Source organism: Oncorhynchus keta, chromosome 5 (assembly GCF_023373465.1).
Source record: "Oncorhynchus keta strain PuntledgeMale-10-30-2019 chromosome 5, Oket_V2, whole genome shotgun sequence".
Classification (NCBI taxonomy): domain Eukaryota; kingdom Metazoa; phylum Chordata; class Actinopteri; order Salmoniformes; family Salmonidae; genus Oncorhynchus; species Oncorhynchus keta.
Window position 1 is genome coordinate 5,110,284 of NC_068425.1, and position 144,179 is coordinate 5,254,462.

At 43.9% G+C, this 144,179-nt stretch overlaps 5 protein-coding genes across 10 annotated transcripts in view; 2 read left to right on the forward strand and 3 right to left on the reverse strand.

The window, feature by feature from the left end:
• The window catches only part of LOC118384135 (neuronal pentraxin receptor-like), a 19,941-nt gene extending 11,257 nt beyond the window's left edge, over positions 1-8,684 (reverse strand). The window contains exons 1-3 of the mRNA XM_052518302.1: positions 8,583-8,684; positions 8,428-8,496; positions 700-946 (exon numbers count right to left, since the gene is read on the reverse strand). Of these exons, the coding sequence (XP_052374262.1) occupies positions 700-946; positions 8,428-8,496; positions 8,583-8,684 (418 nt within the window). The remainder of the gene's footprint in view (positions 1-699; positions 947-8,427; positions 8,497-8,582) is intronic.
• Positions 8,685-11,427: 2,743 nt separating this feature from the next.
• baiap2l2a (BAR/IMD domain containing adaptor protein 2 like 2a) lies at positions 11,428-29,473 on the forward strand. 3 transcript variants are annotated; one of them, XM_035770833.2, is made up of 13 exons: positions 11,428-11,671; positions 11,976-12,051; positions 12,700-12,786; positions 19,407-19,468; positions 19,773-19,844; positions 20,534-20,614; positions 20,961-21,086; positions 21,556-21,745; positions 21,995-22,214; positions 22,490-22,555; positions 22,714-22,867; positions 23,407-23,450; positions 25,808-29,473. In XM_035770833.2, the coding sequence occupies exons 1-13, from the start codon at positions 11,618-11,620 to the stop codon at positions 25,884-25,886; spliced, it is 1,311 nt and encodes a 436-aa protein (XP_035626726.2). In that variant the 5' UTR covers positions 11,428-11,617; the 3' UTR covers positions 25,887-29,473. The 3 variants fall into 3 exon arrangements, with proteins under 3 accessions (XP_035626726.2, XP_035626725.2, XP_035626724.2); XM_035770832.2 differs by having other exon boundaries at positions 11,429-11,671; positions 22,702-22,867; XM_035770831.2 differs by having other exon boundaries at positions 11,437-11,671; positions 22,699-22,867.
• A 529-nt stretch (positions 29,474-30,002) lies between these two features.
• LOC118384365 (parvalbumin-7-like) lies at positions 30,003-74,349 on the reverse strand. 2 transcript variants are annotated; one of them, XM_052518565.1, is made up of 5 exons: positions 74,123-74,349; positions 33,608-33,676; positions 31,048-31,180; positions 30,699-30,808; positions 30,003-30,575 (listed from the first exon to the last, which is right to left on the reverse strand). In XM_052518565.1, exons 2-5 carry the CDS (start codon positions 33,666-33,668, stop codon positions 30,550-30,552), a joined length of 330 nt encoding a protein of 109 aa, XP_052374525.1. In that variant the 5' UTR covers positions 33,669-33,676; positions 74,123-74,349; the 3' UTR covers positions 30,003-30,549. The 2 variants fall into 2 exon arrangements, with proteins under 2 accessions (XP_052374525.1, XP_052374524.1); XM_052518564.1 differs by lacking the exon at positions 74,123-74,349 and adding an exon at positions 40,347-40,500.
• Positions 74,350-79,863: 5,514 nt separating this feature from the next.
• Positions 79,864-94,878, forward strand: LOC118384366 (cytokine receptor common subunit beta-like). 3 transcript variants are annotated; one of them, XM_052518567.1, is made up of 14 exons: positions 79,864-80,002; positions 83,705-83,838; positions 84,118-84,247; positions 84,369-84,529; positions 84,728-84,882; positions 88,402-88,546; positions 88,896-89,031; positions 89,227-89,381; positions 89,778-89,911; positions 90,104-90,287; positions 91,121-91,217; positions 91,853-91,922; positions 92,600-92,709; positions 92,825-94,878. In XM_052518567.1, the coding sequence occupies exons 2-14, from the start codon at positions 83,736-83,738 to the stop codon at positions 93,609-93,611; spliced, it is 2,367 nt and encodes a 788-aa protein (XP_052374527.1). In that variant the 5' UTR covers positions 79,864-80,002; positions 83,705-83,735; the 3' UTR covers positions 93,612-94,878. The 3 variants fall into 3 exon arrangements, with proteins under 3 accessions (XP_052374527.1, XP_052374526.1, XP_052374528.1); XM_052518568.1 differs by lacking the exon at positions 79,864-80,002 and adding an exon at positions 83,552-83,600; XM_052518566.1 differs by lacking the exon at positions 79,864-80,002 and having other exon boundaries at positions 83,529-83,838.
• Positions 94,879-132,901: 38,023 nt separating this feature from the next.
• Positions 132,902-143,410, reverse strand: LOC118384367 (trichohyalin-like). The gene is made up of 7 exons (XM_035770836.2): positions 142,423-143,410; positions 137,623-137,719; positions 136,746-136,823; positions 135,974-136,167; positions 134,742-135,789; positions 134,416-134,581; positions 132,902-134,123 (listed from the first exon to the last, which is right to left on the reverse strand). The coding sequence occupies exons 1-6, from the start codon at positions 142,495-142,497 to the stop codon at positions 134,436-134,438; spliced, it is 1,638 nt and encodes a 545-aa protein (XP_035626729.1). The 5' UTR covers positions 142,498-143,410; the 3' UTR covers positions 132,902-134,123; positions 134,416-134,435.
• Between the last annotated feature and the right edge of the window lie 769 nt (positions 143,411-144,179).

Consider the following 144,179-nt stretch of genomic DNA (forward strand, 5'->3'; position numbering starts at 1 on the left):
TGTGTGTGTGTGTGTGTGTGTGTGTGTGTGTGTGTGTGTGTGTGTGAGCGCACTCTCTCACATAAGTGACTGCAAAGGGAGATTGTGGTGAGAGAAGAGTAATAAGCCTAGGTATGTTTATGAAAAGCTTTTCCTCTGCGAGGGAATAGGTTCTGTGCTCTAAAATATGTTTCAGAGAGAAGAAAATGGCCTAGACTCGAAGTGCGCCAACACTAGGCTCTGGGTTCGCATAATAGAAGAATAGTCAAATAGGCTGACGTTGGCTCTTTCTCAGAGATCGAGGTTGAAGGTGAATTCAGATTAAAAAGAGTCAGAAAGGGAGATAAATTCAATGGATGACAGCCCAACAGTAACGGGGCATGAATCCGTTTTACATTTGATCATTTCCATTAATAGATCTCAAATATGAAGTATTTTAGGGTACAGATTATCCATAAACAAATACATATTTTGCCTGAATCCAGTCCAGGTGCTTAGCAGGACAGGAAAATCAAAATATTTTTTGGAGAAATGTCCTCTGGTCTGATGAAAAAAGAAAGAAAAAGTTTGGCCATAACATAATGACCATCGTTATGTTTGGAGGAAAAAGGGGGAGTTTTGCAACCTTCTGGGCAGTCTTCGACCACCCGCCCGAGGGTAGAGCAGCAGCCATCGCGAGGATATCCGTTGGGAGTTGGCCTGCAGGGATACCAATCTTACCTTCGACCAGCTGGTGGACATGTCCATTTGGCTGGATAACCTGCTGGTCACCCGCGGACGTCCAGAGAGGGTTCTGTCGATTCCCTCTCCCAGCACCACCATTCCGGTGCCTATGGAGCTGGGAGGTGCTGCGGACAGGAAGACCGGAGGTGGCGCTTTCACGTGTACTATCTGTGGCCACAGAGGTTCCACTGCTGGTCTGTGCCGTGTTGGCTCCTCTAGGGTTCGAGGCAGCAGGCAGGGCACTCTGGCGTTACCCCAGATGAGAAGGCACCATTCTCACCCAGAGCCCTCTGTTGCACACATGTTTTTGTTTGTTACTTTTCCTGAGTTTTCCCCGCATTCCCAGCAAAAGGCGCTCGTCAATTCAGTTTAGGGATTCCCATCGTTCCCGTGGATGTGCCCTTCCCCGTTCACGCCTTAGATAGTCGACTATTAGGGTCAGGGTTGATTAGGGAGGTCACCGCTCCTTTGCGCATGGTGACGCAGGGAGGTCATACGGAGAGAATTAGTCTCTTTATTGTTGACTCTCCTGCATTTCCCGTGGTGCTGGGCCTACCCTGGTTAACAGGGTAGGCCTGCTTGCAGTGGACAGCTGTGGCGGACAGGGCTTTAGGTCACCTGAGGGCTCTGTTTGCCTCGGGCTCCAGTGCTGGCTCATCCGGATCCCTCCTTGGCATTCATAGTGGAGGTGGACTCGTCTGAGGCTAGGATAGGAGCTGTGCTCTCTCAGCGCTCGGGCACACCACCGAAGCTCTGACCCTGTGCTTTCTTCTCGAGGAAGCTCAGCCCCGCGGAGCAAAACTATGATGTGGGGAACTGGGAGTTGTTGGCTGTCGTCAAGGCTTTGAAGGTGTGGAGACATTGGCTTGAGGGGGCTAATCAACCTTTTCTCATTTGGACTGACCACCGCAATCTGGAGTACATCCGGGCGGCAAGGAGACTGAACCCTCGCCAGGCAAGGTGGACCATGTTTTTCACCCATTTTGTTTTCACCCTTTCTTACAGACCAGGTTCCCAGAACGTGAAAGCAGGCGCACTTTCCCGGCTGTATGACACAGAGGAGCGGCCAATGGATCCCACTCCCATACTCCCGGCCTCCTGCCTGGTGGCGCCGGTAGTGTGGGAGCTGGACGCGGACATTGAGTGGGCATTGCGTACAGAGCCCGCTCCCCTCCAGTGTCCTGCTGGGCGTCTGCACGTTCCTGGGCGTCTGCCAGAAAGTTGGCGCAGACCGTCACTGTAGTGAGACTGTGTTTGCACCGGGGGACCGGGTCCGGCTCTCAACCCAAAACATACCCCATGATTGTGTCCCACTTGTTGTTGATTCTTCACAAAAAAATACAGTTTTATATCTTTATGTTTGAAGCCTGAAATGTTGCAAAAGGTCGCAAAGATCAAGGGGGCCGAATAGTTTCGCAAGGCACTGTATATCTGAAATAAATCATTATCTCTACTATTATTCTGACATTTCATATTCTTAAAATAAAGTGGTGATCCTAAATGAATATTTACTTGAATTAAATGTCAGGAATTGTGAAAAACTGAGTTTAAAGGTGTATGTAAACGTCCGACTTCAAGTGTATATCCTACCAACTGGACATGACAAACTGTAACATCTTATGTTTCACTGAGTCTTTGCTGAACGACAACATGAATAACATACAGCTGACGGGTTATACACTGCATCAGCAGGATAGAACAGCAGCCTCTGGTAAGACAAGCGGTGGCAGTCTATGTATATTTGTAGACAACAGTTGTTGTACGATATCTATTGAAGTCTCGAGGGTTTGCTCGCCTAAGGTAGAGTATCTCATGATAAGCTGTAGACCACACTATCTACCAAGAGAGTTTTCATCTGTATTTTTTGTAGCTGTCTACATACCACCACAGACAGATGCTGGCACTAAGACTGCACTCAATGAGCTGTATACTGCCATAAGGAAACAAGAAAATGTTCATCCAGAGGTGGCGCTCCTAGTGGCCGGGGACTTTAATGCAGGGAAACTTAAATCCGTTTGACCTCATTTCTATCAACCAGAGGGAAAAAACTATATACCACCTTTACTCCACAAACAGAGACACGTGCAAAGCTCTCCCTTGCCCTCAAGTTGGCAAATCTGACCATAATTCTACCCTCCTGATTCCTGCTTACAGGCAACAATTAAAGCAGGAAGCACCAGTGACTCAGTCAATACAAAAGTGGTCAGATTAATCAGATGCTAAGCTACAGGACTGTTTTGCTAGAACAGACTGGAATATGCTCTGGGATTCTTCCAATGGCATTGAGGAGTACACCACATCAGTCACTGAATTCATCAATAAGTGCATTGATGATGTTATCACCACAGTGACTGTACGTACATACTCCAATCAGAAGTCATGGATTACAGGCAGCATCCGGACTGAGCTAAAGGGTACTTGCATTGCCCCCCCCCCTCTTTTTTACACTGCTGCTACTCTCTGTTATTATCTATGTATAAGTCACTTTAATAACTCTACCCACATGTATATATTACCTCAATTACCTCGACTAACTGGTGCCCCCGCACATTGACTCTGTACTGGTACCTCCTATATATAGCCTGGCTATTGTTATTTTACTGCTGCTCTTTACTTATTTGTTAGTTTATTTATTTTATTTTTTTTAGGTATTTTTCTTAAAACTGAACTGTTGGTTAAGGGCTTGTAAATAAGCATTTCACTGTAAGGTTGTATTCGGCGCATATGACAAATAAAATTTGCTTTGATTTGATGAATCTAAACATGTGACAACATAGAGGGAATTCTATTAACATGAGCCACAGTGCACCCAGCTACGGCCGTGGTGTGAACAGGCAAAATCGTTGAGTGAGGAGTTCCCATCTCAAATGGAACAGTAATCTTCTCCGCTCGGTCATCTTGTCAACAAGGTAATGTTGTGCATGGTCCAGAAACAAAAAACATTTCCATAAAAAATATGATTGAATTCTCAAACTAGTTTTCATTTCTAAGGCAGATAAAGCATTTTTATCAAAATCAAACCCTTTTGCATGTAAAAACACATAATTATACGTATTATTCCACATGCTTAATCTACATAACTTTTGCTTTGAGCCATCTTCGCCATGGGCTTTGAACGGGGCACCTGGGTCACACCCAGGAGTCAGCCTGGTTCTAAAACTTGTGCAATCACTTGGTACAAACTCCTCCCACTGGGGCAACCCGTGCCAGATAATCGAATCCCCTCAATATCTCATGTGAAGGGGTCTAAACACATGTTTGCACATCATTCCACATTTGAAATTTCACTTGCACATGATTTGCCTAGCGGTTCAAACTGGCCATCTTTCTTTTGGTGTTTTTCAGAGTCAGTAGAAAGGCATCTTTAGTGTCTTAAGTTTTCATAACTGTGACCTTAATTGCCAGCCGTTTGTAAGCTATTAGTGTCTTAACAACCGTTCCACAGGTGCATGGTCATTAATTGTTTATGGTTCATTGCACAGGCATGGGAAACAGTGTTTAAACCCTTTACATTGAAGATCTGTGAAGAAATTTGGATTTTTACAAATTATCTTTGAAAGACAGGGTCCTGAAAAAAGGGACATTTCTTTTTTTGCTGAGTTTAGTTATATGTATTGCTGCTGCAAAGACCTATATCTGTAGGCAGCCTTTAGGGTTCCATTGAAACTGTGAAGGGTTTTAGTGTAGGACAAGGGTGGGAAAACCTTTTGGCTCGGGGGCCACATCGGGATTTTGAAATATAACGGAGGGACACATTTTTTTGGGGACTAATTCTTTGTTAAAATCATTATTTTTTTTTTTTAATGTCTCGCAAGCCGTATTGAAGTGCCCGGCAGGCCATACTTTGCGCCACCCTTGTTGTAGTGGATGCTACAGCGCCGCTGAGAGAGAGTCAATGATGTTTAAAATTCCAGTCATGTCTCCGGTGGTTTTATGGTGCCACCTAGTGTACAAATAGCCATCAGACAGACAGACCATGATTACTGCGCCACTAGTTTTATGAGAGCTCAAGGGCCTTCTCTCTTGCTCTCTCACTCTCTCACTTTCTCTCTCTCCCCCACTTTCAGCTTTCTCTCTCTGTCAGACCTCTTTCTCTCTCAGTTCTCTCTCTTCTCTTTCCCTTCTGTTGTTTCTCTCTCCATCTCTTATTTTCTCATTATATCTCTCTCTGCCCCTCAACTATATCTCTCTCTGCCCCTCTCAACTTCTCCCCCCCTTTCCCACCAACATCTTTCTTTCCTTTCCTCTGATTTTTTAAAATCATGTTACTTAGATTTTAAGACAACCGAACAACCTCCTGGAAAATACACACATAATCAACATGTACACATGAACTATTTACATGAAACTGTGCCTTATAGTTTACTGAAGAAAGGCCTAGTACTACACTACCTGTAAACAAAAGTGAGTTATAACTAAATATCAAATTTACAACAAAATGTATAGTCAACTTTGTAAATACAATTCAGGGATGGCCACAACTGCTCTTGAGAAGCTACAGGTTTATGCGGGCTTTTTTGTTCAAGTCCAGTTCTACCACACCTGATTCTACTATTATTGGTCTCAATGAACAGCTGAGTAGTAGAATCAGGTGTTGTAGCACTGCTTGATCAGAAAAGCCTGCATAACGCTGTGGATCATCAAGATAACTCCTGTCATCATCAGCATGTCCAGTTAAATAGGCCAGACAGTCCATAGAAATAGTGTCAAGTTGATGTGCTTATAACAAGGTCTGTGGTGCAATGGTTAGCGTCACCGTCTTCGGGAACCGAGGACACAGTTTGATCATTCTCTTTAGTGTATGGTTTTAATTGGCTCTTAAAAGAGCCTTTGGTTTCGTGGAGTGACAGGCAAGAGGCAGTGAGTGGGCTGGTGTGTACTAACTGCATCCGTCTCGCTAGAACGGAGGAGAGACCAGCTCTCAGACTCTCAAGGAAGAAAGTGGTCGTTGCCCTCATCCATGAGATTCACGCCATCCCTAAAGTACTGCCCAGTGAAACAGTGCTTGTATGACAGAGTAGCGGCTTGTGGACATGAGCCTGGAAGCTTTTGTTGCACAATGTCTTTGTTGTTCATTCACTCAGTACTGATTGAACGTGTATTTATCTTGCTTGCGCTAAAATACATTGCCTTCGACAGTTGATGTGTTGAAAACAGTATCATTTCAGTTAGGTCGTATATAGAGTTAGCTCGAACCAGGTTAGCAAGCATAGCATTTTCTTTTAAACTGCGCTCAGATTCGGTTGCACTAGGAAGTTTTAACTGGGTGCACGTGTGGCAAATTCAGATTTTTGGGAACACACTGAAAAGTAATTTGACACTTGTTAGGGTTGCGTGAATTCGAATCTGGTATCAGGCTAAATATAACAATGAGTCACCGATTTTATACTATGTATTTTTTATTAGCTAAGTAATAAATGGCAAATGCAACTTTCGTATATACGGGCTCACTGTAATACCACGCAGGGCAGAACAGAGAACTGACAAGACGTATGTAAAACAGTATTCTTTATACTGTGATAGACAGTTCCAACCCGTCTGTTGGCCTATCACAGTAGAGACTGGGCGTGGTTTAAACTTGCTCAGCCTATTGCAGGCGCTCAGGCGGGTCCCCGCCTCTTGGCGCTTCTGTTGATAGCTTTTACACCTGCATTGCTTGCTGTTTTGGGGTTTTAGGCTGGGTTTCTGTACAGCACTTTGAGATATCAGCTGATGTCCGAAGGACTATATAAATACATTTGATTTGATTTGATAGATGTACATGTTGCTTGTGAAGAACATCCAGGCTCTCATGCTCCATACCGTTATCTCGCACCTGGCTCCTGTTATCTAATAAAAGACCGCTTGTTCTCGCAACACCCCGCTCTGAATGTGCCCCCCTCTCAACTAATTTGAACAGTTCCTGTCTTCATGCTTCTCTGTATTTTTCCATCATGAGAAAGTCCCATGGCCCTGATACTTTTAACAATGTTTCAAGTCAGCTATGTTGCATAACACATACATACATCCACACAAGCCAACAGCAGATAATATTCAATTATATATTTGGTAATGACTATAATGTAAAACACAGGATCCAACACACTGTATTGATCCATTAGTGCAAATTTGGATTATAATGACAGGAAGACAATTGCATTGAGAGGAGGGCGCGTACTGAATCAATGCATAGGGTAAGGTCTGTAACGTTAGCTAACGTTAAATGAGCAAGCTAGCTAGCAGGTGTTATGTTATACATTGAAATCTGGTTGTACATGTAACGTTAGCAAGCAAGACAATTTTACTTTATGGAGTAGCTAACGTTAGATGAGCAATGCCCATTGCACAATGTATTCTAAATGAGCAGTGTGGCAGTTTCCAAAGTTTGGTGTTGACTATGAACTTTACTTAGCTATGCTTTGTGGAATATTGTGGGATATAGCTAGCTAAGTTATTGTCAACATTAAGTTTTTGCTAGTTCGCTAACTGACTATAGCAGGCAAGGACATTAGCTAGCGTATCTATTTGTTTACACAGATGACTTCAGCCTTATAAAACACCTTCACAGGAAAAATATAGGTAGGTAGCTTTCCTCGCTTGTTGGTTAGCAAGGCTAGCCAACATTAGTTCTCATCTGACAGGTAACTTATGCTGTGGTGTAACGTTATGTTAGCTAGTTATATAATGTTACAGCTGCTGGCAAGCTAACTAACATTAGCTAATCAAAACAAAACCACATTCAGCTCACTAATAACAACCAACCCATTTTTCATGTTGGACAATTATCTGTGTGCATTTATTGATTAACCTCATCTTGAATACCAACATATAGTTTATAACATGTAGCTTAGGTTTGTCCTCAACCACTTCTTATCATGGCTGGCTGCCTGGCTGGTAGGCGGCGACCTGTTTGTGTTGGCAAGTTGCTGAGCACTCTGAGATTCAGCTAAAAATATTTTAGCATTGATTAGAAATGTTACAAAAAGTTAGCACATCATTGTTTTCTAATTGACGGAAATGTGCACGTGATAAATTATACATTTCATAAAAACTGTTGTACCTACAAATTTAGCCTATCCGACATTGTTTAAATTCAATGGTCACTTTATGGACGCTATAGTCTCGCTTTTAATCCGATTTCTAGAATTTGAGCTAGGTAGCCACAATAAATACTCAATTGCTAAAGACAATGTAAAAACAACAACTGGTATGTGGTTCTTATAAAAGTATCTATTGGCTGTCCTAAAAGTAACTAGAAGTCGCTAAATTACGTCATCGCCTAATTTGCATAATGGACCAAGTGCATGTAATTGTGATGGATGCTGTAGGAGAGAGGAATAACGTCGTGGGAGAGACTAAAAGTGAGTAAAAAACACCCTAAATATGTTTAGAACTACAAATGAACTTTCTTCTGTTGATTCTTGTTTTTTTTTAATGTCACAATTCCAACCCTCCCCCTTTATCAGGGCTTGGGACTGGCAAAAGTGACCCAAAAGAGACACTCTGGCGGAGTTACATAGTTTTTTATTTTAGTAATTCTTTTTTTATTTCAGTTTTCTTAATTTGGTTTGGTTTTTAACCTTATGGTCCACTTAGGAGCCTACAACAAGTCACAGTAAAACATGAACATTTTTAACCATAACATTTTTTAATTTTTTTTGTATACAATCTACATTAAGAATCTTCCCACTGGTCCAAAATGTGTGGAACCGCAGGTTCAATGGAGAGCCAACGTGTGTCACACACCTTGGTTATCTGTAAAGGTTTCTCTCCCCAGTTGATGGTCTCATATAAGGCCTTGAAAGCCTCCCTGCGCTTTGGAGACACATAAAACCAGTTATAATTCTCTCGTACCAAGTACTCCACACTACGGGGATGGTGTAATTGGAAGCATGACTTACAGCAAGCTGCAGAGAGTGGCACACACAGCGAATAAGAACCAGATATTTGAGGCCATACTCCTCCTTCAGCACTTTATGGACCCCATTGTTAATCCCCGCCATAACAGAGGCATTGTCAGTCCCTATTTTTTAAGACAACACTTCTCGAGGAAAGCCACAACAGCACGGGCTATAGATTTGGCATCTCCTCCCTCCAACTCAACAAGCGCCAGAAATGTTGATACAATTGTCTGCTTGGTGTCACTAAAGTACCTTATCACAACCCCCAGGTACTTAGAAACACTTACACCCGTGGACTCATCGGGGAGGAGGCTGAAACGCTGGTCACCCACATCTGTGACCAACTTTTCAGAATGTATGGTGCTAGAACACCATTAATCATTTCTGTGCACTGTGTCCTGTGCATTTTGAAGTGGTTAGGAGCAGTGGAGTCTGAGAAAGCAGCTCTACATGCTTCTCCAATGTGATCACATGCCAGCATGGAACAGTGTTCAGCGATAGCTAATGCCATGGTGGCCTCAGCCTTTTTTGCAGAGTCAATTGTTTTGACCATAAATGGCAGCTTGTTTTGGGTGGAACTGTTATAAGGCTTTGCCTTTTGAGTATGTTTTTGAGATGTCATGTGTTTTTTTTACATCACTAAGTTTGGCGTAGAAATCAGCCTTACAATACAGGCAGTATGCCCGTGTATCATCTCCAATAAACGGCTTCAACCAACCTTTGAATTCAGGTTTTAATTCCCACTCCTTTCTGTATTTTTGAGTGTACAGTTTAGACTGAGACATGATGAGCGAGCCAGCTAGATGTTTAGCTTATGTTACAGAGAGGCACACACACACAATGGACAAGGTGAGTAAGTGCAGTGATTTTATTTTAGACAAAGAACATTTTACATCTACATCCCATTTACATCCCGCGCTGAATGTAAGCCAGGGCGGGATCAGCCAGCGGCGGCTTCTCGCATGCGCGATTCATTTGCAGTCTGGACGAGTAGGGGTGAACATCTCCTGCTCTGGCTGCAGCTGGGAGTGACTGCTTTGTGAGGACTGGGCCACCTGTGAGTGCTTTGGGATGGGGGTGGGGCCCACGGCAGCACCTGCTGCTCGTTGAGAAGAGTAAGAACGGTACATGCTTTCACATCAGGATCTACAAAAGTCTCCAATAACACCAGAAAAAGTTGATAGATTTGTCGCTAGTTGATTTTTTTAAAAATGTGTCGATCATGACGAGAGGCGGAGAGTGAGTTGTGTATCTCCAATCAAGTTGATTTGAAATCGGTGTCATATTGGCTTAGGTATATGATGGTAGGGAGATTTGAATTTAACAGTGAGCTAAATACCTAAATAGACAAGACTATCCTCATGTTTATAATACATTTTGGCAGTTACCTGTATATAAATAGGAAATACAATGAATCTTCTAACATATTGTCATATTAAATATTATAACTATTCGTAGTTGGAAATTGGGAACTATAGTTCTAGCTACTATCACGAGCCTCTGTAATAATCTGTATTATATGTGAACAGAAAGATTGGTAACAGTAGTCCGTGGGGAGATGGGATAATTATTTATTATTGACTAGTTCACTGCCTCAGCTCACATACCTGAGAGTTGTATGTGTTTGAGGTCACAGGAGAATCTGATAAGTTATTCCTATTGGTCTATTTCTTTGATTGGGTCAGGGCCCTATAGTTCCCCCGGTGATACATCTGAACCCTCATGCTGGGATAGCTCACACACACGCACACGCACACCCGAGCACACGCACACACTATCCTGGGTGTGAACATGAGCTCATGCTCATCAGATTGTGAATGTTATAAAATTCACTCATTGAATCATTCCAGTTAACTTTGACATCTGATTAGTGTTGATGACGGATTCAATGTTTTATTAAAGGGCAATTCCGCCACTTTTCAACCTTGTATTCATTATCTCCAGCGTCATACCAGTGTCTACACGATGTCTTTCTTTGATCTGTGGTTAAAAACGTAAACAATTATTCTCTGTGACATCACAGGGTAGGATTAAAAGTAAGTAAAACTGATTTTGTGAGGACAGACGCTTGGAGACGAGAAGCAAGTACAGGAGTGAACATTTAATTAATAAACAGACATGAAACAAGACGTGTCAGCGTCTGGACATGAAAAACATAACGACATCAATGCTGACACGGGGATCAAACTGAGGAACAGACAGATATAGAGGGAGCAATCGACAAAGTGAAGGAGTTCAGATGAGTTCAATGATGCGCTAATGCGCATGACAGGTGTGTGTAATGATGGGCATAGTGGGAGAGTGTAAACAGGTGTTACAGTAGCCCCCCCTCTAGGGGCGCAACCCAGCATCCCACCTGGGCAAACCTGACGGGCTGGCTGAGGCGTGGAAGCCTGACGAGCCGGCTGAGGCATGACGCGGGATGGGAGCCTGCCAAACCCGCTGAGGCGTGGGAGCCGGCTGAGGCGTGGGAGCCTGACAAGCCGGCAGCCTGGCACTCGAGGGGGAGCGGGAGCTGGCGTGACAGATTTTCTAAACCGGCAACTAGTTTCTAGCCAGAGGGATCGGTATTTTCTTGCTTCCCACGTCATCCGAAACCCATAGTGTTTGAAAATCACTATCTTTAAAATGCTTTAACTTTTGATGATGTCATCGGGTAGAACTTTATATATTTTTCTACAAAATGTAGAAATTCACTTTTTTCACATATGTAGACACTGGTATTGTAATGGAGATAATGAAACTGGCAATTTAAGGCCCCTACTTACACAAATAACCGATCTTTGTAAAGCTTAGGTCACTAGTCGCTGCGTGTTTTGTGTTGTTTATAGCTTTGACTTGATTAATAATTGACAACAGTCCTCTCTGAGCTCCAGTGTCAGTTACTCACACGTTCTGTTCTGCTCCCCGCCCAGTTTCCTGTGAATTAGAACATCCGCGTTGATACGGATAGGGGACTTTCGAGACTGTCACCCTTAATTTTCACAACGTAGAAATAAATAGATTGATTGTTTCATAGGCAGCCAGTGGGAACAATGTCTGGACAAAACAGCGACCAGTTGCATCGCTCTACTTTGGGCATATATGCGGTGAGTGAGATTGGTTTGAAATCTTGACAATTGTAGCGTAGCCCTAGATGTAAGCTTCAACTGTAGGCCTAATCTGCAATGCACATTTGTTGTTTGTATAATTCTGTTCAATTTGGCGCACTATAGTTGTGAGCAGTACTGTATTCTATGGATAATTACAATATCACTTATGAACAGGGTATATGTATACAGCTTACTGTTCAAGATAAACACCACACTTTTCAATGTCTCACCGTGTGTGTGTGTGTGTGTGTCTGTCTCTGTGTGTGTCTCTCCGTCTCTGTGTGTGTGTGTGTGTCAACAGAGCCTGATGGATCAGTTCAACCCAAGTCTACAGAAGTTAGTGTCTTTGGGAAACAGCTACATGCAGGCTTTCCAAGGTGAGAAAGAAAGGAAGTGAAACCGATGACCTTTGTGGCATGCATTTGAATACGATGAAGCATTCAAATAAAATAGAGTACATTGTGACAAAAGAGTAATTCTCATTACAGTTAGTATATGACTGATTTATACTAGAGATCCTTCTCAGAACTATATCATCTCATCAATGAGAGATCATTTGTCGTGCCCTTCCTTGTCGCCTCTCCTCCCTTCTACAAAACAAACCTGGAAATAAATGCAAATTACTTTTCATTTTGTCAACAGAGTTCATAAGGTTTCCCGTACTGCCATATCACTTGGGGATGTTTATTAGGATGAACCTATAGGACATAATATGACCTACACGTTTCTGTGGGTTGAACTGCTGAATGTAAATGTGTCTGTCCAGGTTATGTTCTGTCTGCAGCAGTCCTTTTCCACTCCAAAGCAATGAGATATGGAACATGTATATGCGATGGGCCCAGCTATTTGAATCAATTATAGATTAATCTGTCGATGCATATTAAACAACCTTTCTGCAATTTGCTGCTTTCAGATTCATGTGTTTGTTGTGCATGAGTCTAACTCTGGCATGTCAGCAAAATGAATCATATCAACTGGATATGCAATTCAATTGCTTGTTTGTTTCTGTGTGTGTGTGTGTTTAGCCCTTGCTGTGACCAGTGAGGCTTACTTCAGCACCCTTGCTAAGATAGGGGAGCAGGCCTTCCACACCATGTCGTCTCGCTCTATTGGTAAGAACCTCTTCATTCACTGTGTGTGTGTGTGCACGTGTGTGTGTGTGTGTGCGTGTGTACATTACATATGTGCATGTGTCTGCCGTATGGTGTGTGTGTGTGTCAGGTCAGTTAAAGAGTATGAGTAAGGTTAGAGATGCAGGAACAAAGCTAGAGAAACACGAAGGACTGATGTACTGTATGGGTCCTTTGTGCTGTTTATGGTTGTGGTTATTACCCCAATCAATGCAGTGTCCTTCACCGAACCACACAGAGCAAAGTTTACCTGACAGGCAGCACATTGGTACACTTCCTTTTAACGTCACAATACCTCTGGAGCTTTCTTAGACGAGGGCGTTTGTGTGTATGTGTGTGTATGTGTGTCTGTGTGTGTGTATGTGTGTGTCTGTGACAGAGGGTGGACACTGGGTTGGATTGAATAGCAGTTGTGCTGTATGCGTGTATTTTTTTTTGTGCCATACACAGTATGTCTGTTCCTGTTTGTATAGAGCAGAGTTATAGAGCGCATAGGTGTGTATTTCTATGTTGTTTTTTTTACCCCATAGTGGAATATGCATTAAAATGAACTTTGTAATGTTGATGCATTTTGAGGTAACAAGACAACATGTACGTGAGTCTTAACCATAACAACTGGTCCAGAGTCAGTCTTCCCATTTCCCTAATAAGAGGTATAATGTAACCGGAGCCCTTGTTAGGGGGTGTTATCTGTACTATAGCAGTGGAATCAGGTGACAGACTAGTCTTCAGAGCCGTATGCATAATAGAGTGTAACAGGCTGTGGGTCCTGTTTAGTTCATTTAACCCATCCTGAACCTAACCACTTAGACACTCAGAGGCTAAAAGGAGTTACAGATGTAGGATCTTAATTTGATCACCCTGTTGAAGGAGAACTTTCCTGCAATGTAGGAAATGTAAAACATGTACTGTATTTGAGGTTTAAAAAGGCATGGGACAGGTAGCACGTCCGGTGAACAGGTCAGGGTTCCATAGCGCAGGCAGAACAGTTGAAACTGGAGCAGCAGCATGGCCAGGTGGACTGGGGACAGCAAGGAGTCCTCATGCCAGGTAGTCCTGAGGCATGGTCCCAGGGCTCGAGAGAAAGAAATAGAGAATTAGAGAGAGCATACTTAAATTCACACAGGACACCAGATAAGACAGGAGAAGTACTCCAGATATAACAAACTGACCCTAGACCCCCGACACATAAACTACTGCAACATAAGTACATGAATGTTATACAATTGTATAATCTATGTAATTGTACTTAATAGGGCCTAAAATATAACCTCCATCCATGCAAAAAGTGTCAAATAAACATTATACTGTTACCACTTTAACAATGTATTTTTTATGTCTTGATATTCACATTATTATTACATTCTAAAATATGTGAGAATAACGTGGACATTGCCTGACTAAAATATTATCTGTCTTCCCAGTCATGTGAAATCAATGGATTAAGTCATAATTCATTCATTTCATTTAATTGATTTCCTTATATGAACTGTAACTCAGTAAAATCTTTGAAATTACTGCATGTTGCGTTTGCATTTTTGTACAGTTTGGATTTATACATGCCGATTTTTCTGTAGCCATGTTGCCGACGTCGGCACACATAATAAAGCCATGAATAGGGACAACATCCCTAGCCATGTCCTCAAAGCATGCGCAGACCAGCTGGCTGGTGTGTTTACAGACATATTCAATCGCTCCCTATCCCAGTATGTTATCCACATATGCTTCAAGATGGCTACCGTTGTTCCTGTACCCAATAAGGCAAAAATAACTGAACTAAATGACTGCCGCCCCGTAGCACTCACTTCTGTCATCATGAAGTGCTTTGAGAGACTCGTCAAGGATCATATCACCTCCACCTTACCGGCCACCCTAGACCCACTTCAGTTTGGATACCGCCCCAACAGGTCCACAGACGACGCAATCGCCATCACACTGCACACCGCCCTATCTTATCTGGACAAAAGGAATACCTATGTAAGAATTATATTCATTGACTACAGCTCAGCATTCAACACCATACTACCCTCCAAGCTCATCAAGCTGGAGGCCCTGGGTCTCAAACCCACCCTGTGCAATTGGGTCCTGGACTTTCTGAGGGGCCACTTCGGCCCCACAAGGGTACGTGCTCAGCCCCCTCCTGTTGTCCCTGTTCACGCACGACTGCATGGCCATGCACACCTCCAACTCAATCATCAAGTTTGAAGACGACACAACAGCAGTGGGCTTGATTACCAACAATGTCGAGACAGCCTATAGGGAGGAGGTGAGGGCACTCGGAGTGTGGTGTCAGGAAAACAACCTCTCACTCAACGTCAACAAAACAAAGGAGATGATTGTGGACTTTAGGAAACAGCAGAGGCAGCACCCCCCTATCCACATTGAAGGGATAGCAGTGGAGAAGTTGGAAAGTTTTAAGTTCCTCTGCGTACACATCACAGACAAACTGAAATTATTCACTCAGACAGTGTGGTGAAGAAGGCGCAACAGCGGCTTGTCACCCAAAACCTTGACAAACCTTTACAAATGCACAATCGAGAGCATCCTGTTGGGCTGTATCACAGCCTGGTACGGCAACAGCACTGCCCTCAACTGCAAGGCTCTCCAGAGGGTGGTGCAGTCTGCACAACGCATCAGGGGGCAAACTACCTGTTCACACCCTACTATCCAGAAGGCGAGGTCAGTACAGGTGCATCAATGCTGGGACTGAGAGACAAAAACAGCTTCTATCTCAAGGCCATCAGACTGCTAAACAGCAATCACTAACTCGGAAAGACCCAATCACTAGCCACTTTAATAAATGGATGACTCGTCACTTTATACAATGCACTCTAAATAATGCCACTTTAATTATGTTTACCTATCTTACATTACTTATATCACATGTATACTTCAACTGTATGTAGACGTCTTAATGCACTGAAATATCTCACCGCTGCTAACTGGGACAGTCAGCGCGGCCTGTATGATTGCTTTCAGCGATGGAAATATATCACTGGGTCTAACAGTTTATACACACAGGACATGTCAGAAACGGCAGCTTTCTCTTTACGAGATGTTTAGCAAGAACTACTTCCTCTGGCTGGAGAGCAATATGACATGTTTTGTCTTGTGTTGGTCTCCCCTCTCTCTCTATGTTTTCCTGTGTTCTCTCTCTGTCCTGTGTTCTCTTCTCTCTCGCTCCCCTCTCTTCCTTGCTGTCCGAATATCTGCTTTCCTGGATCTCCTCTATTATTACAGAGACGGCATAATATCAGTGCTGTGACAATATGGTGTATTCTGAACCAACGAACACACACAGGAGCAATATGAAAAACACTTTTTACGCTGCTGCTACTCTCTGTTTATCATTTATGCATAGCCACTTTAACTATATCTACATGTACGTACTACCTCAATCAGCCTGACTAACCGGTGTCTGTCTTTTTACTGTTGTTTTATTTCTTTACTTACATACTGTTCACCTAACACATTTTTTTGCACTATTTGTTAGAGCCTGTAAGTAAGCATTTCACTGTAAGGTCTACTACACCTGTTGTATTCGGCGCACGTGTCAAATAAACTTTGATTTGAAATAATGTTTACCTGAATTTGTAAGTCGCTCTGGATAAGAGCGTCTGCTAAATGACTTAAATGTAAATGTAAATGAATTGAGCTAAAGGTCAAATCTGGGAAATTTCTGTTCCGTATTGATATTAGCAGTTCACTCAATCGTAAACCTGATTAACATTCAACTATCTTACCCTTCACTAACAATACCTGTGTTCATTCTCTCTCTGTCGCTTTAGCAACAAAATCGACATGTATTCAACCATGGGGCAAAACAGATAAGGTTGGCTTATATAGTTGACATGTAAGTTATATTTTGTCTCCAATGTTTATTGCAAATGAATACATTTACACAATGACCACCTTTTGTCTCAAATACATTGTTACAGTTGTTGGTTAGCTCGCTAGCAAATATTTGCATTGACATGAAATCAGTCAAAACACTTCAAAACAAGACATGGTATCAATAACATGACGAAAAATGCTGATATGATCCACTTACGATTCCTCACATGGCAGTTTGTCATTCTTGCCAGCAATCTGGCAATCCAGAATCACAACAGGCTGACTTCTGCCCCATGGAAGCACACACATCGTTTTCGTGACATTATCAGCCAACCCATCTATGTAGCTAGATGCTAAATAATTGTATTGTGTACACATACACACACAAAATCTAGTCACTTACTCCTGCAAATACAGCAACCAATACAATACAGTCTCACTCTGTGTTTGGTGAGCTGCATCTCAAGCCCTCTTTGTCAAAACCAGTGGTGTAAAGTACTTAAGTAAAAATACTTGAAAGTACTACTTAAGTAGTTTTTTGGGGATCTGTACTTTACTTTACTATTTATATTCTTGGTCACCTCCCTGACCAAGGCCCTTCTCCCCCGATTGCTCAGTTTGACCGGGCGGCCAGCTCTAGGAAGAGTCTTGGTGGTTCCAAACGTCTTCATTTAAGAATGATGGAGGCCAATGTGTTCTTGGGAACCTTCAATGCTGCTGACATTTTTTGGTATCCTTCCCCAGATCTGTGCCTCGACCCAATCCTGTCTTGGAACTTTACGGACAATTCCTTCGACCTCGTGGCTTGGTTTTTGCTTTGTCATTGTGGGGTGTTGCATGTAGATTGATGAGGGGGAAAAACTATTTAATCCATTTTAGAATAAGGCTGTAACATAACAAAATGTGAAAAAAGTCAAGGGTTCACGCCTTGTATGATAATGGGCCAGTGATTCTTGTCCCTCCCACAATATTTTACCACAGCAATATTTATTTACAGCAAAATATCAATACAGTACTTTATTGTTGAATTGTACTGAAAAGCTATTCAGCAATTGCTAATAGTGAAAATGTAATTCTATATTACAGCATACCAACTGATATTTGGTGTTTTACATCACTTGTACTTTGGGCCTTAACAAAGGCTTTGAAACTGACAGTGACTACAGGGCAAAAGAGACACGGTTGTGTAATTTGTTCATTTTCAGCCATTTGGTCTTCACCAAGTGAGTTAATAGGTTAATGTTATCCAGGAATCTTCCAATTGGGATTTCTGGGAAACCTGGAAATCTGTACTGCATGATGTTTGGGGTTTAAGGCTGGGTTTCTGTATAGCACTTTGTGACATCTGCTGATTTCAAAAGGGCTTTATAAATACAGTTGATTGATTGATTACAATATGTCAGTTAAATCCGTACAGCATTCTCACTAATGGGTGCAACAAATAGAGCCTCTTACAAGTCACACCTAAAAATATGTTAATGAGTCAGAAACAACAACACCATGCACTCACTGGTGTTAAAAAAGTTTTTGCGCTCCAAAAATGCAGTATGATACAGTATTTTGCATAACAGTGAATTACTGGCAGAAATTGACCAGTAAGTTACTGTACATTTTTGGGACAAAGTTTGTATATTACTGTATTCTCTGGGGGCAGAACATTCTCACTCAACTAGAGCTTCTTACAAGGCATGCCTTAAAATATGTTGATGAGATTCTTTCCCCGCCCACAGCATTTTCCCACAATGCACCATCATGTATTCTGTAAAACATATTTAAGGTATGTTTCTGTGCATTCTACAGTGTTTTATTGGCTTGTGCCATCAAACCCCTGCAACTTTTACAGAACGCTGAAGTCCGCCTGGTATTTAACCTTCCCAAGTTCTCCCATGTCATCCCGCTCCTCCGCACACTCCACTGGCATACAGTCGGAGCTCGTATCCACTACAACACCATGGTACTTGCCTACGGAGCAGGAAGAGGAACTTCCCCTTCCTATCTTCAGGCTACACTCAAACCCTACACCCCAACCTGAGCAATCCCTTCTGCCACCTCTGGTCCTTTGTCCTTCCCAACCCTATGGGTGGGCAGCTCCCACTCAGCCCAGTTCAAGCTCTTCTCTGTTCTGGCACCCCAATGGTGGAACCAGCGTCCCCCTGAATCTAGCACAGCAGAGTCCTTGGCCATCTTTCTACCTCTGACTTTTCTGATATCTATTTTATTGAGGAAAAATGTATTTGCTATGCCTGTGATATGTGGTTGACCCACCTAGCTATTTTAGGATGAATGCACTAACTGCAAGTCGCTCTGGATAAGAGCATCTGCTTAAATGACAAAAATGTCAAATGTGAATGTAAAATGACAGAAAACTCTTACAATGTGCTTTAAAACTCGTTTACGATATTTTACTGTGAATTCTACCGTGTTTTTACGGTTGAAATTACAGAAGTGTCTTACAGTGTAGTCAGAGAGATGCGCCTTGGGATGTTGTTAAAGATGATAAAAGCAGCCTCTCATTCCGTGTGCGTGTATGGGGGGTGGCCGGGTAGGACTGTATGTGTGCTTTGACACTGTCTCTTTCTCTGGGATGTGTGTGTGTGTGTGTGTGTGTGTGTGTGTGTGTGTGTGTGTGTGTGTGTGTGTGTGTGTGTGTGTGTGTGTGTGTGTGTGTGTGTGTGTGTGTGTGTGTGTGTGTGTGTGTGTGTGTGTGTGTGTGTGTGTGTGTGTGTGTGTGTGTGCCTATGATAATAATTTCTCATTGTGTCTCACAGGAGATGTTCTGATTCAGATTTCAGAGAACCAGAAGAGTCTCACCACTGAACTGGAAGGAATTGTAGGTTACTTTACACTCCTCGTCAAACAGTAGAACAGTGGCACTGCACTAGTTCTTTTACTGTATTAGAATTCAAAAGGAAGAATTACGAGTGTATTGCAATTGTACCTGGGGTTGTAGTTATACACCTGTCAAAATTCACAACTAAGCAACCCACTTATTAATGTATTGTACTGTATATTTTACCAGATGGTGTAGCATCACAGTTGACTCTATAATCGGACAAGTTGAGATCTGATTGTTTGGCTTACCAGTGGTGTTTCAACTACTGCGATCATAATAACCATTCTCTGTGTTGCTCTAGTTCCGCTGGTTCCACACTGAGGTGCTACAGGAGATGAACAACAATGTCAGACTGGATAAGGACTACATAGCAGTGAGTAGCCACTCTCCTTCACATACCCCTTTCACATACTGTACCCCCTTGTGTTGACAGTACAGAAGTAGTGTAGTAAAGATCATGGACTGGCACACAGACAGAATCCGAATGTACAAAAGTAGTACCGAAGTAGTGGGCAGTGCCCGGACCATTCCTGTTTGATCCTTTACTGATACTTTTACAGAAAGACTATGGTGGTGTTATTATGTATACACTGAGTGTACACAACATTAGGAACACCTTCCTAATATTGAATTGTACCCCCTTTAGCCCTCAGAACAGACTCAATTTGTTGGGGGCATGGAAAGCATTCCACAGGGATGCTGGCCCATGTTGACTCCAATGCTTCCCACAGATGTCCTTTGGGTGGTGGACCATTGATGCGGGAAACTGTTGAGCGTGAAAAACCCAGCAGCGTTCCAGTTATTGACACACTCAAACTGGTGCGTCTGGCAAGGGCACTTAAATGGCACAGATACATAATCTAGCTGTCAACTGATTTAAGGCTTAAACATCCTTCTTTAACCTGTCTGATTGAAGTGTATTTAACAGGTGAGATCAATAAGGGATCCTAGCTTTCACCTGAATTCACCTGATCAGTCTATGTAATGTAAAGAGCTGGTGTTCCTAATGTTTTGTACACTCAGTGTAAAATGTATCTGGCATTGATGTAATGTGTCCTCCAGGGCAGCAGGAGGCGATATGAGATGGAGGTACAGAGCCAGGCCATATCTTTGGAGAGGCAGCGGAGGAGAGGAGCTCACCAGGTCAATCCTGTGTGTGTGTGTGTGTGTGTGTGTGTGTGTGTGTGTGTGTGTGTGTGTGTGTGTGTGTGTGTGTGTGTGTGTGTGTGTGTGTGTGTGTGTGTGTGTGTGTGTGTGTGTGAGAGAGAGGAGGTTGGTGGCATCTTAATTGGGGAGGACGGGCTCATGGTAATGGCTTGAGCGTAACAGGTGGAATGGTATCAAACACATGTGTTTCCATGTGTTTGATGCCATTCCCTTTGCTCAGTTCCGCCCATTATTATGAGCTGTCCTCCCCTCAACAGCCCCCACTGGTGTGTGTGTGTGTCAGAGGAAGTTCTATATTTACACATTGCATGTGTGCTCACAGGATGAGTACATTCACTTCCTGAGGGAGAGTCAGCGCGAGGCTCTGATGGAGGAAGAAAGGCGATACCGTTTCCTGGCTGAGAAACACTGTGGTCTCACTCAGTCCATCATCTACCTCATGAACAAGGTAGTGTAGCTTAGTTCATTGTACTACAGTCTAATTTAATCATACACACTCAATAATATACACCATTAGGCAGACACTTTTATCCAAACCGACTTACAGTCAGGGATGCATACATTTTACATATGGATGGTCCCGGGAAGCAAAACCACTATCCTGGCATTGCAAGTGCAATGCTCTACCAACTGAGCTACAGAGGACGACCCATAAACCACATTCATCATAGAAAGAACCGTGGCTGGTTTGCAATATGACCACCTGCTCCTGGCCTTTTCCAAATCTCCAATTTGTGGATTTGAAGGGAATGAATAAGTAGAGGCTCCACCTAGTGTGTTGCTTTCTGTTTTTATTTTTTTTTGAGAGAGAGTGGTGAGTAAAGAGAGAAGAGAGTGAGTTTCCTGACCTAGATGAAAGCCAATGAATAAACAAGGTGAATGAAAGTAATGCAATGTGTGTGTTTTCGATGAGCCAGACAGGGGCAGGGGGAAGCCTACAGCAGATAGCTGATGGATGGAGAGACCAGGTCAACGCCACCAGACGACCTGGATCCCGGAACCCCTCTCACCTGGACCAGGACAACACATCCAGAACGAGGGAGGAGGACAGGGGGAGCCAATGGTCAGGCAAAGAGGAGCAGCCTCTAGGAAGAGTGCCCTCCAGAGGTGGGGGCATGATATACTGTATATCTACACTACAGTATACCAAACCTATAGTGTTAGATAGAGTACTCATCTTTGTGCCCAGTTGACTACTTTGGTGGAAGCCATCAATGGCAATGTCCATGCTAAAACAGGTTAAGTCTATCTGGATAACTATTATGTACATGCCATACCCAGGGTGTTCAGGTGTTTTTCCTTTCCTATGACTTGCCTTCCTGGCCCTCTGATGTTCACACATCCATGTGTGAACAGGCCCATCACCCCAGAACTTCCGTTCCCGCTCCAGCTCATTTGGCGAGTCCCTAGGTCTGGGTGGAGGTGGAGGAGGGAGACCTATGAGAGCTCTGGTATCCCACCCTGCTAACTCCAGCAACCCCACCCTGCTGCCCTTCTCCCGGGGGGAGGTGGTGAGCGTGCTGGTGCAGGAGCCCCGTAATGGCTGGCTCTACGGCCGGGCAGAGAGCAGCTCACGGTGAGGGAGAGGGAGGTAGACAGATGCTCCTGCCTTTGAGGCAGAGCTGCCCTCACAGAACAACATTGTATAAGGAAAACTTAAATCTGTTCAAGAGATACTCCACTTGATACTGTAGTCTTTGGGTTATGAACCAGAAAATGTAAAATATAATTTTAATATATATATTTTTTAGCCTACTTGCTTATGACATGTGCTGAATGCTAGCATGCCATAGCTTTCTGTCCTTCATAGAAACTCATAGAAATGTATGTCTTCTCTGCTTCCCCCCACAGCCAGGGCTGGTTCCCAGCTGCCTATGTGGGGACACTGGAGGAGGCCCCTAGATCAACTGGCTCAAGGTGATCCACTAGCTCTTAAAGGGACAGTTCAAGCAAATAATAATTTCTCTTGAGGGTACATTTGGGTAAATTATCCCTTTAAGAGATAGTTGCTAATGAGTTGCTAATGCTGTTTTGACTTTTGGTGACCTTTGACCCTTCAGTAGCTCCACCCTTAGGAGCGCCCACAGTATGGACAACCTGCTGGACCAATCAGGAGGCAGCAGCCACGGTAGACCCCCGCCCCCGCCGCCTCCACCCAATAGACAGACAGAGATGCGTCCAATCACACCCAGCATGGATAGAAGGGCGGAGTCTCACTCTGACAATAAGGTAATGCTGCCTGGGTGAATGATCACTGAGGATCGATTTTGGCCATGAAGTTCTTAAAATCTAGTCACTGTTTAGGTGAGCCTGCTGTACGACACTAATGTGGTGTTTCTAACAAATCAATGTTGGTTTGTTATTGTTAACATTATAGTCTGAGGAAAGTCTCTGAGTGAACGTCATTCAAAGCTAGTTAGAATGGAGTTAAAGTGGAAAAGGTTTAATGAAAATTAGTATTTAAAATCGGCGGCATGTTTGTCCTCCGGCCAGCAGGGGCACTGTGGCAATGTGCTGTTCTCTATGACGCCACAGCCCTCCTTCTGGTGGATGCAGGGGGGAAGCTCCAGCTGCTGACAGTGTAGGGGGGTGAGGAGTGTGTGTGTCTGTTTGTGTGTGTATTTGCATGGTGTTGGATCTTTGCATGGTGTGGACTGCACACCCGTAGATGCTCTGCCCCCCTCGCTGGGTTACAGCTCTATATGTAAACATGTTTGCATGGGTTGGAAAAGAAACCTTTTTAAAGTTGTTCTTTCCTCCCCCTGCAGAGAGGAGAGCGTCATGGTGGACCTGTGCCAAACCTCTTTCCAAAGTAAGGAACAGCCATTGCAGTTCTCATCAGTCCTATTTGTGTTTATTCATTACTAAGAAGTGATATTCAGAGAGATCGTTCAAGATTGACGTCGAAATTGGTTGTTTATCCATGTCCCGAGGGAAATGCCATCAAAACCGTCAAGCTATTACCATCAAGTAGGCTTGGGTTTTGCTAGGGCGTGGTGCCTGGATGTCATCCCATGATTCTGGGTCAGAAGGTTGTGTGTTCGATCCCAGTTGTGGACACTGTTTTTTAATACAGAGTACCTTCGGAAAGTATTCAGACCCCTTAACTTTTTACAATTTTTTTTAGGTTATAGCCTTATTCTAAAATTGATCAAATTGTTTTTTTCCCTCATCAATCTACACACAATACCCCATAATGAAAAAGCAAAAACATTTTTAAAAAACATTTTTTGCTAATTTAAAAAAAAGAAAGACTGAAAAATTAAACTTACATAAGTATTCAGACCCTTTACTCAGTACTTTGTTGATGCACCTTTGGCAGCAATTACAGCCTTGAGTCTTCTTGGGTATGATGCTACAAGCTCGGCACATCTGTATTTGGGGAGCTTCTCCCATTCTTCTCTGCAGATCCTCTTAAGCTCTGTCAGGTTGAATGGGGATTGTTGCTGCACAGCTATTTTCAGGTCTCTCCAGAGATGTTCGATCTGGGTTAAGTCCGGGCTCTGGCTGGGCCATTCAAGGACATTTAGAGACTTGTCCCAAAACCACTCCTGCGTTGACTTGGCTGTCTGATCTCCGGAGCGGGTTTTCATCAAGGATCTCTCTGTACTTTGCTCCATTCATCTTTGCCTCGACCCTGACTACTCTCCCACTCCCTGCTGCTGAAAAACATCCCCACAGCATGATTCTGCCACCACCATGCTTCACCGTAGGGATGATGCCAGGATTCCTCCAGACGTAACAAAGTTCAATCTTGGTTTCATCAGACCAGAAAATCTTGTTTCTCATGGTCTGAGAGTCATTAGGTGCCGTTTGGCAAATTGCAAGCGGGCTGTCATGTGCCTTTTACTGAGGAGTGGCTTCCGTCTGGCCACTCTACCATAAATGCCTGATTGATTTAATGCTGCAGAGACGGTTGTCCTTCTGTAAGGTTCTCCCATCTCCACAGAAGAACTCTAGAGCTCTGAGCTCAGAGTGACCATCGGTTCACCTCCCTGACCAAGGCCCTTCTCACCCGATTGCTCAGTTTGGCCGGGCGGCCAGCTCTAGGAAGAGTCTTGGTGGTTCCAAACTTCTTCGACTTAAGAATGATGGAGGCCACTGTGTTCTTGGGGACCTTCAATGCTGCAGAAATGTTTTGGTTCCCTTCCCCAGATCTGTGCCTCGACACAATCCTGTCTCGGCTCTCTAAGAACAATTATTTTGACCTCATGGCTTGGTTTTTGCTCTGACATGCACTGTCAACTGTGGAACCTTATTTAAACAGGTGTGTGCCTTTCCAAGTCATGTCCAATCAATTGAATTTCTTAAAACCAGTTTTTGCTTTGTCATTATGGGGCATTATGTGTAGATTGCTGAGTATGTTTTTATTTATTTAATCCATTCTAGAGTATGGATTAACGTAATGTAACAAATTGTGGAAAATGTCAAGGGGTCGGTATACTTTCCGAAGGCACTGTACATAACCTATTGGGGTACGACAGTGGAACTAAGCTTCTGAGGCATTTCTAAGTTCTATTCTTCAAGAATCAATGGGTACATGTCATAAATGTATAAGTCCAAAAATGGATGTAGCAATTGCTTTTTTTTCTCTCTCCCCGCTTTAACCATTCAGAATGAGTGCCTAAACGTAATGTTTTAACCCTATCCCAAACCCTAACCCTTAACCTTTGGAACGAGTGGCTAAACGCATCCCTTAACTTTGAAATGTGACGTTTTGAGAAATGGAACGATACAGAGCAGCAGGAGTCAACCCAGGGTGTCAAAAACATTTGGAGCAACTTCAAAATTGGACATTTGGAGAACGTGGAAAAATGTCTAGTTCTGCATGTGAGACTGTGGGAGCTTGTCGGGGATATTGTCATCTGCGCGCACGTTCAAATGGCTCTCAGCATATCACACAATGTTATGCAAATGAGTTACTGTATGTGATGAGGCTGGGCCATGCTTGGTCAGTTAGTTTTGGAGAGGCGCCGTGTGCGTTGGGTTAGTGCTGCTGTACACTGTTCATCCAAATAAATGACAACTTGATTATTTCATGGGAAATCATCATTCTGGACTGTTTATGCTGGTTGACAAACTATGTGTGAGTTTCGGTTTTCTTTCAGGCTCGTTAAAACAATGCGTGAGCTACCATATCTCTGTTCTCTCACTGTCTTTGATGTATAGGGGCACCAACCCTTTCGCCACTGTCAAGCTGAAGCCCACGTCCACCGATGACAGATCTGCTCCACGGCTCCGTCGGTGAAGAGGTCACGCCCTTGGGAAGGTATTGGGCGTGTTCCAGTTCGACTACATTTCAGTCATTGCATTGCATCAACAAATGGTTTCATTCCGCATTATCAACTGTGCAGTCGACTGCTATATCATATGATTCACTGATATGTTAAATTCATACCTATCCAGGCGTTGTGAGATCTGGCAGGTGTCTGAAATGTAGTCATGCAAATGCAGCAGGGGTTTTAGGGTTGATGCCCTAAAACAGCCCCAAATCCTCCCAAACTGTTGAAAACTGTCTTAAAACTGCCCCACACTTTCTCAAAGCAGCCCCTAATACCAACCTTGTACAGTTGGTTATTTAAAAATATGATGGAGTTTATCAGATGACTACAGTGATAAAGGAAGTTCGGCGGGCAATCTAAGATGCCAGAAACCCTAACAGATGCTTGGTGCACTGATTGACCTCGCAAGTGCATTCATACTTTTTTATTTAATTAGTGAGACAAATCTTTGAGGGCGCTCCTTTATGCACTTTCCTTCAGAATCAGGAATATTTTCTGACTTCATATACAGTTGAAGTCGGAAGTTTACATACACTTATGCTGGAGTCATTAAAACTTGTTTTTCAACCACTCCACAGATTTCTTGTTAACAAACGATAGTTTTGGCAAGTTGGTTAGGACATCTACTTTGTGCATGACACAAGTACTTATTCCAACAATTGTTTACAGACAGATTATTTAACTTATAATTCATTTTCACAATTCCAGTGGGTCAGAAGTTTACATACACTAAGTTGGCTGTGCCTTTAAACAGCTTGGAACATTACAGAAAGTAATGTCATGGCTTTAGAAGCTTCTGATAGGCTAATTGACATAATTTGAGTCAATTGGAGGTGTACCTGTGGATGTATTTCAAGGCCTACCTTCAAACTCAGTGCCTCTTTGCTTGACATCATGGGAAAATCAAAACAAATCAGCCAAGACCTCATAAAAAAATGATAGACCTCCACATGTCTGGTTCATCCTTGGGAGCAATTTTCAAATGCCTGAAGGTACCACGTTCATCTGTACAAACAATAGTAAGCAAGTATAAACACCATGCGACCACGCAGCTGTCATACTGCTCAGGAAGAAGACGCGTTATGTCTCCTAGAGATGGACGTCATTTTGTGGGAAAAGTGTAAATCAATCCCAGAACACCAGCAAAGGATCTTGTGAAGATGCTGGTGGAAACAGGTACAAAAGTATCTATATCCACAGTAAAACGAGTCCTATATAACCTGAAAGGCCGCTCGGCAAGGAAGAAGCCACTGCTCCAAAACTGCCATAAAAAAGCCAGACTACGGTTTGCATCTGCACATGGGGACAAAGATCGTACTTTTTGGAGAAATGTCCGCTGGGCCGATGAAAGAAAAATAGAGCTGTTTGGCCATAATGACCATTGTTATGTTTGGAGGAAATAGGGGGAGGCTTACAAGACGAAAAACACCATCCCAACCGTGAAGCACGGGGTTGGCAGCATTATGTTGTGGGGGTGCTTTACTGCAGGAGGGACTGGTGCACTTCACAAAATAGATGGCATCATGAGGTAGGAAAATTATGTGGATATATTGAAGCAACATCTCAAGACATCAGTCAGGAAGTTAAAGCTTGGTCGCAAATGGGTCTTCCAAATGGGCAATGACCTCAAGCATACTTCCAAATTTGCGGAAGAATGGCTTAAATCTCATCTATAAGCTAAGGACCCTGGGACTGAACACCTCCCTCTGCAACTGGGTCCTGGTCTTCCTGATGGGCCGCCTCCCAAGTGGTAAGAGTAGTTAAGGGCAAAAAGTCAAGGTATTGGAGTGGCCATCACAAAGGCCTGACCTCAATCCTATAGAAAATTTGTGGGCATAACTGAAAACGCATGTGTGAGCAAGGAGGCCTATAAACCTGATTCCGTTACACCAGCTCTGTCAGGAGGAATGGACCAAAATTCACCCAAGCTTGTGGAAGGCTGCCCGAAACGTTTTACCCAAGTTAACAATTTAAAGGCAATGCTACCAAGTACTAATTGAGTGTATGTAAACTTCTGACCGACTGGGAATGTGATGAAAGAAATGAAAGCTGAAATCCTTCTCTCTACTATTATTTTGACATTTCACATTCTCGTAATAAAGTGGTGATCCCAACTGACAGGGAATTTTTACTAGATTCAATTGTGAAAAACTGAGTTTAAGTGTATTTGGCTAAGGTGTATGTAAACTTCCGACTTCAACTGTACATATCAGGTACAGGAAATATCGTGGTAGAAGTAGTTGTTTTTATCAAAGCCTTTTGCACTGTTTTCTTCAAGTAGCACTTTTTTGTTTAGTTTTGCTTGTACAGTAACAATATGCCAATTTAAACCAATACTTCACTTTGATGCTAAACTACAGTGAACCACAGTGAGCTAATCTTTCTCTTAGGAATGCCATGCAGGTAGATTGTTATGACAAGTGAGTTTTAGTGCTTAACTTAACAGTGCTGTTTGATCCAGTGCCTTTAGTAAATGTACAATGAGATTTGTGTGTTTCTTTGCTCATGCAGGCAGTAGGGTGGCCTTACTACTCTAGTGAAGGACCTGGGTTTGTCAATTCTAATCCACCAATGGGGATACTTAACCTAAATGACCCTTAGTGTGTACTCAGCTATGTGAATGGCTGACATGTGAGAGTGTTGAGCGAATGTAATCGCTCCAACAAAACAATGACTTTTGACCTTACTGCTAAAATAAAAATGGTAGCTGCTTTTCACATTGTTTCCAATTCCTTTAATCAGACAGAAATACATCCTCTGATTCTGTTTTTTAGTTGCTGTTGATTATTTACACATTTATTTTCTAGTTATTGAGGGCCAATCGGTAGTGCTGAGCGATTAACTGAAATGTATTGAACAACCAATTAACCAACGTCGGTTTTTGTGAGTTTCTGTAGAGAGAAATCCAATAATTCACGAGCAAAATCAAGTCAAGAACTACGTGGGGACGCTTGGCTGTAGTATTAAGCCAATAATTAAACTTAATTCAGCACAGAAATGTGGTGATGAACTACAATGACCATAATCCATTGCGCCTGTACTTCCCGGCTTGGATGTTAGATAAGACACACACAGACCAAATAGACCGCATGATAGGACTGTACAGAACACAACAATGAGAGGGACGGAGACAATTTGTGAAAGTATGCCTTACCTTGTTTGAAGAGCTAGTAAAAATGTTTGTTTTTTTAACAGACTGCTCTGCAACATTATTAGACAGGCTAGCCTAGCTAAATAGGATGACTAAAGACAGTACGGTATATGAAGCACAGAAATACTGTAACGTTAGATGGTCAGGCTGGCTGGCTGCTACTACTTGAGCAGAGATGAGATGATTGATGACTTTAAGGAATGAAAAATGATAGACATCCGATAAAAATGAAGTAATGTACACAACTGAAATATGTTCTCATTATGATAGTCATTTTCTATTTTTCAATGGATGTCTACCCAATGTGAACCTTGACAGAGACAATGGAATATTTGAAATGTTTTGACCGTATAATGTTCACTATTTTTGGTTTTTAATTTCCATTAAAAAGCTTTAAAATCATTTAAATTGTTTTATTTCGTTATGCATTTCATGTGTACCCCATCCCTGCGGTCAAATGACAACATTTCCCGTCTAGTGGCCTCGTTGAAGGAATGTTATTAATAGTTTTTATAATTTCACAATTAATTAACATCCTTTTTAAGAAGCTGCCGAAAATCTATGTCAAACGGTTTTGCTATATTTCTATCGTCTGTGATGTAATATTCGGAAGCAAACTCAAAATTGAACACATTTCAACTCTATATCTGACATGGTACAGGTGTCTTATTTTTTGAAGCCCACAAACATGTGAATGAGGGGTATACTTTTGTTTCAAAGTAGATTTGTTTAACCAACACTCTGTGTGACTCTGATTTAGCCCACTGCAGTAAAAGGCTAAATATATGAATGAAACCGAAATCGAAAACCTTGATGACTTTTTTTGTAATCAAACCAAAACTGAACCGACCTCCAAAAAGCACTAATCACTCAGCAATACCAATCTGAGAACAGAAGGAGACAAACAGAGGAAGCATTCAGAGTGAGTCAGTTGTTCTTGAGGCATTTTTTACATTTATTTTAGTTTGTTCGTTCACAGCTTCATCTTTTGGTGTGTTTTTACAACAGCTCATTACCAAAGGAGAGAGGGGAGGAAAGGAAAGGAAAGGAGCAGTGCCAGAAAGTTGAAATAGAGATGGACAGATAAAGATAAAGAGTGGGGGAAGCGGGACAGAGTAAAAGGGGGGTGAAGTAAAATGACTTTCTCTCACTTTGAAATATCTACATTATTATTTTAACTTGAGGTTATTGGCCTTCCAGGCGGTCTGATAACTATACATAAACAGAAACACATACGTTTTGTATAAAAAGGAAAAAAATAAATAGGTTGTGGGTGGGAGTGGTGGAGAGGGGTAAGTTAGCGGGGAGCCACGACCCCATTCCTCCAGTGCAGTAGTAGTAGTGCGCTTGAGTGGGAGAGAGCTGGGTGTCAGTGAGGGCAGGTGGAGGGATGAGGTGGGGGGGGGGGCTGCAGACTGGGAGAGAGGGAATATCGGGGGCCGGGTGGTGGAGCGCTAGTCGGTTTAGGGATGTGTCTATTACTCTTGCACCAGGGCAACGAACTCTGAAAGAGAACAGGGAGAGACAAGAGGTTAGAGCACTCTCTGGAGTCTGTGGAAAATCGGATGACACTATGATGACACAGGTGAGTATATGTGTCGGTCGGTCAGAGAAATAGTTTACTTACCGTCGATGCCGATCATGCCGTCTCCGTCCTTGTCGGCTTCGTTTAAGAACGCTTTGGTTTCTTTGTCGGTCAGGTCCCTGCCGTCTGAGGCAAATCCCTTCAGTACGAACCTATGGACAACAGGAGGATGGCAGAGAGATTTGAATAGAGACAGTACAACAACTAGGAATGCTCTGGTGCCTATAAACAGTTAAACGTGAGTGTTTGTTTGTGGATATGGGATGTGGATGCATGTCCGCGTGGTCACTGGATAGTATATTATTTAATAAATGAAGGTGTAGTTAGTCAAAGTGTCGGTGTGTGTGTGTGTCTCTCTGTCTGTGTCTTTCTGGTTGTGTGTGTCTCTTACTTGAGCTCCTCCTCCTCTATGAATCCGCTGGCATCAGCGTCCAGCACCAGGAAGGCTTTCTTCACATCCTCAGCTGACTTGGCCTTCAGACCCACCATCTCAAAGAACTTCTTATGGTCAAACGAGTCAGCCGCTGCACGGCATAATACACACACAGTTTAGTGAACACACACGCATGTGCGCACACACACAGAGTACAGACACAAATGGAGGCAGGCACGCACATACATATGCACACACGCGACAGGCACGCATGCACGCAGACAGACCGCATGGCAAGTGGTACCGGAGTGCCAAGTCTAGGACAAAAAGGATTCTCAACAGTTTTTACCCCCAAGCCATAAGACTCCTGAACAGGTAATCAAATGGCTACCCCGACTATTTGCATTGTGTGCCTCCCCCCAAACCCTCTTTTTACGCTGCGGCTACTCTCTGTTTATCATATATGCATAAGTCACTTTAACTATACATTCATGTACATACTGCCTCAATTGGGCCGACCAACCAGTGCTCCCACACATTGGCTAACCGGGCTGTCTATCTGCATTGTGTCCCGGCACCCGCCAACCCCTCTTTTACTCTACTGCTACTCTCTGTCCATCGTATATGCATAGTCACTTTTTAACCATATCTACATGTACATACTACCTCAATCAGCCTGACTAACCGGTGTCTGTATGTTGCCTCACTATTTTATAGCCTCGCTACTGTATATAGCCTGTCTTTTTACTGTTGTTTTATTTCTTTACTTACCTACTGTTCACCTAACACCTTTTTTGCACAATTTGTTAGAGCCTGTAAGTAAGAATTTCACTGTAAGGTCTACTACACCTGTTGTATTCGGCGCACGTGACAAATAAACTTTGATTTGATTTGAGACAGGCACGCACGCACGGATGCTTGCACACGCACACACTCACACAAAACACAAAAACAGCATGGGATTGAAAATAAATATTGGAGGACCTGACCAGTCGCACATCGAACAAAAAAAAACTATACATGAGCTGCCTGGACACAGCACTCCAGAGGCTAAACGTTAATGCTAAGCAATCATTAAGAAATGACTATTGTTACACGATGATACAACGTTTGTCTGAGTGTATGTGCGTGTGTGGATTCTGTTGTGCCAGTGGTCATATCAATTCTATAGGTTCGAGGACTGTGCCAACACCAGGACTAGCTGCTATCATCTGGCAGATGTGTTACACAATACCAGTTATTACACTATTATAATTATGTCAGATATGATGTGCTATTACAGTATCATAATTATGTCAGATATGATGTGCTATTACACTTATAATTATGTCAGATATGATGTGCTATTACAGTATCATAATTATGTCAGATATGATGTGGTATTACACTATCATAATTATGTCAGATATGATGTGCTATTACAGTATCATAATTATGTCAGATATGATGTGCTATTACACTATTATAATTATGTCAGATATGATGTGCTATTACAGTATCATAATTATGTCAGATATGATGTGCTATTACAGTATCATAATTATGTCAGATATGATGTGCTATTACAGTATCATAATTATGTCAGATATGATGTGCTATTACACTATTATAATTATGTCAGATATGATGTGCTATTACACTATCATAATTATGTCAGATATGATGTGCTATTACAGTATCATAATTATGTCAGATATGATGTGCTATTACACTATTATAATTATGTCAGATATGATGTGCTATTACAGTATCATAATTATGTCAGATATGATGTGCTATTACAGTATCATAATTATGTCAGATATGATGTGCTATTACAGTATCATAATTATGTCAGATATGATGTGCTATTACACTATTATAATTATGTCAGATATGATGTGCTATTACAGTATCATAATTATGTCAGATATGATGTGCTATTACAGTATCATAATTATGTCAGATATGATGTGCTATTACACTATTATAATTATGTCAGATATGATGTGCTATTACAGTATCATAATTATGTCAGATATGATGTGCTATTACAGTATCATAATTATGTCAGATATGATGTGCTATTACAGTATCATAATTATGTCAGATATGATGTGCTATTACACTATTATAATTATGTCAGATATGATGTGCTATTACAGTATCATAATTATGTAAAAATGTGTTGATCCCAAATGGGACCCTACTTCCTATATAGGAGGGCACTATAGGGAATAAGGTGCCATTTGGGACACGTACAATGTGTTTGTTTGACCAAGGAGCTCCTCCTATTAACACTTTAGTATAGAGAACACATATTAGCCACTAACGTGCAATACAATAAATTAATTTGACCTTTACTGAGTATAATTAGGCATTTATTTTGCCTCTATTCAGTATTTTCTTGTTTACACATTGTGGGGATGGTTTCCCATACACAGATTAAGCCTAGTCCTGGACAACAACAGGAAAACTTTCAATGGAGAATCTTCATTGAGAATGCTTCTTAGTCCTGGACTAGGTTTAATGGATGTCTGGGAAACTGTTCCTAAATGTGATGTAAGAAAATAAAATGGAGTAAAAGGTGTTTGGTCACCTGCGAATGCGTCTAGGGCTTTCTTGATATCGGCAGCGTTGAGAATGCTGTTCATCGCCATCTCTGCAACTGGAACGTCAAGGGGAGGGGAGGGGGAAGAAAAGGGGGGAACCAAGTTAAACACAAGGGTACATGAGAGCAAAGGGAACAGAGAGAGACATTCTCATATTACACTGCTGAGACTTGTGAACTAGAGCAAGAAATCAGGGCGAGAGCGAGATATTGAGAGAACAAATTAGAAAGGAGGGAGGAGGAGAAACTGCAGGGGGGTGGAGGTGCTCAGTTCTCCATTTAGAGTGTGTGTGTGTGTGTGTGTGTGTGTGTGTGTGTGTGTGTGTGTGTGTGTGTGTGTGTGTGTGTGTGTGTGTGTGTGTGTGTGTGTGTGTGTGTGTGTGTTTTTTGGGAGGGGGCTGGGGTTATTATAAGAGAAAAATGGCTGGTCTCCAGGCGTCTACTCAGCAAGGTTAGTGCCATAGGATCTGTGCCTTGTGCTGTGTCGGACATACCATAGAACAAGAACAAGAGCTGTGGAGCTAGGAGGCCGTTGGACATACCGCAGAGTTGGAGCTGTGTAGAGCTATAGTGTGGGCCGGGGGCTCCTTCTGTCTCACACTTTGAAAGGCGAGCAGTGTGTCCAACTCTGTGTGCCACTGAAGTCAATTGCTTCTTACTTATAAACGTATCAGCTTACCCTTCCTACCCCAGTGCCCATCTGTCTCCGTGGAGAGGAGAGCTGGGGAGTGAGTGGTGTTGACTAAGGGGTTATTGAGGAATGGATTATTGGGTTGAGGTATGGTTGCTGTGTGGTGGCCATGCTATGATATCGTGCGAGGGCAATTTATAGTCTATTTTTGGATTCGTTTACGTCTGCAATGGCCCCCGAGGGGTGGCCCTACTCCAGGACGTCAGGACCGCAGGGCCAAGTAGGGTGCTCTAAGATATTTCCCTAAGACACAGCTGAAGCAAAGGCTCATGGGAGTGAGGAAAAAGGCCCAGCTGGACATATATAGTACAATAGAGCTCGCCAGCTTGTAGTCCTAAAAAACTGAAATGCGTTGCCTCTGGCTCGTTCAGCCATTCCTATGGGGGAAATTAATTGGGAAAGAATGGGGTTTTGGGATAAACTCCGAAAATAAGGTCTGAGGTTAACGCATGCTTAGGAGATCTTATAAGTTTTGTTCTATAAGATAATATCAGTTAGTTAAAATGACCTTTATGAATTATGAAGCCTTTCCCTTTCAGAAAAAACACAACATTTCACATGTGAAATCATGTGAAAATGTGTTTTTGGAACACTTCACATTTTTTCATGTGATTTTCCACATGTGAAATCATGTGGTTTTTCCATAAGGGGGATGCCAGCAATCTGAATTTCCGGCTACACAACCAGGTATGTGGCCACAGATTGATAGGCAAGAATAAAAGGTCAAAAGTACACATAAGGTACCTTCGGAGATACACAGGAATTCACATGGTACTGGCAGGGCCGGCTAAATGCAGGGGCTTACCCCAAAAATACATAGTATATATTATATATATAATATTCTGCAACTGCCAACCACAGGAGGATTCAGGAGCCCACTCTCAATGAGTGTAGATAGCCTGCTGCTGCCTGGTGCCACCCTGCTAATCGTTAGATCAAGGGAGGAGATACATGTGACTGGTCAATTGTGTGAGTCAGGGGCAGGGGCCAAAGCCCATAAGGGACCCAGTTATTATATATACATGGTTTTATTTCAACCACAGGAGCCCGTCCTCAAAATACACCAGAGAGCATAATTTAGCCACAGAGGAACAATAGTTTCAAAAATATTACTGTGGATAAAATGTTATCACAAGCACATACAGGTAACTGCCAAAATAAAGGAAACACCAACATAGTGTCTATGAAGGGTTTGGCTACGAGCCGTCGGAATAGCTTCAATGCGCATTGGCATAAAGACTACAAGTGGACCTAAAACAAACCATGCCAGTAAAATAGCTGGCTAAATAGTGGACAGAACACGTGTTGGGTTATTGAGCTATGATCCAGCATGTCAGATCAGAATACAGAATACAGAATACTGGAGGCATGGCTTTCAGTTCTTTTTGGCCACCTGTGAAAGTAAATGCTGTTCCGGTTAATCTGTTCTGTTGTATTGTCAACACGTTAAAGTTGAGCACTGACACTTTTTTTTTTTGTAACCAAGGGAACAACACTGTACACTAACCATAGCCTTGTTTTTTGTAACCAAGGGAACAACACTGTACACTAACCATAGCCTTGTTTTTTTTGTATGTCTTAACACGTTCCAAGCAATAAGTATGAACCCGGTGGCACTGCAGAAACTTTGATGCACTCAACCAAGCGGTTGAACGTTTAAATCCCCTAAATATTTATGTATACTCTATGTCTAGCACTGCTCGCTTTAGGTTAATGCAACATTGGTGGTGATAATTGGGCAATTATTGACTTGATTCTGGGCAGGTTTTAAGTAAAGTGCAGGAATGTATTATTGCCAATAAGTCTGCAGCCCTATCTCTTTTATGCTCACAGACCTGGTGGTGTAGCTGGACATTTCAGATGGGTATCAATGAAGAGGTTATACTGTGGTCACACTAATTGAAAACCGAATACAGCAGCATACTGTCATTGTATAGAAATATAACACCTTGAAGTTGTTGTATGTATACTTTTGCAAACATGTATTCTTGGCAATATACAGTATTTATGACCAATCTCTTTTATGTCCACAGGCCCGGTGGCGCTGGAGGAACTTCTGGTACCTACCAACAAAGAAGTTGTGAGTTAAAATCACAACTGAGGTTTAGTCCCAAGTAATCCAGAGGACCATGACACAAGGTTCTTAAAAGGTTGTCGGCGATGTCCTGGGAACTAGACTAAACTTGGAGGGGGCCATGACTGTTTAAACTGAATGCATGTCAATTATGCCGCTTGAAGTCAAATATTCTCAATGACATCCGACACCTGTGTTTTCACGTGCTCAAGTGTTGTCCGTGGTCCTTCTGTAGCTCAGTTGGTAGAGCATGGCGCTTGTAACGCCAGGGTAGTGGGTTCGATCCCCGGGACCACCCATACGTAGAATGTATGCACACATGACTGTAAGTCGCTTTGGATAAAAGCGTCTGATAAATGGCATATATTATTATTATATTATTGTCACGTGTAGTTTCATGGTATCGCACGTTGAAATATCCCCACGTTGTCACATTTATTTCCCATGAGATCATCATTTGGCATGTGTTACCATGGTCACAGGTTTTCCCATAAGGCTTATGTGGTTTATGTTTGTTTTGATTACATAAATGCTTCAAAATTCACAAAAAAGTGATATTAGCTGATGAAGATTATCTCATGGAACAAAAAGTACAAATTCTCCTCAGACTATAAATTAGCAGTTTATCCAAAACCCCTCCAAACACCCCATTAATTTCCCCATAGGCTTTGGCCAATGAGCCATGGGGGAGTTAGTGCCTACAAAAAGATGCCATTACTATTGCTCTCTATAGGATCCTACAAGACCCTATTTAGTAGTTAGCCTCTTTCCACAGTTTGTCCTATGCGAATGCCTCAACAGTCAGCCTCATCTTAGTGAGATATAGTGCTTTCTTCCACCCAACCCCTTTCTAACACTCCTCCATTTGGCTAACCCTTTGGCTCCAATGAAAAGTAGAAATATGAAACCCTCCTTTTTTCCTGCGTGAGAGCCGGCTGTGCCCTTCTTCTCACCCAGAGGTGAGGGAAATCCAACCGCGACTCAGGAGAATGGACCGACTCCTAGCCTTCAGTACAACAGCTGCATGGTGTGTGTGTGTGTGTGTGCGTTTGGAAGAAGGGTTCTGGAGATCAAGGGAGAATGCACTTGCGTCTCAAGAAACCCGAGCCCCTTAAGTTAAGCCCCCTCGATCTCAGTTTACTATAACATGTGTAAGTTTGTACTCGGTCGTTTGTAGTGTCAGTGTGTGAGTGAGAGTGTCTATGAATGTGTGGCTTTGCTAATATGTCTGTGACGTGTGTGAACTTAGATTTGATCTTTGTGCTTGGTATAGGTTAGGTGTGCACATGTGTGTGTGTGTGTGTGTGTGTGTGTGTGTGTGTGTGTGTGTGTGTGTGTGTGTGTGTGTGTGTGTGTGTGTGTGTGTGTGTGTGTGTGTGTGTGTGTGTGTGTGTGTGTGTGTGTGTGTGTGTGTGTGTGTGTGTGCAGAGGCTCCTTCCCTGCTGAGCGGCCTTTCAGGTTATGTCAATATAGGACTAGTTTTACTGTGGATATAGATACTTTTGTACCTGTTTCCTCCAGCATCTTCACAAGGTCCTTTGCTGTTGTTTTGGGATTGATTTGCACTTTTTGCACCAAATTACGTTCATCTTTAGGAAACAGAACGCGTCTCCTTCCTGAGTGGTATGACGGCTCCGTGGTCCCATGGTGTTTGTACTTGCGTACTATTGTTTGTACAGATGAACGTGGGTAACTACAGTCGTTTGGAAATTGATCCCAAGGATGAACCAGACTTATGGAGGTCTGCCATTTTTTTTCTGAGGTCTTGGCTGATTTCTTTAGATTTTACCATGATGTAAAGCACTGAGTTTGAAGGTAGGCCTTGAAAACATCCACAGGTACACCTCCAATTGACTCAAATAATGTCAATTAGCTTATCAGAAATCTCTAAAGCCATGACATAATTTTCTGTAATTTTCCAAGCTGTTTAAAGGCACAGTCAACTTAGTGTTTGTAAACTTCTGACCCACTGGAATTGTGATATAGTGAATTATAAGTGAAATAATCTGTCTGTAAACAATCGTTGGAAAAATTACTTGTGTCATGCACAAAGTAGATGTCCTAACCGACTTGCCAAAACTATAGTTTGCTAACAAGAAATTTGTGGAGTTGTTGAAAAACGAGTTTTAATGACTCCAACCTAAGTGTATGTAAACCTCCGACTTCAACTGTACCTCATAGAGCTTTTACTTACAGTTGATTTGACATGTAAATACTCACTATGTAAGTGAATCAGAATGATTTTAAACACAACAAATTGGGGACAGTGCTTGTTTTTAGCATACTTTACAGCAGAAACATTTCATTGGAGGATTTTGTTTCAGAATGACAGCCAACTTGTAAATGCTGAAAGTGTGTCGAGAACAGGTCAACTGGGTGGCTACAATACAATGCTGTAGCTCCAACGGTAATGATGTCTTTAGTTATGGTTGCTATCTTGTGCTAAGTGTATCCAATCTAATGTTTGCTATTCACGGTCAGACTCTCGTCATGGTAACAATACCAAAACACAAAAAGCAGTGGTCCGAGTGGCACGGCCATAATAACAACACCCAGATGGATTGTGGGGGATCATCTTTGGACATGACACCAAAGTCCACTATCTTATCTCACGGCATTGGTGCTGAAAATAACTGCTGATCTACCTACCTGCTCAACCACTGTACAACTAAACAATCAGACCTGGGTTAAAATTCTTTCAAAAACCTTTTCAAATACTTTATCTGTACTTGACTAAATTTGACTGTTGCAATGGACCAATAGAGCTGTCCGAGTGCAAACCTTGCCCATCTGGTTGTCCAGGTAGGCTGATAGGCTGATAAAAATATTTAAAATAGTATCCGAACCCAGGTCTGGATACCAAAGTACCCACAATTCAATGGCCGAGCAGCCACAACAATGGGCATTGTGTAGTAGTAGGGACTCTCCTGGCTGGCACAGAAAGGTACCGCTATGATAATGTAATCTTGTCTAATCAACTAATCACATCGTCTCATAATTCAATTTGGGACAATGGGACAATCAATAATCTACATGCAAATTCAAAACATGTCAATAACAAAACCAAGTCACAATACATTTACATAAAACACAAACAGAATAATATAATATTATTAAATAAATAGAAATGTGTAAGTCGCTTAAGCTACCCATTAGCATTTAAATCAACATCTGAAGTCTTGAAGTCGTACATATTTCATTATGACACACAACCAACACATTAAATATGTCCCTAATGGCACCCTATTCCCTATATAGTGCATTACTTTTGACCAGAGCCCTATTGAGTTGTTATTTGTCTCTGTTTAATTAACAAGGGCTATAGCCACTAAAACAGTTCACCGACTCCATGAATATGCATTAACATAGAGATATGAGTATCATGCAAATGCACTAATCATACTCAACGACTCAACGTAATCACATACAGAATGATAATGAGGGAAGGTTATGGTCCCGAGAGGCGACTTAGTTCAACAATTTTATTCAGAAATACAATTTCACAGTGTCAGCAATTTGCACCATACTTAGTTAATGTCCTCTTCATCATTATTGAAAGGTTTGGTCGTTTGGTTCATATTCTTTATACAGTAGCCATTCCCATTATACAACTAATACCACAAATTGCACCTACTCATGCTATTTTCCAACATGTAACTACCTACATACTTAAACAACAGCTTACCCTCACAACTTTGCGTAGAATTTTTGTCATTTTTCCCCCAAAGTAGTTGTTAGTAAGTGTACTGCAAAACTGCCTAAAATTGAATTATAGATATTCTCTACTGTGGTGACCAATTTATGAAACCTCTTCCATGTTATTACTAGGGTTGGGGTCAATTCCATTTCAATTCAGTCAATACAGGAAGTAAACTGAAATCCCAATGTTTACTTCCTGATTTGGCTGAATTAAAATGGAATTGACCCCAATCCTGGTTGTTGACCAAAGCACGCAGCCTTACCTGAGTTTAAGGTGAGGAGTAGTACGGAGGAGATGGAGAAATGGGCCAGAGAGGTAGGGTGGAGGTCTGATAAAGAGACAAGGGTCCACTCCTTTCTTTTTTATACTCCTCCCCTCCGCCTATTTTAGGAGGGAAAGATGGAAACCCTATCGCTTCCTTTAAACCACACTTAACTAATCAAACCCCTGCTATTAATAATCACCTGCTCAGTCTCCAGCAGCCATTCAGCACCCATTCCACCTGACACCTCTTTCTTTGCTCTAGCTCTTTCTTGCCTTCCCTCCACCCATCTGATTTTCTTACCTGATTTTCTCCCGCTCAGGGGGCTCTGTCCTTAAATCCTCCTTTGATGTCATTCTTTCTCACAAACTCTCTCTTTCCTCCTCTCTCTCTCTCTCTCTGTCACTCTCTTCATCTCCTAAGCCCTCCGTCCTGTAATTTTCTTTCCGTCCTGTAAAATACTTTTCTATACCATTTCTTTATAGAAGTTCAAATATTTTGTGGCCCCTTTTCACCCTACATTGTTATCAAAAGTCTGACGGCACTATGGAGTGATAAGACTATCTGCTAAATTAACTTAATGTAAATGTACAGTATATGTAAAAATGAACAATTGCAAGGCACGCTGAGTATTATTCTAATGAGCACCACCCCGAAACAAGGCTAATTACAATAACCAGTGTGCTTTGCAGTTGTTAATTTTCATACATACATTTTTGGTAATTTAGCAGACACTCTTATCCAGAGTGACAGTGCATTTAAGTAAGGTAGACAAACAACGACATATGACAGTCATAGCAAGTAAGAAGTTTCTGTAACCATTACTGAGAATGTTGTTTCTGTTCGTCCGGTTAGTTGAAAATGTATATCTGTATTTTTTTAATACAAAAGACATGTAATTTCAATAAAATACAATACTTTACAAAGGTATCTTATATTTTATTTTGATACATTGGTCTTTAGGTTATTTTGCAGTTTTGTTTTCTAATTGTAATTTCTCATTTACGCCCATCCCTATCTCAAAGTCTCTCTCATCTACCATTCTTTCTCATGGGGGATTAAAACCATTAGCCAACTTCCTTAATCCGTCCCTTCATATCCACCTTCGTTATCGTGTTCCTTTCTTTGTCTGTCCCTAATGAATCTATATTTAGCAGACACAAGGCAAAGCCAAACTGAAGGTAAATCCTGAACAATCATGACTTATTTTTACATCCATGATCATAACTGTAACTGAAATCTGACATCCGTGGGCTACCTTATGCACAGTGCTCATATGAGTTTGTCCAAAAAAATGGCACCTTATTTCCTGTATACCGCTGGTAAAAATGAGACTACATGAAAAGTGCAATACCGTTGACATAACGTGTTTAAATGTGAATTCTCAGCAACAAAAGAGTGATCAAATTAAGATCTTATATGTGTACAGTGATAGGTGTGGTCAAAAGTAGTGCACTATATAGGGAACAGAGTGTCATTTGGGACACAGGCTATATTCATTTGTGGGGAGAGAATCCAAACAGGGTCTCGGCATCAATTAACCACAAAACATAGAAGCTTGGGTCACTCTGCCGCAAGCAGCACCCCGTCAGGAATCTCCAAACGCCTGTCGTATATAGATATGTATTACTGATTATGGCTGTACCAGTGGACTGCACACATCAGCTGTTTCCATGTCTGTGATATTATTGAAGTGTGTGTGTTTGGGTGGGGGGATGGGGGAGATTGTGTGTGTGTGTGTGTGTGTGTACAGTGTGTGCGTGTGCGCAAGCATGCATGTGTGTTTAGTCGTTGACCTTTGGAAAGGTGGGTTTTTGAAGGCTAGAGATAGGGACTGTGATGTGGGCTGCGGTGCAACTGTACTGTACATAAAGAGAGCAATAAACAGGTTTACTACTGGATAGGGTGGGGGGGGTGGGGGGGTAATGGCGGTGGTTGTGGTGGTGGTGTGGGCCACTGAGCTCCCATGTATAAATGTACTGGGACATGGTGTGATGAGGAGGGATTTTCTGCTCTGTAGGGGACCTCACTGACTGTTGCTATTACACCTTCTTACCTTACCTCATTGGGACCGTTTATGGAGCAGATGCTGTACTTAAATAAATAAAACATTTAAAACGGATAAAGTTTTGTTTCTGGAACGACATGCATTTCTCAAACGAGGTGAATCACGCAGTTTGATTCGACGTCGAGTCACCGTGACATATTTCCAATCAATGACTTTGATGTGGAACACCTCCCCCATCTGTGCTTCTCTACAATTTACCACTATCATTTACCACTCTATAATTTCTCCCTCTGTTTCTCCTGTCCCTTATTCCCTCTGGTACCACTCATGGGAATGTTATTCCCCGTCCAATTCTAATGCGCTCAAGCACTTTAATCTTTTTGAACTCTTTCTCTCCTCTCTTTCCCTTCAAGATAGCATCCCTTCCGCCTTCCGTTCACTGCATGAAGAGGTATATACAGTACCCTCCTTTTAAGGAGCCCCTTTCGTCATTTCTTCCACTAAACTTGTGTGCTCTCCAACCTTCCTTAGACTAAATGTATCATCCTCCTCTCTCTGCCTTTCAGGGCCATGCAGCCAAGAGCCACCAAGAGGCTTGACTTAACCCCACAGTGTGCTTGTTTGTTGTCTGGGTCTCTCTTGGGGAGGGATGACAGTGGTGCTCAGTGGTGAAGCCAGGGTGGTGGCAGAAACGGACTGGCCATAGGGAAGCTCGGGAAAATAACAGATAGGCTGGTCCATCTTTAGCTCAGTGGGTCGGTGATACATTTTGGGAGGGGGCTAATATTGAAGGGTCTGGAAAGACAAAATGGGTTGGTGTGGGGACCTCAAGGAAATGCCCGGCCGGTTTCTGGTCACTGACTTTCGCTGGGTGGAGGGGTGGTGCTTAGGGGGAAGCGGGAAGCAGAAAGGCGGGCCGTAGGGTGGTGAGATACATAAACAGGTTGTATGGAAATCAGTGTTGACCAGGGGTTTTTCCCCCCAAGGTGTCAGGGCCTAGAGGGTGGAGGGTGAAATGACTGTTCTCTTCCAAATCTCAACCTCTACCTCAATGCCCTAGCTGTCATTAACAGGCATGGCACCAGACACCATCAAAAACCTTTTGAGCAAAATAATATAACAAATGTTGACACTTCGTGGTTTTGTAAGGGATTTTATGGAAGGTGATGGAATTATCTGCTTCTTTGATTCAAAATGACTTTTTATTTACATTTCTGTTCATTTGAAAGGTTTTTGTTGAGGTTGACTTGAAAATGGATGTATCAATAAAATGTGTTCTGACTAGCATGTTAATGAGGAAATCAAAAGTTCCTTGTTGGTTCGTTTAAAGGAGTGCGTGTTTTTGTTGTTTATCCCCAACAAAGCACACAATGCACATCGACGGCCTGTCGTGGAACAGGTCAAGAGCTGGTATTTCAGGTTTTTATGTTTAACAAATGTGCACATATATTTTTTTTAAATCTGTTTTTAGCTTTTTCATTGTGGGGTATTGCGTGTAGATTGATTGAGGGGGAAACATGATTTGGTACATTTTAGAATATGGCTTGTGTTATTATTTTATATTTTTCTCTACTATTTCTCTTTTTTTCCCTCTGTATTGTTGGGAAGTAAGCAGTTCACTGTTAGTCTACACCTGTTGTTTACGAAGCATGTGACACATAACATGTGATTTGATTTCAAACTGTAATGAGTTCAGTTGTAAGTCATTTCCAGTAAAGGCCTTTGAGTGTTTGATTGCAGTCTGTCTCGGCCAGTTTGTTGAACACACTGACATGTTCACACTTGGCCTACTCTTAAACAAAGTTGTAATATGAAACACACTTTTTCCAAACCACATATTTAGTTTTTACATTTCTGGTGGGTGACTATCGTTCCAAGGCCTTCTCTTTGAAACACACTTACAGAATAAAACTGAATACGTTTTAGAGGAAGCCGAATTCCAGGGAGAGAAAGAGAGGGGGACGGGGACGGAGGGAAGATTTGAAAAAGTCCTAAAAAAAAAAGCTCAGCTAAAACAGACAAAATCTCATTCCCTTTGAAACTGACAGCTTTTGAAGAAGCAGAAGTCAGGGCTGTGTGGCTGGTCCAGGGTGAGATGAGATGTAATGGGATCTCCAAATGTCATCTTTGCAGAACAGTGTGGGTCTGGATGAAAAGTTATGATTATGAAGGCTTGAAACAACCACAGTTTAAATAACCACGTTAGCATTTATTTATTTTTCTTTTATGTACATTTTCGAGTACTAGCTCTTTCTTGCCACCTAGTTTATTTACTGTATCATCAATATCCAGTGAAATACTGGTGAAGTCTGTTTCAGCAAACCACTGAAAGCAATGCATTGTTTACTTGTTTAGCTGTGCTGTGCTGAGCCTTGCCACCTGGCATTAGGTGTGGGTATGTAGGGGCATGACTGTTACCGGCTGTCTGGCCTGCTGTGGGACATCACATGACAGACCTATTACAGAGAATCATCGTCCTCCCTTCAACTATTAGATTTCTCTGTTTCAGCATTTTCTCCAAGGGAGACGCAGAGCAAAAAATGACACTGACAGGGATGAAGGGAACAAGGGAACAATGGATGAAGGGAACATGAAAGGCGTAAAGAGCGAGAGAAAGACCAAGGGTAGGAAATGGAGAGGCAATGGAATGAGATACTGTCCAGAGAGAGAGAGAGAGAGAGAGAGAGAACAAGATGGACAAGGGCATCCATGGGTCCTGACAGAGGGAATGAGAGGAGAATGAGAGCTGGACGCCCATGGGACAGAAATTAATTAGTTATTTAATAAAGGAGCTACTGGGTCGTCCATCTGCAGGGATCCTCCCTTAGCCTTATCAAATAGGAGTCTGCATTTGAAACATTAAGACGGCTGGGCTTCTTCTCTCACTCCGCATGATCAGCCGTTCCGTTGCAATGATGTAACGCTATTTCGCGCCGCGAGCATCTTCTAATGCAAGAAAAGACAGAATGCTGCAGGGCTGAGGAATACCAAGAGACACACAGAGACAGTAAGAATGATGGGCCAGTCAGGAGGCTAGGAGAGAAGTAGTGTGCAGAAGATACAGAGGAAAGGGACAGGAAGAATGATGGGCCAGTCAGGAGGCTAGGAGAGAAGTAGTGTGCAGAAGATACAGAGGAAAGAGACAGGAAGAATGATGGGCCAGTCAGGAGGCTAGGAGAGAAGTAGTGTGCAGAAGATACAGAGGAAAGAGACAGGAAGAATGATGGGCCAGTCAGGAGCCCAACCTTTTGATTAGTAGCCCAACCTTTTCTTAGACCTGAAGACTTGTGTCAGCTCCTCAAGTTAGGCTTTAGCTTAGTAGGCTAACAGACCCCGTTCGTCACACCAGTATGGACAACCAATGTGAATCGCGCCAACAAATCTGAACTAAATCATTTCAATAAGTCTTGAAAGCCCTTTGAGATGACGGTGGCCGCAATAGAAAAGCTGAACCTCAACATAGACAATGGGGTGGGTTATTCACACGGAGTATACGTCCCAAATGGTACCCTAGTCCTATATGCAATATACTCCTTTTGACCAGGGTCCTAAGGGCTCTGGTCAAAAGTAGTGCACTACGTAGGGAATAAGGTGCCATTTGGAACGCTGAGAGTATCAGAGCTGGTCTGTACTGGACTTGGCAGAGGGAGGTGTGTAAATCCCTTCAGCAGGTGCCTTGGGACCAGAGAGACAGGCTTTGGGAGAATATGAGGTTGTGAAGTGGAGATATGAGGAAAGAGGGAGGACACGGGGAAAGCGATATGAGGAGAGGGAAGAGAGGGGAGTAGAAGGGTGTGGGGATTTGAAGAGGTAGGTATAAGCGAAAGGAAGGTGAGGAAATGTGAGTTTGAGGAGGGAGGGAGGGAGGTGGGGGAGATGGAGTAGAGGGGTGAGGAGATTCCTCAGGAGCATCTGTCGACTTACAACTCAAGAGGTAGGTGTTGAGTTGCACCCGGCGATGCTACACATGTTTTATGGGAGACAGACACTGTATCCCTGGCGATGTCGTCATAACTAATGTTGGATGCTGGCCAGTTTGCATTTTTGTCATACATTTTGTAGCTCTCCTTGGGTTCTAATATCAGTGTGTTCCTGTTTGTTTTAGGAAGGATGTCAGCGAGTCAGTGATACCTTCTCTTCCTCTGTAGGCCAACTGACAACATGACATTTATAACCGTGTCACTTGAGAATCACACCACCACGCAAGCACAAAAATGCAAGCATGCATGTTGATACACACACACACACACACGCGCGCGCGCACACCAAGATCGGTTTGACCTTGAAGTCCAAGGCTACATGTGTCAGATGTGTGGGTGCAGTATGTAGTGTGAATGAACTGTGATAAGACTGTAAATAGTAGCTCTAATATATACAGAGAGCACAACACCAGCTCAAGGCCTGAGGCAGCAAGAGCACTAAAGTTCACTTGACATTAGATGCAGTCAGGCTTAAACTGCACCCCCAAATGGCCACCACAGCATGATAATAACTACTACAATGATCATTATTCCCCTAAATGTATCCTGAACAAAATTGTAAACGCAACATGCAACAATTTAAACAAATGTACTGTTACTGTTCATATAAGGAAATCAGTTCATTAGGTCCTAATCTATGGATTTCACTTCACTGGGCAGGTTCACAGCTATGGGTGGGAGGGCATAGGCCGACGCACTGGGGAGCCAGGACTTTCAATTAGAATGAGTTTTTCCCCACAAAAGGGCTTTATTAGACAGAATTCTCAGTTTCATCAGCTGTCCAGGTGGCTGGTCTCAGACGATCCCGCAGGTGAAGAAGCCGGATGTGGAGATCTGGCGTGGTTACACATAGTCTGCGATTATGAGGCCAGTTGGATGTACTGACAAATTCTCTAAAATGACATTGGAGGTGGCTTATGGTAGAGAAATTAACATTCAATTATCTGGCAAAAGCTCTGGTTGTCACGGATCCTTCTGGAACTTTCATCACGCACACCTGTCCCCTATTCCCACTGATTAGTATTTGTATATATGTGCCCTTTGGTTTCCATGGTTTTGACGATTATTGTTATAATGCCCGTTGGTGTGTGTGAGTACCTGTGCTGTGTGTTTTGTGCTTTCGTGCCCTTGTGGATTGCGCAGATGATTACAGGTCTCGTCCCGTGGGTTAATCATTGTGCTCATGTGTTATTTATTCGAGGTACTAAAGCCAACACCTCATTTGGCCGCCTTTCGTTCCAGTACTCTGCTGCCTGTGACTGGAACGAACTGCAAAAATTGCTGAAGTTGGAGACTTTTATCTCCCTCACCAACTTCAAACATCAGCTATCCGAGCAGCTAACCGTTCGCTGCAGCTGTACATAGTCTATTGGTAAATAGCCCACCCATTCTCACCTACCTCATTCCCATACTGTTTTTATACAGTTTTTTTTATTTATTTACTTTTCTGCTCTTTTGCACACCAATATCTCTACCTGTACATGACCATCTGATCATTTATCACTCCAGTGTTAATCTGCAAAATTGTATTATTCGCCTACCTCCTCATGCCTTTTGCACACATTGTATATAGACTGCCCATTTTTTTCTACTGTGTTATTGACTTGTTAATTGTTTACTCCATGTGTAACTCTGTGTTGTCTGTTCACACTGCTATGCTTTATCTTGGCCAGGTCGCAGTTGCAAATGAGAACTTGTTCTCAACTAGCCTACCTGGTTAAATAAAAAATAAAATAAAAAACTCCTCGCTCTTTTTTTTTCTACCCTGTGTTTTGTTCCATGTTTGTTTGGTCTTTGTCCCCGTGCCTTTACACGGCACGCCGTAATTTGGGCTTAATAAAAAACAATACTACGCATTCCTGCATCTGCCTCCCGACCCTTCATGCCAATGTGACCCTGGTAGACATTCCTGCAGTCAGCATGCCAATTCCACATCTGTGGCATTGTATTGTGTGACAAAACTGAACATTTTAGAGTGGCCTTTTATTGTCCCCAGCACAAGGTACACCTGTGTAATGATCATGCTGTTTAATCAGGTTCTTGATATGCCACACCTGTCAGGTGGCTGGACTATCTTGACAAAGGAGAAATGATCACTAACAGGGATGTAAACAAATTTGTGCACAACATTTGACAGAAGTAAGCTTTTTGTGCGTACGGAAAATGTCTTTACATGTAGCGTTTATATTTTTGTTCAGTAATAGTTGTTGTTGAACAGATTTGAAAGGCTGGCGCTGGTTCTGACTCGTGTCCATTTAGGGGGATATGCTATCTCTGACTGTGTTGCCAAATGTACCACATTATAAAAACATTAAAGAGAGGGCAGCGCTCACAAAGACAGAACACACACTGCTTGAAATTGAAACATCAACACTGACCGACTGGCCCGCACAGCCACTCAGTCAGGGGTACGTCCATTTAGAACGCAGACAAGATGTTGGATTGGAGTGTCTTCACATGTGAACAAATACAATAGGCTTCTTGAAGGGCCCTTTAACAATCCACTGCCGTTAACTCTACGCTACCTGTTCTTCCCCGGGACCTAGCCGCATTGCAGTTAAAATCGAAGTCTGTTCGCAGGTGAAGGATGCCTTGAGTCGCTTTGGTTGGGAAGGTCTGTATTATTACTTCACACAATCAATTAGCTGTTACATGGGCTATGAGGGTGGTGTGTGTGGTGTGTGTCTCTCTCTCTCTCTCTCTCTCTGTGTCTGTGTGTGTGTGTGTGTGTCTCTCTCTCTCTCTCTCTCTCTCTCTCTCTCTCTCTCTCTCTCTCTCTCTCTCTGTGTCTCTCTCTCTCTCTCTCTCTCTCTCTCTCTCTCTCTCTCTCTCTCTCTCTCTCTCTCTCTCTCTCTCTCTCTCTCTCTCTCTCTCTCTCTCTCTCTCTCTCTCTCTCTCTCTCTCTCTCTCTCTCTCTCTCTCTCTCTCTCTCTCTCTCTCTCTCTCTCTCTCTCTCTCTCTCTCTCTCTGTGTGTGTGTGTGTGGGCAGTGTATGGGAGCCAAGGAGTGGCCACCATAGAGCAATTAAGCCAAGTTAATGCACCCCCGTGCACATCGATCCACTATACTCTAATATCCCTCAGCAGTGCCAGTCATTACAGTGTGTCCATAATGGCACTATATAGGGAATTGGGTGTCATTTGGGATGTACCCATTATATTTATCATGGTCGATGCAATAGCACCATAGTGTAATTACCTAAAGAAGCATTAATTTCTTTGGGCTAAATAAATATTTTGTAAAATTTACTGTATGTAAAGTATAGGCGGTGTTAGGTTTGAAAGTGTGTCGCAGATTTTGAAGTGGTTTTTCAGATGTGCTCAATATAGGGAATGAGCTTTACCCCAGTAACTGTTGTTATCTCGCTCAGAAGAAATTACATTCACAAAATATCACATTTCAGTTTCGGAGAAACTAACCAAAATGTTGGTTCATTTTTATTCACAATTATTTGGGGAATTCCAGTCGACACAATCCCAATTTAATGGGCCACACACACACACATGTACACATACACAAACGCGCACACACACACACGCATGCACACACACCGCATGCACACACAAGCCATTGTCTTCTAATTGGGGTATCGGGTGATATTTCTCAGGGTCTTTGAACAACTCTCTTTCTGAATCATTCATGATTTGTATGAACAAACGGAAACAATGAATATTTTATCAAAAATATAGAATATCCAACCCATGCTGTTACATCTGAGACAAGTCATAGAGGGATCACTGGTTAAAAAAGATAAAAGAACATTTTTGAAACAGAATAAAAGTAAATATTCCCAGCTTCAGTTTAATCATTTAGTAGCTGACTGCACACCATGGACCTCATTTCTCAGTCATGCACAGGCCCAAATCTGTGCGTAAACCATGGGTGAGATCATTTCCACTCAAAGTGTGAGATTTATCCATGTAAATGTTTGCTTGAGAAGGTTCGTACATTTACACACAGCCATGACCATGTGTACACACAGTGCCAAGTGGTGGAATAAGGGAACTGCTTCTCTAGTGACTGGGGGGAGAATACAGTGCTTACAGAAAGTCTAACACAGCTTCTGTCTGTATCGTCCGAACCGCTTGGGCTACCCACTAATACCATTTGGGCTACCCACTAATACCGTTTGGGCTACCCACAAATACCGTTTGGGCGACCCACTAATGCCGTTTGGGCTACCCACAAATACCGTTTGGGCTACCCACTAATACCATTTGGGCTACCCACTAATACCGTTTGGGCTACCCACAAATACCGTTTGGGCTACCCACGAATACCGTTTGGGCTACCCACAAATACCGTTTGGGCTACCCACAAATACCGTTTGGGCTACCCACTAATACCGTTTGGACTACGTTTGGGCTACCCACTAATACCGTTTGGGCTACCCACTAATACCGGTTGGACTACGTTTGGGCTACCCACAAATACCGTTTGGACTACGTTTGGACTACCCACTAATACCATTTGGGCTACCCACTAATACCGTTTGGACTACGTTTGGGCTACCCACTAATACCGTTTAGGCTACCCACTAATACCGGTTGGACTACGTTTGGGCTACCCACTAATACCGTTTGGACTACGTTTGGGCTACCCACTAATACGGTTTGGGCTACCCACAAATACCGTTTGGGCTACCCACTAATACCGTTTGGACTACGTTTGGGCTACCCACTAATACGGTTTGGGCTACCCACAAATACCGTTTGGGCTACCCACAAATACCGTTTGGGCTACCCACGAATACCGTTTGGGCTACCCACTAATACCGTTTGGGCTACCCACTAATACAGTTTGGACTACGTTTGGGCTACCCACCAATACCGTTTGGACTACGTTTGGGCTACCCACTAATACCGTTTGGACTACCCACTAATAACGTTTGGGCTACCCACTAATACCGTTTGGACTACCCACTAATACCGTTTGGGCTACCCACTAATACCGTTTGGACTTTTGGGCTACCCACTAATACCGTTTGGGCTACCCACAAATACCGTTTGGGCTACCCACGAATACCATTTGGGCTACCCACAAATACCGTTTGGGCTACCCACGAATACCGTTTGGGCTACCCACAAATACCGTTTGGGCTACCCACTAATACCGTTTGGACTACGTTTGGGCTACCCACTAATACCGTTTGGGCTACCCACTAATACCGGTTGGACTACGTTTGGGCTACCCACAAATACCGTTTGGACTACGTTTGGACTACCCACTAATACCGTTTGGGCTACCCACTAATACCGTTTGGACTACGTTTGGGCTACCCACTAATACCGTTTGGACTACCCACTAATACCGTTTGGGCTACCCACTAATACCGTTTGGACTACGTTTGGGCTACCCACTAATACGGTTTGGGCTACCCACAAATACCGTTTGGGCTACCCACTAATACCGTTTGGACTACGTTTGGGCTACCCACTAATACGGTTTGGGCTACCCACAAATACCGCTTGGGCTACCCACAAATACCGTTTGGGCTACCCACTAATACCGTTTGGGCTACCCACTAATACCGTTTGGGCTACCCACTAATACGTTTGGGCTACCCACCCGTTTGGACTACCCACTAATAACCGTTTGGGCTACCCACTTAATACCGTTTGGGCTACCCACTAATACCGTTTGGACTACGTTTGGGCTACCCACTAATACCGTTTGGGCTACCCACAAATACCGTTTGGGCTACCCACGAATACCATTTGGGCTACCCACAAATACCGTTTGGGCTACCCACGAATACCGTTTGGGCTACCCACAAATACCGTTTGGGCTACCCACTAATACCGTTTGGGCTACCCACAAATACCGTTTGGGCTACCCACTAATACCGTTTGGGCTACCCACTAATACCGTTTGGACTACGTTTGGGCTACCCACAATACCGTTTGGGCTACCCACTACCGTTTGGGCTACCCACTACCGTTTGGGCTACCCACTAATACCGTTTGGACTACCCACTAATACCGTTTGGACTACGTTTGGGCTACCCACTAATACCGTTTGGACTACCCACTAATACCGGTTGGACTACGTTTGGGCTACCCACTAATACCGTTTGGACTACGTTTGGGCTACCCACTAATACGGTTTGGGTTTAGGCTACCCACAACGTTTAGGCTGCCCACTAATACCGTTTGGGCTACCCACTAATACCGTTTGGACTACGTTTGGGCTACCCACTAATACCGTTTGGGCTACCCACTAATACCGGTTGGACTACGTTTGGGCTACCCACTAATACCGTTTGGACTACGTTTGGGCTACCCACTAATACCTTTTGGACCGTTTGGGCTTTACGTTTGGGCTACCCACTAATACGGTTTGGACTACGTTTGGGCTACCCACTAATACCTTTTGGACTACGTTTGGGCTACCCACTAATACCTTTTGGACTACGTTTGGGCTACCCACTAATATGGTTTGGGCTACCCACAAATACCGTTTGGGCGACCCACTAATGCCGTTTGGGCTACCCACAAATACCGTTTGGGCTACCCACTAATACCGTTTGGACTTTTGGGCTACCCACTAATACCGTTTGGACTACCCACTAATACCGTTTGGGCTACCCACTAATACCGTTTGGACTACGTTTGGGCTACCCACTAATACGGTTTGGGCTACCCACAAATACCGTTTGGGCTACCCACTAATACCGTTTGGACTACGTTTGGGCTACCCACTAATACTACGGTTTGGGCTACCCACAAATACCGTTTGGGCTACCCACAAATACCGTTTGGGCTACCCACGAATACCGTTTGGGCTACCCACTAATACCGTTTGGGCTACCCACTAATACAGTTTGGACTACGTTTGGGCTACCCACTAATACCGTTTGGACTACCCACCCACTAATACCGTTTGGACTACCCACTAATAACGTTTGGGCTACCCACTAATACCGTTTGGACTACCCACTAATACCGTTTGGGCTACCCACTAATACCGTTTGGACTACGTTTGGGCTACCCACTAATACCGTTTGGGCTACCCACAAATACCGTTTGGGCTACCCACGAATACCATTTGGGCTACCCACAAATACCGTTTGGGCTACCCACGAATACCGTTGGGCTACCCACAAATACCGTTTGGGCTACCCACTAATACCGTTTGGACTACGTTTGGGCTACCCACTAATACCGTTTGGGCTACCCACTAATACCATTTGGGCTACCCACTAATACCGTTTGGACTACGTTTGGGCTACCCACTAATACCGTTTAGGCTACCCACTAATACCGTTTGGACTACGTTTGGGCTACCCACTAATACCGTTTGGACTACCCACTAATACGATTTGGGCTACCCACTAATACCGTTTGGACTACGTTTGGTCTACCCACTAATACGGTTTGGGCTACCCACAAATACCGTTTGGGCTACCCACTAATACCGTTTGGACTACGTTTGGGCTACCCACTAATACGGTTTGGGCTACCCACAAATACCGTTTGGGCTACCCACAAATACCGTTTGGGCTACCCACGAATACCGTTTGGGCTACCCACTAATACCGTTTGGGCTACCCACTAATACAGTTTGGGTTTGGGCTACCCACTAATACCGTTTGGACTACGTTTGGGCTACCCACTAATACCGTTTGGACTACCCACTAATAACGTTTGGGCTACCCACTAATACCGTTTGGACTACCCACTAATACCGTTTGGGCTACCCACTAATACCGTTTGGACTACGTTTGGGCTACCCACTAATACCGTTTGGGCTACCCACAAATACCGTTTGGGCTACCCACTACCATTTGGGCTACCCACAAATACCGTTTGGGCTACCCACGAATACCGTTTGGGCTACCCACAAATACCGTTTGGGCTACCCACTAATACCGTTAGGGCTACCCACAAATACCGTTTGGGCTACCCACTAATACCGTTTGGGCTACCCACTAATACCGTTTGGACTTTTGGGCTACCCACTAATACCGTTTGGGCTACCCACTAATACCGTTTGGACTACGTTTGGGCTACCCACTAATACCGTTTGGACTACCCACTAATACCGTTTGGACTACGTTTGGGCTACCCACTAATACCGTTTGGGCTACCCACTAATACCGGTTGGACTACGTTTGGGCTACCCACTAATACCGTTTGGACTACGTTTGGGCTACCCACTAATACGGTTTGGACTACGTTTAGGCTACCCACTAATACGGTTTGGACTACGTTTAGGCTACCCACTAATACCGTTTGGGCTACCCACTAATACCGTTTGGACTACGTTTGGGCTACCCACTAATACCGTTTGGGCTACCCACTAATACCGGTTGGACTACGTTTGGGCTACCCACTAATACCGTTTGGACTACGTTTGGGCTACCCACTAATACCTTTTGGACTACGTTTGGGCTACCCACTAATACGGTTTGGACTACGTTTGGGCTACCCACTAATACCCACTACGTTTGGGCTACCCACTAATACCTTTTGGACTACGTTTGGGCTACCCACTAATACCTTTTGGACTACGTTTGGGCTACCCGCTAATATGGTTTGGGCTACCCACAAATACCGTTTGGGCGACCCACTAATGCCGTTTGGGCTACCCACAAATACCGTTTGGGCTACCCACTAATACCATTTGGGCTACCCACTAATACCGATTGGGCTACCCACAAATACCGTTTGGGCTACCCACGAATACCATTTGGGCTACCCACAAATACCGTTTGGGCTACCCACAAATACCGTTTGGGCTACCCACTAATACCGTTTGGACTACGTTTGGGCTACCCACTAATACCGTTTGGGCTACCCACTAATACCGGTTGGACTGTTTGGGCTACCCACAAATACCGTTTGGACTACGTTTGGACTACCCACTAATACCGTTTGGGCTACCCACTAATACCGTTTGGACTACGTTTGGGCTACCCACTAATACCGTTTGGACTACCCACTAATACCGTTTGGGCTACCCACTAATACCGTTTGGACTACGTTTGGGCTACCCACTAATACGGTTTGGGCTACCCACAAATACCGTTTGGGCTACCCACTAATACCGTTTGGACTTTTGGGCTACCCACTAATACGGTTTGGGCTACCCACAAATACCGTTTGGGCTACCCACAAATACCGTTTGGGCTACCCACGAATACCGTTTGGGCTACCCACTAATACCGTTTGGGCTACCCACTAATACAGTTTGGACTACGTTTGGGCTACCCACCAATACCGTTTGGACTACGTTTGGGCTACCCACTAATACCGTTTGGACTACCCACTAATAACGTTTGGGCTACCCACTAATACCGTTTGGACTACCCACTAATACCGTTTGGGCTACCCACTAATACCGTTTGGACTACGTTTGGGCTACCCACTAATACCGTTTGGGCTACCCACAAATACCGTTTGGGCTACCCACGAATACCGTTTGGGCTACCCACAAATACCGTTTGGGCTACCCACGAATACCGTTTGGGCTACCCACAAATACCGTTTGGGCTACCCACTAATACCGTTTGGGCTACCCACAAATACCGTTTGGGCTACCCACTAATACCGTTTGGGCTACCCACTAATACCGTTTGGACTACGTTTGGGCTACCCACTAATACCGTTTGGGCTACCCACTAATACCGTTTGGACTACGTTTGGGCTACCCACTAATACCGTTTGGACTACCCACTAATACCGTTTGGACTACGTTTGGGCTACCCACTAATACCGTTTGGACTACCCACTAATACCGGTTGGACTACGTTTGGGCTACCCACTAATACCGTTTGGACCACGTTTGGGCTTAATACGGTTTGGACTACGTTTAGGCTACCCACTAATACGGTTTGGACTACGTTTAGGCTACCCACTAATACCGTTTGGGCTACCCACTAATACCGTTTGGACTACGTTTGGGCTACCCACTAATACCGTTGGGCTACCCACTAATACCGGTTTGACTACGTTTGGGCTACCCACTAATACGGTTTGGACTACGTTTGGGCTACCCACTAATACCTTTTGGACTACGTTTGGGCTACCCATTAATACGGTTTGGACTACGTTTGGGCTACCCACTTTTTGGACTACGTTTGGGCTACCCACTAATACCTTTTGGACTACGTTTGGGCTACCCACTAATACCTTTTGGACTACGTTTGGGCTACCCACTAATATGGTTTGGACTACGTTTGGGCTACCCACTAATATGGTTTGGACTACGTTTGGGCTACCCACTAATACCATTTGGACTACGTTTGGGCTACCCACTAATACCGTTTGGACTACGTTTGGGCTACCCACTAATACCGTTTGGGCTACCCACTAATACCGTTTGGACTACGTTTGGGCTACCCACTAATACCGTTTGGACTACCCACTAATACCGTTTGGACTACGTTTGGGCTACCCACTAATACCGTTTGGACTTTGGACTACGTTTGGGCTACCCACTAATACCGTTTGGACTACGTTTGGGCTACCCACTAATACGGTTTGGACTACGTTTAGGCTACCCACTAATACGGTTTGGACTACGTTTAGGCTACCCACTAATACCGTTTGGGCTACCCACTAATACCGTTTGGACTACGTTTGGGCTACCCACTAATACCGTTTGGGCTACCCACTAATACCGGTTGGACTACGTTTGGGCTACCCACTAATACGGTTTGGACTACGTTTGGGCTACCCACTAATACCTTTTGGACTACGTTTGGGCTACCCACTAATACGGTTTGGACTACGTTTGGGCTACCCACTAATACGGTTTGGACTACGTTTGGGCTACCCACTAATACCTTTTGGACTACGTTTGGGCTACCCACTAATACCTTTTGGACTACGTTTGGGCTACCCACTAATATGGTTTGGACTACGTTTGGGCTACCCACTAATACGGTTTGGACTACGTTTGGGCTACCCACTAATACCATTTGGACTACGTTTGGGCTACCCACTAATACCGTTTGGACTATGTTTGGGCTACCCACTAATACGATTTGGACTACGTTTGGGCTACCCACTAATACCTTTTGGACTACGTTTGGGCTACCCACTAATACCTTTTGGACTACGTTTGGGCTACCCACTAATATGGTTTGGACTACGTTTGGGCTACCCACTAATACGGTTTGGACTACGTTTGGGCTACCCACTAATACCATTTGGACTACGTTTGGGCTACCCACTAATACCGTTTGGACTACGTTTGGGCTACCCACTAATACCGTTTGGACTACGTTTGGGCTACCCACTAATACCGTTTGGACTACGTTTGGGCTACCCACTGATCTTTCTTATATCTCTCAGATATATGAGAGACACTTCAGAGCAAACTTCCTTTTGATATTTTTTGGGGGACTATCTGTGGTTCCATGTCGTGAATATGTTATCCAATAAGTTTGTTTGGGCTAATAGCAGGCCAAAACTACTTTTTTCATCAATTTTAATGAGCAATTTTGACAAAAACAGTGCCTTCAGAAAGTATTTACACCCCTTCAACTTTGAACCTTTTCACATGCACCAACAAATGGGTGTGTTCATTCTACAGTGGTCCCTGGTGCGTACGCTCAAACCGGTGTGATTAGAATGCTTATTTAGAGCATCTAGTTTTGATGGACACGACAGCCAGCATTTGAGCGAGCCACACTGTTTTTTCACAGAAAGATTTTGCACAAACACAGTCCTTACAAAGGTATGTCCTGAATGTGACCACTTTATTTTTGGATGCAATGTTCAGGCATTCACAGAAGTAGCGACAGCATAACACAATCATCCAAACCGGAAAATGTAGAGCACATTAGTCCTATCGCTAACTGAGGAAAGATTGACATAAAACAAGCGGTCATATTTATAGAATTCTCGGCTGACAGAAACTACAATATGAATTGGCTAATAGCAATTACTATTAAAAGTAATCGCATCACTGGTGAGATCAACATTGATCAAAATGATTGAGTAAAACACTTTCTAGAAATCAAAAGGATTCCAATGATGGGTAGTTTGTGCATGCCACCATGTTTATTTTTTCACGTCAACCAAAGATAGTACAAGGAGAGCAGATAAGTTTGGTCTGTTTGCATTATGCATGTTGAAGGGGGTGTGTCGTGTACGATCATTCCCTTCCCTTCATTCAATAGCGTAAGTTTATTAGAAAGATGAGTGAACCATTCCTTCAACATCTTTGGTCTGATAGACGTTTACGTGACACCCAGAATGCATTGTATAATGTCAACAAACATGGCGCCACACATAGCTGGCAAATTGACTCATATTAGCTCATTATAATCAGTACAACCTTCAAAAAAGTAGTTTACACACATCATAGGTGTCCATTACAATCTATGCAATAATCGGAAAGCATGATTTGTCACCAGAACTTGAAAACATGTGAATAAAACTGTAAATACATTATGCTCTATACATACATACTGTACATACCGTATGCTCAGTAGAAACAACATAGTAAGCAATTCCAGTGTATATTTGGTGTTTTAGGTTATTGTCCAGCTGAATGGTGAATTAAACTCCCAGTGTCTGGTGGAAAGCAGACAGAACCAGATATCCCCGGTGGATTATGCCTATGCTTAGCTCCATTCCATTTATTTTTTATCCTGAAAAACTCCACAGTCCTTAACGATTAAATGCATACCCGTAACATGATGCAGCTAACAAAATGCTTGAAATATGGAGAGTTGTACTCAGTAAAATGCTGTATTGAATTTCCCCTGTATCTTTGTAGTGACTGGGTGTATTGATACACCATCCAAAGTGTAAGTAATAACTTCACCATGCTCAAAGGGATATTCAACGTCAAAACTGACGTTGAATAAGTTATTTTGGTTTTCACTTTGTCATTTAGGGGTATTGTGTGTAGATTGATGAGGACATTATTTCATTTAATCAATTTTAGAATAAGGCTGTAAAAAAGTCAAGGGGTCTGAAACACTCTTTTTGGAAGTCAAGAACATTGACATTCGCCTGGCTTGCGCAGCTTTCTGATTCTGGCCGTTGAACAAACTGAATAATATGGTTAAAAAATGTGGTTTCTCTTCAACTCTCTCTTTATCTCTCACACATTCTCCCTTTCTATCGCCATCTCTCTCTCTCTCTCTCTTCTTCTTTCTCTCTGCCATCTTCTTATGTCCTTTTACTATGCATTCTATTACTCTTTCTTTGTTCTCAGAGGTGACAGAGAGCACTATTAAACGTGCACAACACACGTGCACATGCACACACACATGCACACTCTTTTTGGAAGTCAAGAACATTGACATTCGCCTGGCCTGCGCAACTTTTTGATTCTGGCCGTTGAACAAACGAAGGGACGCAGAGTCCCGGGAGAGTAACGGATACTATTCAGCCATGTCGGCCCAAAGGTCGAGCTATTGATCAAGCTTTAAACCCGCTCACACCCTCTCATGCTTCACAGAGCCTGACGGTCAGAGGAAGGACTAGGGTTTGATATTACGCCCATACTGTCAGCAGCTAGCGAGCAAGGACCCGATAGTGCTCACTCTTAGATTACCGCGCCACTGTAGGCAATTTTTTATGCCTGCTGTGTATATTTCTCTATCTGCCAGTACATTGTGTTTTCTTCTGCCTACACAGAGAGATGGAGTCATAGAGAAGACCCATTTCGGCTCACATTATAGGCCTGCCTATATGATGAGGATGGTTCATGGCCCTGTTGGTGCCCCTTGGTTCAGAAGTCAGTGAGTCGGTGTAGGATGAGGATCACTGTCGTGTTAACATGTAGGATGGGTCCACGTCGCCTAGGGATGACAGGAGAGGAGAGGAGAGGAGAATAGAAGAGAAGAGAGGAGAGGAGAAGAGAAGAGAAGAGAAGAGAAGAGAAGAGAAGAGAAGAGAAGAGAAGAGAAGAGGAGAGGAGAGAGAAGAGAAGAGGAGGAGAGAGAGGAGAGAGAGGAGGGAGGAGAGGAGAGAGAAGAGGAGAGGAGAGGAGAGAGGAGAGGAGAGGAGGGGGAGGGGAGGGGAGGGGGAGGGGAGGAGAGGGAGAGGAGAGGAGGAGGAGAGGAGAGGAGAGGAGAGGAGAGGAGAGGAGAGGAGGAGAGGAGAGGAGAGGAGAGGAGGGGGAGAGGGGGACAAGTGTAGTGTAGGGTCGGAGGGTTAATTCCAGGGTTGGGGTCAATTTAATTTAAATTCCAGTCAATTCTAAAAAAGTGAACCAAACTCCAATTCAAGATCAAATGTTTCCTAATTGAAAAGCATTGAAGTTAATTTTAATTTCATTGTACTTCTTGAATTGACTGGAAATTCCATGGAATTAACCCCAACCCTGGATAATACAGACTCATAATAATTAACTGAGTCGTAAACTATACTGTGACCCTTTCCACACAATTACGGGTTGGTGAAAGGATATGAGTTATCTTGGAGGTTATACTCACTGGCCAAAAGGCAAGCCAGTGGAGGAACAGCAATGCATTTGAGAAGGAGCCTGCTTTCTAAAGACATCACACTAGAGCAGAGAGCCACGAGAGCTCAGCTCAGTTACTCACATACTAATGTTGCCTGTTTCTCCCGAGGCACTTAGATGCCCACACTTTCACACGAGCTGTCTCTCTCTCATATCCTTCCACCGGCTTGCTCTCCCTCACTTTTTTTTTCATGTCTTCCACTATTCCTCTCTCTATATCTTAGTCTCACAGATATCGGCAGAGGGGTTTGAATGTGAACACAAAGACGGGACTAGTTCATCTGTAGCCAGGCTTGGCTAGAAGCTCTTCTACTGGTGAAAGACACACATGATAAAGACTATCAGACTGAGTGCAAAATACAAATATTTGTGGGGGTTGTAAGGACATTTGATGCAGCCAAACTTTTCAACCAGTACTTTCTCTATGTCTCGTTCCTCTTACAGAGCACAGGCAGTGGGGCAAGTCGACAGAACATAGACGAGGATCACCTGGGGCCTCATATATCAATTTATCTCAAATACTATTGACGAACGGACCTCAGAATGTTCATACGCGTAGAAAAAGTGTGATTATAAAACAATCCAATGAGTGTCATAAACGCACCGGTAGGAGATCACCATTGATAAATGGCAATCGTTCTCAGCCTTAGTGCTCGCGCATGACCTTGGCTATTTGCATTTCGAAAACAGCCCCTAATTAAACAAGGTAATCCCAAGGAACTGACCGGGGTTCAGAACAATGATAATCTATTGACGTTGCCCACTGTTGTTGCCATTCTGATACCAACCTGTTGCCAACTGTTGCTGTGATGATACTGGAATCTGCTCAGAATGCCAGCATTGGTTTTTAACCTGAAGTGGCCCTGCCAATAAGCCACCTGAACTAGAATTGGAGGTGACAAGATGAGTGGGGGGAGAGAGAGAGGGGAGGAAGGGGAGGCTGGGAGACAGACAAGGGGGCATAATTAGGAGAGGCGTGTGAGGCTTGTGAGGTGGCAGCGCCCCGGAGGGAGGAATGGAAGTGAGGGAAGCCTTGGAGGAGAGGAGCTGATAAGCTAAACTGCTTCAGTAACGGCCCAGTGGATGCTGCTCTGAGCAGAGATAGATACGGTGTGATTGAGGTGCCATGCTGCTGGCTTGGCTGAGTTTTCTCCTCATCGCTCTGCTCCTCCAAATGCAACCAGCGCCAAATGAAATGCAAGAGTGCATTTCCTCTCTTTTACTCTCCTCTCCTCCTCTGCCCCCTGTATTTCTGTCAATTGTACAAATGGAGTGGAAATCTATGGAGCTCAGTAGTATTCTACCTGCCAGACAGGAGGCACCTCACCTGCCCTCTCCCTGTCAAGGGCCTGTTATGCATATGGAATCACCAGTCTCTTCTCGCAGATGCCTCAGCTAGCTACAGTACATGTTTAATCAGCCCATTTGAACGACTCTACTTATTTGCTACTCTTTATTAAAGAAATATATATATATATTCCGCTCTGCTCCTTCTCCAAATAGTTTTTGGTTTGTTGCATCCAACTCTCCAGTCCTTGGCTCCCTCTCTCCGGTTTCTGACATATTTCCTAAAATCCATTTAAAATAAGACTCGTAAAATAAAAACAAATTGTAGTATATAAATACAAATAAAGAAGAGAATCAAATTATTACACTATTGCCCATTGCAAACAAAAAGCACTAATCTTATATCATACAAATAGGATAACACACTTATAAATAAGAGAACCTGATAATTACACTATTGCACTTCAAACAAGAAACACACAAACTAAATTGCACAACTAATTGCATTACTAATTGCAGTACTGTACAAAGATAGTGCGCTATTTAATAGATTCCCCCACTCCCCCTACCTCCGGCATCCAGTGGGGAGACATCAGGTCAACCAACCCCCGCCCCCCTCCCCATCTCGTACTTCTGAGTGGGAGACCTTCCCAGGCAGTAGCCTGCCTAGCTCACAAACTAGAATCAGTGTGCCCACTCCGACAAGGTTAATTGACCCACAGTCCCATATGGTGACATGATATCATTGACGTGACATGCAAATGAGCAATAGAAAAATGATTGCGTAAATGTCACCATTTTGTAAATGTCACGATTTTTTTATTTTATTATTATTATATATTTTTTTGTGAGAGCGCCCGGTGCCGCCCACGGCGGCTGCCAATGTCGCTAATGCCTAAATCCGCCACTGATTATTGCACTTTGTTTTGCAGCGGGAAAACAAGCGTTCCTTATAAGTTCAGGCAGCCCCTTCCCATTGCCGTCTGTTTTCTTCAGTTTGTTATCTAGTGAATATGACCCTGGTTTTTATGTTACGTAATTTATGCTTTGTTTTTCTTTCCTTGCTTAGTCATCCCCTCTCCCCCGCCCCCTCCTCTCTTGGTGGAAGCCAGGCAGTTGGGTGACAAATGTGAATTCCTCACGAACACTCCCGGGTTTCCTTCCAAGTCATTACTAGATACACTATTTCTGAATGCTCCCTCTCTCCGGTCTCTCTTCTCTTTCTTTCCAAATGGATAAATGCATCTTCTCTTTTAATAACCCTTGTTTTAAGATGGTCATACCATGGCTCATTTAGCTATTTGATTTGGATTTGTAGGACCCCTGTCGGTATATATAGAACCAGTCAAAAGTTTGGACACACCTACTCATTCAAGGGTTTTTCTTTGTTTTTACTATTTTCTGCATTGTAGAATAATAGTGAAGACATCAACACTATGAAATAACACATGGAATCATGTAGTAACCAAAAACGTGTTAAACAAATCAAAATATAGTTTTGATTTTAGATTATTCAAATAGCCACCCTTTGCCTTGATGACCGCTTCTACAATATAGAAACCAGTAAAAATGAAGAAAACCCCTGGACTGACTAGGTGTGTCCAAACCTTTGACTGGTACTGCGTATAAATTGGCCTTTATTGCTATAGCCTATAGAAATGTATTGAATAAACAATTTAGAAATGGCAAAACAGACAGTCCAAAAATAAATCACAAGGTTTTTAAGTGTCTGTCTTATTTTTAGGTGATATGAGAAAGCTCAGCAGGGGGGCAGGAGTACTCTGAACAACTCTGAACTGAGCATCAATTCACCACATGGGAACAACTCCCGAACAAATGGGCTCATCGTAATAGCTGCAATGGAATGGATGGAAATATTTCCATGTTTTTGATACCGTTCCATGTATTCCATTCCAACCATTACAATGAGCCCCTCCTCCTATGTATTCACCCACCAGCCTCCTCTGGTTCAAATTGGCTCCCCCTCCAAATATGCTAAGAGCGTTTGATTGAGTCTCGAGTGACAACTGCCACTAGTCAATGTTAGATTGTCGTGATATTTACAGATAGCTATTCACGCCAAAAAAAGTGTCCTATAGGTGCACGCCTTAGAGGACTATCTGCAAGGACAAATACCACAGTCCCTTTCAAGCATGAGTGCCTTTACACGGTGTGATGTAAGGGCTTATTTTTTCTTCTGAACTATAAAACTCTACTGTTCACCCCAATTTTCCTTTGTGTATAGAGAAAGACACTAAATCAAGTGAGACAGATGTTGTCACCCCCAATGCTGTGTGTGTGTGTGTGTGTGTGTGTGTGTGTGTGTGTGTGTGTGTGTGTGTGTGTGTGTGTGTGTGTGTGTGTGTGTGTGTGTGTGTGTGTGTGTGTGTGTGTGTGTGTGTGTGTGTGAGAGAGAGAGAGAGAGAGAGCTGTATCCACATGGGTAGGCCACTGTAGTGAACAAATGAGGCTAAAAGAGGTCATGGTGATGTCAAGAGAGTGTGTGTGTGTGTGTGTGTGTGTGTGTGTGTGTGTGTGTGTGTGTGTGTGTGTGTGTGTGTGTGTGTGTGTGTGTGTGTGTGTGTGTGTGTGTGTGTGTGTGTGTGTGTCTAAGTGTGTGTGTGTGTGTGTGTCTAAGTGTGTGTGTGTGTGTGTCTATGTTTATGAAGGGGATTCCTCTTTCCTTTAGTATAGTGTGAGTGGCAGCCAGGCCTGTCCAGGATGAGTCTGATGGGTTTGGATGGCTGCTGAGGCTTGAGTCACACAGCCCTGTGTGCGGAGTAGAGGGTGACAGAGGATCCTGGGGGGAGGCGTGAGAGAGAAAGAGAGAGAAAGAGACTATGGGGAGGGGCTGGATATCAGGGTCCTGTGTATCACTTAGCCAACTAGCATGGTGCTGAGGCTGAGGATTCATACATCCGCAGAACAGTGCCTGTCCATCCATCACACACTCCTTCATCTTCCTTTACTTTCTTGTCTTTTATCCCTTGCTCCTCTGGCTCCTCGCCTCTGTCTCTGGTTTGCATTTTCCTTTTCTTATCTGTTTCTTTCTTCCTCGCCCTCCAGCACCTCCCTTTCGACGGTTCTCCTCCTTCCTCTTCCCATTTTCTCTTGCTCTTTTATTCTCTGTTTCTCTCATTTCTTCTCCTCTCAGCTTGTTGTCTGCATCAGGCTGGTCTAAGCCTCTCTATTGTGCTGGATCCTTTCTTTCTCTTCCTGGGACAGATTCACTTCTATTCCCCATTCTCCTCATGCCCTAGGCTTATGGTACCAAAAAACTAAAGCGCAACACAATTTGTATTCTGCACTAGTCTTTGATAAGGGGGGTTAGAAGAGAGATGAAGGAAGAGGGAGACAAGGTTTAAAGCCACAGTCGTGGGCTGCTTAAAATTGTTGAACATACAATTTGTTTGGGCGTTACATTGTCAGCACATTCTCTGTTCGTCTGGGATTTAACCCAAAGGTCCTGCAGGCTGGGAACACAAAAGCCCAAAACCCTATAATGGTGTTGTTATCGTAATAACTTGTCATTCAGTCTTTGTAATTACGGGATTATCGGCTAATGAGTAGTACATTACATAAGTGGCCTATCCGTCAGAACTTTGACATCACATCACTTAAATATGTTTTGTTGTGTGTGGTTGTTTGCATCAGACTAAATATAAACCAGATATTGAGTATGTGTTCATGTATTTACATTAGCTCTTGATGTGTTTCCTCGTGCAGTGTGGGTGACTGGGTGGGTGACCACCATCCACGCAGATCTGCACATTCCTCTGCTCATGTTTTTACTGAGTGTGTGAGTGAGTCAGGGTGTGTGTGTGTGTGTGTGTCTGTGTGTGTGTTTCAGTGTAGATTGTCGGAGTGTGTCTGTGTATTCAAACAGAGTAGCTGAAGCCCCTGCCCCATTGACAGTGGCTTGCCTTGTCAGCAGTAGTGCCAGCAGAAACTCTGCCGCCTGACAGCGCCTCTTGTCTTGCAGAAGTGTGTGTGCGTGTGTGTGTGTGTGTGCATGCGTGTGTGTGTGCATGCGTGTGTGTGTGCGTGTGTGCCCGTGCACGTGTGTGTGTGTGTGTACGCTCGGCTATATAAACCCTACATTGACCTTTCACCATAAAAGCCAGTCCAGCACTGGGCTTCCACTCCTCCTCTACAGCTCTCCTCTCTTACTCTGACACAGTCTTCACACTCTGCTGGTGGGAGCCAGGGCCGAGCCTGGGGCAAGCTGAGTTGAGTGTGTCCAGCTAGCGCTCTCACACAGAGAAGAGGGAGGGATGGGGAGAGAGATGGAGAGGAAAGAGGGAGAAGGGGATGCACACATTCATGGGTCTACAAAGGAACGATATGCGTTGTCATTCATAAAGATAGGAAATAGAGAGAGATTAACACAATCTAAAAGAGCTAAAGTTGCTGTTGGCAACTGGGCACACACACACACACACACACACACACACACACACACACACACACACACACACACACACACACACACACACACACACACACACACACACACACACACACAATCATACCATCTCTGTGTATGTGTGTGTGTGTGTGTGTGTGTGTGTGTGTGTGTGTGTGTGTGTGTGTGTGCGTGCGTGCGTGCGTGCGTGCGTGCGTGCGTGCGTGCGTGCGTGTGAATCTACAGTACTACAGTATCATGACCAAAGCCCATTCACAGATAAGGCTTCAACCTAACACTCCCAAATAGAGAATGACATTCAAGGGAAATAAGCTCATCAGTGTAATACGTGATAAACAGAGACGTTTAGCGCTGGCTATACTGCAGGCCCCTTGCTCACACTGACATAATGATTGCATCCAAAATGGCACCCTATTTGCTAGATAGTACACTACTTCTGACCAGGGTCCATAGAGCTCTATTAAAAAGCAGTGCACTATGTAGGGACATAGATGATTTTCGGACACAGACGGGATTGCATGTTTCCTGCATTCAGATGATCTCTATGATGATCGGGGGCCAGTCCGGAACGCTCCCAGCTCCCGTCTAAAATCTATTAGCAGGCCGGCAAAGCAATGGGAGAGAGGAGGGGAGAAAAACGTCCATCATCCTCTTTGCGCATTTTCAGATAATATGACAGCTGATGTGGAATATGATGTATATTGGTCACAACGAATGCTATTCCAAGTCCTGCTTATCTGCTTATCTCTTGTATCACACTGATAATGCAATGCCATCTGGTCATCGTAGTCATTGCTAGGAATAGAATAGAGTTTGGTAACTTCTGCATTTTGCCCACTAAGTTGTCCTTTCTTGGCATCTATTCTCTATGCAGGGAGTAGAGAACAGTAGTTCTAAGAAATGAACTGTTCAGCCAGGGACCAGGCAGCAGTCTTCTGTAAGGGACTGATTGTGTAGCCGGTAAGTGAGAAACCATGAGAAACCTCGGGAGGAGATGGAGCAGAAGTTTGAGACCTCATGTGGGGAATGCAGCAGTATCTCCATCGACTCATCCACTTGTCCGTGAAACAGTGCCCCCTGTCTCACGTAGATGAACTGTGGTGCAGAGGGATGCTGTTTTCAGGTCACAGAGCCGGAGTACCCTTTTGCAAATGATGTTGGGTAAAGAAGCGTCATTTGTTGTGCTGTGCATGTGTATGTGTCTACATCTATGTCTATATATCATCCACATCCACTGACTCTTACTCTTACTTTTACTCCAAAAGAGTAAGGAGTTTAAAGTCGGATCAAAATAGGTCACAATGTTACATTATCATCCCAATACATTATCATCCCATTTGTTTCACCAAAAACTCCCTCCCTCCGTGACCCATAAAAATAAATATCTCAATCCACTTTCGTCTCCCCTGCCTCTTCCCAGATGACTTCCATCCATCCCATCACACTAATGATCTCATTTAGTAGTTTGTGGAGGTTTTAATTGCTCGGCCTGACTCCTGCAGCGCTGCGGTGGCCTCTGTGTCACTACTAAAGTTAGATTCGCTCGAAGCGACCTCTGTTGCTCGGGCGGTTTAAAAATACATTGGCCTTAAAAAAAATTTTTAAAAACACATGGCCAAATCTCTAAAATAGATCGACTGAACTTTGGCACAAAGTGAGAAGTGTCCCCTTTTCACACCTTCGTTTGGACCGGCAGAGCGCCGGTGATAGAGAGAAAGTAAGAAAAAACGTGAGTACGTGAGGAAGAGAGAGAGAGAGAGAGAGAAAGAGAGTGAAAGAAGATACAAGAAAGGGAGGGTATTGCAGGTGTGGTGGCAATTACATCAGCACATGGATATTCAACAACAGAAAAAAAAATCCCTCTTCCTTCAAAACAATTACACCAGTTTCCCCCCTCCACACATTAATACACGTACTGCAAGATAACACAGGCAGTTTGTAAAACTAGAATGTCTGAAATCTAGATGCAAAATGTCGGAGGAACAACAGCTGATGTTCCAGCACCATGCATCATTAGCACTAGCCTGGGAGCCAGCCTGTTTCTGCTCTCTTGCCAACTCCTTATGGAATGCCAATGGAGCAGGGAAAAGCACAAACAGATCTGGGACCAGGCTACATTAGCACAACAGTCGTAATTCTCTATTAGCAGGTGACTCAAAGTTATGGCTCCCTTCCAGCTTCTGGCTTCCGACTTCCAGCCATGCAATGCCACTTGATCCCACATGTGCTTTCATCTGATCAGTAACACACACACACACACTGCATACATACACGCACACATACACACAGTCTTGTATAACTAACCTTGTTGGGACACACAATTCAGTCCCATTCAAAATCAATTTTTTTTTATAACCCCTAACCATAAACATAACCCTAACCCTTACCCTAACCCTAAACCCAAGGCATTATGGGCATTATGAGTTGGAGGATGATGTCTAAGTGAATTTTGTTGGCCAAATCTCAAGAGATGAATGCATTGCATAGGTGACCTGACCGTGAGAGTTCATGTAGGTGGGGCTGGAGGGATGGAGGGATGGAGATGCTATTGTGCTGTTCTGCTGAGCAATGGAAAAACTAAACGTCCTCTTCCGGAACGGTGTGTGTGACCTCTCGCTATGTGTGCATCTAGGTGAATGGGTTTATAAGTGTGTGTGTGTGTGTGTGTGTGTGTGTGTGTGTGTGTGTGTGTGTGTGTGTGTGTGTGTGTGTGTGTGTGTGTGTGTGTGTGTGTGTGTGTGTGTGTGTGTGTGTGTGTGTGTGTGTGTGTGTGAGTGTCTCAACACAGTAATGAATTGTCATGAGTGTCAAACTACATTGGGATCAATCCTTAAGATGCTGGCAGGCAGGCAGGCAGCAGCTTCTGGGTTTCCCACTCCTTACAGCAGCGGAGGCTCCTCAAATGAGGAAGAGGAGAACCAGTGATTTTTTGTTGTTGTTGTAAAACATTTAAAATGTATCTTTTTTAAATCAATCTCTACTAAATATATTCAAATGTCACCAAATAATCTATTAAAACACACTTTGAAGGTCTACAGTAGCCTCAACAACACTGTAGGGTAGCTTCATGGTGTAGCCGGAGGACAGCTAGCTTCCGTCCTCCTCTGGGTACATTGACTTCAATACAAAACCTACTGTAGGAGGCTCATAGTTCTCACCCCCTTCCATAGACTTACACAGTAAATATGACAACTTCCAGAGGACACTCTTACAGCATGAACTGACATGTTGCCCACCCAATCAAAGGATCAGAGAATGAATCTAGCACTGAAAGCATAAGCTACAGCTAGCTAGCACTGCAGTGCATACAATGTGGTGAGTACTTGACTAAAGGAGAGAGAAAGACAATAGTTGAACAGTTTTGAACAAATTGATTTATTACAAAATGAAGGACAAGCAAAAGAAATCGAGAGAGAGAGAGATTTCATAATTTAAAAAATAATCTGTTTCACTTACTTAGCTAGCAAGTGCAGCTAGCTAGTTTAGCCTACTCAAATACCCTGCTCAAACAGAGGGATGCTATTTTAGCTAGCTGGCTATGAATTGCCAACACAACACTGGAACTCTTCCAAGTCAAGGTGAGCTGCTTACTGACTGTGCACTGTAGCGTTACTGCATGATTGTAGCGGGTTTACTAACACATTAGTTCTATTAGCTATGCTGACTATGACATTACTTTAGCTAATATGGTGACATTGATTCAAGCTGTGTGTAGAGGTTATGATATGGTTTGAAAAGGTTTTTTCACCTGGTCACATACAGCTGATGTGTTGTGCATTGAAGTTCACAAACAAAGAGAAAAGGTGAGAGGAGGAGAGCTCACGGATGCAAGAAGGAATACAACGTGGCTGCTATGAAAGTGAACTGTGTTTACGCGTGATCAGGGGTGTATTCATTCTGCTGATTCTGTTGAAAAAAATGTTTCTTAAACGGATGCAAACGTTTGCAACTGTTGGACTAAGGATTACACCCTAGATCAGCTAGATGCAGGCAAGAGCGTGCAAGATGGTATTGAATGTGTCACTGTCTGTCCATGTGTCACTGTCTGTCGTCTCAATTTCTTTCCTCCGCCAGTGTGCACCTACATTGTAAACTTTCATTCATAGACTAGGTTGTACCATCCTCATGATGGGTATAAGGAACATTGATGGGTATAAGGAACATTGATGGGTATAAGGAACATTGAGTATTATGTATTAGACCAAACCTATTAATGTTATTTGGAGCTGAGTGAATGGAATATGAACGACAGTCATCCAATATGCTATAATAGAAATAAGACCATGCTCATAAAAAAAAAGAACCTTCCTTAACTTAAACGTCACCGACTGCCACTGCCTTACAGTATAACTACAGCCTGCCACTTGAGCAAAGAGAGAGGAAAATACTCTCTTCTTTCTCCTCCCCCCCATTTATTCTCCTCTTTATAATGATGGCGATCTGTTTTTTAATTAACGTTCTGCACCGGTGGTCGATTAACTCTGTGTCAATTCCATGTTTTTAATGTCAAAATCGATCAGCGCAAATTGAGAATAGCTTTGTTTAAATTCATTCAATTTCATCTATCAGAAATGCACATAATGGGTGTGGCTACTTGCAAGTAGCCTTTTAAGTGGGGGAAGCAACATATTATAGTCACATCCCTGTACACTCTTAGAAAAAGAGAACTGAAAAGGATTCTTTGCCGGTCCCCATAGGAGAACCCTTTGAAGAACCCTTTTGAGTTCCACGAAGAACCCTTTCCTCAGAGGGTTCTACATGGATCCCAAAAGGGTTCTACCTGGAACCAAAAAGGTTTCTCCCATAGGGACGGCCGAAGAATCCTTTTGGAATCATTTATTCTAAGAGTGTAGTTGTGGGTGATGCCTTTCGGACCATAGAACGCAGCTGTGCTTTAGTTTCATACCGTTCAGTTTTGAGGCTGCCCACGTAAAAATTCAAACATGCACTCTGGATCCGTCCGCACACAATTAGCTGGTCCTATCTTAACATCTAACAACCTCTCACCTACACAATCCCACACAACAAAATTCTCTTCTTCCAAGCAATCATGACATTCTCCTATTATTTCACCCACTGGCACCCAGCTAGCTACCCACTCACTCAAACTCACTCAAACATACGTGCGCTGCACACGCAGAAAGGCACCCACACACGTCTATGTGGAATTGGAGAGAATATATAGATAATAAGTAGATCTGTAGTTTGATATATGTGGGGCTGCTGAACTGGTACTGGTACTAGCAGGCTAGATTGATCATCTCTGTTGGATTGGTACTCTAATCCCATCCATGTTCCATGGTGTCATTAATCTGCCCGTGCCTGAATCAGAGACAGGGATCGGGGATGAGACGTGCTTCATTAACTGCGGTGCCACATTGCGCTGAAGAGGCCTGCTCTGGTCCGGTTTGTTTGCGCACACGCACACGCACACACACACACACACACACACACACACACACACACACACACACACACACACACACACACACACACACACACACACACACACACAATTACATGCTTGAATGCTTGAATTACTCCCCTATTTCAGACAGGGTTTGTGGAGAGACGGCTCAAGAAGAAGGAGGATGAAAGTCACTCTAACACACACTGCAGCGGCAAACCATACCAGAGGCAGAACCCTTGAACACATAGCTGCCACCAAGCGGAAGGTGTACCCAACAAGAACTCAGTTCCCCGCACTGACACAACCCTGAAATCTCCCCAGAGTCCCACCCTTCCACCACCCCCCCCGTGCACATCCCCATCACTCCTGTCCTGTGCTGTTCTGGGTATCCCAGCAGATCCCAGCTGCCACGAATGCGTCAGACACTTCGGCGGTACATTTCACAAGGTTGTATTTCACACTCCAAAGAGCCGCTCGCTTCGAAATCAGTGAATCCCTAGAAATTCATGAGATGATATAGACTAGAGTCATGCATCACACCCCTCACGTTCATTTCTAATGAAAGAGGAGTGATGGGGTGTGAAATACTATAAGTAGTGAAAAAGGAGGATGGATGGAGAAGGGGAAAGAAGTGTCTTTCTACACACTGGGCACCGACGTCAATTCGACGTCTATTCCAGGTCTTTTTTGTGAATGGGATTTTACGGAGAGGCAGAGCTGCCGCTGCTTCCTGCAGCTGCACAGCTGATACATCAACATTTTCTTGACATTCTCTCTATCCCTCTCCATCCCTCTCTCTTACAATCCCTATCTCTCCCTGTCTCCCTTTCTGTATTTCTGCCCGCTGCATGCATCAAACTGTTCTCTCTTTCTCTATTCTCAGACAGTTTCCCCAAGACCCACCATTTCCATCTACACATCTCTTTCTATATCCCTCTCTTCTCACAAATAACAGTGCACTGCATTACCGCCACACATCTCTTTCTCGTTCCGTCTCTCTCTCTCTCTCTCTCTACTCCTTTTATTCTGTCTGCCCAACCCTCCTCGTCTTTTTTTCCTGCCATCTCACTATGACCCTCATTCCCTCCATATGTCAGTTCATTTTTTCATCTCTTCTCTCTCTCACACTCTTTCGTCTCTCTCTCTCTCCCTCTCCCGGTCTCTCCTCTCTGTCCCATTAGGTCCCTTGTGGTTGCTGAAGTTCTCCCCATCGCTCTATCCCTCTCTCTCCATCCCTCTCTATCCCTCCCGTATGTATTTCAGGTTGCCCGTACTTTGCCGCACCAACGACAGTTTCCCAGAAATGTAACGTCACTCTTACAGACTGCTGTTTGCATGTCAGGAGTGCAGCTCTGTCTCTACATATGTTATGAAAGGGGAGCAATCTGGAGTGAGAGAGGAGGCGATCAGGGAGAAGGGGAAAGGAAGGGGAGGGAGGAGTTGAAAAGGGAAAGTGTCCCAAAGTCTGTCGCAAAGTCACACTGATCGTCTCTGTATTCTATAGCCTGCATTATGACAAGCGTACCAACCTGCACCAGTGACATCACTCATTATTTCCATTTGGACCCCCCCCCCTCAGCCCACCTCTCTCTCTATCTAGTCTGCATGGTGTGTGCTGCTGGAGCAAGTCGCTCAAGCACAGCATTAGCACCAGACCCACAGAACAGCTATCTGATAGACTTTCTATTCCCCTCCTCCCTCCCACTTTCCCTCCTTCCCTCTCACCCTTTCTCAATCTCATTCTCTAATACAGTACACACGCACATTGGAGCAAACACACACCGCTCGGGGACCAATCGGAGTCGCCAGAGTTCAGTTCTTATTTGTGAATGGGATTTTACGGAGAGGCAGAGCTGCCCGCTGCTTTCTGACATTCTCTCTATCCCTCTCCATCCCTCTCTCTTACAATCCCTCTCCATCCCTCTCTCCCTTTCTCTAATTCTCCTCGCTGCATGCATCAAACTGTTCTCTCTTTCTCTGTTCTCAGACAGTTTCCTCAAGACACCTACATTTCAGTCTAAACATCTCTTTCTATATTCCTCTCTTCTCACAAGTAACAGTGCACTGCATTACCGCCCCTCTCCAATCCCCTCTCCCTCTTCTTTTTCCACTTCATCTCTTCTCATTTCTGGTTCTCCCCATTCCCTTTCTCTTTATTTCCCTCATCCTGTCTGCCTCCAGCATCAGTGATAGTTGAGGGAAGCAGAGCCCCTCTCATCTTCCCTTATTTCTTACCTTTGTGCGAGTCTGTGTCCCGGGTTGGTGCTGGAGCTTCACTGGGATCGTCGGACGGTCAGGCAGACGGGCAGAAGGACAGACGGACGGACCAGGAGCCTGGGAACCTTCTGTGAGCCAAAGAGGGAAGGAGAGAGAAAGAAAAGGGAGCGAGAGAGAGAAATAGGTAGAAAGAGAAAGAGAGCGGGCGGTGCTGCTGAAGAGGGAGCGCTGAGTGGCTGGAGGTGAGATGAAGGGGAGAAAGCGAGAGGGAGGGAAAGATAAATGGAGAGGGAGGGAGAGAGGGAGAGAGGGCTGGATTGGGATAGGAGGGTATTTTGTGATGTTTAAGAGGAGGGAGGGATTGCAGCAGTGGAGGGAGATAGTGGAAGAAGGGATGCGGGGAGGGAGGGTCGTTAGGTAGATGGAGAAGAGTGGAGAGAGGAGGAAGGGAAGTAAAGAACTTGAGGCAGAAAAGGAATGAAAAGGTGATGGAAAAGGGAAGAGTGAAGGAGGAGTACAATGTGGAGCGAGGGATGAACCCCATATAGATGAAGTGCTGATGGAGAGATGGAGAGAATGGTAATGAGAGATAAGAGAGCATGTAGTTTGTTCTGGGGCCTGGGGTGAGTGCACTTAGGAGTGGAAGGTTACGGGGAGGAGGACAGAGGAAGAAAATAATAGGCTATTTTGAGGCTATTTTATACAAGACGCCTCTAGACAGTAGAAGTTCCTGTTCCAACCTGGACTCAGGGGTAGATGTAACATAGTAAAAGCCAATTATATGATATGTTACACATTCAAATTATATGTTAACAATTGCAATTGGTTGTGTCTAATGTTCGATAGGTGGCTAAGTGGCTAATGCTAACATTAGCTAGGTGGCTAACATTAGCTAGACTAGGGCTTAGGGGTTAAGGTTAGAGTTAAGGTTAGGAGTTAGGTTAAAGAGTTAAGGGTTAGGGTTAAGGGAAAGTTTAGCTAACATACTAAATAGTTGAAAGTAGCTAAAAAGTAGTAAGTAGTTGCTAATTAGCTAAAATGCTAAAGTTGTCTGTGATGAGATTCAAACACGCAACTGCCGGGTTGCTAGACGTTCACATTATACGCCTACCCATCCAGCTCAATCGTTTTTGCATTAAGTAACTGTCTGTCTTATGCAACTATACCAAATGTAACATATCATACTAATTTGAGTGTCCCAGATTTACATTTAGTATGTTATGTCTCGTCTATTTGACTTGGCTGGCTGTTCTAGACCTTGGCTCAGTGTTAGTTCTGGAATTCACAAAGTGTCTTAGAGCAGGTGCTGGTCTAGGATCAACTTAGAGTTTTAGATCAAAATTATTGAGGGAGGACCTGATCCTTGATTAGCAACCCTATCATAAGTTGCTTTGTGAATAGGTGAAGGTCTCTCAGTTGATTTGCAGTGAGTGAGATGTCGAAAAGTCAGAGTGGATTCTACCTTAGCGATTGGAGAGGCTTTAGGGTGCTGCTCGCTACAACAATATAGGACATAAAGGAACACAAAATTGTCTATGAGAAGCCAGATTATGAAAGCCACATTCAGCCACTGCCCGAGCAATGGAGAGTGTGATTGCATCATCATCCTTCCTCTAGTTCTGTGGAAAGAAACAACATGCGTACATTTATTTTCACATGGTCATGATGGGTACTTATTTTCCTCCATAATTTGCAAATAAATTCATTAAAAATCATGCAATGGTGATTTTCTGGATTTTTTTTCTCATTTTGTCTGTCATAGTTGAAGTGTACCTATGATGAAAATTACAGGTCTCTCTCATCTTTTTAAGTGGGAGAACATGCACAATTGGTGGCTGACTAAATACTTTTTTGCCCCACTGTATATCAAAACATGTTCATTCCTTCTTCTTCTATTCTCAGGGGGACCTGAAGGAAATGAGAGGAAAAACACACAGATACCTCACAACTACATGTCATTAACTGCGTGTACGTGCGCGTGCGCGTGTGCGTGTGTGTGAGTGTGCGTGCGTGCACATGTGTGGATATGAGATAGCGAGAGAGAGAGAGAGAGAGAGAGAGAGAGAGAGAGAGAGAGAGAGAGAGAGAGAGAGAGAAATGGCGCTGCTTTAAGACAAAGTCGACACGATGTGCTGTAGATGCGCATCCGCTCCCCTCTATATATCTAATTCAAAGGCAGTTTTAGAGAGGTATCTCCTCCTCTCTGCCCGTCCACTGCCATATCTCCCCAAAGCACTTCACTTAGATTAAAACCCCAAGTGCCTTATAATTATAATAATGTATCTATAAAGGGGAGGACGAACTTAACAGCTCTCTCCCATCCATCCCTCTCTATCTATTGGTCTAAATGGTCCTATAAAGTTACATTAGTTCGAGCTTCTACTTTTAAAAATCCACCTTTCCAGAAATAAGTCTCTCACTGTTGCCGCTTTTTATAGACCCCCTTCAGCCCCCAGCTGTAACCTGGACACCATATGTGAATTGATTGCTCCCCATTTATCTTCAGAGGTTGTACTGTTAGGTGACCTAAACTGGGATATGCTTAACACCCCGGCCATCCAACAATCTAAAATAGATGCCCTCAATCTCACACAAATGATCATGGAACCTACCAGGTACAACCCTAAACCCGTAAACACGGGCACCCTCATAGATATCATCCTGACCAACCTGCCCTCTAAATACACATCTGCTGTCTTCAACCAGGATCTCAGTGATCACTGCCTCATTGCCTGCGTCCGTAATGGGTCAGCGGTCAAACGACCACCCCTCATCACAGTCAAACGCTCCCTAAAACACTTCAGCGAGCAGGCCTTTCTCACCGACCTGGCCCGGTCATCCTGGAAGGATATTGACCTCATCCCGTCAGTAGAGGATGCCTGGTTATTCTTTAAAAGTGCTTTCCTCACAATCTTAAATAAGCATACCCCATCCCAAAAATGTAGAACTAAGAACAGATATAGCCCCTGGTTCACTCAAGACCTGACTGCCCTTGACCAGCACAAAAACATCCTGTGGCGTTCTGCATGAGCATCGAATATCCCCACAGGCAGTTAGGAAAGTTAGGAAGGCATTTTCAAACAGAAATTTGCATCCTGTAGATCAAACTCAAAAATGTTCTGGGACACTGTAAAGTCCATGGAGAATAAGAGCACCTCCTCCCAGCTGCCCACTGCACTGAGGCTAGGAAACACTGTCACCACCGATAAATCTACTATAATCTAGAATTTCAATAAGCATTTTTCTACGGCTGGCCATGCTTTCCAACTGGCTACCCTTACCCCGGTCAACAGCTCTGCATCCCCCACAGCAACTTGCCCAAGCCTCCCCCATTTCTCCTTCACCCAAATCCAGATAGCCGAGCTGCAAAATATGGACCCCTACAAATCAGCTGGGCTAGACAATCTGGACCCTCTTTTTCTAAAATTATCTGCAGCAATTGTTGCAACCCCCGTCTTTTGTATCGCCTGAGATCCCTAAAGATTGGAAAGCTGTTGCAGTCATCCACCTCTTCAAAGGGGGTGACACTATAGACTCAATCTGTTACAGACCTATATCTATCCTACCCTGCCATTCAAAAGTCTTCGAAAGCCAAGCTAACAAACAGATCACCGACCATTTCGAATCCCACCGTACCTTCTCCGCTATGCAATCTGGTTCCCAAGCTGGTCATGGGTGCACCTCAGCCACGCTCAACGTCCTAAACGTTATCATAACCGCCATCGTAATTCGCCATTGTAATTCGCACTCTGCATAAGGGTGATATAGAAGTATGCCTATTATGCAGAGTGCGAATTACAATACTACACATAACACCTTTCAAAAACCTAACAGTATCACTATTACAATCACTATTATAATCTAGGATGGTGAGGGCATTTGTGAACTTGTGTTGAGAACAGTAAGGACCTCCTCCTTAGTTACTGTATGTATACATTTTTCTCAACACTGTGATAACGTGTGAAATGATGTACAGTGCAACCAATTGCTATATTTGATGATAGAATATCTCCTTCTTTGGAAAGGCACCGAATACCCACAAGACAATTCTAAGAGCACATTTATTTCAGAGAAAAAGGAACTACTTGCTGCTTAGTTTGGCACTTTCTTCCAGGACATTAAAGCAAGTGAGACACAACGACACACTAAGACACTTCAGAGGGCTATACTACAAAGCAGAATCTAGCCAGCTAACTTTGATAAATAACTATTGATTTTCTGGTTAATTAAGAAAGCTAAACTTAGATATGTGTTTTTGGTTGTTAAGCCAATAAGACCATACTCATGTCAAGCTCATCTTTAAAAAATAAAAATAATCAAACCAATATTTAGGCAAGTTATCTGGCTAACTCTTTGATCCTAATTCTGCCGGTCTCTAGATGACAGATAGTTACAATGTGTCACGTTTACTCCCGCCCCACCACTCCGTTATGGCAACCCATCATTACGCACACCTGGCAATCATTATTACACACACCTGTGCCCCATCATTACGCACACCTGGACATCATCACTACCCTGATTACTCCCCCTTTATTTAGCCCTCAGTTGTTTTCAGTCCTTAGGTGTTATTATTTTCTCTCAGGTTCAGTATGCGGTGCGTGTTTGTTAAAGCATTTAATTGGCAGACAGATGGTGAATGGAAAAGGGAGTTGAACACAAACAAACTGCAATGTACTGTTACATCCCATTCACACTCTTTGACTTTGATCAACCAATCAATCACATTTATTTGACAAAGCCCTTTGGGGTGGCAGCATAGCCTAGTGGTGTGAGTGTTGGACTAGTAACCAAAAGGTTGCAAGATCAAATCCCCAAGCTGACAAGGTACAATATCTGTCGTTCTGCCCCTGAACAAGGCAGTTAAACCCACTGTTCCTAGGCCATCATTGAAAATAAGAATTTGTTCTTAACTGACTTGCCTAGTACAATAATGGTTAAACAAAACATCAGCAGTTATTGAACCCAGCCTAGACACCAAAAAGCAGAAGTGAGAACACAGTGGCCAGAAAATAAACTCAGTAGAGGAAAGAAACATCGAAAGGAGACACAGGTCAGATGTGTGCTCCATCCTCTTCTGATTGGACTGAGTAGAGATTAAGAGTATGCCGGATTGTTTAAACCTAAACAACAAGGTCATAGTCCAACATAGTATAATTGATAAGCCACAGAAAGTGACGCTTTTGTGAAAAGTCAAAATTATGTCTTCTGAAATGCTAAACAACAACCATGTCTGACTGACTAGAGTGGTGTTTCTGAGTACGTGACCAGGTGGGGTCTGGTGGGAGTGAAGTGAACAGCTTTGCTGAGAGTATCTGATCTGAGCTCAGTGACTCGGGGGTTAATTGTCTGTGTGGCTTTGATACAGACGTGCCAGGTTTGTCATTAGAAGGGCACTGTATGACTGCTGCTCATGAGGGATAGGGGTGAGGGGCCTTACAGAAATAGAATGTAATCAAATAGAATTGAATTGAAGATAACAACTGTATTTGAATACAACAGAAGAACAGTCGTTGTTCAAAGAGGTTACAGCCAGGGACAGATGGCACAGGACTATGGCTTATTTGTGGTAGTTATGGAGGTGAAGTAAAAACAACATAATAAGGACTTGCTGCATCGCAAATCATTTTCTGGGTAAAAGTAGTGCATAATGTAGGAAATTAGGTCCCATTTGTGATGCAGACCCTGACTTTATCACAGGCCAGACTCTAGTTGAATATGAATTGAAATGGGGAAATTACGGCACTGGGTGTCATTTTATTTCAATGTCAATGTCCTACCGTCCACTAGGGGCAACGCGAAACCCTATTACCATCTAGTAGGCTTGCGATGAGCTACGAAGTTGCGGATGGACTTAAACCAAAGTCTCAAAATGAATTCCTAAACTTAACCGTTAAGGTAAGTTTTGGTTTCACTTTTGCGCTGTTTGACGACTGTCAGCTAACGTGGGGGAGACAGGGGAAGGTTGTAAGCACTTTTAGCATTTGAAAAAGTTCTCAGAGATTGTTGGAGCTACTACAGTACATTAAAAATGCGATAGGAACAGCTTCCATCTGTCTGCTCCAAATTGGCATTAACTCTCTAAATCAAACAGACAAGGTGTGACTTTGTCTCAAATACAAGGAGTGAAATGTTACAATTTTACCCCATCTCCCCGGTCAGTTACAGGGCTGGTAGTGAAACGTAACCGTTTGAAAATAAAATCTAAAATCATAACATTGCCATGTTTCAAATTTTGCGCAGCAGAAATAATAAAATAATAATACAAATCCTAATTGTTTATTTTTTACGTTCCATTAGCTGTCCCTTCTCAACTAAACAACATCTGACAACTAATCAACAACATTTGGACGAAACATTTGAATTCCTCATGTGAACACGTGTGATCTTGAGGGATCACATGTGCTTTTATGTCAAGTTAATGTGATAACGTGACAACATGCGAAGCAACATGTGATGGCATGAAACTGCACATGTGACATGTGAGAACATGATCTCATGTTAAATAAATGTGGGGATGCAAAATTTCAACATGTGATACCACGAAACTACACTATTTGTGGAATTTCACATGTGAAATAATGTGCAAATGTATTTTTGGAACACTTCACATGAGATATTGAGGGGATTTGAGTATAAGACACAGGTTTGTTTTTTCAATTTGTTTTCTACCCCCTTCTTATAGTCTCACATAAGGTTTTCCCGACATCTCGGTTGCGAAGACTCCCAGAATCGTGAGGGAATAAAGCATGAAATCCTCTGATCAGAATTTCTGGGAAACCAGCCCCGGTGTAAGGAGTTTGCCCCGGGTGAATAGTGATTGCATTCGTTTTGGAAATGTGAAGTGTTCTAAAAACACAGCAAATGACATGTGAAATGTCACATGGGAAGTTTTCCAGAACCACATGTGTCTTTCCATGTTTGTGTGTGTGTATGAGTGAATGCTGGACATGCTCACTGAATCAGAGTCACAGTTGTAACCTTGGTATGGTAGTACTGGGGTACAGGCTTGGAGGGCCCATAATTTGTATTCCCTTAGGCTTGTTACAACTAACACTGACCCTTGCAGCCATTTGTTATCTTAAATTTTAGCTAAGTTCAAACTTTAGCATTGCTAACTTACATCAAATATATCTACACACACTGGTTATAAACCTGATATAGGTTTTGTGATTCTAACAACAAAGCAGGCGATGCCATCACCAACAAACATTTGGTAATGGCATTAGATTTTTTTTTGTTTAACCTCAAACTCATATTTCTGTCAATAAAATCTGCCAAGTCTATCACAGGGCCTTGTTTCGTCACATGAGGATTGAGGACTAAACTGACCATGTGCACAGTGAGTCACATGATGCTATCTTGTTCCTGATGAGAGATATTGAGTGTTACAACTATCCTGTGTTACAACCATCCCCGGTGTCCCCTATGCCAAAATATGCCTTAAATAAGACAGCCACACAGTCCATAATCTACAGACAGCACCACAGCCTGTCCCACACACCATAATTAAAATGGCTATGGATGGCGTATCTCTGTTGCTGCATTTATGGCGGTGTTTTCCTTGGAACTTTATCATTCTGTTGTTGCTTTATCATTCTGTGTTGCTTTATCATTCTCCTCAATTGTCACGGTTCTTTCTGTGTTGTGTCGCAGTAATGATGTTCGATTGTAGGTTTTGGCCTTTGAGTCAGCTTAAAAACCTCATCAGTGGTCTATGTGAGTAACATACACTTAACAGAGTCAAATCGTCACCCTGCTAGGGACTAGTAGACGGGAGTTCTTCTACAGATATCGAGCCTCTCCCTTCACGCCACAGTGAGCAGGATAAGCTGCTCTAGCAGCCCAGCACAGCTCCAGACTCCCATCCTGAATGGCACCCCATAGGCTTCTGTTCATAAGTAGTGCACTATGTAGAGAATGGGGTGCCATTTGGGACACACAATCCAGACTCAGGCGTTTCCCTGTCTGTCTGTGTGCTAGCTAAGGACTGGTGTATTATAAAATGGATTTGCTCTGCTACTGAAGTGCAGTCCTGGCAAGCCAAAGGGACATAAAGGACATCCAAGGCGTCCCAAATGGCACCCTATTCCCTATTTGATGCACTACTTTTGACCAGGGACCATAGGGTTTTGGTCAAAAGTAGTGTACTATATAGGGAATAGGGTGCCTTTTGGGACAAAGATAATTACTCTACTGACATGACACTGCCTGAACCAACTAAGACACTTCACTGATCAATCTTCACACTGTTCAGTAGCACGTCACTGGAAATCCCCATCACCCGTAAAAGGCCTGGGCTAGAAGCTCACTCTTGTGTAACAGCAAGACAATTATAAGATGACAGAAAAGGAATATGTTATTTTAGATAAATTGTTTGAAAGTGATATTCATAATTTATGCATACTATACATACTAAGCTACTTATACTACCCTCGGGGCAGCATTTCATTCCATACTACAGCCCTATGAGCAAATAATGTTGAAAAGATACCCTTTTGGTTGAAACTATGTATTTGTGGTTGAAAAGTGTTTTTTCAATGTTTTGTGCTCACTGGGAGCGTACTGATCACACTGTTGATTAAGTGTCATTTTTGACCACATGGTAAACAGCCACATGAAAAGAGGAAGCAGATAAAGTTGAGGCAACAGACCGAACACATTTGGCATGAGTCTTGACGTTTCCTCGCACATCATAACTTCTTGGAAATAGAACTACAGAATTCACTGAACACTGAATAGGAGACTAGGCGAGAACAACTTAAGTTGTATAAATTAGCTTATATACAAGTGTTCATTTTTGGGGATTCTTACCATCTCTTTGTATGTTAACCTCTATCCCACAATGTATTCTTAGAATGCTTATTTAGAAACGCACGCACAGACACAGACAGAGACACAGACACACACACACACACACACACACACACACACACACACACACACACACACACACACACACACACACACACACACACACACACACACACACACACACACACACACACACACACACAGTATCTGATGGGGATTTCTCAACGCCACTACAGTCACAACTCTCTGCCACTTAGTTTTCATGCTTCTCTTACAAAATGCCTGTGCCTGACAGAAGGACATCACAGTGAAGACAGTACCACAATCATAAGAAACAGAGGCTACGTCCAAAATGCCACCATAATATAAAGTTCTATACTATTGACTAGGTCCCATAGGGTAGTGTGCACTATACATAGGGAATAGGGTGCCATTTGGAACACATTAAGCCAGAGAAAGCAAACAAGGGTGAGACGAACGGATGTGTGGTTACAGCGGATGGTGGGAGGAACATCAGAGTCACTTAGTGGAGAATATACTGTAAGGGAAGTGAGTGGTAATGATGTCATTTTTTCCGAGAATTGTGATATTTGCGTGTGTGTGCACGTTCATAGAGAGAGAGAGTGTGAGTGAGTGAGTAAGACTTTTTGTATCTGAGCCATTTTTCTCTGAACTCTGACAGGTATAGCAGTCAGTCCACATAATGCGGGCCCAGGATGGTCTAGATCTAGAAGGTTAATTACTGAGACCCACCTGCTGAACCTTACCCATGTTCTTCTGCTCCAGGGGACCTGTCCTCCTGCGCTCCCCGGGAAACATGCTCCTCTTCTGGATGTCTTGTGGATCACTTCTCCCTCTCCTGGTCCTTTGCAATAACGGACAAGAATGCTGCACCATCCAGGAGAACACACAATATCATGGTAGGGTCTAAGTCTAAGAATCTGTTTTTAGCAGATATCGATGACAACAAAATGTATCATTTAGACATATGGTTAGATGTTTAATTGTGGACATTATAGGAAGTCTCTTTAAGATACAGACACTAGCACAACACTGCCACCCACTTGGAAATGTGTTTTTTCCAGAAGTGATTGTAGATCATATTTTCTACCCATATAGAGAGAACTGTACACCATACAGCACAATGTGTTCTAATTATTATTGTCTATATCCTGCTTCCCACTCCGTCTCTCCCATAGTGTCCCCTGTGCTTGAGTCCCTGCGGTGCTACAATGACTACAGCTCCTACGTCCGCTGTAGCTGGGAGGAGAGTCCACACCCGTCCTCACAGCCATTAGCCCTATACTACTGGGACAGCCCTGAGAACCGGTAAAGATAGAGCTGATGGGGTGATGAGAGGACAGAGAGAGAGAGGGAGGGAGGGAGAGGTGGACCCCGAAAAACAATGTACTCAATGAACTCATGTCTCCCTCTTTCTCCGACCCTCTAGTGAGTCCTTGTGTAAACCCTATGGTCAGCGAGCACGGAATCCCAACAACATCAAGCTCACTGCCCAGTGTCAGTACAACACTAAATACTTTGGCATCAATACCAACCATGTCTTCTTCTTCAATACCTCCTGTCCCCCTGCCCTGCTTCTGTCTAAGAATGGTGAGTTTAACCATTGCAGGACACCTGTCATAAGTTATTGGTTCTCAATTATTTTACATTTACATGTTTCATTTTAGTTACAAGTTAGCTAGCAGATGACCAAATTCAGTCAAATATATATAGGGTCCTATATCTGTATTTGACTATTCATGTATGTGTTGATTTGTTTTTGACAGTGTGTGCATGTGTGTATTACAGTGAGAGTGCGTCCACCAGTCCGCCTATCACAGAAGCTTGTAGAGAGAGGGGGCTGTTTGCTCCGCTGGGAAAGCCCCTACCCGCCATCATCCCTCTTGACCCCCACTCTCAACTACCAGGTCAACTACAGGAGGTCAAACCAAGATGACTGGACAGTATGTACTGGAGTAACAAACAATTAGCTTGAGTGCCATATCTTGTTTGTGCTATATATTGCCAACTCATTGTCAAGGACAGCAGGCAAAAAGTGCAAACAAATCTGGGACCAGGTTACATACAATGTGCTCTTAAAGACTCCTATTCATCTAACACATGTGCTTCTGAATCCAGTATACACTCTTAGAAAAATGGGTTCCAAAAGGGTTCTTCGATTGTCCCCTTAGGAGAACCCTTTTTGGTTCCAGTTAGAACTCTTTTGGGTTCCATGTAGAACCCTCCAGGGGAAAGGGTTCTACGTGGAACCCAATAGGGTTCTGCCTGGAACAAAAAAGTGTTATTCAAAGGGTTCTCCTTGGGAACAGCCAAATAACCCATTTAGGTTCTGGATACCACCTTTTTTTCTAAGAGTATTAGTAAACATATTGCTTATGTTTTCCGACCCTCTTGTAAAAAAAAACATGCTAACTCTCAAGATTTTTCATCATGGCATGAGATATCCCCCGGAAAACAAGCACAAGTTTCGGGTAGTTTTGCTCGGTGACAAAATCATGAATCACTTCTTTAAAATCATTCATCACTACCCCTTTGCTTAATACCCAGTGGTATCACCAGAGTTTCATAACATTTGGGGGCTCAGTCCTGAAGACCAGGGGCTGAGGGGTTTGTGGGTGAGAAAAAAAAGGGCCTTTTCTAAAAAATCACTTCCTGTAATTTCCTGTAAATCATTTTATATGACTGGAGACGATTACAGTAATATTTTTTTAATACCACACAAAGTATCTAAATGTCAAGCTGCTAAAACAAACAACCCACGTCTTAAATGCAACAAGAAGATAGGCCAATGAAAAGAGTGGATACTCAGATCTGAGGTCTACAAGATGAGGAGGAAATTATAGTCCACCAACTTTCCAGTGTTTACTCACTAATTAATCAGTATTGTTCCGCAAGTGTATTTTTAAATATTGTGAAATACCTTCTAGCTGCTGCCTGCTGTACATTGACAGCCACAACTCAACAATCAGCTGTTTTATATTTGCCCTAATCGCTCACAATGTGACAAAACACAATCTACAGCAATTATTTTAAATAATTACATAAATATTTCATGTATTTTTATAGAGACAGGAGTAATTATATCACTTGTCAAAATTAATTTCAATTTATCTGCAGCACTTCCAGTACCCCTTCCTGCAGCACTATGGTTTCTTCCATGTGCTATGCTCCCCCCCAAGGCCGAAAAATCAACACTTATTATTATTAATTAAATGGATTGTGGTCAGTAACCCCATATGATGTTATTGTATAGGTAGGCCTACTGGCAAAAAAAAAACATGTCAAATTACTTGAATAGACTATAAGGAAAAGTGTACAATGTGTATTCACATCAGTAGGCTAAGGGACTGAAATGCATCAGAAAAGTATTGGAAAGTTCAAGAAAACATCAGGGAAGCTCATCAGGTAGGCTATATAGGCCTAATGTGTGTGTGTGTGTGTGTGTGTGTGTGTGTGTGTGTGTGTGTGTGTGTGTGTGTGTGTGTGTGTGTGTGTGTGTGTGTGTGTGTGTGTGTGTGTGTGTGTGTGTGTGTGTGTGTGTGTGTGTGTGTGTGTGTGTGTGTGTGTGTGTGTAGAGAACATCTGCATTACTTTTAACTGTTAGACTAATGCTCATGAGCACTCAACTCAACTGAGCTAACATTACCTAGCATAACTGTAACCTAATATCCAAACAGAGATTCAGTGACAACAAAAATCGGACATTGATTGATTTATCAAGATGAGTTGTCCCAATCAAAACGGTGCTGGAATGATCAGTTGACCACACATGGAAATGGCTTTACATTTATTATAACCAGTGCTATTGTTTTAGGTAGCCTACCAGAGCACCATTTTATCAATTATTAAGCCATTTCTGAATGAACGTTGGTACCAACATGAAACCTTTCATTCAGAAAATCCTAAAACACCAAATTAGGCCTACCTTATTATAAATTAGGCCATCATCACTGTCAATCGTGAATGATAATTATTCACGTTTTACAGGTTAAACGTCCATGCTGCATGCATGCCAACAGTTTGATCCCAAACAGGTTGATGGGAATATGTATTTTGATCTTCTTGAATATGTAAGTAAGGTTGGCTAACCGGCTAAACTAATCACATTTTAGAGCAGATAGAGTTAAACACAGCAACCGCATGAGAAAACAAATGCTGCATTTCAAAATTGTCATATGAAATTACATTGTGTTTTTGGCATAACCGTAGCCTGCCATTATCATTTGATTATAGTTGGTTTGTTATGTAGAATACTAATGAATCATTAAGTGATCTTGCGAGACATTGCACCATTCTGAGAAATGGCTGCAGGAATGTCCACCACTGCAGAAATGTCCACCAGCACTTGCCAGAAAATGTCATGTTAATTTCTCTACCATAAGCCGCCTCCAACGTCATTTTAGAGAATTTGGCAGTACGTCCAACCAGCCTCACAACCGCAGACCACGTGTAACCACGCCAGCCCAGGACCTCCACATCTGGCTTCTTCACCTGCGGGATTGTCTGAGACCAGCCACCCAGACAGATGATGAAACTGAGGAGTATATTTATGTCTATAATAAAGCCCTTTTGTGGGGAAAAAGACATTCTGGTTGGCTGGGCCTGGCTCCCCAGTGGGTGGGCCTGGCTCCCCAGTGGGTGGGCCTGGCTCCAAAGGGGGTGTGCCTATGCCCACCCATGTCTGAGCCCCTGGCCAGTCATGTGAAATCCATAGATTAGGGCCTAATGAATTTATTATAATTGACTGATTTCCTTATAACTGTAACTCAGTAAAAAAATGTGAAATTGTTTCATGTTGCGTTTATATTTTTCGTTCAGTATAAGTGGCGCATTCAGTTGACGACAAAAAAATTTCACACCATTGCAACAGCGCAAAAAAAATGTGGGGCTGACCCAAAATCCTGGTGACGTCCACGTTCGAGCTCGTCACGGTCCTTACCAAAGATCACCACGCCACTATCTAAGACTGAGAGGATATCACACGGCAATAGTATAGAAAACAAATCCCCCGGTGGGAGTCACATAAAGATCAGGTCTCTGTCTTTAATAGTCTGAAGTGGTTTCCACCCTTTCAAATGCACAGATTCAAGCCACAGGATAGGTGGAAGCAGTTTGAAAGATTCTTTCAGGAAGTCTACATTCACCTGTCCAGACCAGGTGCTTCACACGAGTGCAGATGAAGGGAAGGAAACAAAGAAAGGAACCCACTGGGGACTTAAATCAATACAACTCCATGTTATTTCAATGATGTTTATGTTCAATTATGTTGAACCAACGTGGAATAGATGTTGAATTGATGTCTGTGCCCAATGGAGAGTCACTTTAGTAGATTGAGATGCACACATAATGTGCGTGTCAAATGGCATCCTATTGCCTTTGTAGTACACAACTTTAGACCACAGCCTTGTGGGGCACTATGCCATTTGGGACTCCATATTCATTGTCTGTTTCTCTCTGTGCAGGCAGTGGAGGTTCAGGACACCCAGCTGAGTGTGAAGGCTGAGGCTCAGGTGCCCGGCTTCCAGTATGAAGCCAAGGTGAGGGCAAGGATGAAGACGGGACTGTGGAGCGAGTGGAGCCCCCTAGTGACCTGGTTGACTGAGGAGGGTGAGTGGAAACCCTACGTAAACATAAACATCCTCCGTCCTCCATAATGTAATGTCGTACAATGAAATGTATTAGTTTCATGGCATTGTAATGAGTTTGTAATGAAATTGTCATGAGCGACTTGCGATGGCATGTGATTTTACAGGGAGGTGCCAGGGAGTTGTGATCGCTTCATGTTAGCATTGCTCAGTCGTGCATCAATGTCTTCTTTCCTTTTGTTCACTCCCGTCCTCCCTAATTCCCCCTCTCTCTCTCTCTCTCTCTCTCTCTCTCTCTCTCCATCTCTCTCTGTCTCTCTTCCTCCTGTCCTCCTGCTCCCTCCCTCACCTCCCTTCCCTCCCTCACTCAGACCCTGTGCCAGGCCCCTCCAATGCACAGTGTGTGTTGGATAATGAGACTGCGGTGACATGCAGTTGGGAGGTGAAGAGAGACCTGGCTCAGTTCCTTACCTTCCACCTGTCCTGCAAACACAACCACACTGCACCGTGAGTTAAGATCTGTTGTGTATGCCTTTGTGTTTGTGCGCGCTGCATGCGTTCATGGGCGCGTGCCCATGGATGAGACAGAACAGTTGACTACACTTCAGTCTCATGGATGACTACTCTCTTTCACAGCATTGTCCTCCCTCTTCTCCATCCATCCATCCATCCATTTCTCTCTTCCTTTCGCCATCTCTGCAGAGCCCAGAAATGCTGTGATAACACCATGGTCGGCATTACATCCAGGGGTCCAGTGCTAGAATACAGCTGCTCCTTCCATGTCCAAGACTTAGAGCAGCTAGAGGTGGAGCTTGTACCCACACGCAACAGCAAAAAGTTTAAAACACACAAAAACAGTGAGTCATTTTCACACCGAGACAGGGGTGATATTAAGGGGGAGAATAAAATCTCATATCTGCGACTCAATTTATGGATGATATTTGTTTTGATGCAAAAAAAGAAAGAAAATATACTACCTCAGTGATTGTGTATCAGTGCTGCCACCTGGAGTTTATATTGTGGTATTACAGGCACAATTTTCTAGAAGGTATAATTTCAGCCAGTAGTTTAGAAATTAGTGCTCATGAGCCAAAACGGGTCCCGGGAAATTGTGCACAACTGTGTACAACGTCATCAATTTCGTACGATACGTTACGCCCTGCAAAAAATAAATACATTCGTAAGCGCTTAAGATCCCGTTCAACTCTTTAAAGATTCTTGATGTCTGATTCTTGACGTCTCTCTCCACACAGTTCGTCCAAACCGTCCACTCAAAGTGCAGATAGAAGAGAGAGATGGGAACTGGATTCTAAAATGGAATCCGCCTCATTTTTATCTGACCGATCATGTGCACTATCAGGTGCAATACTGGAGTAATGAGACTCAGGTAGGATGATCCAAAAGCAATGTCTTGTCATTGTCAGTGTTACATTTGATCATCTCTTGTTCATCAGGTAATGAACGCTCATCAAGCGAGATAGACTGTTGCAATTTTAAGCATCCCATGAATAGATAATTTGACAATGACGGATAATTCAACTGTGTCTCACTTGGTTCTGTCCAACCTTCTCTTTTTCAGGAGGATACTACGTTCCTCAATGTCTCCCAGGGGTCCCGCTCGCTCTCCATCCTGGGGGTGTCCCTGCGCCCCTCTGAGCGCTACCTGGTTATGGTGAGAGCCCTGGTGGGACCAGGAAAGAGTGATACTTTTGACGGAGCCCCTTCAGAATGGACCGACCCAGTGGAGTGGACCACACAACCAGGTAATGGACCGAGATGGTATCTCCTGGTTGAAGCAGGTTTTTAATAGTATTCTGATCCATTGTTGTATTCTATTCTAGCCTGAGAGTGTCTGTTTTTGCTATTATGCCAACACCTTGTCACTCATTGTCATGTTAATTGCTGTATATGCTTGACAATGACAGCAATGGACTTGACAAGAGCACAAACTTGGACCAAAGCTAATTCTGTAATTTTTTTTTTCAAATAACTCTGAAAACATATTTTATCATCAGAGATAACCCGTCTGCACTGAAACAAGTACAAATGGGGGGGGGGGTGAACCATATTTTATTATTTACAATTCATCGAGTCATGCCAGCCATGCGAGTCAAAATAGCGGAGCTCTAAAAACTATAATATGATTATCTATTCATGAGATATGCTGAACGAAAAAGCACCAAAGTTCATATTCCTTGAAGAATGTTTTCAAAAACAAATGTAAAGATCTTCATGATGTATTAAAGAGTGTTTTTCTTTGCTTCCATCTGTCAGTCTTATGTGCAGAGCCACGATATTTGCTTTCATGTGAAAAATGAGAGAATAAAAAAAAAAAAGAGAAAATAATATTGAAATGTGTTGAAAACGCAGTTCGGAGGGTTCGGAGAGTGAAATAAGAAGAAATTAAGACTAGACTTGATGAAGGCATCATACAGGAGCTGATAAAATGTGACTTTGTTCTCTTGAAGCAACGACCATCTCAATCAGTTCACATGACAGACAGGAATATCCAGACCCTAATCAATTACTCATCGATGATCATCAACTACATTTTCCACTCTTACATATGCATCTTTTGTCCCATGTCTCCTGGTAGCTTCCTGGTCCATCACCACCTTCCTCTACGTCTTCATCAGTATACTGGTGGCCATTGTCTTCATCGCTCTCTATGTTACCATACCAGCCTGTCACAGGTGATTACTCAGACTTCTCCAACTGTTTCTATTGTTTTTCTACCATTTTAATTCACCCTTCAAATCAAACTTTATTTGTCACATGGGCCCAATACAATAAGTGCAGACTTTACCGTGAAATGCTTACTTACAAGCCTTTAACCAACAGTGCAGTTCAAGAAAAATAAAATATTTACCAAGTAGATGCCCTTGTGTCATTACTAGTGTTAGAGCCAGTGCTTCCATACAGGTGTGGTCCCCGAGTTAATTAAGCAATTAACATCCCATCATGCTTAGGGTCATGTATAGAAATGCTGGGCAGGCCATTATTTTGGCTACCATGGCTATGGGAACACAATACGATGACAATGACCCTATCCACAGGGCACGAGTGGTCACTGAATGGGTTTATGAGCATGAAAACCATATAAACCACATGCCATGGCCTTCTCAGTCACCAGATCCCAACCCAATTGAACATTTATGGGAGATTCGATTTCTCATGGAAGAATGGCATCGCATCCCTCCAATAGAATTCCAGAATCTTGTAGAATCTATGCCAAAGTTGTGTTGGTGTTTCCTTTATTTTGGCAGTTACCTGTCACTTCATTCATTCGTCCATCCCATTGATTCAATCGTTCGTTTTCTGTCCGTAGGAGGGTAGTCCTGTGGGAGGTGTCTGTCCCGTCGCCCCTCAAGAGCAAGGTACTGGGAGAGGTCATTAAGGTAAGTCTGAATGCATCTGAATGGCTGAGTATTCAATCAGCATTATTCACAAAGCTTCTCGCTGTGGACTACTCAGCTGTTGAATATATGACAACTGCACTCAGTAATAATGCAAATCATCTAGACTTTGCACAAAGATAATTTTTCATAACCACTATAAATGACATTGTGTGTATCCAGGGCTGTGCACAGACCTTTTAGCCGGCAGGTGCTCAAAATGACAAAAACAAAATAGCAATTCATATCTCGAAATTCATACCATACTAACTGCCTCTGTAGCGAACATTTAAACATGCTTTAGCATTGGCCTATTTATTTCTGCAACAACACACTCACTTACAAGATTGTAAGCAGGCTAGTTACAGTGCCTCCAAAAGAAATGATTGACATCGGGAAAAGAGGGTCGGCTATCAGCTAATCGTTTGTGTCGATTGATGAAAACCTGCTAGTTTGTGAACTTGACAATGTCACGTCGACTTGGGGGCAATGGGTTCAGAACAACAACGACAAAAACTGTATACAAAAAATATACCGCCACCCAAAAGGGCGAGTGGGAGGGCAAAGGGGCAGGGGCAGGTGGGAGAGTAAAGGTAGACCCCTATCTGTGCACGTGCCTGCATGTATCCATCTTTCATAGTTCATCACTCACAGATAATGGTATGTCCTCTCTTTCCCAGAAATCTCCTGATAGGTTGTTATTCCATGAGAGTGAGAGAAGTGAGAAGACCTACATCTGCAGGGTACAGACACAGGAGAGCAGGGAGGATAACAGTCTCTGCTCCAGCTGGTAAAACTAGCTCATATCTTTATACTTATTTAACCTACACTATCCAACACTTATAAAAGATAACTCGTACACCTAGCCTCAATCCTAACCCTTACCTCACTATGTTGTGTTGCAGCTCTTCAGATAGTCCATTGTGGTTGAACTCAGATGTAAAAGCAAATGGACTGTTCCATTCCATTACCAAGGAGGGGTGGAAGAAGTATGACCCAAACTCTTCCTCCCTCCATTTGCTGTCTGTGGACAGATCTGGCCCTCCTGCTCTAGACTCATCCGGCTTCAGCTTCAGTGGCCCTTACATCTTCTGTGGCGACAGTTCACCGGCGCCGAGTGAGTTTCTGAGTCTGGAGCCTCCCTGTGAGGAGTCCGACAACACTCTCTTTAACTCTGAACCCACTTCTCCGTCCTCCTCGGAGAGGTCTGCCCCATCCCTCTCGGAGTCGAGTGAGGGCTACGTGGTGATGCCTGTCTGTGCTGGCCTGTCCAGATCAACAGAGGGAGTGTCGGATGGTGTTACGAGCGCTGTAGTAGCGGACGACAGTAAGAACACTGGTAACAACAACGGCAACAACGACATCATGGCATGGCCCAAGTCAGAGCTCCTCCCACCCGGACCTAGCTCTATGCCCACCTGCTCACCACCCAGTGAGAATGAAGACCCTCCTCCAGCGTACACACCCCCAACCACCACCCCTCCCACCTTGCCCCCAGTGGGCCCTACCCTACACACCTCTGGGTACTGCTTCCTCCCGGCCCTACAGACACTTGGGGGCTGGGGCCATGTGCAGTCTTCTGGACCACCTAAAGGGGGCAGTCAAGAGCAGCAGGCCTGTAGGAGGGAGATGAGTCAGGAGGAGCAGTGCAAGGAGGATCCATATGTCAGACTGTCCCAGCTAGCCACTTAGCTAACTAGCTAACCCCATCTAATGCTGGACTACATGAGGGCCACTATACGTCACTGTTCTCAATATTTGATCCATTCTAACACTAACACACCTGTCTCAACTAATCACAAGAGCTTGACTATTAGTTGGACTAGTTCATTCAGGTGTGTTAGTGTTGGAATGGACCACATGTGTAAAACTACTGATTTGTGGTCACTGAAGACTGAGTTGAGGTTGAGAAACACTTCTATTTCTGTGAGGGAAAACTGTTGGAGCCTCATAGAGAAGCCTCCCTTGATTACTCACAATGCCCAGCAGATGGCATCACTGTACTTACTGTGTATCTGTTGAACTCACAAGAGGTGGCCTATGGATTCTACTGTAAGGACTAACTACAAACACAGAAGCATACTGCAGTAAGCCTCTGGGTGGTAAGGTGACTGAGGGCCAGATTCCCAGGTTTCCACCACATCACATAGATGGTACATGTGTAACAGGGTGGCACTGTCGAGTTGGTGAATTTATGCCTCTGTCAGTGCCAGTGGCTGTTCCTGTCGTTCCACAGCAGGGGTCGGGCCGCGGGCCGCAAAGTGCTGTGTTACAGAATGCGAATGGTGATGACGGTCTCCTGGTCGAATGTCATTCGTCACAAGCTTTGTAAACAACTGGTGTAGACTTACAGTGAAATGTTTAATTATGGGCCCTTCCCAACAATGCAGAGAGAAAAATATAGAGAAAAAGAATAACACAAGGAAAACATCCACAATGGTTATATACACGGGGTACCAGTACTGAGTAGATGTGTAGGGATACAAGGTAATTGAGGTTGAGTTGTTGAATGCAGCCTTGTGCCTCTGTCGGCGCCAGGTGTGTGAGATTGTTGATTGTAATTAAGGGTGTGGCCTTCAGTATTTTACCTGGCTGTTCTTGTTGGTTCTACAGATATGCATTACCATGAGAATGACAAATTCTGAAGCATATCCGGGGATCTTGTGTTCATGGCAAGAGTACCCGTATGCCAATTTGACCCGCTCTCCTTCACCCATGGCATGCCCTCCTGAGAGTATTGTGCAACATGTCCTGTGACCACGAGTAATTGATCTGATCTGTGTTATGCCATAGCTCAGGCATATATCGAATGTAATTGTGGATTTGTATGTCAACTAAAAAATGTTTTATGTCCTGTGATAAGGAATCAGTATGAGCTAGAGCTTCCAAGGAACATGTATGCCTGGAGATGAAAATATTGTTTTGTTTGCTGTAAAATAAAGTAATGTTGTTTGCTACACCTCTTCCTACTATTCCCATGCTCCACTCTCTGATGTTAGAGAACCTGTATGTTTTAGATTCATCCCGAGGACCTCCCCTGGCGTACATGAAAAATGTGGCGTACAATCGACCCCAGGAAGAGATACATGTAAATCCCCCTTGTTACACATCAGAAGAGGTTTGATTCCCAAATGAGTCCCAAATGCCTCCCTATTCACTATGTAGGGAAGTTTGAGTCCCAAATGCCTCCCTATTCACTATGTAGGAAAGTTTGAGTCCCAAATGCCTCCCTATTCACTATGTAGGGAAGTTTGAGTCCCAAATGCCTCCCTATTCACTATGTAGGGAGGTTTGAGTCCCAAATGCCTCCTATTCACTATGTAGGGAGGTTTGAGTCCCAAATTCCTCCCTATTCACTATGTAGGGAAATTTGAGTCCCAAATGCCTCCCTATTCACTATGTAGGGAGGTTTGAGTCCCAAATGCCTCCCTATTCACTATGTAGGGAAGTTTTAGTCACAAATGCCTCCCTATTCACTATGTAGGGAAATTTGAGTCACAAATCCCTCACTATTCACTATTCAGCCTTAGCTACTGTGTGCCCTCCTCTGAAAAGTTATCATAGCCATGATACTTAGAGGAGACCGTGAATAGTTTTCTCTCAATATCTCAAGTGAGAATCATGTGACTCACTGTGCACATGGTCAGTTTAGTCCTCAACCCTCATGTGAAGAAGCAAGACCCTGTGATAAACTTTGCAGATTTTATTGAGAAAAATATATGATTTTGAGGTAAAAAATGAAAGAAATTGACCAAATGTATTTTGCCGATGGCATCACCAGCTTTGTCGTTAGATTCACATATCTTATATCAGGTTTATAACCAGTGTGTGTAGATGTATTTGATGTAAGTTAGCAATGCTAAAGTTTGAACGTAGCTAAAACTGAAAATAACTAATGGCTGCAAGGGTCAGTGTTAGTTGTAAACAAGCCTAAGTGAATACAAATTATGGGCCCTCCAAGCCTGTACCCCAGTACTACCATACCAAGGTTACAACTGTGACTCTGATTCAGTGAGCATGTCCAGCATTCACTTACACACACTGCTCACACACACACACACACACACACACACACACACACACACACACACACACACACACACACACACACACACATAAACATGTGTTTCATGTGTTTTTTGAGAACACTTCTCACATGTGACATTTCACATTTGAAGACGTGTTTTTGGAACATTTCACATGACATTTCGCATCTGAATTAATGTATTTTTAGAACACTTCACGTGACATTTCACACGTGAAAATGTGTTTTTGGACAACAAAAAATGTGTCTATACACACACATTGCTTTTAACATGCAGTGTTTTCGTCTTACATATTTGACTGATGTTTATTTATACAACAATTATTATTCAATGTGTCGTCATCTGGGATTTGAACTCACAACCTCTTGGTTCACGGCATTATGATATTTCTGCTACACCACCACATCTGTATTGTCACGTCCTGACCATAGAGAGCCCTTATTTTCTATTGGTGGAGTAGGTCAGGGCGTGACTGGGGGTTTAGTCTAGTTTATTATTTCTATGTGGGGTTCTAGTTTTGTTTTTCTATGTTGGTAATTTTGTATGATTCCCAATGAGAGGCAGCTGGTAATCGTTGTCTCTAATTGGGGATCATATTTAAGTAGCATTTTTCCCCACCTGTGTTTTGTGGGATATTGTTTATGTGTAGTTGTATGTCAGCACTCCATTGTCGTCACGGTTCGTTATTCTTTGTTGTTTTGTTGTGTGGTTCACTTACTTTAAATAAATAAAGATGTGGAACCCAGATCACGCTGCACGTTGGTCCGAGTATGCTTCCAACGACCGTGACATGTAATTCCTGCAATTTGGACTTCAAAGAAAATCGCAGCTTTGTTAACATGCTGTCACATTTTATCACATTAAAATGACATGTGATCACACAAGATCACACACAATATCTTGTGGAACTCATGAGGGACACCACAAAGATTCAGTTGTTTATTCCATATGGTGTTGTTTAGTTGTCAGATGTTGTTGTAGTTGTTGAGAAGGGCCAGTTAATGGAACATAAAAATGATATTTTATGATTTTTAATATTTTATTATTTCTGCTGCACAAAATGTTAAACATGGCAATGTTGTTCTCATGTTCTCAATAAGGCTTTCAATATTTCGTTGCATGTCATGATATATGCATTTTTAAAAAACGGTTTCATTTCACCCCAAGCCTTGTTTACAACTGACCTGGGAGGTGACGTAAATTGTAGCATTTTACACCTTGTATTTGAGACGAAGTCACCACTTGTTTGTTTGATTTAGAGAGAAAATACCTATACCCATTTGAAGCAGACAGATGGAAGCCGTTCCTACCACAATTTGAATGTAGCCGCTCAAAAAATCTCGGAGAAAATGACAAAAATGCTAAAAGTGTTACAACTATCCCCAGTCCTACAGTATGAACGCTTTGCCAGCACAGAGTAAATGTTCATCTTTGGCACACTATATATGCCCTGTTGGATCATCTGGTGCCCTTAGCAGAAACATAACTATTTGTCTGTTCTATTTATTTATGAAATATTGAATGTAATATTCATTTTATATTATGCTTTACATGAGTTATGATAAGATGTTTGATATATGAAAAGGTATACAAACTTTTTCCTTTATTTTATGTATTTTGTTCTGTAGGTCTTTTTCTAAGCGATCATGCAAATAGATTATGTTCCTATAGTCAGAGGTTCATGTATACTTTTATTATTATTTAAGAATAAAATGACTATGGCTTTGGCTATGACCTATATGTCACATACAGTGCATTCAGAAAGTATCCAGACCCCTTGACTTTTTCCACATTTTGTTACGTTACAGCCTTATTGTAAAATTGATTAGATAAATAAAATCGTGATCAATCTACACACAATGCCCCATAATGACAGAGTGAAAACTGTTTTATAGAAATGTTTGATAATTCATTAAAACTAAAATTAAAATATCTTACTTACATAAGTATTCAGACTCTTTGCTATGCGACTTCAAATTGAGCTCAGGTGCTTCCTGTTTCCATTGATCAACCTTGAGATTTTCATACAACTTGATTGGAGTCCACCTGTGGTAAATTCAATTGGTTGGACATGATTTGGAAAAGCACCAACCTGTCTATAGTGGGGCAAAAAAGTATTTAGTCAGCCACCAAATGTGCTTGTTCTCCCACTTAAAAAGATGAGAGAGGCCTGTAATTTTCATCATAGGTACACTTCAACTATGACAGACAAAATGAGAAAGAAAATCCAGAAAATCACATTGTAGGATTTTTAATGAATTTATTTGCAAATTATGGTGGAAAATAAGTATTTGGTCAATAACAAAAGTTTATCTCAATACTTTGTTATATACCCTTTGTTGGCAATGACAGAGTATTGTCTGTAGATTAATGAGGGGTAAAAAAACAAACAATTTAATCCATTTTAGAATAAGGCTGTAACATAACAACTTGTGGCGAAAGTCAAGGGGTCTGAATACTTTCTTAATTTTTTATTTTACCTTTATTTAACTAGGCAAGTCAGTTAAGAACAAATTCTTATTTTCAATGACAGCCTACGAACCAGTGGGTTAACTGCCTGTTCAGGGGCCGAACGACAGAACAACACTTTGTCAGCTCAGGGATTCAAACTTGCAACCTTGCGGTTACTAGTCCAACGCTCTAACCACTAGGCTACCCTGCCATCCCAATGCACTGTATAGGCCTACATATACGCTACAGACCAGTGGAGGCTGCTGAGGGGAGGATGGATCATAATAATGGCCGGAATGCAGTGAATGGAATGGTATCAAACATATAGTTATAATCCATTCACTCCATTCCAGCCATTATTATGACTGTCCTCTCCTCAGCAGCCTCCACTGCTACAGACACATATTATAGAAAATATACATAAAGTACAGTATATGCTTGGATAATTCAAGCATCTTTCTTGTGCGCATACATGTTGTCTCTGTGGCCCCCCTCTCTGACCTGTTCACATCGGCGGTCGTCGTCACCGGCCTACTAGCCGCCACCGATCCCTTTTTCGTTGTCTGCTTGTTTTGTCTTATTAGTTTCACCTGTGTCCTGTTATATGTGCCTCATGAGCTTCCTTATTTAAAGTACGTGTACCCGCCCTTGTTTTGTGCGGGATTGTAATTGTGTTACGTGTGTGCGTTAGGCAGAGGTGTTCATTTTCTGGACTTGGCACCCTGTGTTTTGGGTGGTCCACATTACTGTCCGGGCCCTGTGTTTTGGGTGGTCCACATTACTGTCCGCGCCCTGTGTTTTGGGTGGTCCACATTACTGTCCGCGCCCTGTGTTTTGGGTGGTCCACATTACTGTCCGTGCCCTGTGTTTTGGGTGGTCCACATTACTGTCCGCGCCCTGTGTTTTGGGTGGTCCACATTACTGTCTGCGCCCTGTGTTTTGATTGGTCCACATTACTGTCCACGCCCTGTGTTTTGGGTGGTCCACATTACTGTCCACGCCCTGTGTTTTGGGTGGTCCACATTACTGTCCACGCCCTGTGTTTTGGGTGGTCCACATTACTGTCCACGCCCTGTGTTTTGGGTGGTCCACATTACTGTCCGCGCCCTGTGTTTTGGGTGGTCCACATTACTGTCCACGCCCTGTGTTTTGGGTGGTCCACATTACTGTCCGCGCCCTGTGTTTTGGGTGGTCCACATTACTGTCCACGCCCTGTGTTTTGGGTGGTCCACATTACTGTCCACGCCCTGTGTTTTGGGTGGTCCACATTACTGTCTGCGCCCTGTGTTTTGATTGGTCCACATTACTGTCCACGCCCTGTGTTTTGGGTGGTCCACATTACTGTCCACGCCCTGTGTTTTGGGTGGTCCACATTACTGTCCACGCCCTGTGTTTTGGGTGGTCCACATTACTGTCCACGCCTGTGTTTTGGGTGGTCCACATTACTGTCCACGCCCTGTGTTTTGGGTGGTCCACATTACTGTCCACGCCCTGTGTTTTGGGTGGTCCACATTACTGTCCGGGCCCTGTGTTTTGATTGGTCCACATTACTGTCCGGGCCCTGTGTTTTGATTGGTCCACATTACTGTCCGGGCCCTGTGTTTTGGGTGGTCCACATTACTGTCCGCGCCCTGTGTTTTGGGTGGTCCACATTACTGTCCGTGCCCTGTGTTTTGGGTGGTCCACATTACTGTCCGCGCCTGTGTTTGGAATACTAATAGGATAAACTAATCCTTCAAAAGATTGGTCCACATTACTGTCCGGGCCCTGTGTTTTGGGTGGTCCACATTACTGTCCGCGCCCTGTGTTTTGATTGGTCCACATTACTGTCCGGGCCCTGTGTTTTGGGTGGTCCACATTACTGTCCGCGCCCTGTGTTTTGGGTGGTCCACATTACTGTCCGCGCCCTGTGTTTTGGGTGGTCCACATTACTGTCCGCGCCCTGTGTTTTGGGTGGTCCACATTACTGTCCGCGCCCTGTGTTTTGATTGGTCCACATTACTGTCTGCGCCCTGTGTTTTGATTGGTCCACATTACTGTCCGGGCCCTGTGTTTTGGGTGGTCCACATTACTGTCCGCGCCCTGTGTTTTGGGTGGTCCACATTACTGTCCGTGCCCTGTGTTTTGGGTGGTCCACATTACTGTCCGCGCCTGTGTTTTGATTGGTCCACATTACTGTCCGGGCCCTGTGTTTTGGGTGGTCCACATTACTGTCCGCGCCCTGTGTTTTGATTGGTCCACATTACTGTCCGGGCCCTGTGTTTTGGGTGGTCCACATTACTGTCCGCGCCCTGTGTTTTGGGTGGTCCACATTACTGTCCGCGCCCTGTGTTTTGGGTGGTCCACATTACTGTCCGCGCCCTGTGTTTTGATTGGTCCACATTACTGTCCGGGCCCTGTGTTTTGATTGGTCCACATTACTGTCCGGGCCCTGTGTTTTGGGTGGTCCACATTACTGTCCGCGCCCTGTGTTTTGATTGGTCCACATTACTGTCCGGGCCCTGTGTTTTGATTGGTCCACATTACTGTCCGGGCCCTGTGTTTTGGGTGGTCCACATTACTGTCCGCGCCCTGTGTTTTGATTGGTCCACATTACTGTCCACGCCCTGTGTTTTGGGTGGTCCACATTACTGTCCGGGCCCTGTGTTTTGATTGGTCCACATTACTGTCCGGGCCCTGTGTTTTGATTGGTCCACATTACTGTCCGGGCCCTGTGTTTTGGGTGGTCCACATTACTGTCCGCGCCCTGTGTTTTGGGTGGTCCACATTACTGTCCGTGCCCTGTGTTTTGGGTGGTCCACATTACTGTCCGTGTGTTTTGATTGGTCCACATTACTGTCCGCGCCCTGTGTTTTGATTGGTCCACATTACTGTCCGCGCCCTGTGTTTTGGGTGGTCCACATTACTGTCCGCGCCCTGTGTTTTGGGTTGGTCCACATTACTGTCCGCGCCCTGTGTTTTGGGTGGTCCACATTACTGTCCGCGCCCTGTGTTTTGGGTGGTCCACATTACTGTCCGCGCCCTGTGTTTTGGGTGGTCCACATTACTGTCCGCGCCCTGTGTTTTGATTGGTCCACATTACTGTCCGGGCCCTGTGTTTTGATTGGTCCACATTACTGTCCGGGCCCTGTGTTTTGGGTGGTCCACATTACTGTCCGCGCCCTGTGTTTTGATTGGTCCACATTACTGTCCGCGCCCTGTGTTTTGATTGGTCCACATTACTGTCCGGGCCCTGTGTTTTGGGTGGTCCACATTACTGTCCGCGCCCTGTGTTTTGATTGGTCCACATTACTGTCCGGGCCCTGTGTTTTGATTGGTCCACATTACTGTCCGGGCCCTGTGTTTTGGGTGGTCCACATTACTGTCCGCGCCCTGTGTTTTGATTGGTCCACATTACTGTCCGGGCCCTGTGTTTTGATTGGTCCACATTACTGTCCGGGCCCTGTGTTTTGATTGGTCCACATTACTGTCCGGGCCCTGTGTTTTGGGTGGTCCACATTACTGTCCGGGCCCTGTGTTTTGGGCTTGTTATTTTTGTGCCGCATTAAAGTGCACCTTTTCCCAGTGGAACTCTCTGCGCCTGATTCCTTCCTCACCCACCTAGTCCCGCGTGACACCATCTGAGATTTATAATCCCTCTAGTCAGGGCACTCAGCACCCGTTGGGACCCCTCAACACCCCACCACCTCTTTCCTCTATACCCCCTTTTCAACATTTACTTCTGCTTTATGATGTGCTTTGACCCACCTTTACGCTAGAGTAAGAGTATCTCACTTTCGCTCCTGTTCTCATCACCTTGCTTTCTCAGATTTATGCAGTCTCTCCAGAACCTTGCTCTTTGAGAACCACTCATAGCCTGGTTCCTCTCTAGGTTTCTTCCTAGGTTTTGGCCTTTCTAGGGAGTTTTTCCTAGCCACCGTGCTTCTACACCTGCATTTCTTGCTGTTTGGGGTTTTCTTGCTGTTTGGGGTTTCTGTACAGCACTTTGATATAATAGCTGATGTAAGAAGGGCTATATAAATACATTTGATTGATTGATTGATTGATTGATTGATTAAAGTTAACTAGCTAACGTTGCCCATGAAGTTAGGCTAGCGAGATAGCATTTTAGCCTAGGACATCAAAAAATAAAAGTGTGTACTGTGTGACAGTGAGAGAGCGTTTCAAATCAAATCAAAGTTTATTGGTCACATACACATGGTTAGCAGATGTTAATGCGTCAACAAGAAAGAGAGGACTAATGGCATTGGCATTTCTCTACAAGTAGGGTGAGTCAACATGTTTTTCTACCTGCATGAATATGCATGCACACACATGCACACAGAAATCAGAACCATGGACAGCCACATCATATTTAGTTTATGTTGATTGGACGAAATAGTTTTTGTTATATTTTAGTTGTCACTATATTCGACTATGCAGAGGGGATTTGATCATGTTGAAATGTTGAAGGTTAAATGGTGCTGGAATAGTGGACGCAGCTCCTGTTTCCTTTGCGACTTGCGTTAACTCTCTGTGGTTCCAAATCAATAGCTGTTAATAGTTCCTATCCGGTTTTTGCCATCCGTCAGGTAATTCATCCGCATTAAATGGTTGGATGTAAACCTGGTTATGGAGAATTACTTTTACTAAAGTAGTTGCATTGAAATTGTGCAGTGTCACTCGTTCGATTTTGCGAGAAGTTCTGAAAAACATTTGTGTTCATATTTAGATTTTTTTATTGTAAATTTGGTTAACTTAGTTTCTCTCCAGTCCCTGTCTGTTTCTGCTTATAGGTGCTAGGTCTCCAGTTATTTGAACGTTGTAATCTGTCTGGCTGTCTATTGGCAGCTAAAGCCTGGCCCGTGGGGAATATTCCTGTGTCTGCAGTACTGAATGACTTATCATCAAATTTATGACCATGTGTATCTGCTCATCCAACTAACCACTTTCTGAGCTGGTGTCAGTATGTGAGAATTACCGTAGCATATATTCATGGTTAATATCTCAGTGGCCCTTAGTGTGGATGTCATTCGTCATTTGTGTTGTGTGTGTACTTGTGCGTGTCTCTGTCTTCACAGAAACACAATGCAAGAATTTCAGGCATGATGATAAGAACTTCCTGTGTTTTCAACCCATCACAAGGTACTACTTCCTGTTCACAAGGTACAGCATCCTGTCTTCTGAGGTTCAGTTCAGAGACGTGTGTGTGTGTGTGTGTGTGTGTGTGTGTGTGTGTGTGTGTGTGTGTGTGTGTGTGTGTGTGTGTGTGTGTGTGTGTGTGTGTGTGTGTGTGTGTGTGTGTGTGTGTGTGTGTGTGTGTGTGTGTGTCGGTCAAACTGCCCCCAAACATGCTCATGTAGCTTTTCTTTTTACTATTGTGATAACGGCCTTGACCGTGGCTTGAAGGTAAAGAGGTGATTCATTTTTTCCAAACATTCCAGACTGGTTCAGATGCTGAAACTGCCCCAAAACACTCACATTCCTCTGTCCCGCATTCCTCTGTCCCCACCACAGTTCTATTGTTCACAGAGAGAGGGGGGAGAGATAAAGGGAAATAGACAGAGACAGAGACAGAGACAGAGAGAGAGAGAGAGAAAGAGAGAGAGAGGCTTGGGTTGAGGTAGAGTCGGTGATGTCTGGGGTGGGGGCTTGGGGGCTTGTCTGTGCACAGTCTGTCCCCATCCTTTGTCGTAAATAAGAACAAGAAAATAAAAAGTGAAGAAGGTGTAGGGGGTGCATGGCGCCACACAGATGCTTACGCAACGGCTTGTTCAAAGTCTTTTGTTCTATTTTCGACCGGATCAATTCATCTAGGTCAACCTCACCCCTGACAGGCGGGAGCCACCAGGTAGTGCCACAGAGGATGCCATTACATCACCCCCCCCGAAGACTGTATGCAATTTCAAAAAGTATCACAATTGAGGAGCTTTAGGCTTGAACGTTCCAAACAACACTTTCAAGTTCCAAAACCAACCCGAAAACATAAAACGAGCACAGTATGCTACCTCTGTCTTTAGACCAGTTCTGAAGGGTAGGCCTACACATACCTACACTGCAGTGGTGGTCAGTGCTGTTTAAGATTAGGGAGGATTATTTAAAAAATGGATGAGCATGGCCTTACTTCTATTACAGCATATTGGATGATTGTCATTTATATTCCATTCACCCAGCTCAATGGAACATCGATAGGTTTAGGCTACTACATGATACTCAAATGTTCCCTGTACCCATTATGAGATTGCTACCACCTAGCCTACGAATGACCATTTACAACATCGGTAGAGTAGGGTGTAATCATTAGTCGTTCAGTTCAGGACAAATTATGTTTATCCCCGTTTCGCTCCCAAAAACATTTTTCAACAGAATCAGCGGAATGTGATCATCACCAAATACAGATCACCTGCTCAAACAGCATTATCGAAAAGTAATCAAGGGGACGGACAGTGACACATTCAATACTGCCTTGCATGCTGTTGCCTGCATCTAGCTGATGTAGGGTGTAATCATTAGTCGTTCAGTTCAGGACAAATTCAGGTATGTTTATCCCCGTTTCGTTCCATTTGCTTCCGTTTAAGAAACATTTTTCAACAGAATCAGCGGAATGAATACACCCTTGATCATCACCAAATACAGATCACTTTCATAGCAGCCACATACAAACAGCATTATCGCTTTGCTCATTGTATAATTCCTTCTCGCATCTACACACTATTCTGTGACCAGGCGAAAAAACCTTTCCAAGACAAAATGTTATACCATAACCGCTAACTGCTAACTGCTATATATATATATATTGATTTTAGTGTTGGAAAATTGGCTTAATCTAGTAGTAAGGACCATGTAAAATCTAAACAGCTTCATAAACCATATTTTGGGTAATTCTGAAAAGTATTGGCATAAATGACCAAACTATAAAACTATCTAGCCGGCTGTAGCTGGCTAGCTACCTGACAGGAGTGCTAGCTAGCTATGTTTTTTATTTAACCTTTGTTTAACTAGGCAAGTCAGTTAAGAACAAATTCTTATTTTCAATGATGGCCTAGGTCAGCTGCCTTGACCAGAACACTGTTGCCACTGTTCCTAGGCCATCATTGAGCTCCAGATTTTTACCTTGTCAGCTCGGCGATTCGATCTTGCAACCGTTCGATTACTAGTCCAACGCTCCAAACACTAGGCTACCTGCCGCCAACGTTAGCTTGCTAGGTACATTAATAGATTTAGGTAGATTTCTTTTAAGCTCAATTTCAAGATTTCACCAAGGACGTTGCCTCTCTGATCATCACTCTCCCTCGCTTGGGCAAGGGACATTTAAGGCACACTCGGATGTGACAATGTAAAAGTCATTCAAGGGTTGAGGATTTAGGCCTAAGGGCTATCTACTATGAATTTGGAATGCAGCAACTCTCTCTCTCTTGCTTCTCCTTCATTTTTGAAGAAATGTATTTGTTCAAACCGGTTTAACGATTGTCCTTCTCTCTCTCTGAGTCAACTACTCACCACATTTTGTGCACTGCAGTGCTAGCTGGCTGTAGCTTATGCTTTCAGTATGAGATTCATTCTCTTATCCTTTGATTGGGTGTACAGCATGTCAGTTCCTGCTGTAAGAGCTCTGATAGGTGGGAGGGCGTCCTCCAGAAGTTGTCATAATTACTGTGGAAGTCTATGGAAGGTGGTGAGCCTCTTAGGTTTGTAAATGTACCCAGAGGAGGATGAACAACTAGCTGTTCTCCGGCTACACCATGGTGTTACCCCAGAGAGTATTGTTGAGGCTACAATAGACCTTTATTTCAAAACAGTGTGTTTTACTTAGCATCGAATAACCCCTGCGATATGCAACTTTTCAGGGAAGTTAAGAACCAATATACACAGGCAATTAGGAAAGCAACGGCTAGCTTTTTCAAACAGAAATTTGCATCCTGTAGCACAAACTCCAAAAGGTTCTGGGATACTGTAAAGTCCATGGAGAATAAGAACACCTCCTCTCAGCTTCCCACTGCACTGAGGCTAGGAAACACTGTCACCACCGATAAATCCGCGATAATTGAGAATTTCCATAAGCATTTTTCTATGGCTGGCCATGCTTTTCACCTGGCTACCCCTAGCCCAGTCAACAGGCCTGCGCCCCTACAGCAACTTGCCCAAGCCCCCCATTTCTCCTTCACCCAAATCCAGATAGTTGATGTTCTGAAAGAACTGCAAAATCTGGACCCCTACAAATCAGCCGGGCTAGGTAATCTGTACCCTCTCTTTCTAAAATTATCTGCTGAAAATGTTGCAACCCCAATTACAAGCCTGTTCAACTTCTCTTTCGTATCGTCTGAAATCCCCAAAGATTGGGAAGTTGCCGTGGTCATCCCCCTCTTCAAAGGGGGTGACACTCTAGACCCAAACTGTTATAGACCTAAATCCATCCTGCCCTGCCTTTCTAAAGTCTTCAAAAGCCAAGTTAATAAACAGATCACTGACCATTTTGAATCCCACCGTACCTTCTCCACTGTGCAATCCGGTTTCCGAGCTGGTCATGGGTGCACCTCAGCCATGCTCAAGGTACTAAACGATATCATAACTGCCATCGATAAAAGACAGTACTGTGCAGCCATCTTCATCGACCTGGCCAAGGCTTTAGACTCTGTCAATCACCGTATTCTTATCAGCAGACTCAATAGCCTTGTTTTCTCAAATGACTGCCTCGCCTGGTTCACCAACTACTTCTCAGACAGAGTTCAGTGTGTCAAATCAGAGGGCCTGTTGTCTGGACCTCTGGCAAGTCTCTATGGGGGTACCACAGGGTTAAATTCTCGGGCTGACTCTTTTCTCTGTATATATCAACGATGTCGCTCTTGCTGCAGGTGATTCTCTGATCCACCTCTACACAGATGACACCATTCTGTATACTTCTGGCCCTTCTTTGGACACTGTGTTAACTAACCTCCAAACGAGCTTCAATGCCATACAACACTCCTTCCGTGTCCTCCAACTGCTCTTAAACGCTGGTAAAACCAAATTCATGCTTTCAAACGTTCGCTGCCCACACCCACCCACTCGACTAGCATCACTACTCTGGACGGTTCTTACCTAGAAAACATGGACAACTACAAATACCTAGGTGTCTGGCTAGACTGTAAACTCTCCTTCCAGACTCATATCAAACACCTTCAATCTAAAATCAAATCTAGAAATTGGCTTCCTATTTCGCAACAAAGACTCCTTCACTCACACCACCAAACTTACCCTAGTAAAACTCACTATCCTACTGATCCTCAACTTCGGCGATGTCATCTACAAAATAGCTTCCAATCCTCTACTCAGCAAACTGGATGCAGTCTATCACAGTGCTATCCCTTTTGTTACCAAAGCCTCTTGTACCACCCACCACTGCAACCTTTATGCTCTTGTCGGCTGGCCCTCGCTACATATTTGTCGCCAGACCCACTGGCTGCAGGTCATCTATAAGTCTTTGCTAAGTAAAGCTCCGCCTTATCTCAGCTCACTGGTTACGATAACAACACCCACCCGTAGCGCGCGCTCCAGCAGGTATATCTCTCTGGTCATCCCAAAAGCCAACACCTGCTTTGGCCGCTTTTCCTTCCAGTTCTCTGCTCTCAGTGACTGGAACGAATTGCAAAAATCGCTGAAGCTGGAGACTTACATTTCCCTCACTAACTTTAAACATCAGCTATCTGAGCAGCTAACCGATCACTGCTAAATTGTAATTACTTTGCTACTATGGCCTATTTACTGCCTTACCTCCTCACATGTTATTGACTGTACGCTTGTTTATTCCATGTGTAACTCTGTGTTGTTGTTTGTGTCGCACTGCTTTGCTTTATCTTGGCCAGGTCGCAGTTGTAAAAGAGAACTTGTTCTCAACTAGCTGACCTGGTTAAATAAAGGTGAAATTTAAAAAATTCAAAATAACAAAGGTAGTGAAGGAGACATTGGGGACTCTCCCAATTAAGTAAGCAACAGTAGGCTACAGGTCATCTGTAGTCTTCCTTCAGTACTGGGACACACAACTCACACAGGGGCACCCCCCGCCTCCAACACACACACACACACACAATGGATATGTTCTTTATATTTCCCTGCAGCACAAGGGCTCTTCCTGTTATCTTATTCAGGCTTGATTTCTTCCTCCGTGTGTGTGTGTGTGTGTGTGTGTGTGTGTGTGTGTGTGTGTGTGTGTGTGTGTGTGTGTGTGTGTGTGTGTGTGTGTGTGTGTGTGTGTGTGTGTGTGTGTGTGTGTGTGTGTGTGTGTGTGTGTGTGTGTGTGTGTGTGTGTGTGTGTGTGTGTGTGTGTGTGTGTGTGTGTGTGTGTGTGTGTGTGCATGGGCACAACGTTCACTGTGATACAAAAAGGGGCATTGGTGTGCTTTAGGACCATATGGATGCCTCAGAGCGTATCAACCGGCTGGAAACCGGCTGGATTTAGGACAGTACAGACACCACAAAGCGTGTGAACAGAAGCAGCTGTTTGAGTGTGCTTTTTCTATGAGTTGTAAAAGCAAGCACAAATATTTATATTATTGGTGTAGCTGGCAAGGTAACTGCTATTTGACTTAACAGAAAAAAATGTATTCACAGTGCTGAGTTCATAGTGTAACTGACATGAAACATTAACTAATGCTTTAGCTACATGTTTCATCCCCTCTCGACTGAAGTTCTCTCTGAAGTGAATGAACTAGCTAGCTAGCTAATACTGTAGCTACCACAACCAGTTCAGCTCTAGTCTCTAGTTGTCTGTCAGGAAGCAGTATAAAACAGCTGTTGTGGGTATGGCAATGTTTATGTAGCATTTGTTTTGTCTTGTTTCAACAGAAGTACATTTACTTGGCTAGTTTTTTCCAGTTGATATACCATTAGAGCAAGCCAAAAGTTGGCTAACGTTAGCTAGGTAACTAGCTCACGAACTGTAGCTATTCTTTTTGCCTCAATCACACCAGTCTAGACCTGAATCAAATGATGAAACCAGTGTCCAAATGACCGTTTTTGACAGCGCAATGTGAGATTTTTGGGGGGTCAGTATAGCAATGTAATGTTTTTGATATGTCAGTTTCCCTAGTTAATTCCCTACTTTTCACAGTGACATGGTATAAACAGCTCTACAGGCTTCATTGTCATGATGCAGAGTCGGTACACAACACTATGCTCATCATGTCTTAGTAGGATCAGATGGTGACAGGTGTCCCAGCAGTGCTAAACAGCCAGGGAAGACCAGTCTTTGGAGCTCAGGTGAATTTTGCAGTATATTATAACAACCAGTGAATGGATACAAAGTTCCATCTTGAGTTGATGGATGGGCTACTGTCTCAAGTCTGGGATCTGGGAATAATGCTCATTTCCATTATTGAAGCATTGATTCTATTCTTGGATAAAATAATGTGTAAATGTACACCGAGGTAATTATTTGTCATGCCTCATCTGAGCAGGTTCATATGGTGACTGGGGTCTCAGCAGGGTCAGGCAACCAGGGAAGACCAGTCTGTGATGGGAGCTAAGGGGAACTATTGCAGATTCAACACTTTATTCCCTTTGTGCAGCAAACACTGGACAAGCAAAACGCGTCAAAGATTGAAACTATATCAAGGCAGTCTGACAAACCTCTAAAGTTGATTTCCAAAGTGTATTAATTGTTGATAGAGGCTTTTCCCGATGACACAAAACATGTCAAACAAAAATGTGAGGAAGACCTGGGAGACACTACTGATGATGATGAATGGATACAGATGTGGCTGAATGCCCAGTCTTGTTCATATCATCTCAGACATAAATTACTGCAGTTTAAGACCATCCATAGAACGTACTATATGCCAGTGAAATGGAATATCATGCACTCTGAAATGTAATTCCTCAGCTGGTGGTGTAAAAAAATTAAAGGGGACACATTTGCATATATTATGCTCTTATTGAAGTTTGGCTGTAATTCAGGAAAAGAGAATGTTATTTTATGTCAGCATGTTTACAGATTCTCCCGTTCTGACTGTTTTTGTTTCCTTGGAAATGTTGATACTGGAGACTGTTATCTGAAGAAACTGTGTACCCTAGCCGTTATAGCGGCTAAGATATGCATTGCCATTAAATAAAATCAAAATCCAATCAAATTTTATTGGCCACATACACATGGTTAGCAGATGCTATTGCGAGTGTAGCGAAATGCTTGTGCTTCTAATTCCGACAGTGCAGCAACATCTAACAAGTAATCTAACAATTCCACAACAACTACCTAATACACACAAACCTAAGTAAAGGGATGGAATAAGAATATGTATATATAAATATATGGATGAGCAATGAACGAGCGGCATAGGCAAGATGCAATAGATGGTATAAAATACAGTAAATACATATGGTATGAGTAATGCAAGATATGTAAACATCATTGTTAAAGTGGCATTAATAACGTGACCAGTGAACCATTTGTTAGGGTGGCCAATGTTTTCAAGTCTGTATGTAGGCAGCAGCCTCTCTGTGTTAGTGATGGCTGTTTTTCAGTCTCTTGGTCCCAGATTTGATGCACCTGTACTGACCTTGCCTTCTGGATGGTAGCGGGGTGAACAGGCAGTGGCTCGAGTCGTTGTTGTTCTTGATGATCTATTTGGCCTTCCTGTTACATCGGGTGCTGTACTGTAGGTGTCCTGGAGGGCAGGTAGTTTGTCCCCGGTGATGTGTTGTGCAGACCGCACCACCCTCTGGAGAGCCCGGCAGTTGTGAGCGGTGCAGTTGTCGCACCAGGAGGTGATACAGCCCGACAGGATGCTCTCAATTGTGCATCTGTAAAAGTTTGTGAGGGTTTTAGGTGACAGGCCACATTTCTTCTGAGAAATGTCTTCTTCTGAGAGGTGCTGTTGCGCCTTCTTCACCACACTGTCTGTGTGGGTGTATAATTTCAGTTTGTCTGTTATGTGTACGCCGAGGAACTCAACTTTCCACCTTCTCCACTGCTGTCCTGTCGATGTGGATAGGGGGGTGCTCCCTTCCAGAAGTCCACGATCATCTCCTTTGTTTTGTTGACATTGAGTAAGAGGTTGTTTTTCTGACACCACACTCCGAGTGCCCTCATCTCCTCCCTATAGGCTGTCTCATTGGTGTTGGTGGTCAAGCCTACTACTGTTGTGTCGTCTGCAAACTTGATGATCGAGTTGGAGGCGTGCATGGCCACGTAATCATTGGTTAACAATGAGTACAGGAGGGGGCTAAGTACGCACCCTTGTGGGGCCCCAGTGTTAGGATCAGCGAAGTGGGGATATTGTTTCCTACCTTCACCACCTGGGGGCAGCCCGTCAGGAAGTCCAGGACCCAATTGCATAGGGCGGGGTTGAGACCCAGGGCCTTAAGCTTAATGATGAGATTGGAGGGTACTATGGTGTTGAATGCTGAGCTATAGTCAATGAACAGCATACTTACATAGGTATTCCTCTTGCCCAGATGGGATAGGGTGGTGTGCAGTGTGATGGCGATTGCATAGTCTGTGGACCTATTGTCACGGTATGCAAATTGCAGTGGGTCTAGGGTGACAGGTAAGGCGGAGGGGATATGATCCTTGACAAGTCTCTCAAAGCACTTCATGATGACAGAAGTTAGAGGCAACGTTGCGATAGTCGTTTAGTTCAGTTACCTTTGCCTCCCTGCGTACAGGAACAATGGTGGCCATCTTGAAGCATGTGGGGACAGCAGACTGGGACAGGGAAAAATGTAATATGTCCGTGAACACACCTGCCAGCTGGTGTTTAATGGGAAGGTTGGTTAGCCTCCCACTATGTCACAATGGATGTCAGAAATGTCAAGTTATGTATCACTAGATAACTTTCATAAGGTTGAAGTCTGTAATGCAAACATGCCCACGTCAGGGTAGATCCCTAGCTTCTGGGCTGCTCAGTCCCGGCCTGTGGTTCTTGATTGTCACTCGAGGTTTGACTTAACACAGGTGAAACCAATAATGTTTCACAAAGATCCTAAAGTTGAGCGGGGTGTGTTGGGTTGGGGGGCTGCAGGGTGGTGGACCTCTAGGGGCAGGACGGGGAAATCCAGCTATATTGTGTGCCAGTAAAATGAGCTCTACAGTACTGTTAGGGCTATGATATGAATTACAGTGCCCTCCGTAAGTAATGGAACAGTGAAGCATTTTTTTCTTATTTTGGCTCTATACTCCAAAAGTGTGTATTTAAAATCAAACAATACCTACGAAGTTAAAGTGAAGACTGTCAGCTTTAATTTGAGGGTATTTTCATCCATATCGGGTGAACCGTTTAGACTTTAGATCACTTTTTGTACATTTTCCCCCCATTTCAAGGGAGCAAAAGTACTGGGACAAATTCACTTGTATGTGTATAAAAGAAGTCAAAAATATTTTGTCCCACATTCATAGCAGACAACGAATACACCATGCTTGTGACTACACGTTTGTTGGATGCATTTGCTGTTTGTTTAGGTTGTGTTTTCGATTATTTTGTGCCCAAATGAAATAAATGGTAAATGATGTATTGTCATTTTGGAGTCACTTTTATTGTAAATAAGAATAGAATGTTTCTAACGCTTCTACATTAATGTGGATGCTACCATGAATGAATCGTGAATAATGATGACTGAGAAAGTTACAGACGCACAAATATCATACCCCCAAGACATGCTAACCTCTCACCATTACAACAACAGGAGAAGCTAGCACTTTGGGGGGGGGGTATGATATTTGTGCGTCTACAACTTTCTCACTCATCATTATTCACGATTCATTCACGGTACAGTAGCATCCAGATTAATGTAGAAGTGTTTCGAAACATTCTCTTCTTATTTACAATAAAGTGACTCCAAAATGATCAATCCAGAATCATGGTATCTCTTACCCACAATCACTTGCTCCACTCAAGTCATCATTGAATACCAGTGAAGAAAGGGCAGAAGAGAAACAGAGTTAGAAGGTTGAACAGTCACTACAAACCGAGAAAGAGGATGAGATATCTCACATGGCAGAGGGGAAGTGAATGTCCAGAGTTGGGGATGGTGTTGTTCTGATCCAGTGACCCGGATCAGTGTAGGGGGTGGCCCAGTCATCTGCGAACCATGTCTCCTTAGTCATGGTCCCTGGTCCCATACAGACACCCACTGCCATGGTGGATGAACCCAATCAACTGGGGGGGGGCTATTGGGGCAGTCAACAGGCCCCACCTCTGTGCCCTCCTCATTGTTGTTTTATGTTTGTGGTAGTTAAACAACTTCACCATCCCTTCCTTGAATACATCCTCCCACCTCTGTGCTGAATGTTGAGATGGTGTGCTGTTTAAAAGTAGTATGGGGATGTGAGGTTGACGGTATGGGCCTTGGGTATGGGATTCTGGGACCTGCTGTATGATGTCTTGAGAGAAACATAAAACTACACTATATACAAGAGAGGGACAGCTGCTGTGTTCAAAGGCCATAATCAGTCACAAAGAAGTGGAAGATATTGAGATAATATGAAAATGTGCTGCGTGTAGCAGGGGCTGAGATGCAGTTTTACAGCTGAGTTTGTGGGTTTCAGAAGTCGAGTAGAGGGTAAGTGTGCAAAGTAAACCACAGAATGACGAGGTGTGCCAGAGTTCATGTGTGTCCCCACCGCAGTCGCTTTGGAATGAGCACCTGCTGCATTTTCGCCTCAGCACTGCATCAGCTAGAGACTCACGCGCCAAAACACTGTCAGAGAATCAAAGTGTGGTTTACATAGCAGTTTTCCCCCCAGCTGGTTCCCACTTCATACTCATCTGTTGTTGATGCTTCTCTGTGCAAAAGCACGAGTTGCTTTTCGAGTCTGTAAGTCTGTTTTTCTCGAACTTCTCTCAGATATTCTGATCGCTCTGCCTCACCTTGTTCGTCCTTATCGTTGGCTCACAGACAAAAATGTATTGTTTCGTTTAAGGGAACTCTCTCTCGCCATTTCTCAAAAACTGAAGGAAAATAAAATAAAGTAAATGGACCTGATAGGTTTACAAATGTGACAGTGGTAAATCCGAGTCACTTCCACTGGTTCTGGCCTACAGGCCTATTCTATTTTGGGAACAGATGGATATGACTTCACAAGATTATTGAAAGTATCCTAATGGGCAAAAACTGTTTGAATCAACTTTGTTTCCAAGTCATTTCAACGCAAAAGATCTATGTGATGGTGAGCATGCATGCCCCCATCGACATCAACAGGGCTGCAGTGGAATGGGTCGAGAGCTTCAAGTTCCTGCATGTCCAAATCACTAAGGACTTAAAATGGCCCAGGCGCACATTCACGAAGAAGGTGCCACAGCGCCTCTTCCCCCTCAGGAAGTTAAAAAGTTTTTTTTTTGACTGGATGCATCACTGTTTGGTATGACAACAGCACCACCTTCAATCGCATTGCACTACAGAGGGTGGTGCGGACAGCCCAGCACATCACTGGGGCCGAGGTCCCTGCCATCCAGGACCTCTATATCAGGCAGTGTGAAAGGAAGGCCCGGAAGGCCACCCAAGCCATAGACTGTTATCTCTGCTTCTGCACGGCAAGCGGTACCGGTGCATCAAGTCTGACGCCAAATGGCTCCTGAACAGCTTCTATCCCCAACAGTAGCGATACGTGGGTAAAACCAGTGGGAAGCCAAGACAAAAAAAAAGAAATATTACAGCCTATGTGTTGTGATAATTACATTGTTTGCTCTATAACTTAATAAGAAGACACAGTGGCAGAATAAATTCAACAAAACCTTTGTTTCATCACAAAACCGGAGAACAACCTCTGTCCAGTAAAGTCCACAAAGCATATTGCATGTATCAAATAGTTACATGTCCTACAGCATGGTCAAGACAGTTAATTTTTCCAACATTTTTGGACTAGTAAACAACTATTGATTTAGAACCACGGAGAGTTACTGCAAGTTGCAAAGAACTCAGGAACTGCCTCCACTATTCCAGCACCATTTCAACTTCAACATGTAAATATATGAATGCGATGACCAACTGGAAAGTGTCTTCACTGACATTTTCAACCTCTCCCTGACCGAGTCTGTAATACCTACATGTTTCAAGCAGTCCACCATAGTCCCTGTGCCCAAGGAAGTGAAGGTAACCTGCCTAAATGATTACCGCCCCGTAGCACTTACATCGGTAGCCATGAAGTGCTTTGAAAGGATGGTCATGGTTCACATCAACAGCTTTCTCCCGGATACCCTAGACCCACTCCATTTGCATACCGCCCCAACAGACCCATAGATGATGCAATCTCAATCGTACTCCACACTGCCCTTTCCCACCTGGACAAAAGGAACACCTATGTGAGAATGCTATTCATTGACTACAGCTCAGCGTTCAACACATTTACATTTAAGTCATTTAGCAGACGCTCTTATCCAGAGCGACTTACAAATTGGTGCATTCATCTTATGACATCCAGTGGAACAGCCACTTTACAATAGTGCATCTAAATCTTTTAAGGGGGGGGGGGGGTGAGTAGGATTACTTTATCCTATCCTAGGTATTCCTTAAAGAGGTGGTGTTTCAGGTGTCTCCGGAAGGTGGTGATTGACTCCACTGTCCAGGCGTCGTGATGGAGTGTGTTCAATCATTGGGGAGCCAGAGCAGCGAACAGTTTTGACTGGGCTGAGCGGGAACTGTACTTCCTCAGTGGTAGGGAGGCGAGCAGGCCAGAGGTGGATGAACGCAGTGCCCTTGTTTGGGTGTAGGGACTGATCAGAGCCTGGAGGTACTGAGGTGCCGTTCCCCTCACAGCTCCGTAGGCAAGCACCATGGTCTTGTAGCGGATGCGAGCTTCAACTGGAAGCCAGTGGAGAGAGCGGAGGAGCGGGGTGACGTGAGAGAACTTGGGAAGGTTGAACACCAGACGGGCTGCGGCGTTCTGGATGAGTTGTAGGGGTTTAATGGCACAGGCAGGGAGCCCAGCCAACAGCGAGTTGCAGTAATCCAGACGGGAGATGACAAGTGCCTGGATTAGGACCTGCGCCGCTTCCTGTGTGAGGCAGGGTCGTACTCTGCGGATGTTGTAGAGCATGAACCTACAGGAACGGGCTACCGCCTTGATGTTAGTTGAGAACGACAGGGTGTTGTCCAGGATCACGCCAAGGTTCTTAGCGCTCTGGGAGGAGGACACAATGGAGTTGTCAACCGTGATGGCGAGATCATGGAACGGGCAGTCCTTCCCCGGGAGGAAGAGCAGCTCCGTCTTGCCGAGGTTCAGCTTGAGGTGGTGATCCGTCATCCACACTGATATGTCTGCCAGACATGCAGAGATGCGATTCACCACCTGGTCATCAGAAGGAGGAAAGGAGAAGATGAATTGTGTGTCGTCTGCATAGCAATGATAGGAGAGACCATGTGAGGTTATGACAGAGCCAAGTGACTTGGTGTATAGCGAGAATAGGAGAGGGCCTAGAGCAGAGCCCTGGGGACACCAGTGGTGAGAGCGCGTGGTGAGGAGACAGATTCTCGCCACGCCACCTGGTAGGAGCGACCTGTCAGGTAGGACGCAATCCAAGCGTGGGCCGCGCCGGAGATGCCCAACTCGGAGAGGGTGGAGAGGAGGATCTGATGGTTCACAGTATCGAAGGCAGCCGATAGGTCTAGAAGGATGAGAGCAGAGGAGAGAGAGTTAGCTTTAGCGGTGCGGAGCGCCTCCGTGATACAGAGAAGAGCAGTCTCAGTTGAATGACTAGTCTTGAAACCTGACTGATTTGGATCAAGAAGGTCATTCTGAGAGAGATAGCGGGAGAGCTGGCCAAGGACGGCACGTTCAACACCATTGTGCCCACAAAGCTCATCACTAAGCTAAGGACCCTGGGACTAAACACCTCCCTCTGCAACTGGATCCTGGACTTCCTGACGGGCCGCCCCCCAGGTGGTAAGGGTAGGCAACAACACGTCTGCTACGCTGATCCTCAACACTGGGGCCCCTCAGGGGTGCCTGCTTAGTCCCCTCCTGTACTCCCTGTTCACCCACGACTGCGTGGCCAAACACGACTCCCACAACATCATTAAGTTTGCTGACAACACATCAGTGGTAGGTCTGATCACCGACAACGATGATACAACCTGTAGGGAGGAGGTCAGAAACAACAATCTCTCCCTCAATGTGAGCAAGACAAAGGAGCTGATCGTGGACTACAGGAAAAGGCGGGTCTAACAGGCCCCCATTAACATTTACGGGGCTGTAGTGGAGCGGGTTGAGAGTTTCAAGTTCCTTTGTGTCCACATCACCAACAAACTATCATGGTCCAAACACACCTAGACAGTAGTGAAGAGGTCATGACAACACCTTTTCCCCCTCAGGATACTGAAAAGATTTGGCATGGGTCCCCAGATCCTCAAAAAGTTCTACAGCTGCACCATCGAGATCATCCTGCTCGGTGTCTAGCTGTAAGGCGCTACAGAGGGTAGTGCGTACGGCCCAGTACATCACTGGGGCCAATCTTCCTGCCACCCAATACCTAAACACTAGACGGTGTCAGAGGAAAGCCCAAAACATTGTCAGAGTCTGCAATCACCCAAGTCATAGACTGTTTTCTCTGCTACTGCACGGCAAGCGGTACTGGAGCACTAAGTCTAGGACCAAAAGGCTCTTTAACAACTTCTACCCCAAGCCATAAGACTGCTGAACAATTAATCAAATGGCCACCGGATTATTTATATTGACACCCCCTCCTACTCGCTGTTTATTATCTATGCTTAGTCACTTCACCCCTACCTACATGTACAAATTACCGCGACTATAACCTGTACCCCCACACATTGACTTGGTACTGGTACCCCATGTATATAGCCTCGTTATTGTTATTTTATTGTGTTGCTTTTCATTATTTGTTACTTTAGTTTATTTGGTAAATATTTTCTAAACTCTTTCTTGAAATGCACTGTTGGTTAAGGGCTTGTAAGTTAGCATTTAACGGTAAGGTCTACACATGTATTCGGTGCAAGTGATAATTAGAGTTTGATTTGATAATCTAATCACCTATGCTTAGTCTAATACAGTGTCAACTAAAAGATACCAAAAACAATTAAGGCCAATCAATGGTAGCTAAATATGATGTGGCTGCCCATGGTTCTGTGTATGAGAGTGTTTGTGCATTCGTGCAAGTAGAAAAAACATGTTGACTGTTTATCTGGGTTGGAGCGAGCGGTCGCATTCGCACTTCGCTCTGCAGGTTGTATAACTTTTTCATTACATTTCATTATAGTACAACGGTTGATTTGTCTAATCTTAGCAATTCTTCTTAGCTAGCTACATAGCCGTCCTTGTATCAGAGATAATTGCATAATTATCGTATTTCGTCGCCCTAACGTAGCCTTCACTGCTATTCGCCCAGGAGCTAGCAAACGCTAGCTAACGCACACAGATTAGCATCACTGTAGTGCTATTCACTCAACTGAACGACTTGATTAGTTTAGTGTTAGCTAGCTACATAGCTGTCTTTGTTTCCAAGATAATTGTGTAGTTTAGTGTGTGTAGTCTTGGAGTGATTATCTTAATTCACTGAGGTTCGCTAGCCAGCTATTAGTCGTCCTTAACGTAGGAGACTCTGCTAGCTAGCCAACAGCTAACAGCTAACAGCTAGCCAACGTCACCACACACACGTCTACTGTTTCGAATTCAACAACCCGGTCAGGTAGTATCACATTTTCATTTCACTACAGTACAACGGTTTGATTTGTTTGATCGTAGCTAGCTACATAGCTAGCTATATAGCCGTCTTTGTTTCAAGATAATTGTGTAGTCTAGAGCGATTTCCTAGGTTAGCTAGCCAGCTATTGTCGTTCTTTTTAACGCAACGTAACGTAAACAACACTGCTAGCTAGCCAGCTAGCCCCCGAATAGCAGCACTGTAGAAACTATTACACTCAACGGAACGACTTGATTAGCGTAGTGTCAACAACACAGCTACTGCCAGCTAGCCTACTTCAGCAGTACTGTATCATTTTAATCATTTTAGTCAATAAGATTCTTGCTACGTAAGCTTAACTTTCTGAACATTCGAGACGTGTAGTCCACTTGTCATTCCAATTTCCTTGCATTAGCGTAGCCTTTTCTGTAGCCTGTCAACTATGTGTCTGTCTATCCCTGTTCTCTCCTCTCTGCACAGACCATACAAATGCTCCACACCGCGTGGCCGCGGCCACCCTAATCTGGTGGTCCCAGCGCGTACGACCACGTGGAGTTCCAGGTCTCCGGTAGCCTCTGGAACTGCCGATCTGCGGCCAACAAGGCAGAGTTCATCTCAGCCTATGCCTCCTCCAGTCCCTTGACTTCTTGGCACTGACGGAAACATGGATCACCACAGATAACACTGCTACTCCTACTGCTCTCTCCTCGTCCGCCCACGTGTTCTCGCACACCCCGAGAGCTTCTGGTCAGCGGGGTGGTGGCACCGGGATCCTCATCTCTCCCAAGTGGTCTTTCTCTCTTTCTCCCTTACCCATCTGTCTATCGCCTCCTTTGAATTCCATGCTGTCACAGTTACCAGCCCTTTCAAGCTTAACATCCTTATCATTTATCGCCCTCCAGGTTCCTCGGAGAGTTCATCAATGAGCTTGATGCCTTGATAAGCTCCTTTCCTGAGGACGGCTCACCTCTCACAGTTCTGGGCGACTTTAACCTCCCCACGTCTACCTTTGACTCATTCCTCTCTGCCTCCTTCTTTCCACTCCTCTCCTCTTTTGACCTCACCCTCTCACCTTCCCCCCCTACTCACAAGGCAGGCAATACGCTTGACCTCATCTTTACTAGATGCTGTTCTTCCACTAACCTCATTGCTACTCCCCTCCAAGTCTCCGACCACTACCTTGTATCCTTTTCCCTCTCGCTCTCATCCAACACTTCCCACACTGCCCCTACTCGGATGGTATCGCGCCGTCCCAACCTTCGCTCTCTCTCCCCCGCTACTCTCTCCTCTTCCATCCTATCATCTCTTCCCTCTGCTCAAACTTTCTCCAACCTATCTCCTGATTCTGCCTCCTCAACCCTCCTCTCCTCCCTTTCTGCATCCTTTGACTCTCTATGTCCCCTATCCTCCAGGCCGGCTCGGTCCTCCCTCCCGCTCCGTGGCTCGACGACTCATTGCGAGCTCACAGAACAGGGCTCCGGGCAGCCGAGCGGAAATGGAGGAAAACTCGCCTCCCTGCGGACCTGGCATCCTTTCACTCCCTCCTCTCTACATTTTCCTCCTCTGTCTCTGCTGCTAAAGCTACTTTCTACCATTCTAAATTCCAAGCATCTGCCTCTAACCCTAGGAAGCTCTTTGCCACCTTCTCCTCCCTCCTGAATCCTCCCCCTCCTCCCGCTCTGCAGATGACTTCGTCAACCATTTTGAAAAGAAGGTCGACGACATCCGATCCTCGTTTGCTAAGTCAAACGACACCGCTGGTTCTGCTCACACTGCCCTACCCTATGCTCTGACCTCTTTCTCCCTCTCTCTCCAGATGAAATCTCGCGTCTTGTGACGGCCGGCCGCCCAACAACCTGCCCGCTTGACCCTATCCCCTCCTCTCTTCTCCAGACCATTTCCGGAGACCTTCTCCCTTACCTCACCTCGCTCATCAACTCATCCCTGACCGCTGGCTACGTCCCTCCCGTCTTCAAGAGAGCGAGAGTTGCACCCTTCTGAAAAAACCTACACTCGATCCCTCCGATGTCAACAACTACAGACCAGTATCCCTTCTCTCTTTTCTCTCCAAAACTCTTGAGCGTGCCGTCCTTGGCCAGCTCTACCGCTATCTCTCTCAGAATGACCTTCTTGATCCAAATCAGTCAGGTTTCAAGACTAGTCATTCAACTGAGACTGCTCTTCTCTGTATCACGGAGGCGCTCCGCACTGCTAAAGCTAACTCTCTCTCCTCTGCTCTCATCCTTCTAGACCTATCGGCTGCCTTCGATACTGTGAACCATCAGATCCTCCTCTCCACCCTCTCCGAGTTGGGCATCTCCGGCGCGGCCCACGCTTGGATTGCGTCCTACCTGACAGGTCGCTCCTACCAGGTGGCGTGGCGAGAATCTGTCTCCTCACCACGCGCTCTCACCACTGGTGTCCCCCAAGGCTCTGTTCTAGGCCCTCTCTTATTCTCGCTATACACCAAGTCACTTGGCTCTGTCATAACCTCACATGGTCTCTCCTATCATTGCTATGCTGACGACACACAATTAATCTTCTCCTTTCCCCTTCTGATGACCAGGTGGCGAATCGCATCTCTGCATGTCTGGCAGACATATCAGTGTGGATGACGGATCACCACCTCAAGCTGAACCTCAGCAAGACGGAGCTCCTCTTCCTCCCGGGGAAGGACTGCCCGTTCCATGATCTCGCCATCACGGTTGACAACTCCATTGTGTCCTCCTCCCAGAGCGCTAAGAACCTTGGCGTGATCCTGGACAACACCCTGTCGTTCTCAACTAACATCAAGGCGGTGTCCCGTTCCTGTAGGTTCATGCTCTACAACATCCGCAGAGTACGACCCTGCCTCACACAGGAAGCGGCGCAGGTCCTAATCCAGGCACTTGTCATCTCCCGTCTTGATTACTGCAACTCGCTGTTGGCTGGGCTCCTGCCTGTGCCATTAAACCCCTACAACTCATCCAGAACGCCGCAGCCCGTCTGGTGTTCAACCTTCCCAAGTTCTCTCACGTCACCCCGCTCCTCCGCTCTCTCCACTGGCTTCCAGTTGAAGCTCGCATCCGCTACAAGACCATGGTGCTTGCCTACGGAGCTGTGAGGGGAACGGCACCTCAGTACCTCCAGGCTCTGATCAGGCCCTACACCCAAACAAGGGCACTGCGTTCATCCACCTCTGGCCTGCTCGCCTCCCTACCACTGAGGAAGCACAGTTCCCGCTCAGCCCAGTCAAAACTGTTCGCTGCTCTGGCCCCCAATGGTGGAACAAACTCCTCACGACGCCAGGACAGCGGAGTCAATCACCACCTTCCGGAGACACCTGAAATCCCACCTCTTCAAGGAATACCTAGGATAGGGTAAGTAATCCTTCTCACCCCCCCTAAAAGATTTAGATGCACTATTGTAAGTGGCTGTTCCACTGGATGTCATAAGGTGTATGCACCAATTTGACAATGACTTAAATGTAAATGTAAATGTAAACCTACTTGAAGAGAAACGGCAATGCCATCCTCCTCTCATTCACATTGCCGAAACGATCAGTCTGTCATACAGTACACACTTTTATTTTTTGTTGTCCTAGTCTACCTGGCTAAAATGCTTCTTTTTTTAAAAACCTTTATTTAACCAGGCAAGTCAGTTAAGAACAAATTCTTATTTTCAATGATGGCCTAGGAACAGTGGGTTAACTGCCTGTTCAGGGGCAGAACAACAGATTTGTACCTTGTCAACTCAGGGATTTGAACTTGCAACCTTCCGGTTACTAGTCCAACACTCTAACCACTAGGCTAGCCTAACTTTTCTTTGTGTGCAGCGTTAGCTAGTTAGTGTTAGCCTTCTACATCCAGCTACATAATGACCATCCAACCTCAGTCCGGGTGCACAATGTATTTTATGGTTGGATCAGAATCGTCGTTATAATCATTGGCCAGTACAGAGAATTAAGAAAAAAAACACAAGTCCAAATCCCTATCTCCATCCATGGCTAATTTAGAAAAGGGGCCAATTTTAGCTAGCTAGCCAATGGAGGACAACAACACAACGAGATGCATCAATTCAAGTTGTTTCTATCAATGACAAATTTCTCTGTGATAGGCTTGAAGCCAAATTGGCTTCACTTGACACCTTTTTTGGGTGTGCCAGGACCATTCACAGTTTAGCTCAATGCTGTATGGCTTTTATTTTATACTTTTTTTTTATCAAGGGAGGCCAAATGCTCGCTGGCTTCCCTTGCATTCAAGGCTACGAGCTGTAAGACTGCTAAATAGCTAACAGAATGAATGCCCAGACTGTGTTGACCCTTGTATTTTATTTACATTCATGCACTCTTTATTTAGATTGTCTCTTTGCACACTCACAGGACTCTACTCCCTCACGCACACTCCGACACACACATAACATGCACACACACTCACATACAATCATACTTTACGCTGCTGCTACAATGTTTATCATATATCCTGATGCCTAGTCACCTTACCCCTACACATGTTTACCTCTATCACTCCAGTATCTCTGCAAATTGTAAATATGGTATTGGAACTGACTCTATTATATAGCTTCTTACTTTCTTGTGTTCTTATCTTATTTCTTATTTTTATTTCTTCTGTTTTTGTTCTACATTATGTTATTTGTAGTCATACACATTTCCATCCACAGTTTCTACATGAGTAAAGCATTGGAGGCTGGTGGGAGGAGCAATAGGAGGACGAGCTCATTGTAAAGTCTGGAATGGAATATGGTTCCCATATGTTTGATGTGTATGATATGCTTTTCATTTATTCCAGTCCAGCCATTACAATAAGCCCATCCTCCTATAGCTCCTCCCACGAGCCTCCTCTGGAGTAAAGTCATGCCGTATAAAAAATATATATAATGACAGCTGTGATGGGAACAGGTACAGTGGGGGGTTATAATTTGATTTACATAACACGTTTACCACTTTGAGAATGCAAAATATATTTTTTTTGTGAAACAAACAAGAAATTGTTATCCACTAAATTGTTATCCACGTCGGCACCAATGATGTTAGGATGAAACAGTTAGAGGTCACCAAGCGCAACATACTGTAGCTTCAGCGTGTAAATCAGCTAGAACGGTGTCGGCATCGAGTAATTGTCTCTGGCCCCCTCCCAGTTAGGGGGAGTGATGAGCTCTACAGCAGAGTCTCACAACTCAATCGCTGGTTGAAAATTGTTTTCTGCCCCTCCCAAAAGATAGAATTTGTAGATAATTGGCCCTTTTTCTGGGACCAAGGACAGGACCAAGCCTGACCTGTAGAGGAGTGATGGACTACATCCTAGCTGGAGGGGTGCTCTCATCTTATCTACGAACATAGACAGGTCTCTAACTCCCCTAGCTCCACAGTTAAATAGGGTGCAGGCCAGGCAGCAGGCTTAGTGGAGTCTGCCACTAGCACAGTCAGTGTAGTCAGCTCAGCTATCCCCATGGAATAAATGTTGTGGATCTTAATGTTCGGACCACCATTTTATTACGTTTGCAATCGCAACAAATAGTCTGCTCAGACCCCAACCAAGTAGCATCAAAAGTCGTGCTATAAATTCTCAGACAACCCAAAAATTCCTTGATGCCCTTCCAGACTCCCTCTGCCTACCCAAGGACGTCAGAGGACAAAAATCAGTCAACAACCTAACTGCGAAACTCAATTTAACCTTGCGCAATAGCCTAGATGCAGTTGCCCCCCATAAAAACAAAAAACATTTGTCATAAGAAACTAGCTCCCTGGTATACAGGAAAAACCCGAACTCTGAAGCAAGCTTCCAGAAAATTGGAACGGAAATGGTGCCACACCAAACTGGAAGTCTTCCGACTAGCTTGGAAAGACAGTACCGTGCAGTATCGAAGAGCCCTCACTGCTGCTCGATTATCCTATTTTTCCAACTTAAATTGAGGACAATAAGAACAACCCAAAATGTATTTTTGATACTGTCGCAAAGCTAACTAAAAAGCAGCATTCCCCAAGAGAGGATTGCTTTTACTTCAGCAGTAATAAATTCATGAACTTCTTTGAGGAAAAGATCATGATCATTAGAAAGCAAATTACGGACTCCTCTTTAAATCTGTGTATTCCTCCAAAGCTCCGTTGTCTGAAGTCTGCACAACTCTGCCAGGACCTAGGATCAAGAGAGACACTCAAGTGTTTTAGTACTATATCTCTTGACACAATGATGAAAATAATCATGGCCTCCAAACCTTCAAGCTGCATACTGGACCCTATTCCAACTAAACTACTGAAAGAGCTGCTTCCTGTGCTTGGTCCTCCTATGTTGAACATAATAAACGTCTCTCTATCCACTGGATGTGTACCAAACTCACTAAAAGTGGCAGTAATAAAGCCTCTCTTGAAAAAGCCAAACCTTGACCCAGAAAATATAAAAAACTATCGGCCTATATCGAATCTCCCATTCCTCTCAAAAATGTTAGAAAAAGCTTCCTTCTTGAAGACAAAAAATGTATACGAAATGCTTCAGTCTGGTTTTAGACCCATCATAGCACCCATCATAGCACTGAGACTGTACTTGTTATGGTAGTAAATTACCTTTTAATGGCGTCAGACCGAGGCTCTGCATCTGTCTTCGTGGTCCTAGACCATAGTGCTGCTTTTGATACCATCGATCACCACATTCTTTTGGAGAGATGGGAAACCCAAATTGGTCTACATGGGCAAGTTCTGGCCTGGTTTAGATCTTATCTGTCGGAAAGATATCAGTTTGTCTCTGTGAATGGTTTGTCCTCTGACAAATCAACTGTAAACGTTGGTGTTCCTCAAGTTTCCGTATTAGGACCACTATTGTTTTCACTATATAGTTTACCTCTTGGGGATGTCTCTCTTTCTCCCCTTACCCATCTGTCTATCGCCTCCTTTGAATTCCATGCTGTCACAGTTACCAGCCCTTTCAAGCTTAACATCCTTATCATTTATCGCCCTCCAGGTCCCCTCGGAGAGTTCATCAATGAGCTTGATGCCTTGATAAGCTCCTTTCCTGAGGACGGCTCACCTCTCACAGTTCTGGGCGACTTTAACCTCCCCACGTCTACCTTTGACTCATTCCTCTCTGCCTCCTTCTTTCCACTCCTCTCCTCTTTGACCTCACCCTCTCACCTTCCCCCTACTCACAAGGCAGGCAATACGCTCGACCTCATCTTTACTAGATGCTGTTCTTCCACTAACCTCATTGCAACTCCTCCAAGTCTCCCACCACTACCTTGTATCCTTTTCCCTCTCGCTCTCATCCAACACTTCCCACACTGCCCCTACTCGGATGGTATCGCGCCATCCCAACCTTCGCTCTCTCTCCCCGCTACTCTCTCCTCTTCCATCCTATCATCTCTTCCCTCTGCTCAAACCTTCTCCAACCTATCTCCTGATTCTGCCTCCTCAACCCTCCTCTCCTCCCTTTCTGCATCCTTTGACTCTCTATGTCCCCTATACTCCAGGCCGGCTCGGTCCTCCCCTCCCGCTCTGTGGCTCGACGACTCATTGCGAGCTCACAGAACAGGGCTCCGGGCAGCCGAGCGGAAATGGAGGAAAACTCGCTTCCCTGCGGACCTGGCATCCTTTCACTCCCTCCTCTCTACATTTTCCTCCTCTGTCTCTGCTGCTAAAGCCACTTTCTACCACTCTAATTTCCAAGCATCTGGCTCTAACCCTAGGAAGCTCTTTGCCACCTTCTCCTCCCTCCTGAATCCTCCCCCCCTCCTCCTCTCTGCAGATGACTTCGTCAACCATTTTGAAAAGAAGGTCGACGACATCCGATCCTCGTTTGCTAAGTCAAACGACACCGCTGGTTCTGCTCACACTGCCCTACCCTATGCTCTGACCTCTTTCTCCCCCTCTCTCCAGATGAAATCTCGCGTCTTGTGACGGCCGGCCGCCCAACAACCTGCCCGCTTGACCCTATCCCCTCCTCTCTTCTCCAGACCATTTCCGGAGACCTTCTCCCTTACCTCACCTCGCTCATCAACTCATCCCTGACCGCTGGCTACGTCCCTTCCGTCTTCAAGAGAGCGAGAGTTGCACCCCTTCTGAAAAAACCTACACTCGATCCCTCCGATGTCAACAACTACAGACCAGTATCCCTTCTTTCTTTTCTCTCCAAAACTCTTGAACGTGCCGTCCTTGGCCAGCTGTCCCGCTATCTCTCTCAGAATGACCTTCTTGATCCAAATCAGTCAGGTTTTAAGACTAGTCATTCAACTGAGACTGCTCTTCTCTGTATCACGGAGGCCCTCCGCACTGCTAAAGCTAAATCTCTCTCCTCTGCTCTCATCCTTCTAGACCTATCGGCTGCCTTCGATACTGTGAACCATCAGATCCTCCTCTCCACCCTCTCCGAGTTGGGCATCTCCGGCGCGGCCCACGCTTGGATTGCGTCCTACATGACAGGTCGCTCCTACCAGGTGGCGTGGCCAGAATCTGTCTCCTCACCACGCGCTCTCACCACTGGTGTCCCCCAGGGCTCTGTTCTAGGCCCTCTCCTATTCTCGCTATACACCAAGTCACTTGGCTCTGTCATAACCTCACATGGTCTCTCCTATCATTGCTATGCAGACGACACACAATTAATCTTCTCCTTTCCCCCTTCTGATGACCAGGTGGCGAATCGCATCTCTGCATGTCTGGCAGACATATCAGTGTGGATGACGGATCACCACCTCAAGCTGAACCTCGGCAAGACGGAGCTGCTCTTCCTCCCGGGAAGGACTGCCCGTTCCATGATCTCGCCATCACGGTTGACAACTCCATTGTGTCCTCCTCCCAGAGCGCTAAGAACCTTGGCGTGATCCTGGACAACACCCTGTCGTTCTCAACTAACATCAAGGCGGTGGCCCGTTCCTGTAGGTTCATGCTCTACAACATCCGCAGAGTACGACCCTGCCTCACACAGGAAGCGGCGCAGGTCCTAATCCAGGCACTTGTCATCTCCCGTCTGGATTACTGCAACTCGCTGTTGGCTGGGCTCCCTGCCTGTGCCATTAAACCCCTACAACTCATCCAGAACGCCGCAGCCCGTCTGGTGTTCAACCTTCCCAAGTTCTCTCACGTCACCCCGCTCCTCCGCTCTCTCCACTGGCTTCCAGTTGAAGCTCGCATCCGCTACAAGACCATGGTGCTTGCCTACGGAGCTGTGAGGGGAACGGCACCTCAGTACTTCCAGGCTCTGATCAGGCCCTACACCCAAACAAGGGTACTGCGTTCATCCACCTCTGGCCTGCTCGCCTCCTTACCACTGAGGAAGTACAGTTCCCGCTCAGCCCAGTCAAAACTGTTCGCTGCTCTGGCCCCCCAATGGTGGAACAAACTCCCTCACGACGCCAGGACAGCGGAGTCAATCACCACCTTCCGGAGACACCTGAAACCCCACCTCTTTAAGGAATACCTAGGATAGGATAAAGTAATCCTTCTCACCCCCCCCCCCCTTAAAAGATTTAGATGCACTATTGTAAAGTGGCTGTTCCACTGGATGTCATAAGGTGAATGCACCAATTTGTAAGTCGCTCTGGATAAGAGCGTCTGCTAAATGACTTAAATGTAAATGTAAATGTAAATGTCATTCGAAAACATAATGTTAACTTTCACTGCTATGCAGATGACACACAGCTGTACATTTCAATGAAACATGGTGCAGCCCCAAAATTGCCCTCGCTGGAAGCCTGTGTTTCAGACATAAGGAAGTGGATGGCTGCAAACTTTCTACTTTTAAACTCGGACAAAACAGAGATGCTTGTTCTAGGTCCCAAGAAACAAAGAGATCTTCTATTGGATCTGACAATTAATCTTGATGGTTGTACAGTCGTCTCAAATAAAACTGTGAAGGACCTCGGGGTTACTCTGGACCCTTGATCTCTCTTTTGACGAACATATCAATACTGTTTCTAGCACAGCTTTTTTCCAATTACGTAACATTGCAAAAATCAGGCATTTTCTGTCCAAAAATGATGCAGAAAAATGTTTCCATGCTTTTGTTACTTCTAGGTTAGACTACTGCGATGCTCTACTTTCCAGCTACCTGCATAAAGAACTAAATAAACCTCAGTTAGTGCTAAATACAGCTGCCAGAATCCTGACTAGAATAAAAAAAATTGATCATTTTACTCCAGTACTAGCCTCCCTACACTGGCTTCCTGTTAATGCAAAGGCTGATTTCAAGGTTTTACTGCTAACCTACAAAGCGTAATGCTAACGGGCTTGCGTAACGGGCTTGCGCTTCATATCTTTCTGATTTGGTCCTGCCGTTCATACCTACACATACGCAACAGTCACAAGACGCAGGCCTCCTAATCTCCGTCCCAGTCTCAAATCTCTAGAAGACTGATGTTTGGGGAGTCTCCCACATACCTTTTGGTGAACACCAAATGTGTTTGTTTATTTTTTTCTTTAAGCAATGGCTTTTTTTCTGGCCACTCGTCTGTAAAGCCCAACTCTGTGGAGTGTACAGCTTAAAGTGGTCCGATGGACAGATACTCCAATCTCAGCTGTGGAGCTTTTACAGCTCCTTCAGGGTTATCTTTGGTGTCTTTCGTGCCTCTATGATTAATGCCCTCCTTTCCTGGTCTGTGAGTTTTGGTGGGCAGCCCTCTCTTGGCAGGTTTGTTGTGGTGCCATATTCTTTCTATTTTTTAATAACAGATTTAAATTGTGCTCCGTGGGATGTTAAAAGTTTTGGATATTGTTTTATAACCCAACCCTGATCTGTACTTCTCCACAATTTTGTCTCTGACCTGTTTGGAGAGCTCCTTGGTCTTCATGGTTCCTCTTGCTTGGTGATGCCCCTTGCTTCGTGGTGTTGCAGACTCGGAGGCCTTCCAGAACAGGTGTAAATATACTGAGATCATGTGACACTTACATGGAACCCAAACTGGCAGCTCGAGTGCGCCATCGTGCACTACCGTGCATAAATATATTTTGTCCCCCTACACCAAACGTGATCACGACACACAGGTTAAAATATCAAAACAAACTCTGAACCAATGACATTAATTTGGGGACAGGTCGAAAAGCATTAAACATGTATGGCAATTTAGCTAGTTAGCTTGCACTTGCTAGCTAATTTGTCCTATTTAGCTAGCTTGCTGTTGCTAGCTAATTTTTCCTTGGATATAAACATTGAGTTGGTACAATTTTATAAATGCCAACAGATAATATGTTCATTGCCATGTTGGGATCTTTTGGTGTCGGTAAAATTAGTTAATGCGAGAAATGGTGGTAGAAACATCTTAATGCCCTAATAGCCATCATATCGAAGTGAATTTGGAGTCATGGTGTGTGGTCCCTCCCACTATGACTCGAGAAACCATGCAGTTTATTAGGCTACAGATTAAATAAATGATGATGAACTTCACAGGGTGGTGAAAGTGCACACTGATTTTGATGCTCCTTTCCATAAAACATCGAAGGTCTTATTCTGGTGTCATTGTATGGCTCCAATCCATAATAATCTCATCATGTAGACTTGCCTAACCTCTCACAGTGTTGCCAATTTAGCAACTTTGTCGCTATATTTAGCGAGTATTCAGACCCCTCTAGCGACACATTTTCAAGAGGCGACAAGCAACAAATCGATCAACTTTTTATGGTGTTATTGGAGACTTTTGGAGACTGACGTGAAAGCACGCATCGTTCTTACTCTTCTCAACCAGCAGTTGGTGCTGCCGTGGGCCCCACCCCCGTCCCAAAGCACTCACAGGCAGCCCAGTCCTCTCGCAACAGTCCCTCCCAGCTGCAGTCAGAGCAAGATATGTTCACCCCTCCGCGTCACGAGTGCAAATGAATCGTGCATGCGGGAAGCCGCCGCTGGCTGATCCCACCCTGGATTACATTAAAAAACAATTAACCTGAATTAGGGCCAGACTAGTTACCATAATTTTCTCACATTGCCATGGTCACTTATTTCTATTGTCTCTTTTTGGTCCATTTAGATTGTTAATGTAGATGTAATTTTTTTTTTTAAATGTTATGGTTAAAAATTGTAATGTTTTATTGTGACTTGTTGTAGGCTCCTAAGTGTACCATAAGGTTAAAAAATCATTAAAAAACTATGTAACTCCGCCAGTGTCTCTTTTGGGTCACTTTTGCCGGTCCCAAGCCTGGATAGAAAAGAGGGTTGGAATTGTGACATTTAAGAAAACAAGAATCGACAGAAGAAAGTTCATTTGGAGTTCTAAACATATTTAGGGTGTTTTTTACTCACTTTTAGTCTCTCCCACGACATTATCACAATTACATGCACATGGCCAATTATGCAAATTTGGTGACTTTTAGGACAGCCAATAGATACTTTCCTTACTGAGGATTTGGCAACACTGACCTCACAGACTTCCCGCACTGTATCTACGAGCTGTTGGCTAACTATCAGGAGAGTTGAAATGTGATGGAACTTTAGATTTTTAGTCAGTACATTAAAACTGAATGAAAATCTGTCGCCAATTGGATGGAAACCTAGCTATGGAGATAGATTACTGCATTGTTGGGTTTGGAGCTAGCAAGAAAGGCATTTCACTGTACTTGTGCATGTGACATTACAACTTGAAACTTGAATTCACCTTAGTTGACAACTCAACCAAATGTAAATCAAATTAGACGTTGAACTGACGTCGGTGCCCAGTGGGTAGCTTCTCTTACTTTCACAACACAAAAAGCAGGACAACAGCTCACAGCACAAGTACACTTTCTCACATATGTTTTTTTTAATAATCATATCAAAATAGAAGTGGCCATTATCACAACATTCATGTTTTGATAACTCATAACAAAACAGACAATAACTAATTACAGTTGAAAGAAGGCATTATGACACATGCCACATTTTCAATATTTAAAATAAGTTTGTCTGGTAGTTAGGCTATTTGAAGTGAGAACACTTTACCTGACAGTGGACCAGCAGTGGCCCACACACAAGCACTGAGCTTCTTTGCTTGACACATCTGGCCCATGCTGCTTTTAACGTCTGACACTTTTATCGGGGCACTTCTTCTCTTCAAATTGTAGTGTTAGATTATTCACCAAATAAATGAAATAAAGCAACGCAGCCTCAGGATACAGAAGGTCTGATGCTCTACTGTTCCCAATGCAGACAAGGACTGGTTAGCAGTGAGCATTACGAATAAGGGACTATCTGATTTATGGACTCATGAGTGTTAGCGATCAAATACATAAATATGATTCTGTTCACATACTTACATATACTCTCACACGGGCATACACACACGCATATTGCACACACGCGCGAGCACAGACAGGCACATACACACGCACAACCACACTGACACACAGAGCTAAACGACAACACAAAGTCATTACCATAACCTGTCTATCATACAGACAGTGAATGGCAGGCAACACCTTTTCCCCTTTTTCAAAGCTTTTCTTTGTAGTTACATTGGGCTCAATTCGATCAGATCCGTGTCCGCTTTAGCCAACATTCCCATGGCGGTTGTTTTGGCAGTGTCAGAGGTGGAACTGAGTCCCCGGCGTTAATACCTAAAGCGGACATTGCCATTGGCTGAGTCTCACGAACAGAAACCCTATGCAGCCTTGTTAGCAAATTGGAACACTGGAATGTGAGATGTAATCTACACCTCCATTAGGATGATGAAAATCCCATCATTTGATTAATCCGTTTTCAACCTGAGCGTAATTATTTATATATAGCCGACACTTTCTTGTTCTGAATTTCGGGCCAATTTGACAGCTCCAATGCAGTTCCTCCTCTGACACCGCCAAAACATAACGCTTGATCTGATTGAATCTGGTCTATGGTCTGTGCGCACAAAGGCTGACAGCTCAAATTATATTGAGACCGGAACAGGGATCGATATTCAAATCCCAAAATGCTTCATATGCAGTAATCCTATTGAAAATGAAGACATGAGACCTATGTGATATAAGGAATAAATAATGTTAAAGACAGACATAAAGGTGTAATGCAACCCTGTTTTTAGCACCTTGCATCTTGTTTTAATCCCATTCTCCGAAAGAAGTGTGGAAGCCTCGGCTGAACATGAGAATGCAAACCTGTGCATTGTTGTTGATGGAATTCCAGTGTTTTAGATCAAATTAAATACATTTAAATATGTGTATAGAAAAACGAGATTCTACATTGTGTAACTATTGAGACATGCAATATCTTTGCTGCGTAGTTCTATTGACCTTCCTTAGTGCAGGAATAGACTAGAACATATAGAGCAGCTGAAGCACAATTGTAGGGATACTGCACACATCAGTCAAGACTACCAGTCATTCCAACAGTCCTAGCTCATATAAATGTCATCATTTCTTTCCCATTGTCCCTGTAATATCTGCTTGCCATGTTATTTTCCCAGTCCTCTATCATTGTACCTTTCTAGTCCGAAAAATAAAATGTCTTCTTCCATGTCAGAACCCAGTAAGCAACATTTTTGAAATATGTATTTTTTTTAAAAGTATTTTCAAAGGAAAAAACAACGTCTTGTGCTCATAGGGAAATGGGAGATTTGGACTGACGTAAAAATGCTCTCTCTCTTTGGTCTTCTTGACAAGCATGATCTGTCCACTTCTTGGGATAATAAACCATGCCTTGGATGAGAATGTGAAGAGTTTTTAACCGACTTGATCTCTACTGACTGGAGTGGTTTACTATGCTGTTCAAAAGTCACGAGGGAGGTCCAATAGCACTGAGTCCAACGACAGTCCAACATCCTTGTGTACGTTCCAACGTTCATCCAGTGTTCCGATGATATCTCCCAAAGTTCTAATGTTGTTCCAATGATCTGTTCCAAAGTTCTAATGTGGTTCGAATGTTCTGTTCCGACGTTCCACCGGTTCTTGATCCGACTGGGGGAACATCTTGTTGTTAATAGGAGATCATCTTTTGATGGATCAGACATATGTTGATGGATCACCTCAGCCTCGTATGTATTTACATCCCATTCTTCTTGTCCCATATTTCTTTCCGTCCAAGGGTTTGTTTTGGGTTCACCAGACAATCATTAGTACTATTAGGGAATACCTCACGGTCACAGGACGAGCAGGTTACTGACACTCGAATATTAACTCATAAGAAAGGACTGAACTGCTCGGTGTCGCCACTGGATTGTCCACAACAAACAGAGAGCATCACTCCCTGGATGAGAAGGAGAAAGAGAAAAATTGTTAAAATGGTTATATTCTAGACCAGGCTCGTGTAGAATATAGTTTTTGTATATGAATATACACTTTTCTGTGGAAAGTATGTAAAAGGGTTAGGAAAGTATTTGAAAACTGTTTGCAAATACCTTGCCCAAAAAAGTATTTGAAAGTGTTATTTGAAAGTACTTGGAAAGTATTTGTGGTATTTGAAAGTACTTGGAAAGTATTTGAATGGGTTTGGAAAGTATTTGTGTTAGGAAACCGTTTCTATCCGTTCTATCTCTTACCTTCAGAGAGATTGTAGGTTCTACATTAGCATTGCTCTCATTGCAGCCTTGCTGATACGCTTGCGGTTATTCTTCCTCATTCTCTTCCTAGTTGGGCCGGGCCGAGCAGGTGGCCGGGGACCAGCCAGGACTGAGGGCGCTCGCGTCGATGTGGGCGAAACTGTGTCTGGGAGAATAGGAGAATATTATATTCAGATGATTTAACAGTTTGGAATACACATGAAACTGAGAAACATAAATCCAAAACACATATACACACACACACAGCCACAGCCACACAGACACACACCACACACACTTGCTAGCTCACAATGTTCTCTATCTACCTGTTCTATTTGTGGTGGTTTGAGTTTGATGTTTATGATTAGGCCGATGGTACTGCTGCTCCTCTTTTTCTTGCTGTTCTTTCTGTTGCTCACGTCTCAGGAGCTCCTTCTCATCGTCCAGCCTCCTGTGGAGTAAAAACAGCTCCTTCCTCTCCTCCTCCAGCTTCTCCTGTTCCAGTTGGAGAGCGTGCTGGAGGCTCCTCTCTGAATCAGGGGTCTCATTGTCTTTACGTCTTTGATCAGCTTCCTCAAGGGGAGGGAATCTGCTCTCGGGCCTCTGATTGGTTTCCTCCGTAGGATGGAATTGCTGTTCTGTTCTTTGATTGGCTCCCTCTCTGCGTTTGGTTTCCTCTGAGGAGGAGTTGGTCCCATGTCGCTGTTGCTTTGATGTGTTGGTGCGTAGCGAGGGACTCTGTGTTTGTGTGGCTTGTCTCTGTGTCTCTTGGTCTCCCTCCTCTTCACTGAGGCTCAGACTACCCTGCCGCCTATCTCCCCTACTGACATTTCCCTCAGTAATGTTAAATAGCGAGTCCCCACGCGTCTCGACCCCGTCTCTCTTCTCGTGGTCAAGCTGTGCCATGTCGATGTCCATTGCGGTTGTAGTGCCGTTGACACTACTACTGTCTCTCCCTTCCTCCATGTCATCGTGATGTCGAGGTTCGGTCCACTCGTTATCCCCCAGCTGTCTGGTAGCGTTAAGCACCCACTGAGGATCCATCTTGTCATGGTCCAGCCCATAGCCCCCTTTCCTCTCCCCTGCGTCTGAGGAGGTGTCCTTGGGGTTCCAGTGCTGGTCCAGCAGGTCTTCCAGCTGGATCCTCTGGTTGTGCTTCAGCTCATCTCTGCGGTGCAGCTCCTCCTTGGATCTGGCCTTAGCTGGATGGCCCTCTCCTTTGTTGTCTTTCTGCTGTCTGCGGGGCGTGGACTTCTTCTTGGGGGCGGCCGGGGGACGAGGGGCGGGCTGGCAGCGACACTCCACGTGGTCGTGGACCGAGACGACTGCCTTGGAGTAGTTGGGCCGCTTGTCCACGTACTGGATCTTCATCACCTAGTGAGGAGGAGGAGGCGGGAGATTCAAAATGACTAAATCGCTTTTTATTTTTTTATGACTAATCCTTTATTTGACCAGGTAGGCCTAAGTCAGCTGAGAACATTCTCTTTTACAGAAACAACCTGGGGAAAAGTTTCAGGGTAGAGGACAGGTGTTGAGATGGGGGGTGGTGTATATGTACCTGTAGGTGCCTGGTGTGGGTCAGCACGGGGACACACTGCAGGCTCTTGGTGTTGCAGCAGCCAGAGCATCGCTGTACCTCCACACAGGGAGGCCACAACATGAAGTTGGCGTTGCTGCGGTCCAACATGGCACGGGTCACCTCCATCACCTCTGTCCTCACCTTACATAGTGCCTGCTGAGCCGGCTGGGCGTCTGAGACAACAAAGACAGACAGACAGACAGACAGACGGACGGACAGACAGACAGACAGACAGACAGACGGACGGACCATTTAAAACCTCCCATATTACAGACAGGTTTCATAAGATGGGACAGTGTACATTAATCAGCAAATCAGACACATAATTGTAAATGTGCTGGAGCCTCAGGCTTAATGTTAAAAGCATACCATCTACACTGCTCAGTGCATACAAAACAGCCAGCACATAGGCCTCAAAATGTATAAAACATTTTGTTTACACTAATTCTACTGAAGGTATATTACTTATGCTGTTTAAAGAAATCACATGCTATTGAAACAGTGTATGCATGAATCTTCATACGTGCTGGAGTGTAACTTGGAGTTGCAAGTCATAAGGCGTTTGTTCAGCAAATAACTAATGAATCGCAATATGGTGACATACTTTATATGTTTCTTTACCACAACATGCATTACACAACTCATTTTGGATTAGATGTAGCTGTCCAAAACCACCCAAGTCAACATGAGTGACGGAAATATGTGGAATTATAGCCTAGCGTCAGAGACTATGAGGAAGGTGAAAACTCACCCAGACTCCTTGGCAATCGGTTGCTAGTGTTGTTGGAGTGTTGTCCACTCGGCAAAAAATCGTCCGAGAAATCCTCATCTGACAAAAAAACAATCCAATCCAATATTAGTTTACAGATCTAATCAGCTCGTTGCTTCAATTGTTTATTAAAAAAAATAATAATAATAATTACTCTCTCTGTGTGTATGTGTGTGTGCGCGCGCACGTGCATGCATCTGTGTACGGTGCATGTGTGTGTTTATGAGAGAGTTTGAGGCATTGTTTACAAGTTGAGCCTCCCCTTAATAGATGTCTGTTTGTGTGGGAATTTATTTCTGTCATGACCTCATGTTTGTGTGTTTTTGTATCTTGAGACACTGAATAGTTCCCTCTTTTGTTTCTCTTATCTCGTTGAGTTTGTATATAGTGTTGACTGTATGTGATGTTCGCTATTCAATGATGGGAATATGTGCATCTATTTAAGAAGTCTTTCTGCCCTCTGTGTCACTGACGGTTTGTCTGTTAGTCAGTCTGTGAGATTCTTTTTATAGTATTTACTGTGTGTGACGTCGGCCTGTCCCTGTTGGGAATGAAATCTGGGCATCATGTGACAACAGTTTTCAATTTCTTTCCCTCAGTCTCTGTTGGTCGGGTTAGTTCATCTGAGAGAGCCTCCATCTCATGGCGTGACCAGTGTGTCTGGCTGGCTTGTGGTCCTGTACCGCTCAGTTGTTAGAGCATTAGGCTTCGGGAGCCAGGATGTGGGTTTGAATCCCAGGGCCACCCATACGTAAACATATATGCACCTATGACAGTAGGTTTCTTTGTAAACCGATTCTGCTAAAATGCATATGCATGTTGATGAGTATCAGCATAGTACAACGTTAGAGATATTTACCTACGGAGTCACTGAGCAGCAGCAGCTGCAGGTCCTCTATGGAAGAGATAGGGTTGCTCCTAACCAGCTCCACCAAACCTGGAGGGAGAGGATCCCCCTGAGAGAAAGAGATGAGACAGGAATAAAAGTAGATTCTCCCAAATCAAATATTTTCTCGGCTTCCCCATTTATTCTGTGTAGATAATGGAAGCGAAGAGACAACAGCAGTGGTACATGTAGGCAGTGGTGTAAAGTACTTAAGTAAAAATATTTTAGAGTACTACTTAAGTAGTTTTGGAGGCTATCTGTACTTTACTTGACTATTTCTGAAATGTTTTATTTTTTACTTCACTACATTCCGAAAGAAAATATTGTGCTTTTTACTCCATACATTTTCCTTGACACCCAAAAGTACCGGTTACATTTGAAACGCTAAGCAGGACAGGAAATCGGTCCAATTCACACACTTATCAACAGAACATCCCTGGTCATCCGTACTGCCTCTGATCTGGCAGACTCACGAAACACAAAAGCTTTGTTTGTAAATGATGTGTTATTATTATGAGTGTTGAAGTGTGCTCCTGGCTATCCAGGATATATATTTATATATTTATACATTTTAAAAACAAGAAGATTGTGCCGTCTGATTTATACTTTTACTTTTGATACTTAAGTACATTTAAAACCAAATACTTTTAGACTTTTACTGGTGACCTTCACTTTTACTTGAGTCATTTTCTATTAAGGTATCTTTACTTTTACTCAAGTATGACAATTTTTCCACCACTGCATGTAGGTAGGTGTGGGTTCGGGTTAGGGGGTTACCCGACTTGCCCCCCTAATCATTAATGAAACAAGAGGATGAAGGAAATGGCTGCTTTGATTCACAATGGCCACTAAGAGGGGGTGAATGACTATTGGCCTTGTGTCATCTCATCTGCTAATACTTAGGGGTCACAGGAGTCAGGAAGGGTTCAGGAAGTAGTGGGGGATGGAGTGATTGAGAGGAGGAGGAGGAGGAGAGGTGGATCAGAACAGAGAGATAATGGAGGGATGGATGAATAAAGGAGAAGAAGTTGCATCTATGGAGATATTAACTCTTGCTAGCTGGGTCTACCACTGTTTGACCTATTGGGTCCGAATCCCAGGTCTCATGCACACCACAATACTGAGTTAGCTCTCTGAGCTAATGCCTTTGGCATTCATTCAGGGAGCTAACACAAGTCGAACCACCTCTGTCCGTTACATTCATCCATTCAGTTTCTTGTGAGAATAAAACTAAGCCCTTTGGGGAGTGCTTTGAGGAGGAAGAAGCCATGCGTGAACGGCATTCACACACTATTAATGTACATAATGTACTTTTCCCCATTGTTGTTGGGCACTGAAGAAAGTCCAGCCATACGAAAGGAAAATGCCATGAGTTAAATGAACATCTCTATTTGTGTAGCAATGCCCCCGAGGAGCCATCCCAGTTATTTCCTCTCCTTGGCCCCAGTCTAAGGGCTGAGGCTCCAATGGCACCCTATTCCCTATTTAGTGCACTACTAGCAATGTCATTTGGGACGCACTCTAACTGTGCTGGCTGCGCATTATGGTCTGGGCCTTTGTTCATAGAGTGGCCGTTGCCATGGCGATTTGTGTCTGGGCGGGAAAAATTGAATAAACACTTCACCCCCTGCAACTGATGTAAACAGAAAATCATAACCTTTACCCTATAATACTGTAGGAATCCAGGAGTTACTCTGGTCCTAATTGGTGAACTCTAAATCAGAACTCCAAATCACACACACAAGTCAGCATCTGACTGGGTCACATCTGGAAGTTCTGGAACAGTCAGTGTCTTCTAAAATGTACTGTCATTCTTCTGATCACACAGACGGAGACAGGCACTTATTTTAGAGCCATCATGCAGTAGATCTCCATCTCTCTGAATAGAGATGGAAACAGAGACAGTCCCAGTCCCCGTATTTCATACATAGTGCACTTAACAGGGAATATATTGCCCCAGTGATGTTTAATGGGAAGTGGGTTGAGCTGAGGAATCCCAGGTACAGGCTATAGGAGTAGAGAGGTGAGGAATAAGGATACATGATTATGGGTCTAGTTTTGCTGCCTGTCGGCATGCGAGTACACACACACACACAAATGCACATACGGCTGAACATGTGCACATTCTCACATGCAATCCCTAAAACCATGCATATGAGCACATGGTTTATGCATACGTTTATAGGAACACACACAAACACATTCAGACATTACATTATACAGCTAGAATCCATTCTGTGGGATTTAGTTGACTGAGGGAATTCCCTGATGGTATACCTCAAAGACACCTCATGTGATCACTAGCTACAGGCGTGTACACCAATACATCACTGGATGGGAGGATGTATAGATAGATGACAGAGGACTAGTTCGACTATACATTAACAACGCTTTCTAATCAACCCTTACTGCCACCTCCAACAACCTGTCCTCAGGGCAATTCGTATGATTTGGGACATTTATTTGCGTCCCTCCAAGGCTGCCTCCAAAAAGCCCAGTCTTTGACATGACAAATGTGGTGGACAACACACACCACTGGCAGCTCTGGGAACAAGACACACTAGAGGACTGACTTGCCTCGTTAAATAAAGGTTGAATAAATTAAAAAAAAATTAAAAAGGAAGTCATCGATCTGATAGCATGAAAGCAACTGAACGGCATTCTGGGAAACCCAGCAAAGAAGGGGTGGCGCCGCATTTCGCCCTGTTTAAACATTCATTTCCCATAACCGAAGACTGTGTGTGTATGTTGTTGTGACCCACATAGTCAGAGCTTTGTTTCACTATAGTCTCTTCCGACAGCCGCTACTGCCCAATCCTGTGAACTTCCCAAAGATGGCCCGATGTACCTCAGTCGGGAGAGTATCCTGGATAGTCGGTTAAATTCTTGGGACCACTAGCATGTAAAATGCATGACTGTAAGTTGTCTTGGATAAAAGTGTCTGCTAAATGGTATATATACACTTAGTGTACAAAACATTACGAACACCTTCCTAACATTGAGTTGCATCCCCCCCCCCCTCTCTCCCTTTTGACCCCAGAACAGCCTCAATTCAGTGGGGCATGGACTCTACAAGGTGCCGAAAGTGTTCCACAGGGATGCTGGCCCATGTTGACACCAATGCTTCCCACAGTTGTGTCAAGTTGGCTGGATGTCCTTGGGTGGTGGACCATTCTTGATACACAAACTTGTGAAAAACCCAGCAGCATTGCTGTTCTTGAAACAAACCAGTGCCTACTAACATACCCCGTTCAAAGGCCCTTAAATATTCAGTATTGCCCGTCCACCCTCTGAATGGCACATATACACAATCCAGGTCTCAATTGTCTCAAGGCTTAAAAATGATTCTTTAACCTGTTTCCTCCCCTTCATCTACACTGATTGAAATCGATGTAACAAGTAACATCAATAAGAGATTATAGCTTTCACCTGTTCACCTGGTCAGTCTAGGTAATGGAAAGAGCAAGTGTCCCTACTGTTTTGTACATTCTGTCTATATTAGCATTATATTCAAGTTAGGGCCACTTTGGCCTCTTCTCAAGTCTATCAAAATGAGACCCTCAAACTTGAATTATGTCTCCTCTCTTAAAATATATAAGCCGTAATGAGGACGGGACTCACCATGGTTTAATTCACCATGCACTTAACATGTGTGTCATATGCAGGACGTATCCTGGGGAAGGAGCTTTTAGGACACTCGCTGTGTATGCTACGATACAAAGTACATCCAATCGACTCCAGCAGTCAAGACGAGACCCCTTTCCCCTTGAGTTGAACACATTTCTTCCTATTCTTTTTAACCGTCACCGTGTGTATTAAGGCCCTCGGCACCACGATTCAAAACAATGGTCAGCCGTAGCATAATCAGAATGATTTATAGTTGTGTTGCTGTGACAAGCGCTCATCCTATTGCTAGCCTGTCAAATATCCTGTGGACACACACACACACACACACACACACACACACACACACATTTGGCCTTGCTTTAGCTCCCAGGCGTGTTTCGTGATGGTCTGGTGAGATTTTAGATGGCCTTCGCCTTCCACTCATATGATGTTTATCAACAGGTTTATGCGCTTAGGCAATCTGGAGAGGGGCCCACGTTGAGCATGAGCATGTGGACAAGCATTGGAGGAAAGATTGTTATTTTCACTTTGGGATTCTGGACTATAAGACGTTTAGGTTCTGTAGACGGGTCTGCCATAACTGTTCCATGGTTACCTTGCCAAGCAGGGCCCAATCGGATGTCCTCACCATGAGGCCCTCACAGCCTGAAGTGAAACTTAGGACTGTTTCAAATCAACTGTATGTAGAGCATTAAAGCCATGAGGTGAGCTGTCATAAGGTGTGGTTCAGAGGATGAGCAGTTTAACTTACAAGACGCAGCTTAATTAATCAACAATAACAAGTGCACATGTGGTTGTATGCCACAAACATACACTAAGTGGAGGGGTGAGGGGCCTGGTTCACATTTATTTTGTACAAAACATTACTGAATGTAACAAGTTGGCGCCTTTTGTTTGGAGAGCATACAAGGCCCAGTGCACACATTGTTAAAATACAATGACCCTGAAATTCAACAATGGTCTATAATTGGGGCCCGGTGTCAAATATACTCAACAATGGTCCCTAATTTTACCATTCACAGTGAAATTAAACAAAGAAAATAAACGTAGCCTTTCAAATGAGCTAAACAGAAAAACATATATTTGGCAACGGACTTTGGGCAATTAGGCTTAGATTTGAATGAATTAATTGACTCTGTCACATACCTCTGCGTTGCCCGACCGCAGACATGCCGCAAGCAACGCGAGCAGCTGAACCCGAACCCAAACCCACGAGCTCATCTTGCTGCCCAGGCTGGATTCTCCGCGATAGACCAAGCATTTATGGAAACAGCACGAGTCTCTCCCTCAGCACTAGGCGTGGGGACAGCGGCTCGCTCTGTGGAATTGGAACTCCTTGCCTTGCAAGTGGACGGACACCTACACTTGTCGTCTCAGCAAAGTATCCAGTGAATTAGCAATTGTAGCCTGCTCAATGATACGCTTCCCACACAGAACGTCCACCCAGTTCGAAATTCCACTAGAGGAGTAAGGCGACTTTTTAAAAGATGATTTGGTCCATTTTCAATTGATGTCTTTAAATCCCCAAGGAAGTGTTTGTGGTGTGTTCCAAACACAATAATCTCCTGCAGTCGGGATGATAGTGTCAGACTGTTTGGTATCACACAATTTAAAAATGTTTTTAAGGCATCAGTCGATACATTAAAAGTCCAGGTGCGAAATTAAAACGCCCAACGTTATAGCCTATGGCTTTAAAATAAACATCTTACATTATCCTACAAAATAATCAATATAATGAGAAAAAAAATCTTCAAACATTTTAAGTTACTTGTATATATCAGACAAAGTTTACAAACAAACAATATTCTAGACTAGATTAGTAAAATGTTATTTATACTACACATTAATACAGGCTAATGCTAGGTTATCCCTCGAGACATCAAAACTCTTCAAGTTGATTAAAATCCCTTTTTATTTTCCTTTTTCCACGCGTTGTAGCCTACACGAGGTTATTCTCTCCTTATAACGCACGGCGCGCCTCTATATGGTACGTAGCCTACAATGGGTGTTTGCTGTCCGCTGCCTCGTCACAGGCTTATCAATATCCAAAGCTCTCTGTGGCACAGTGCGCTTCAGCCCTGTTCCCTCCTGATTACGCCTCTACCGCACTTGACGGGAGAGCAGATTTCCAAGAGTTTGTACAGTATCTCTCCCGCCCCCTGAAGGCAGGGCCATCATCTACACAAAAAAAGGACTGACTGGGCTCTTGAGGGAAAGGTCTTAAAGGAGAAGTCTCGTGTGAGTTATTGCAAGGGTTTATGTCTGCAACCATGTATTATAAACTGCAAATTCACACCGAAATGTGTGTCATAGATCTGTCATTCTCATTGAAAGCAAGTCTAAGAAGCTATACATCGGTTCTATGTGCTCTATTTCTAAGCTTTTCTTCTTAAATTTAGTTTTTGCATATTTTACTTTCGTTTTTGTACACCAGCTACAAACTGCTGAAAATACAATTATTTTGGTTATGGTAAATATATTTCACAGCGGTTTAGATGGTACAAAGATTCTCTACACTTCCTTACACTTGCTTTTTTTGTCACATAAACTGAAATTAGGTGAACTATTAGAATTTTAGCAACCAGAAAATGGCGGAGCGATTTCTACATATTTTTAATAGCCCATTAGCACAGATGTTTGAAAGTACAGTACACTGTAAAACAAATCATGTGATTGTCACAGTGAATTACTGTATAATCAGCAGTAACATACTTATAAACTGAATACAGTAGATTACAGTAAATTGCATTGCATTGTGGGAAAAATGTATATGTCAGGGGAATATTTGTTGTATTTTGGAATATCACTGTAAAAATTCTGCATAAAACACAGTAGCAGTTCACTTACTGTATTTGTGAATATTCCAATAAAAATGCCACACTCAAAGCATACAGGCAACAAAA

Excerpts from the sequence above, each read along its gene's own strand:
- LOC118384365 (XM_052518565.1), bottom strand. The coding sequence starts at position 33,668 with ATGGCGATGAACAGCATTCTCAACGCTGCCGATATCAAGAAAGCCCTA. Across the intron at positions 30,809-31,047 it reads ATAGAGGAGGAGGAGCTCAA|GTTCGTACTGAAGGGATTTG; the intron begins GTAAGAGACACA and ends TGTTGTCCATAG. Across the intron at positions 30,576-30,698 it reads CGGCATGATCGGCATCGACG|AGTTCGTTGCCCTGGTGCAA; the intron begins GTAAGTAAACTA and ends GTTCTCTTTCAG.
- LOC118384367 (XM_035770836.2), bottom strand. The coding sequence starts at position 142,497 with ATGAGCTCGTGGGTTTGGGTTCGGGTTCAGCTGCTCGCGTTGCTTGCG. Across the intron at positions 136,824-137,622 it reads GCTGCTCAGTGACTCCGTAG|ATGAGGATTTCTCGGACGAT; the intron begins GTAAATATCTCT and ends TTTTTTTGTCAG. Across the intron at positions 134,582-134,741 it reads AACCACCACAAATAGAACAG|ACACAGTTTCGCCCACATCG; the intron begins GTAGATAGAGAA and ends CTATTCTCCCAG.
- LOC118384366 (XM_052518566.1), top strand. The coding sequence starts at position 83,688 with ATGTTCTTCTGCTCCAGGGGACCTGTCCTCCTGCGCTCCCCGGGAAAC. Across the intron at positions 83,839-84,117 it reads GGAGAACACACAATATCATG|TGTCCCCTGTGCTTGAGTCC; the intron begins GTAGGGTCTAAG and ends TCTCTCCCATAG. Across the intron at positions 91,218-91,852 it reads ACCATACCAGCCTGTCACAG|GAGGGTAGTCCTGTGGGAGG; the intron begins GTGATTACTCAG and ends TTCTGTCCGTAG.
- baiap2l2a (XM_035770831.2), top strand. The coding sequence starts at position 11,618 with ATGTCTGGACAAAACAGCGACCAGTTGCATCGCTCTACTTTGGGCATA. Across the intron at positions 20,615-20,960 it reads GGAGGAGAGGAGCTCACCAG|GATGAGTACATTCACTTCCT; the intron begins GTCAATCCTGTG and ends GTGTGCTCACAG. Across the intron at positions 22,868-23,406 it reads AGTCTCACTCTGACAATAAG|AGAGGAGAGCGTCATGGTGG; the intron begins GTAATGCTGCCT and ends CTCCCCCTGCAG.